This window comes from Dendropsophus ebraccatus, chromosome 3 (assembly GCF_027789765.1).
Source record: "Dendropsophus ebraccatus isolate aDenEbr1 chromosome 3, aDenEbr1.pat, whole genome shotgun sequence".
Lineage (NCBI taxonomy): Eukaryota > Metazoa > Chordata > Amphibia > Anura > Hylidae > Dendropsophus > Dendropsophus ebraccatus.
In genome coordinates this window covers 23,174,409-23,288,049 of record NC_091456.1, presented here as the reverse complement: position 1 = coordinate 23,288,049, position 113,641 = coordinate 23,174,409, and the positions used below count along the sequence as shown (strand labels likewise).

The 113,641-nt window shown below is 44.0% G+C and overlaps 4 protein-coding genes across 7 annotated transcripts; 1 reads left to right on the top strand and 3 right to left on the bottom strand.

Moving 5' to 3' along the window:
- Positions 1–10,187: 10,187 nt before the first annotated feature.
- LOC138785309 (carbonic anhydrase 15-like) lies at positions 10,188–18,794 on the bottom strand. Of its 2 annotated transcripts, none has more exons than XM_069961126.1 (7): positions 18,598–18,794; positions 14,577–14,747; positions 14,327–14,472; positions 13,614–13,706; positions 13,465–13,531; positions 11,871–12,034; positions 10,188–10,603 (listed from the first exon to the last, which is right to left on the bottom strand). In XM_069961126.1, exons 2-7 carry the CDS (start codon positions 14,593–14,595, stop codon positions 10,397–10,399), a joined length of 696 nt encoding a protein of 231 aa, XP_069817227.1. In that variant the 5' UTR covers positions 14,596–14,747; positions 18,598–18,794; the 3' UTR covers positions 10,188–10,396. The 2 variants fall into 2 exon arrangements, with proteins under 2 accessions (XP_069817227.1, XP_069817226.1); XM_069961125.1 differs by having other exon boundaries at positions 18,665–18,794.
- A 12,278-nt stretch (positions 18,795–31,072) lies between these two features.
- Positions 31,073–67,360, bottom strand: DGCR2 (DiGeorge syndrome critical region gene 2). Of its 2 annotated transcripts, XM_069961123.1 has the most exons (11): positions 67,059–67,360; positions 52,300–52,332; positions 47,735–47,857; positions 44,105–44,230; positions 42,359–42,578; positions 40,846–40,922; positions 40,450–40,620; positions 39,040–39,243; positions 34,731–34,883; positions 33,577–33,813; positions 31,073–32,658 (listed from the first exon to the last, which is right to left on the bottom strand). In XM_069961123.1, exons 1-11 carry the CDS (start codon positions 67,135–67,137, stop codon positions 32,399–32,401), a joined length of 1,683 nt encoding a protein of 560 aa, XP_069817224.1. In that variant the 5' UTR covers positions 67,138–67,360; the 3' UTR covers positions 31,073–32,398. The 2 variants fall into 2 exon arrangements, with proteins under 2 accessions (XP_069817224.1, XP_069817225.1); XM_069961124.1 differs by lacking the exon at positions 52,300–52,332.
- A 2,488-nt stretch (positions 67,361–69,848) lies between these two features.
- Positions 69,849–83,019, top strand: TSSK2 (testis specific serine kinase 2). 2 transcript variants are annotated; one of them, XM_069961133.1, is made up of 3 exons: positions 69,849–70,938; positions 71,061–71,094; positions 82,896–83,019. In XM_069961133.1, exon 1 carries the CDS (start codon positions 69,966–69,968, stop codon positions 70,923–70,925), a length of 960 nt encoding a protein of 319 aa, XP_069817234.1. In that variant the 5' UTR covers positions 69,849–69,965; the 3' UTR covers positions 70,926–70,938; positions 71,061–71,094; positions 82,896–83,019. The 2 variants fall into 2 exon arrangements, with proteins under 2 accessions (XP_069817234.1, XP_069817235.1); XM_069961134.1 differs by lacking the exon at positions 71,061–71,094.
- Positions 73,839–85,399, bottom strand: ESS2 (ess-2 splicing factor homolog). The gene is made up of 10 exons (XM_069961131.1): positions 85,179–85,399; positions 82,823–82,988; positions 81,202–81,285; positions 79,859–80,031; positions 78,744–78,861; positions 76,821–76,954; positions 76,626–76,728; positions 76,396–76,505; positions 75,416–75,531; positions 73,839–75,302 (listed from the first exon to the last, which is right to left on the bottom strand). Exons 1-10 carry the CDS (start codon positions 85,329–85,331, stop codon positions 75,014–75,016), a joined length of 1,446 nt encoding a protein of 481 aa, XP_069817232.1. The 5' UTR covers positions 85,332–85,399; the 3' UTR covers positions 73,839–75,013.
- Between the last annotated feature and the right edge of the window lie 28,242 nt (positions 85,400–113,641).

Genomic DNA, 113,641 nt, shown 5'->3' with positions numbered 1-113,641 from the left:
CGGCACAATCTACCGCACAGTGCACAGCTTTGCCTGCACTACATCCTCTAAGGTCTGTAAGACATAACAAGTAATCCCAGGTTCCTTAGGGATCTACTTTGTACTTGTATTGTGTGGTATGGTTTTTGGTTGCCACAGTAGCCATGACATAGATTCTCCTAGGATTTGCAAGGGTTTGCATGTGAAATCTTTTTGCTTAGACACACTCAGCTCTGCGTCTGAACCAAGATGATAAACCCCAGCACTATTGGTTTCCTTTACACCATATCAGAAGGCTCACAGAGCGAGAGAGAGAGTCCATCCGTCTCTCCCCAAAGCACAGGAAGTAATAGGACTGTAAATGACATGGACTCGGAGATAAAGACACCGCAATCCGGCACTCAAGGAAAGCAGGATGAAGGCAGCAAAGTCGTGAAAAATGGGACTTTCAATAAAGGAAAAAGCCATCCAAGGCTGGCTCAACTTAGAGGACAAATCCGGGCACAGATCAGGGAGCAAAGCCCTAGGAACCAAATGCTGGAGCTTGTAGATAAAGTATCCAACGGACATCTCACCACCAAGAACCATTTAGATGGAAGCAAACGTAACGGGCCTCTCGAAAGCACCAAATTTTGCCACTGCTCCAACCCAAGTTGCTTGGCTTCAGAGCTTGAGGGTAGACTGCACACGGAACTAACTGCCCTCCGAGTGGAGATGAGAAACTCTCTGGAGGCTATGAGAACAGAATTAGGCCAGGAGCTTCAAGCACTACACAAAGAGGTCACGGCCTGTTGCCACCACTGCCCTCCCAAGGAAGCCGAGGTGCCGAAAGAAGCGGAGAAACGGCCCGAATGGAAAAACGTCTTCAAAAAAGTCAATCGGAAAGAAATGCAAGAGACAAAAATTCCGGTTAAACTGGACGGACAAATAAAAGCGCGGTCTGTGCCATCGCTTGTACATAGTTCAGGTCCCAGCAGGAACCAGGTACTCTTTAAGGCAATGACCACCATTGCTGCTAAAAACGCACTTATGTCTAGTCTTGGGACAAGATCCGATTCTGACCCTATCCCCCATACTATTGGAAAACAGATCCACAAGCCTGTCGTGAAGGTAGAGGAAGCACCTACTCATTTACAAGCTAATGGCAATTGGGGGAAAAAGATAAACAGGACTGTGGCCCCTCTGCCCCAAAATGGCATTACCGTTGGGAAAGCTCCATAAGGACTTTGTGCAAACTGCATAGTGATACCATTGCTTTGACAATGCAGTACAGGTAAATTAACAGGTGCTCGGACTGTATTGTAAATCTACAGTAACAATGCTTTTATCTCCTTAAAGGGGGTCTGTCCAGAGAGTGTCTAGGTGGTTCAGTGGTGGACATGTCTGTTTAACCTATGTACCTGCACAGCTTCTTACTGTCTATGACGCTGCAAGTAAGAGACTGAGACGATGAATTTCATAGCTCACAGCTACAAATGGACGGACTGGGAGAAATAAAGGGAGATGTACAAAGATAATAAAGGTAGCCCATATACCGCTCTTGTATAGTGGGCCCTTACTGTCTGTATCTGACCCTGGATTCATTGTTGTGATTTAATGTAAACTTTTTCTTTAAAATTCAAAGCTACTCTTCCACCACACTGTAATTTGTTATCTAGCAAAGCAAACCATGAAATACATATATACCACTGCGAAGCAGACCAAACATAAGGGGAAATTTATCGAGGACTTTGCGCCTATTTTTAGGTGAACAATTGGATTTTTTGCTCATTTTTTGTTCTATTTATGAACCAGTATTTGACGGGTGAATATTTTTTTTTAGATGCAATTTTTTTTTTTTAATCTGCCTGTTTTGAGCATTCACCCAAAAATTTACATAATACAGGATTTGTGCCCAATTTATCATTTCTGCCTGGTGCAAACTGGTGCAGGCCTTCATCTGGTCAGTACTAGGTGAATTTTTTTTTTGCACAATTTTTTGTAAATATTTTCAGAATATTCTATTAACTCGCACACACCGTCTTGCGGTACTTAATAGTAAATGTCCCCCACTGTTTTTTTTGGACCACGCTTACTCTGTTCCGCCTTATGGTTATGCTGCCATATACAATAAAATACCTTTCTGCCAATATTCATACACCCCCATCATTGACATATCTGTAAGAGAAGAAACCTAGAAGAATGTCAGCAGAAAATGACCCCTGGTTTATCTGGTCTGCCCTTATATTATTTCCTTTATTATATATATATGATAGATATATGTGTATCCCAGGCCGGTTTACATTCACTCACTGTGGATTTACTTACGACATTTGTTGGAATTTTGCTCCCAGCTTTTACTACTCCTTGGCTTGCAATTCCTGCAATGTGTTTTTGGGGCTAAAAAACTGACCAGTTTTTCTCATTTTAGTGTAAATTAGTATAGCCGTTTATTTCTGTCATTTAATGCCTTTTTTTCAGTATAAGTCATGTGATTCTTTACCATGTGAATTCAGGATTTTTGTTAAAGTCTGTGGGGGAGAAATGCCAATGTTTCTGTGGAAAACTCAAACGCATGCCCTGACGCAATTACACAAAATTACAACTTCCCTGAAAAACATCAAATTGTCCTTAAAAACATCATAACAAAAAGTGACCAGTGGGTATTGTGTTTCATTTTTCCCCATTGACTCTCAGCTACCATCTGACCGCAGCGTTTTAGATGCCAAGAATCACCAAGCTGCAATTTTGGCATTTTTTGTGGTGTTTTTTCCCCCTAAAATGCCTAGTCTGAGCACAGCCTTTCAGTAATGTATTTTTCTCAAGTTGATTCTGATCTTCCACCAATAAACCTCAGACCCCTTTTTAAGATGTGAAGGTTATACAGTAGTTGCATATAGTTCATTGAACTGTACACATATAAAAGGACAGGGTTTTCACTACACCATGCTATGCACAATAAATGATAATTGTAACTATTTTTTAAAGAATGCTTAAAAGGGGTACTCCAGCGAAAAATGTTTATTTATTTATTTTTTTCCCTCCAAATAAACAGGTATCAGAAAGTTACATAGATTTGTAAATCACTTCTATTTAAAAAATCTCAACCCTTGCAGTACTTATCAGTTACTGTATGTCCTGCAGGTGATGTTTTCTCTCCAGTGTGACACAGTGCTCTCTGCTGCCACCTCTGTCCATGACAGGAACTGTCCAGAGCAGTAGCAAATCCCCATAGAAAATTTCTCCTGCTCTGGACAGTTCCTGTCTCGGACAGAGGTGGCAGTAGAGAGCACTGTGTCATACTGGAAAGAATACACTTCTTCCTGCAGGACATACAGCAGCTGATAAGTACTGCAAGACTGGAGATTTTGAAATGGAAATAATTTACAAATCTTTATAACTTTCTGGGTTCCCTTTTAAAATGTACAGTGTATTTTTCCAGTTTGTAAGCTCATAAAAAATGTCCCAGATGATCTTTGTGCTCTCCTGTTAATAAACATCAATGTTTTAACAAATTATATATATATATATATATATATAATTTTTTTAGCAGCACTAGGGCACCCGTCATGAGCACTACCTGCTTCCATAGTGGGCAATGCTCCCAATGGGTGCCCCAGTGCTCCTAACGGTCTCACGAACAGTGGAGCACAGGACTAACTGCACCGGAACAGTGCCGAGGATGAAGGTGAGAGACATACCTTCCTCCACGGCAGCCCCTGCAGAGGGGGCTCTGCTTCTAGCACAGTGATTGCAATCACCGCTCACTGTGCAGAGGCTGCCAAACATAGCGATCGTGTTGGGCAGCGCAGGGTCCAGTTCCCTGTGTGTACTGTATATCTTATATACAGAACCTGGAGTGAGGCTGCCCAACACGATCTCTGTGTGTGGCAACCTCTGTACAGTGAACAGTGAGAGATGGTTTTTGTGAGAGACTGGGACAGAAACTACTTTGCAGCGCTAAACCCAAAAGTGGGGTAACTCTCATCTTGGTTCAACCTGGCCTATGGGATCCTTATACTAGTCAGGACTATCCACCAAGAAGAGATTGATCTGTGGTGGAGCAAACAGCATAGGCTGAAGTACTCCATTGAACCTTGCTCTGCCTACTGAGTTAATCTTGAGAGGTTAGCTTTACCCAGTTGTTCAAGCCTGGGCCCGTACCACCAAATCTGAGGCCCGCTGGACTCGTTTGGCATAAGGCGCTCTTCTTCTTCTATCTTCTGATTTTAACAGTGAGTATGAGAGTCTTCTTCTACAAAAACTCACCACAAACCATCCCAGCAGAGTACTGCACTACAGAGGAAAGATCCCCAAGACAGCCCCCTAACCAACTTAACTCAGCTATACGTACTCTCTATACTACAAGCACCCAAGCTACAACTTCTGTGTCATCCATAGAATAAAGGGCACTATTACACCCTATTTTTTGGTGATTGTCTGTTGCGCTCAATTTTCTAACACTATATTGCACTGAGGCCCAGTGCTTGTATACCGGGGGTGGGCATCACCCACTCAAAACGCCAACTAGCCCACTGCTAACAACACCTAGTAACCCCAGGTTACAGCATAGGCTATGGGGTTCACTTGTTACATAACACATTGCTGTTTGGCATGGAGTGAGTTAAACTAGCTATACAATAGATTACAATAGAAGAGCTTCTTGTATAGCTAGGCCTATTGTCTTGGGAGTGTCTTGTGCTCAAATTTCCCTTTCTATTGGCCTTTTCGTCTACGTAGGAAAATATGTAAGATCGTCAAAGAACTGACAAGCTGTTAGGTAACCAAAGAATAGGAAGTCTGCTAATATATCACACCTGTTATAGACAGGAATAGGCTGTATAGTGAGCTTGCTATATCAGTTATGTAAAGCGGGTGGGGGTGACATCATCCAGGACTATACAGGAACAGCGTTAAGTCCTATTGATTCTGGAGTAAGCTGGACTATTTTACCTTGTCTCATATATATATATATATATATATATATATATATATATATATATATATATGTGTGTGTGTGTGTGTGTGTGTTGTATAAGCATATAAACTTAAAAATTGTACATCATATGTACCGCAAGGAGCAAATAAACTGCAATATAACCATTCTGATTTTTGCATTGACAGTAGATACACCTGAGCACCTCTCTTACTGCTGCTGTTCTAACTATTGTGTAACTCTATGGAATAGTCTATGGCCTATTCCTCCCATTAGGGTATAGTGTAAGCTGGTTAATTATTTCCATTCTATTAAAGCAGCATTGCTACTGATGCGTATTCACTACAAGTCACTTAAGGTGAAAACAGGTAAGTTGTTTTGTTTTTGTTTTTTTGTCACTACAGCAAATAGATGCTTTTTTTTCCAGTCTATGCTGTATAAAGATACAAAGGAATCCAGGCATTGCCCCTGATGTTACTATTAGTATTTGTATCCCTATTGGTATTTGAATCCCTGGCTGAAGAAGATGGATGCAGGCTGCGTAAACCTGAACTCACTGTAAGTAAGCTCATCTCTATCTGTTCTAAATACTGTAGCTTATCCAGTAGGCTGACCTGATACAGTAGTGTAAAATTTCTATCACTGGATCAATTTAACCATGTTAAACAAATTTGCATTTTAACCCCATCCCGGCTGCACCGTAAATTAATGTTGCTGCAGCCTATGCCTGAGGCTGCAGCAACGTTAATTTACAAACCCCCATGACACAGGCACAGAAGCTGCGCCTGTGTCATCCGCAGTGGGTCCTGGCTGTCAGTGATAGCCGGGGACCTGCAGCAACTCCCAGCACCGGAGCCGCACGACCCCCAGCATCTACAGGGCTTCAGCTAGAGAATTCTCTGTCCGGTAACTATGGGGGCTCTGCGATGTGATCGCAGAGGTCCGATGGTAGCTATGGGAACCAGAATCCTCAGGCTTCCGATTTCTAGCTCCAGAGGCTGGCAGGGAAGGGAGGTTGGTAAGGCCAAGGAACAGCCGTGAGCACTACCCCCTCCCCTCTCTCCCCTGCTGCTGTTACAAGATTCTAAAAGCTGCAGGGGGCAGAGCTATGGACATCAGCTCATTATGATCCCACATGCTGATGTCCAAAAACTACCTGGTCATTGAGATATCGATGGTCGTGAAAGGGTTAAGGTATGTCCCCTCCATCCTCTTGCAGTGTGAGTGTGTTACTGAATTCAATAACATTCATTCTTAAACATTCTAAATACTAAACATGTCAATAAGTTTTAACCTCTTAACCACAGAGCCAATTTTCGTTTTTTCCTCCTTGTGCTTAAAAGGCCATAGCACTTGCATTTTTCTACCTACAAACCCACATGAGCCCTTATTTTTTGCGTCACTAATTGTACTTTGCAATGACAGGCTGAATTTTTGCATAAAGTACACTGCGAATCCAGAAAAAAAAATGAAATTGAACAAAAAAACGCATTTCTTTTATTTGGGGGGTATTTGTTTTTACGCCATTCGCCCTGGGGTGAAACTGACTTGTTATGCACGTTCCTCAAGTCGTTACGATTACAACGATATGTAACATGTATAACTTATATTGTATCTGATGGCCTGTAAAAAATTCAAACCATTGTTAAAAAATATATGTTGCTTAAAATCGCTTCATTCACATACTTATAGCGCTTTTATCCTTTGGCCTATGGGTCTGTGTCAGATGTCATTTTTTGCGCCATGATGTGATCTTTCTATTGGTACCTTGAATGCGCATATACGACTTTTTGATCACTTTTTATTACATTTTTTCTGGATTTGATGCGACCAAAAATGCACAATTTTGCACTTTGGGATTTTTTTGCGCTGACGCCACTTACCGTGCGAGGTCAGGAATGTGATTAATATTTCGGGTGATTAGGCACGAGGCGATACCAAACATGTTTATTTATTTGTTTATTTACTGGGAAAAAGGGGGGTGATTCAGACTTTTATTAGGGGAGGGGGCTTTTTACTAATAACACTTTTTTTTTTTTTACACTTATACTAGAAGCCCCCCTGGGGTTAGGGTTATTCCCCTGGGGTTAGGGTTATTCCCCCTGGGGGACTTCTAGTATAAGTATACTGATCTCTCATTGAGATCTTTGCTGTATTGTTATACAGCAAAGATCAAGGAGATCGGCACGAGTGCCGAGCTGGGATCAGCGCCATCTTGGCGGAGACCCCGGCCAGCTGAAGATACGGAGATCGCTCCTTCGGGACAACGTCCCGGGGGGGTGATCTCCGCCACTAGACACAAGGGAAGTGCTGCAGAAGGTAATCGGATGCAGCTGTCAACTTTGACAGCTGCATCTGATTACCTGATTAGTGGGCACGGTGATTGGACAATGACCCGCTAATAGCCGTGGTCCCGGGCTACACGCGGCACCCGGGATCGCGGCAGTTCAGAGCGGAGTCGCCGCGCAGCCCCGTTTTGAACACCTCTTGCGGACGCATGATGTACCGGTACTTCATGCGTCCTTAAGAGGTTAAGTTAAAATTTTTCTTTCAAAGGGGAAATCCGGTATTGCCCCCCAAAAGTTATACAAATCACCAATATACACGTATTACAGGAAATGCTTATAAAGTGTTTTTTTCCCTGCACTTACTACTGCATCAAGGCTTCACTTCCTGGATAACATGGTGATGTCACTTCCTGGATAACATGGTGATGTCACTTCCTGGATAATATGGTGATGTCACTTCCTGGATAATATGGTGATGTTACGACCCGACTCCCAGAGCTGTGTGGGTTGTGGCTGCTGGGTAGGATGATGGCAGGGGGACAATGTGGGACACAGGGCTGAAAAGAACATCCTGGCCGGTACTGCAGTACCAGCCGTTCTCTTTAGCCATGCAGAACCCCTAGCAACCAATCAGATTCCACCTTTCATTCCTCACAGACTCTTTGGAAAATGAAAGATGGAATCTGATTGGTTGCTAGGGGCAACTGAGCCAGTTTCTCTTTACACCATGTTTGATAAATCTCCCCCTTTGAGTCTCTTTTCAGCATAGCTTTGCTTTAAAGCATAAGATGATAAAAAAAAATCAATGTAAAAATTGCAAACTTGATTTATATCACATCCCCCTGCTGCTTTAGATTCTGAAAGTTATAACAACAGGGACACTTTAAATCCACCTTGATGTGTATTTTATTGTTCCCAATTTACATATATTCTGCTGACAGTTGATAGACAAAGACAAAAAATGTCAATGACACGAATGCGTCTGTATTAAAGAAGATTTCTGGGCAAAATCAACTTGATAGGGGAAAAGAAAGATTGCGGGGGTCCAACCTCTGTCCCTGCTGCTGATTTCCGTATAGCCCCCCCCTGGCTTCTGTGTTACGAATAGAGCCGCGGGTACATTCCTAAGCATTCCAAGGTTCATTCCTATGGAGGTCTCAGAAAGAGCCTAATAAGCCGAAAGAGCGTTGTACTCGGCTCTCTCCAGTGGTTCCATAGGAATGAATAAAGCCACCGGAAAGGGCTGAGTAAGCCAGAAAAGTGCTTACTCAAATCTCTCCAGCACCTCCATAGGAATAAATAGCCGTGGCTCTATTAATAACACAGAAGCTGGGGGCAGATATGGAGATTGCCAGGGGGTTCGGAGGTGGGCCCCCTGCAATCTCTTACTTGTCCCCTTATCCTGTGGATAGTTACTTTTCTTGGGATACCCCTTTAACTGAATTAAGGGAATTACCTAAAATTATTACCTAATTATTTTGCACATGACAACACATTTTAAGCCACAGCCCTCTCCGGGTACATTCACTTTAAATGTGGGCCAATGTTCTCATTTGTAAAAACATTGGCTCAGATAACAATAAAATATGTGGAATTCCTCTTAAGGGTAGCTTCTCACGTACCGTATCGCAGTGGATTTGACTAAATGAATGAACACAGCATCAAATCCGCACTGTAAAATCTGCTGCGGATCTGCAGCAGATTTGATGCTGTGTTTATTCATTTAGTCAAATCTGCAGATCTGCAGCACAAAATCCAATGCGATACGGTACGTGTGTCTTCACACACACTGGATCTGCAGCAGATCCGCAGCAGATTTGATGCTGTGTATAGTTATTTAGATCAAATCAGCTGCACATCTGCAGTGCATCTGCAGCAGAAAATCCGCTGCGATACGGTGTGTGTCTGTGTGAAGCTACCCTTAAGGAGTTGTCCAGGCTTAGAAAAACATGGATGCTTTCTTCCAGAAACAGCGACACTCTGTCCTCGCTTAAAGTGTAACTGTCATATTTTTTTATTATTGCAGAAATCAGTAGTATAAGCGATTTTAAGAAACTCTGTAATAGGTTTCATCAGCTAAAAAAGCCTCTGTACTCAAGAAGCAATCTCCCAGCCTCCCCCCTGACTTCTTATCTGTGCATTATCAGGCAAACACGTCTTCATTACAGAGAAGCCAGTGAAGACGGGCTCTGCTCTCTCCATTGTAAGCCTATGAAGGGGGGAGGGGCTGAGGGAGATGAGGGAGCAGGAAGAGGTGACATGAAGGTCAGCGGTTTGAAGACTGTCTGGGCACCTAAACGGCAGGATTCTGGGGTCAGAAAGGTCAGTGCTTATCTATGAACTTACTGAGAGAAGATTGCAGGGTATTGTGCTTTGCAGGACTGCTCCGTGCTCAGTCACTCCTAACAGCTGCTCCCCTCTCCATAGCCACATAATGGAGACAGAAATCCTGCTTCTTCTGAAGTGAGGGGGGAGGCTGGGAGATTGCTTTTTTAGTCCAGAAGGAAACTCTTTTAGTACATAAAACCTATTACAGAGTTTCTTAAAATCACTTGTACTGTTGATATTTAATGTTTTCAAAAAAATCACCCTGAAATGACAGTTACGCTTTAAGGTGTTGTTTTGCAGCTCATTTTCATTAAAGTGAATGGAGCGGAATTGTAATACCACATACAACCTGGGAACAGGGGTGGTGCTGTTTTTGCTAGAAAGTAGCTGTGTTTTTTCTAATACTGGATAATGCATAATCAAACTCTGTGCCGGAATGAACAATATTGCCCAATTTATGTTTCATTTGTCTCTTGAGCCCAGAATTAGGAGTCAAATTATGTTGCTAAACCAGAAATGGCTGCAGTCGGAGAAAGGGGTGTGCAGAATATAATCACTTTTGTGAAAAATGCGCCCCCCCCCCCCCCCCCCCCCCCCCCCAAAATAACCTCTCTGTTCAAGATTCACCGATTTACATTATAAGCAAAGGTAAGTGCACAAGATAACAAATACCCTTACACCTAGCAGTGTATCAATTCATGAGTATTTCCTAATCCCAGCCAGTCTCTTTGGTGGATGGTTTTCCGGATGGAGTACAATTCTGGAGTTTATTCAGTATATTCCGCACTTGTCCCATTATAAACATGTGATCCTCTTTTCCATTCTTCTATACATTCAGTCCAATTGTCAAATTTTGGCAAATAATAGCAGCGAAGATAAAACACTGTTAGTCAAGCAATATGTTGGCTATCAGGTATAATAGGATCAGGGTTAATACTGAGGTCTGGATACCAGCTGAGGAGCTGACGGTGGCGTCTCTAGAAGCCAAAACTTTGCGACCCTTAAGCGGCTGAGGCGGTCGGAAATTGTCTTTTATTTTTACCAGAGACTCTCCTACAGCAGAGAAATAGGCCGTGTCCGTCAGGATTTGATGCTGTAAACATAAAAAAGAAACATTATGAGGCATAGACTCCCACAATATGGAGGACTCTAACCTTTACAGCCTGAGATGTATAAACTTAAAGGAGTATTCCGTTCAGGTGAAATAACAATTAGTTCCATACTGCGTTCCGAGCTGCTCATTTCTGCTGAAGACACAGAAATCTGTATGTGAGCTGTTTTCTGTGCCCCCCCCCCCTTCGAGACGGCTCATGTAAACAACTCCCTGTCTATCTGTGTCTGCACTGTTTAATACTCTACCCTATTCCACCGGACGATTATTGTTTGCATAATCGTTAACGATAAACGATCCAAACGACTGATATTACGAAAGACCTGAAATCGTTCACCCATTTACATGGAAAGATAATAGTTACTTATGATCGTTCTTGCGGTTGTCTTGTCATTGCTATTGCGTTCGTCACTACTGCGAACGACTTCTTATTCAATGCGAACGATTTGCGAATGAGTAGCGATAAAAATAGGTCCAGGTCTTATTAAACGATCCACGATTTCTCGTTCGGTCGTTAGTCGTTAACTGCTATTCAGACCAACGATTATCGTTTAGATTTGAACAATTTAACGATAATCTGAACGATAATCGTCCGGTGGAATAGGGCCCTTAATTTGTGTGTGAACTGTTCACTCCATCTCCACTCTGATCTTCCTCCTCCCCCCACCCCCCCTTCCGATTTGACTCATTTAAATAGTGTCCCTGTCTGTCTCTGAACTCTCATGCTGAAAGGGTTAATCTGCTGGTCAAGTTGCTGATGCCCTCACTGTGATTTACCCCTTCCAGCATTAAAGAGCCGGCCAGGAAGCTGTTTACTTGTAAACAGTGTCCCTGGCTGGATGTTTCTGCACTCTGTAATGCCGGGAGGATTAATCACAGTGAGGTCATCAGCAACTTGATCTCAGATTAACCCTTTCAGCATTAGAGTGCAGAGACAGCCAGGGACACTGATTATATGAGTCAAATCGGAAGGGAGGGGGGAGGAGGAAAATGAGATTAGAGATGGAGTGAACAGTTCACACACAGTTTTCTGTGTCTTCAGAAAGAAGCAGCTCAGAACTGGGGGAAGGAGACTGAAAACATAACAACAAGTATGGAACAAATTGTTTGTCTCCAGGAGAAAGGATGATTCAACCTGTATTTCACCAGACTGGAACTCCACTTTTTAGTATTACACTGTTAAATAATAATCCAGTGCATACAAATGATGCTGGAATAATACAAAATGTAGCTTTTTCTATTCCTTCACCTGTGCGTAACTAATGGAAACGTGATGCTCTAAGACTGTCCAAATCACAGCCTCGGAGCAGTCGGGAGTCGTGAGGGAGCCTTGGTATCGATAGTACTGGGACAACTTATTCTGGGGTGGAAGGAGGCTGTCCAGGGGAAAAGCTGGAATCTCAGTAAAGTCTCCTGGAAATACATTTTCAGAAGAAACGTCAATCATTTCATGCAATAGATTTGACATTACAAATTCAGAAGTAAAAGTAAGAATTGGGCTTTTTCTGATGTATTCATATGCTGCTTTATTGGGTACATAAACATGTAAAATTAAAACAAAATTAAATTAAAGCATACTTACCTGCTCCAATGGCTCCTGATCCCGGCTGCTTGCAGTTGCTTCCTGTGGCATTTAGTTGCTGCAGGAAATGTCTGCTCAGGCAGTGGGGACTGAGAGCCACCAGAACAGCAGCTGCGCAGGATCAAGGAAGGTGGGTGTAGTCTCTTTTTTTTATTTTTGAAAGTTCCCCAACTCCACTCTACGAAATTCTTTATATGCATGGGGACCCCTTCAAGGACAACAGGAATCTTATTGTTTTGTGTCATTTTATTCAGATAGCCATAACTTTTAAAATTATCATACGGGGGGAAATATTTTAAAAAAACAACGTATTTTCCGGCGTATTAGACAACTTTTTAACCCTGAAAAATCTTCTTAGAAGTCAGGGGTCATCTTATACGCCAGGTATGGTTGCCCCATGCAGTGTGTGTTTGTGTGTGTGTGTGGAAGGGGGGGGGGGGGTGAGCTCAAAAAATGGCCACATCCTCACCGTATGGAGCGGCCATTATAAAAAAAAAAAACAGTTAACTTACCTGGGGCCTGCTCCCAGCCTCAGTGTGTCTCGTGGCCCGTTCCTGGCACAGGCAGTGTGACGTACACGGACGTACTGGGGATTCCCCAAAGCTCTTCCAAACAGCTGGGCGTCTCATCGCAGACACTCTGCTGCCGGGAGAGCTTCAGGAAAATAACGGAGGCTCCGGAAGTACCCAAAGCCATTGTCATTTTCCCGAAGTTCTTCTGGCAGCCGAGCGTCTCCAATGAGAACGGGCCAGGAGACGCGCGGACTCTAGGAACGGGCCCCCGGTGAGTTAACTGTTTGTTTGTTTTTTTTAATTTAGCATCATTTAACCCCTGCCTGACCTCATTTTCCAGTGTATAAGGCGAACCCCTGATAATCCTCTTAAAAGTCAGGGGTCGTCTTATACGCCCAGTCACCTTTTACGGGATCAACTACCCATTTGGCAGTAAAAAGTGAAGTCCAGGCCTCAAGAATTTAGGCCAACATAAAAGTAAGGGAAAGTAGTAAAGTAGTACCTAAGACTTTTTTTGTTTTTCTTATGAGTGACTTCATATTTTTTTATTTCTGCTTGACATGATAAAATATTATCGATAAATTAAAATAATTTCATTTCATTTGGAAAGAGATGAGGGATGGTGCAAATTGTCTCCTCCTCTGATTTGTGTATTTGCTATGAAGTGCGGTGATAACATAATTTTGGCCAGGGGCTGTATTACGGAAATTCATATCCACATGGCTTAAGTATACATTTTCCGTACTCACCTTCCATGGACACGTTCTTCATAGCTGCCACCAATCTACTAAAATTGGAGTTCTCAGCATCTCCCACCTAAACACAAAGACTCTATTACAACAGGCCAGAGAAATAAGAAGAAGAATCATCATATACTGACATTCTGCCTAGCTCTTACCGAGATTAGGATGCCTAAAACGGCCAGGCCCTGGGGATCTTTCTTGGCGTCAGCGATACTGCTGAATTTGGTATTCATATGAACAATATGCAACTGGGGAGAGAAAACACCAAGAAAACACTATCCCTGTTATTTCAAGATCTACATGTTAGTAGGCGATTATGTAAAACATCCTTCACATAGGACATTCCTATGATGTAATTGCAACCACATTTAAAGGGGTACTCCAACTTCTTTCCGATCAACTGGGTTCAGAAAGTTATACAGATTTGTAATTTACTTCTATTTAAAAATCTCAAGTCTTCCAGTACTTATCAGCTGCTGTATCCTGCAGGAAGTGGTATTTTTTTTCTAGTCTGACACACTGCTCTCTGCTGCCACCTGTTTATGACAGGAACTGTCCAGAGCAGCAGCAAATCTCCATAGAAAACCTCTCCTGCTCTGGACAGTTCCTGACACGGACAGAGGTGGCAGCAGAGAGCACTGTGTCAGACTGGAAAGAATACACCACTTCCTGCAGGACATACAGCAGCTGATATGTACTGGAAAACTTGAGATTTTTAAATAGAAGTAAATAACCGATTTATATAACTTTCTGACACCAGCTGATTTGAAATATTTTTTTTCCCATCGGAAAACCCCTTTAAGGATGAACAAATCACACATGAACTAATGATTTAAGATCTTGTGATTAGCAGTAATAATAAGCCTACCTCAAGAGGGAACTGCTTCCCATCCATTGTATGCTCTGAGCCATCGCTGGTAGGACTTCCCCAGTGGAAATGGAATTGTAATGCTTTGTATTTATTGGGTAGTCCGGCTCCACTGATATAAATGTCTCCGGAGAGACTTAGCAAAACTGAAAGGAATTTAAAAAAAATGTAAATTTACGTTACATATAATATAACTAAGGATTATTAGACCACAGGGATAATGGAAGATGTAATTTAGAAATGTAACAACCGGAATGTCCATCGTTCATTAGCTTCCATTGTCCAGGCGGAGCATAATTGTATCCTTGAAAAGTAATGTTATCTAGGTTGTTGTCTCGCTTTACTTTTGCCTTTTCAATGTTGATAGGAGATTGATGGTCACCTCCACAGGTATGACTGATGTCCTTCCAGTGATCAGGACCTGGTCAGAAACATAGGACATATTGACATTTAATGACATACAGAATTAGAGATTAGTCAATACTCAATAAACACTGGTTATTTAAAAAAAAAAAAAAAAAAAACATACTTGCTCTTATCGAAAAACAGCTCCACTCTTGTCCACAGGTTGCCTGGTCTGTGGTATTACAACTGAGCTCCATTCATTTCAATGGAACTGAGCTTCAAGTGAATGTACCAGCAGGTACATTGCTTTAAGATTTTTATCATCAATAGACTGGTGCCGGCACGGGGATGCTGGTGACTCTGTCTTTTTTTGAACCGTGATTACTGTGCATGGCGCTGGTCTATTCCCGGTCACCGGCCCGGCCTGAAGCACTGGAGGCGGCTCTATTGATGTTAAAATCTTAAAGTGATGTACCTGCTAGTACCTTCACTTTCAATACTATACACAAACAGTCTTAAAGGGGTTGTCTGGGAAACAGAAAACAGATCATGTCTGCTGCTCCCCTGATCTTCATCTGAGATTGTATCCATCTGACACGTGGGAAGAGTGAAATTAAGTGCCTGGAAGCAGAAGATTGCTTGGGATCTGGGTGTTCAGATCCCCATGATCGATAGAACAACTCAGCTGACCAATTCCCTCCGTGTCTCGCTGCTCTTCTCATCTTGTTGCAAGTGATTGATTGCTTACCAAGGGCACATTTATGCGTTTTTTTAACCTACTCCCGCCGCTGCACTGTTAATTAACGTCGCTGCAGCCTAAAGCCCAAGCCCAAGCCCAAAGCAGCGGCGATGTTAATTAACGATCCAGGATGACACAGATGCAGGAGCTGCGCCTGTGTCATCCGCGGTGGGTCCTGGCTATCAGTGATAGCCAGGGACCAGACGCAACTCTCAGCACAGGAGTCGCGCTCCGGTGCTGAGAGATAACCCTAAAGATACTGCGGTCAGCACGACCGCAGCATCTATAGGGCTCTAGACAGAGAATTCTCCCTCTACAGAGGGAGAATTCTCTGTCTGGTGTCCATCAGGGCTCTGTGAAGTGATCGGAGAGCCCTGATGGTAGCCATGGAAACTGGAAGCCTCAGGCTTCCGGTTTCCTGACTATGGAAGCTGGCAGGGGTCAGGAGTGAAGGCTGGGAGCGCACCCATAAGCTCTGCCCACTCCTCTCTCTCCCCTGCCGCTGTTACAAGATAGTAACAGTGGCAGGGGACAGAGGCGAGGGGGCAGACACAGGGACATCAGCTTATTGAATCATTATGATCCCATAAGCTGTTGTCCTAAAACGACCTGGGCATTGAGGAATCAATGATCCCAGGTCGTGAAAGGCTTAAATATGGCCCGTACACGGAGGATGTGCGACGGACCAGATTCACGAACCTTCTGGCATTATGTATCATTATTATGCCTGGAGGTTCGTGAATCCAGTCCCTGGCACATCTTCCATGCATGGACCATATTTACAGAACGTGTGAATGCGCCCTAAAGGTCAAACTACACGGAGTGGTTTTCATTTTAAAATCCCCTATGTGTCTCTTTGGATGCAGCTCTGACATAACAAAAGTATTGAAATTACTTTTTATGTACTTTTTTATGTTTGCGTAACAAAATGTATAAATTATAGAGACAATAGTAACACTGATCTGCCTGTTTTCTTCCACCTCGTGTGCTGCCATGTGTTTCTTGCTAGCGCCCAGTTACATAATAATAATAAAGACACATACCACAGAGCATTTACCATACCTTTAGAAAAGGTCTTCAAATACCTTTATTGACTACTACACAGGTAACATGAGCGGCTTTTCTTTATATGTGTGTGTGAAAAGGGGTTTAAGCTTAGTAGAAGAGGAGATTCTAAACAATATGTATGAAACTGAGAGGCCTCCTGGACCCTTTGTTTGAACACGAGATTTCAGGGTGCAACCTTAAAGTGAATCTCTCAGCTGCAATTCATGTTCCGGAAATGCTTATCAAGACAGACGTCTCAACACACTGGTCTTAAAGGGGAACTCTGGTTAAGAAAGATTTAACCCTGTTCAATCCAAACCCATAATCTAAGCTTTTTTGAATTAGGTTTCTAGTAGATGAATTAGTTCATTTGTCTGTAGCACATCCTGACTCACACTCTGAAGCTGCTAAAAATCCTTACTTCCTGGTCAACTCTGTCTCCACTCCTCTGTCCTCCCCCTCCCTTCTGAGACAAGAGGTCACATGATCTCAGTCTTTTCTGTTGCTAGGCAAGCTGTACCACCTCATCTGTATTCCCACCACTGACATTACACAATGATACCTGGCCAAGGGCCGGGAAACAACAGCCTCTCCTGAGTAGTATAGGGGAAAGGTGACCCTGTTGTTTCATCTCTCTCTTTCTCTAATCTAGATAGATATATAAATACTGTTTATTGTGCAAAGCAGATGCAGATTGAGCTAGTAGTGGGCAGATACTACATGACAGGGGCGGGTACCTAATAGTTGGCTCTGAGGTGCAATGCATGCTGGGAGATGTCATTTTCCGGCCGGGTGCCATGATATAAAACTGGAATCATTTGGGGCCACTAGACAGGGATGATTGACGAAAGGATCTCCCTGAAATGTTGGAGTTTTATTTGGATAGAGCTGCGACATCCTCCATCTGCACTACATACAAAGAATATCACTACAAACTTCTGATGCAGCGGTATCACCCACCACCAGAGCTTCTTAATAAGTGAAATAGCAATGTCTATCCGATGTGCTGGAGATGCTCTGGAGCTGTGGATTCACTCTTTCACATATCTGGGACTGCTCCCTTATCAAGAAGTTCTGGTTAGACGTTTGCAGCTTATCCACCTCAATTCTTCAGAAACCCATACAAGTTGACCCAGCTGTTTGTTTAACAATACTTAATATATGTCCCCCAAAACTTTAGGCAAAAAGACAACCAAATTATTCCTGGTGATCCTGACTGCTGCCAAATGCCTGATCGCTAGGAATTGGAATCAACCCCCCCACCCCCTTAGGAAAGTCTGATAGCTAGAATAAAGGAGCTGAGATCTCTCAAACATTTCCCGACCTCTCTAAACAATAAAGTTGAGTTATTTGAAAGTATTTGGTCCCTGGGGACACGTATTGTGTATCTGGTATTATATAACAGGAATAGCTCTAGGGTCATCCCTGACCCATTTTCCCTCCCAGTCCTCACAGGTTTCCTTTGTCTACCCTGTCTGTTACATATTTGTCTATTAGAGATGAGCGAACCTGGTTCGGCTTCAAGTCGATCGGCATTTGATCAGCTGGGGCTGCTGAACTTAGATAAAGCTCTAAGGTTGTCTGGAAAACATGGATACAGCCAATGACTATATCCATGTTTTCCACATAGCCTTAGGGCTTTATCCAACTTCAGCAGCCACCGCTAATCAAATGCCGAAAGTTCGGGTTCGGATCGACTCGAGCATGCTCCAGGTTCGCTCATCTCTATTGTCTATCTTAAGTGCACATATTAGTACACAAATCAGTTTGCTTTATGTCTGAGTTCTGTGCATAAGGCTGGGTTCACACTACATTTTTGCAATCCGTTTTATTGAAAAACGGATGCATGTGTGTGCATCTGTTTTGATCTGTTTTTACATTATACAATTTTACATTATAAAAAAGCATCCTTTTTTAACATGCACAAAAACGTACTTAATCTTATTTTTGTGTATGTTAAAAAAAATGCATCTTGATCGTTTTTCCTTTTTATAATGGAAGTCAATGAAAGAACAGATTAAAACGGATGCTCGCAAGTGCATCCATTTTTCCCAAAAACGGGTTGCAAAACGCAGTGTCAAACACAGCCTTACACTTTTTTTTTTTTTTTTTTTGAAGGGGGGGGAGGGGTAACACTTGCCTTTGGGGAATTACCAAGCCTGGATTTGCTCCATGTTTTCTTGTCCTTAGTGTCTCTCTTACTGTACCTGTCATTCTTGGTTGTGTTGTTATTATGTGTTAGATCAGAAAATTCCAATAAAAATTACAGTTATTAAAAAAAGAAGATGATGTGTTGCTTGGAGTGGCCAAGTCGGAGCCCTCAACTACCTGCACTGTGGATGTTTACTACATAAGTGAAACTGGCTCAGTTGCCCCTAGCAACCAATCAGATTCCACCTTTCATTCCTCACAGACTCTTTGGAAAATGAAAGGTGGAATCTGATTGGTTGCTAGGGGCAACTGAGCTCTGGTGCACAAGGATGTATGCCGAGGCCTGTGTCTTAATAAAGGCCACCCCCCACTTACTCTAAAGGGGCGGGGATTTCCACCATAATGACAGGAGTCCCCACTCTAAACAGGTGTTTCCCGCAGTGGAGGCAGAGACAGAGGCCTCTCTCTCAGCCTCCATTGTGGGGAACACCCATTTATGATGGGAATCCCCGCCCCTGTAACCTTGGTGTTCTCGAACAATAGTTTAGCTAACAGTTATCTCCCCTGATTTTGTTCGGATAAGTATTTGAATACCAAGGTGTTCGGGAACCGCGGTCTTACTGTATTTAGTAATCACTGCAGGAACCTGGTAATTCCAAAGGGCTTATTAAAGTTTCCATACAACTATATATATCTTCTTTTAGTTCACAATGAATTCTTTCACGTAGGAATATCTAAAAAAAAAGGGGCTAATATAAGGGATGTATATTAGTCTAACCAGTGTCTCCAGAGCAACTTACCCTACAATAAACCCCAAGATAAAAATAATAGAGAATCTGGGCTTAGTCTATAGGCACCTGTTCACACTACAATGCTTTCCAATACAATAGCTACCTAGGAGCTCAGATGCACAACTTCAAAAGTCTTGGCCTCCTCCTTTCATATGCCCTTGATAATATTGGTGACTTCTTATCTACCCAAGGGACCTTCGGGCCTGCAAAGACACCAGGGGCTCAGGTATAACTGCTATCTCTCCACATCCTAGAACTATGTCCCCCCCCCCCCCCCCCCCCCAAAGCGGTCACATCTCCAATGACCAATGAAGGGTGAAGATACCATTACCTACCTTCTCAGTACAGTACTCACCACACAAGGGATCTTGAGAGTTGTAACACCATTGGCCTATATAAAAAAGAAGGAAAAAAATACATATTGTTTGTTAAAATGTTCCAAATATTTTGTTTTGAAATATCATTAACCCTATGTATACTGAGCTTTGCTTATAGAGGGAGAATTATGAAAGGGTGTAAATATACACCTAGTGTAAACTGCCCATAGCAGCCAATCACAGCTCCTCTTATAATTTACCAGAGCCGAAAGCTGAGCTGTGATTGGTTGCTGTGGGCAGTTTACACCAGGTGTATATTTACACGCTTTCATAAATCTCCACCATAGTGTTCATGAAAGAAGAAATTTAACACACGGTAACAATCTGAGTGATGTTTGTAATGCTGCGTTTACACGGAGTGATTATCGTGCGAATTTGCACAATAACGATCAAATTCGAACGATAATCGTACGTGTAAACGCTGCGAACGATCAAACGACGAACGAGAAATCGTTTATTTTGATCTTACAACATGTTCTAAAATCGGCGTTCGCCGATTTAACCAATGTGTGAGATAGGCTTAAGCGAATGCAAAACGAATTTCCGTACGATATATCGTACAGTCTAAACGCTGACCGTTATGAAAAAAAATCGTTACTCTGACAGTGTTAATCGTACGATCGGGCCAATTATCGTTTCGTGTAAACGCAGCATAACTTAGGGCAATGTAGCTGGGATTGCAAGTACAGTCAGCTTTCTGACCAACACTTTCACATTCACTATTCTTCTACTCAAAACCCACATTTCAAGCAATATAAAAAAATTTACCATTATGAGCTCAGATTTATTTACACATTTACATTTAGGACGGCCCAGCCCTGCGGTTTCTGCCAAAGTCAGGAACAGACTGTAAACAGAGAACAACTGAGATTTCTCCTCTTTTCAAATCCATTCCTGGCTTTGGCTTCAAAAATCTGTCAGATAAATCTCTCTGTGTAAAGGCACCCATAGTGCTAGCCTATCATAGCCTCTTAGAATGAATGGAGATGCAGAGAGGTTCCTTCCTTTATGAGTCATTACACAGCTGATCTGCTCCAATGGTTCCTATTCTGGCCGTCTGCTATTACATGGACATTTACATTTATGTAATAAATCATTGGCTTGTAAATATACTTTTTACATATTAAAACCTCTAATGATATTTAAAAAATGCACAATTTTTATATACATAAACAACTAACCATTCCTTACATTCTATTAGCCAGCAACTGACACTGACAGCCTTTACTAACACCTGAGTGTGATATGGGTTTACCTGTTCTACACTGCTGTATTATACAGTACTATATACAACAGTAAGAGGAGTCATTTATAGCTTCATATTGAGTCATCCCTCCTGTAAATATTAGTTTTAGGTTCGGTTTTCCACCAAGATGACATTTAAGAAAATTGTGTTGTTTTCTGTTCATTTAGAATTCCACAAATTATTTCCCAATAAACTATTCAGGCACAAATAAATATAGGATGTAAAAAAAAAAAATAATAATAAAAAATTCACACAATATCCAACTAGGTTAAAAAGTTAAGAAATAAATTAAGTACACAAATGAATGACCAAGCGTTGGAAAGTATACAGCGTCCATGCTTATAGTCACATAAAAGAATAATGATATTAATGGCGTCTCACCTCCTCCAGACACCTGTATAATAAAGTGAAAACTTATTAAAGTCACGCAGAGCCGAAAGATCTTCATGTTGAGTTTGTGTTCTGGAAAGTTACCCCCCAGGGCACAAGAATTGTGCAGAAGCTGATGCTCAGTTCTCCTACAACCAGGTAGACTGACCAGTCCCATTCAGCTCAGGCTTCAGTATATATATATCTATACAGAGCAGAGCTGAGTTTTAAGTTAACTCTTTCCAGAACATTGAGCTTGGCTCCTCCTGGGATTCGGAGGTAACCCTACCTGTTTCAGTGGACCCGTCCTTTGTTGAACAATAAGTAAAATGCAGCTCGTTCCAGTCTGACCAGCTCCAGCGAACAGTCTGTAGGCATCAGTCCGTATCACCATTAGGACCTATTATAAAGAAGTAGAGGGTTTAGGCTATTTATCCATAAAAAGATTTCTTCTTCTGTAATAAAAAAAAATTGTAATACTTTTTTATTATGGATTTTTATTTGTTTTATGTAACAGATATCATGATATGTCAGAGTAGAGATTGCGTAGAAACTAAGCTGAATTTTTAATAAAAACTTTGGAGAATTAATTTTTTTGCATCATAAATACAGACTAAAAAAAAAATCCATAGCCTAGATTAAATCGAATGTACCGCTATAACTACTCAATCGCCTGATCGGCACCACTGCATACACTGTGACAATGCCGTGTGTTTCTCCCATCACGGCCCAGTTCCTCTGGTTTGTACTTGTATGGTCTGGAGCACTGGAGGCGGGCCTAGCAATCCCGACGCACTGATACCGCCTCCCCTCAGTGATGCTCCGCCTTCAGAATCAAGTCTGTCCCTGGCATCACTGAGGAGGAGGAGATATCCATGCACTGGGCCCCCCTCCAGTGCACCAAACTGGAGGAGATCTCAGGAACCGGGCACCAATGGGGTGAACGGACAGCAATGCTAAAGGGCGCTGATCAGATGATATGGAAATTCTAACTGAGTAGTTATAGTGTTACATTCGCTTTCCCAAAAGCCCAATTCAGACAGCGATCCTAACTATGCTTCCACAGAGAGTCAAGCGGGGGCAAGCGGCGGAATCCGTCGGATATTCCCTGGTCGGATTCCGTAGTCTAAACTCACCCTTATTCTGTGTATACATTTGTGAATATCAACACATCATATAAATATGCTAAAATGTAATATTGTTTGGGATATAATCTTCACAATACTAATTCCATATAGAAGCGGCTGTGATTTAGCCTTATGCTCAATTAGTTACTGTATGTATAGTGATCTACTAACTTTATTGCCACACAGTAGGGCAGTAGACCTAGGATGTCCTCTAGTTCTAGTTTTAATTATAACTCATATTTTTTTCGTCTTTTATCATGTAATTTTTAACATTTTTATAAAAAGATAAATTATTCATTTAATGTGACTCTTTAGATATCGGTGTAAACCCATGCCTGATGAAGAGACCTAAGTAGTAACTAGTAACCACAACAAAGAAATATCGGCGGCACTACAGGAGTGTACTTATTCGTACGTGCAACCACTAGCGGAGGCTGGCCGTAATAGCCGAGACAGGGGGGTGCTAACTTGGAAAACAGTCCATCGTAAATCCAAAATATATAGAATAAAGAAAGTTGCACTCACCCACGAAGTCTTCTTAAAATCGTTACTTTATTTAGAGCAAATGGACATAGTGCGGACACGGCAGTGAGCAGACGCCCTGTGAATGGAGTGGTGACAAGCCTGTTTCACGCTCTACGGCGCTTCTACGGACCTCCTCCTGACACGTCATCACGCCATTTAAATAGCATCAATAAGTGGTGACGTATACAAACGTGATTAAAATAAAAACATATACTAGTGAATAAAAACAATACAACCAAAGCGCACATAAATTTAAATAAGGAATCCCCGATCTTCACGCTCATTAAGACCTCCGGGACCTTCAGCATTTGTTTTTACAATCCATTTCAGTTCCACTTTCAGGAGTGATCTATGCCTATCCTGCCCTCTACTGCTGTGCACCCTTTTGATTCCGGCCACTTTTAATACCGTGGGATCTCCACCATGTGTATTTCTAATGTGTTCTATGACGTCTTGGGGGACTGCGCGCATGAAGAAGAGGTATTGCTAGCTTCTATTGATGTTGAGTCATTGTATACTCGTATTCCACAGCGATTAGCCATTGAGAGTATTGGTAGACTCGTTTTACAGATAAAAACGAGGAATATATTGCATTTATTAGTGAAGCACTAGACCTCATTCTGTTGAACAACACTTTTCAGTTCGATGGAGAATGGTTCCTGCAGGTCTCCGGTGTTGCCATGGGCACGCCGGTGGCCTGCAGTGTAGCCAATTTGTTTTTGGCATCCTTTGAGATGGAATATGTGTTTTCTGTTAACAATCATTTTTTACAGTTCATTAGACAATACGCCCGTTTTGTGGATGATATTTTCATAATTTGGTTGGGGACCTCTAAGGATTTTGATGATTTTGTGCTATGGTTGAACACTTGCAATTCTATGAATATGCTATTCACCCATAAAACTAGTGAAGAGAGTTTGGAATTTCTCGACGTGATGATACACAAAAAGGGTAACACCCTAGAAACAACAGGGTATAGAAAGCCCACTGCCTCAGATACCCTCCTAAGATATGACAGTTACCATACTACAGCAACAAAAAGAGCTGTCCCGTACGGACAGTTCTTAAGATTACGTCGTATGAACAATACCCTGGAGTCCTTTCACCAGCAGGCGGACGATCTCCTTCAACGCCTGCTGCAGAGAGGTTACCCTAGGTCACCCTAGGAAAAAGCGGCTAAAAAAAATAGGGCCACATTAGTAAAGTCATCTAGAACTAAGAAGTGGGGTTGTAATGAAAAAGAAAAAAAGAATCGGTTTGCATTTACTTTTAAATTGTCTGCCATGGCTACTCATATTCGTTCAGCCATCTTTAAGCATTGGCACTTGATTGCTGAAGATGAGGCCATGGGAGAATGGGTAAAAGAAAAACCCTTTATAGCATTTAGGCGAAGTTCTAGCCTTAAAGATATGCTAGTCCATAGCAAGCTTTCCTCCCTAGATAGAAAGAAAAAAACTTGGCTTAATAATGACCTCAAGGGCAATTATCAATGTGGCTCATGTAATTGGTGTAAATATATTTATAAAGGTACGATGGTGAAACTGAATGGTGTAGAAATACCGGTAAGAGAATTTATCTGCTGTAAGACATGTTGAGTAGTTTACGCAATTTTCTGTTCTTGCGGACGGTTCTATATAGGACAAACGAAAAAGTCATTAAATACACGCTTTAGGGAACATGTTTATTCGCTGAAATCTGGAAAAGGTGCCCCCCGGTTCATAGAACACATTAGAAAAACACATGGTGGAGATCCCACGGTATTAAAAGTGACCGGAATCAAAAGGGTGCACAGCAGTAGAGGGCAGGATAAGCATAGATCACTCCTGAGAGCGGAACTGAAATGGATTATAAAAACAAATGCTGAAGGTCCCGGAGGTCTTAATGAGCGTGTAGATCGGGGATTCCTTATTTAAATTTATGTGCGCTTTGGTTGTATTGTTTTTATTCACTAGTATATGTTTTTATTTTAATCACGTTTGTATACGTCACCACTTATTGATGCTATTTGAATGGCGTGATGACGTGTCAGGAGGAGGTCCGTAGAAGCGCCGTAGAGCGTGAAACAGGCTTGTCACCACTCCATTCACAGGGCGTCTGCTCACTGCCGTGTCCGCACTATGTCCATTTGCTCTAAATAAAGTAACGATTTTAAGAAGACTTCGTGGGTGAGTGCAACTTTCTTTATTCTATATATTTTGGATCTAAGTAGTAACTAGTAACTGCTGAGCACTCTTAAGGTTTCTATATAAAAGGTTAAAGGGGTACTCCAGATAAAATCTTTTTTCTTTCAAATCAACCGGTTTTAGAAAGGTATATAGATCTGTATTTTACTTCTATTTAAAATTTCAAGTCTTCCCATACTTATCAGCTACTGTATGTCCTGCACAAAGTCGTATTCTTTCCAGTCTGACACTGTGCTCTCTGCTGCCACCTCTGTCCATGTCAGGAACTGTCCAGAGCAGGAGAGGTTTTCCATGGGGATTTGCTACTTCTCTGGACAGTTCCTGACGTGGACAGAGATGGCAGCAGAGAGCACTGTGTCAGACTGGAAAGAAAACATTTCCTGCAGGACATCCAGAAGCTGATAAGTATGGGAAGACAAGATTTTTTAATTAGAAGTAAATTACAAATCTATTTAATTTTCTGAAACCAGTTATTTTGAAAGAAAAAGATTTTCGCTGGACAACCCCTACTAAGATTTCAATAAAAGGCCTTAAGACCCAAACTTTGTTGCACAATTCTCTAATGTAGGGGGGGGATAACTAAAGATGGGAGAATGTGGAAGCAACCAGACACTAACCCCACAAGAGGACAGCAAAGAGTGGATTTGTCACAGACTCCTTGTACAGCTATATTCCTTATTTTGTTTTGCCAATTTTCCCTGTCGGAATTGAAACAGGATTTTTAGCGTTGATTTGCTCTCTCTCCACATGGTCTGGAGACATAATTGGGTAAAACCTCCTAGAATTTCATACAATGCCATGGTCATCGAGATCTTGACACAGATCTGGAACTGGATTTTCAGCTTTGAGGCTTGGTTATCTTGCTTGTAGGTAATGTTAACTGAGAACTGGAACTAACTAGGCCTAAACCTTTCACAGGGTCTAGTAGACAGGAGACGGATGAACACTAGAATGTTGTCGAGAGAAAGAGACTTTGCTCACCAGAGATATGACTTCTCAGAAGGAAAAAAAACCAGAACCTGTAAGAAGTATATACACATTAGGAAATTGTCTATATTCCAGTTTCTGACATAGTTGAATATACTATATATATTTTTATGTAAATATTCTCAGCTGAGCTCACAAGCCAAGTACATATGCACTAAAAAGGTATATGACAGTGTTTGGAAGCTTCAACATCTAAATGTTTCTACATGAAAAATTACCTGTTCTGTTGCATTGAGAAAACTGAACATGGGTTATAGTACATAGAGCAAGACTGCCATCTGGTGGTAAAAAACAAGAACCCCATTAAGATTACATTCACACTGGTGATTTGCTGCAGACATTTCTGTGACCAAATTCAAACCAGCACTCGCTTACCGAGCCTATCACACAGCTCGATGATGGTGCAGTAAGGGCTGCGCGGACAGAGGTAGTGATTTCCATGCAGTCCTTGCTGATAACGTAGGTTAAGCCTAAATTATAAACGTTATATTAACCTCTCCAGTTTTCCCCCAATGTCCCTCCTGCCTGGCCAGAACGCTCAGAAGTGACAAGCTGCTGAGCCAATCACTGGCCAAGACGGAACAGTGTTGCGGCCAGTGCCTGGTTGAGTGGCTTGTCACTTCACAGTTGGCTTGAGAAACATCAGCAGCAGTAGCTGCAGTTAGCAGGAAAGAAGAAAGGATAAGAGGGAGGGTAGACAGGTAAGTATAATCTTTAATATTTTACTTTACCGTTAAATCTACCCAAATTGACATGGGCTACAAGTGTTTTATTCCATGTGTCACTCCTGACCAAGAAACAACGCCAGAAGCATCTTATCTGGGCCAAGGAAAAGAAGAACCGGACTGGTGATCCAAGGTTCTGATTTCAGATGAAAGTAAATTTTGCATTTCATTTGGAAATCAAGGTCCCAGAGTCTGGAGGAAGAGTGGAGAGGCTGTACACAATCCGAACTGCTCGAGGTCTACTGTGAAGTTTCCACAATCAGTGATGGTTTGGGGAGCCATGTTGTCTGCTGCTGTAGGTTCACTGGGTTTCATCAACACCAAAATCAACGCTGCCGTCTACCAGGAAATTTTAGAGCACTTAATGCTTCCCTGTGCTGAAAAGATTTTTGGAGATGGAATTTTCATCTTCCAGCAGGATTTGGCACCTGTCCACACTGCCAAAAGTACCAATACCTGGTTTACTAACCACGGCAACACTGTGCTTGATTGGCCAGCAAACTCGCCAGACCTTAACCCCATAGAGAATTTATAGGGTATTGTCAAGAGGAAGATGAAAGACACCAGAGCCAACAATGCAGACGAGCGGAAGGCCGCTATCAAAGCAACCTGGGCTTCAATAACACCTCTGCAGTACCATCAGCTGATCGCCTCAATACCGTCATTCAAACCTTTTTTTTTTTTCAGTTGGTTTTATATAATATTCTAATTTTCTGAAATACTGAATTTGGGGTTTTTCTTGGCTGTAATCCATAATCATTAACTTTAACAGAAATAAACACTTGAAAAAGTTCACTCTGTATGTGATGACTATAGAATATATGAGATCACCTTTTGAATTGAATTACTGGTAAAAAAAAAATGGTTGATATTCTAATTTATTGCTAACCACTGTATATAATCATCCATGTGGCAAAGTGTGGCACTGTTCACGATGACTCGGACAATAAGGAAATTTCATAATACAGTTTTATTTTGGCATCTGAATGAAATGTTTCTCACAGTAACATGAAGGAAAGAAAAATCAGTAGGTTTAGTGTTAAATGAAGCTTAACAATCCGAAAAATAAAATAATGAACCTAAAAAGTCACAGGGGCTGAAAGATACAGCATCAGGTGTTATATCTACATGGTATATCAAAATTATTTACAAATTGCCACAGGTAAAATCAGTCACAAAATTTAGAAACAGCTATTGTATGGACGCACATCTCTGGACCTCCTGCCCTGCGATAGTGGCTTGTAAACAGATCCCTTCACCAATTGGGTAAGGACAGCCATCTCAAGGAGAATCTATAAAGGCACCCAGAACAATGGAGAAAGTGATGCTTAGGTTAACACATCCACAGGGGCTTCGTCACAAGTTATTTTGCAGGATATGAGCGCGAAGTAAAAAAAAAAAAAAAAAAACACTCCGCAGAACTCTGCAGGATCTGAGTGGACAAAATAAATTACTGTAAAGCAAAGTTCTAAAACAGCCAGTACCACTAGACTCATACATACATAGTCCATAGGGATTCAGCTTACCTGGTGGAGCACGAGCATGACGCAAAGGTAGCTGCTTCAAATAACCATAAAGAAAACTCAACAGCACTCACCAAATCTGGTGAGATATATTTATTGCAGGTTAACAGAAGGTGCAGAGGCCAATGTATGTTTCACGATTTACAGCTTTCTCAAGGTTATATCGATATGGCCTTAAGAAAGCTGTGAATTATGAAATGGACGTTGGCCTCTGCTAACCTGTAAAAAATATATCTCACAGATTCAGTGAGTGCTGCGGAGTCTTCTTTATGGTTATTGAAGCGGCTACTTTTCCATCATGATCGTGCACCACCAGGTAAGCTGAATTCCATCCACAAGGATTATGTATGTATGAATTTAGTGGTACTGGCTGTTTTTGAACTTTTGTTTTAGATCCTGCAAAAAAGACAGACACTAGATGGAAACCCCTGACGTCTATGGGATCTCTTGGGTATCTGGCTGTACCCATTAGTGTCCATTCTTGAACAGACCATCTGGCTCTGTTTTGTGACGCCGACTAAACTTTCTAACAGAGGCTCTGACTGAACAGCGCCCTCGCAGAAGTTTGAACCTAGCCTTACAGAATTATACTAAAGCAAAATAAAAGTACAGCATATATGACTCAGGAGTTAGTGCTGGTCCGTCAATACTGTCCAGCATTAGGGAGTGATTCCTTCTGTTAGAGCCTAAATAAAACCTAAAAAGTTTCCCACAATGGAGCCCAAGAATCACAGGGCTCTAATGAAAAAAATGTCAATTACGTTATAGCGTATCTAGTCACACCTCCATGATACCCCATATACACTGATCCCTCCACTTACAATGGCCTCAAGATACATTTTCAAAAGACAATGTTCCTTTCTGGACCATCGTAACTTGACACCAGACTCAACATACAATGCTACAGACAGTCAGGATCCACGGCATATGTGAATAACTAGATGATCGACCAATAAAAATGGTCATTTTACTCATAAATCCCCAGTACTTGTGTAGTACATGCAGTGAGTGGCTATCTAGTATCTCCTCTCTACAGTACAGTGTGATACTACATCTCCTCTCTACAGTATAGTGTGATACTACATGTCCTGTGTTGCTCTTTACCTGCACCAGGATGAGTTGCTCCTTTGGGCATCAGGTGAGGGCGGCTTAATTTTATTTTTCAGGGACCCTATGTTATCTGTATAGGACTCTGAAAATGCTCCAGTCCTATACATAGAAAGTGATTTACAGTTTTCAGTCGCTCTGACTTTTATATAAGGACTTGCTTTATCCATATTAGTTATCTGCTTATTTTCCTTTAAGTCTTAATTTTTTTTCTCATTGTGTGATGATTCTTGGAGACTTCAGCACCAATTACCAGTTTTCCCATAGAGTTTTGGTTTCACCATACAATGGTCGTCCTGGAACCAATTACTATCGTATGTTGAGGGATCACTGTACATATATGTGGTAAAATTACTCTCTGTACTGCTATATAGCAATGCCCACAAGTACCCAAGATGCCAGATCTATATGAAGGTTTGTAAGACCCTTACAATGACTTGCCAATTTACATAGAAGGAAAACGATGCGCACTATTACCTAGACTCTCTTTCAAACCAAATCTAAGCTCTGTACGGTCAAGGCATCACAACAGACTTTTTTTGCCATTTGGTAAAGTTTTCCCCATAAGTAACTTCAGCAAACAGCCTTCAAACATCTTATTCTCATTAGATCCCAGCATTCTAAACTGTGGTGGATATGATGTAATGCTGGATATAAAGGCTAAATGCTATTAAAAATTTTTTTTAATTAAAATTGGAGTGTATTTATCCTTAACATAAGTGTATCTACATTAGGCCTAGTGTAGGCTTGCAGGATGTCAATGAGACAAAGATAGAATAGTCTTGCTGTCCTGTTGACTGAAATAGTAGTTCAGGTTAGTGTAAACTGGGCTTCAAGATCACACAGGGTTCACTGTAGGAGGCTTTCTTAACATTCCTTTGCAGTTCCTTAGGATTTTGAAAAATATTCTACAATTTATTCAAGGTTGAAGCAGCAACAACTAAAGAAAAAAAAAAATCGAAGTAAACGTATAACATTGTGTAGAAAAAAAAAAATCAAGTCTGTCATTGGAAGTTATAAACCAGTTTGCAGTGTTCATAAGCAATATCTTCCTCACTCTACCAGCGTTTGTCTACAGTTTCTAGTTACGTCCTCCTGCAGTCCAAGCGTACACAGCATTTCAATCAGTGTATTGCAGAGCAGAGAACGGCACAGTAACTGGCTTACATAAGCTGCAGTCTCCCCCTCTACTGACTGGCTGTTTTCTCCCTATACACAGAAAAAGCCATAGGCGGCAACCTACACATAGCACACAACAGTGATGTGGGAAGGCTATGCTGTCCCTACAGTGCCTGGTGCCCGTTTCCATAACCTCTTGATGATGGTGGGTGAGGAGAAAGCATTGTGTCAAATGAAAAAATATATTTTGCAGGCTAAATCTATGTTACCCTATTATACCTATAAAAGGCAGGGGAAGGATTTAGTAGCACATTTTGTCTAAGGGTATGCCAAGAGCTAAGCAATATCTGGGTGCTTAATAGAAGTCTTATTGAATATAATCTTAAAAAAAAAAAAAAAAAAAAAAAAAAAAAAAAAAATCACCAGATTTAAAAAGCGCAAACCACAAAGACCATGCATCTCAGTTCTTTACAGCTTTATGCTCTGATATCTCTTAACAGCAATGGAACTGTAACACAATTAATTGTCCTGAAAATCATACAGAGCGTTCGGTGCCAGTATGAGAAACAAATCATTTTAAACATTGCTGACATCGCATAAAACAGGCAAATGCACATTTAAAAAAAGGCAAAACCACATTGCCATTCTATGCAAAAGTAATTTCATTTGTTCAAACCCAGTGTTTCAAGATCAAGGCCTTTACATTCCTCTTCTAGTCTAGATGAGCAGGGAGGTCTCAAACTAAAAAGGAGGAAAACTAACAAGACAGTCATCAAACTAGGAAACCTCCTTGAGAAAAAAATAATATTTTTTTTTGCAGATATAAAACCCAAATCCCTTCCCTCCATTCCAATGAAATAACCCCAGCATATCATATGTCATCATGCTATGATATGGTAATAAAGTATTTTTTTTTTTTATGGAGACCACTGTATATCACCTGAACTAAAGCAAAATATGGACACTGATGTGAATGTGTAAGTAAAAAGTCATTGTTCGCAAGTAGGGAAAAGTAGTATCTTAAAAGCTTCTGGTCCCGAGAGTAGAGATTGTCCACACCGTGCAAGTCTCACAATGTTCAGGATGTGGGAATAGCGCGAAATATTTTACATCCAAATCTGCCCAATAGACCTGAATGGCAGTCAAAACTTTGCAGAGAAAGTTGGATAGATTCTTCCGTCTTTGCCTGTGCTTATTCTTTTTTTTCCATCGTGTTACATTGTGCTGGAGCTGAAATTACAGAATCTGGAGGGTCCCGTCAATGCAGTTTCTTGCTCAATTATTGCAAGTTGTTGAATTCAAAGGAAAAAAAAAAAAAAAGTAGAATAGAATTCAAAAATATGTATAAAAACTCTACAGAAGACAAAGTCTTCCTCACACTCTCACACATACACGCAAGGGGGAATGGAGAAAGTGCAGCACTTGAAATGTAATATTTACATGATAACTCAATTTAACATAGTGGTGTAACTTGCCTATGTAACACTTGACTTGCCTCAGTAGCTCTGTGTGCAATGGCAGAAACACCTTAGGTAGCAAAAAGGGGTAGAATGGGATTTTTTTATTTATTTTTTTTAAAAATAAAGATGTGTGATCTGGGAGCCTTCTTGCAGAATATTTCAGGTAATGTTTTGAACAGTTCGATCAGATTTGCAATTTCATGGGCACTGTTAGTACGCCGTTCTCAGGTTACTTTTCCTCCTTTTCCATCTCAAACAACAGTGTTTAGAGAACAGTTACTCGGAGAGGGTCCAGACTGACCAGCATTGGGGAAGGCTTCATTTTGAAGAATATTAGGGGCTACAAGTAGTGAAGTGCTTCTGTCTTCACAGTCTTCTGTATCACTTTGTGGTTGAGGCAGTGGTGGCACTGCAGGAGGCAATGGCTCCTCTGTAGTTTGTGGTGAGGAGGCATTGCTACTGCTTGCAGTGGAGAGTTGCCCCAAACCAGCTGACTGTCGACTCCCTTGATCTGAGTTCGCAACAGAAAGAGACAAATAAGGAGTCATATCACCAACTGCTTTCACATCTTTAAACTGCTATTGCGCTTGTTTAACCTCCTACTGCCACTGCACTGTAAATTAATTTACAATCGAGGATAACACAGACGCAGGAGCTGCGCCTGTGTCATCCATGGCGGGTTCTGGCTATCAGTGATAGCCACGCTCTGGTGCTGAGAATTAACCCTATAGATACTGCTGTCAGCATGACTGCAGCATCTATAGGGCTTCTGACAGAGAATTCTCCCTCTACAGAGGCAGAATTCTCTGTCCACTGCCTCAGGCTTCCGGTTTCCTGGCTACGGAGGCCAGTGGGGGAGGGAGGGAAGGCTGGGCACACCTGTGAGCTCTGCCCCCTCCCCCCTCCCGCTGTCACAATCCTGGGGGACAGAGGAGAGGGGGCAGACATAGGGACATCAGCTTATGGGATTATTATGATCCCATAAGCTGAAGTCCTAAAACGACCTGGGCATTGATGCATCAATGACCCATGGTCGTGAAAGGGTTCACATACATTATCGAAAACCAGTGAATCCTGGTATTAAACAGATTTTAGGCACCTAGTATCTATATTTTAGTGCACCACTATATCTGAATGTCCAGACCCCAACCAATGAAAACTTTGACATGAGACATGTTTTTTTATAAAGTGACAGTAAAATAAAAATAAAAGGGGGGGGGGGGAGACTATCCCTTTAATTACACTCATCATATATTACTCTAAGGGTAGCTTCACACACATCGTATCGCAGCGGATTTTCCGCTACAGATCCACAGCACATTTGATGTAAATAACTGAACACAGCATCAAAACTGCTGCATATCCTGTACGAGTGAATGCACCCTAATAGTGTTGCTATTGGAGAAAAAAAACCCACAAAATTCCTCACCAGTTGTAGAGCAAAGAATGATATCGGGACATATTGAAGCCTCATAAGGTGGGGGTGGACCATCTGGGGGATGGATGTCAGAGTACTTATATGCAGTGTATGGAGGAGGTGGCTCATGAAAGTGGAAGGCTCCACCCTCGCCATCATCAGAAAGGTGGAGTGGTGTCAGGCCAGTGCCAAAACCATCAGGTCCATAATCAAAACCTGGCATTCTGCGACCCAAGTTAAAATGATGCACTATGAGAGAAAAACAGACACAAGTTACATAAATTATATAGGCTGTAGGCAGTTTACACCAGTCTATAATGTTTGTTTTCAAAGGGACTCTGTTGCCTTGAATCCACCCCCCTCAAAACCCTAAACTGAAGTCATCTGTAGGATGCTGCCTACAAATCTGTAATTTGCAGCTTTCTACTTCTTTGTATTTCCCCGCTGTAAGCTTACACACTGGGCATGCTGATGCATAGAGAGGACTACTCAGCTCCAGAATGTAATAGCAAAGGAATGCAAGTACATAGAAATATACAAATAGCAGATATAGAATCAGCATTGTATACTGATGTATAATCTACTGATAACTTAAAGTGACACTGTCACCCCCTTATTGCATTATGACTTCTCTACACAGGTGTAAAGGGTACATTTTGCTTTTTTACACCTTATTTTATATCATACATCATGGTGCTTGTTCCAGTGAAAAAGTGATCTTTTATTATCTGCAGATTGTGCTACCTGGGCGGGGCTTCACAGCTGCAGTGACACTTAGCCCCGCCTACATCACTGCCGTAGGCCTCACCCCTCCACATCGCCATTGGTGCATAGGCCCCGCCCCCACAGCGGCCATTGGTATGGGCTGGCCTAGAGGGATGGGGCCTAGACTGTAATGACATCATAGGGGTGGGGTCTACAGCAGCGTTGTGGGTGGGGCTTCGAACTAGAAGCCCCGCCCAGGTAGCACAATCCACAGATGATAAAAGATCACATTTTACTGAAACAAGCACCAAGACGTATGATATAAAATAAGGTATAAAAACTGCAAAATTTATCCTTTACATCTGTGTAGAGAAGTCATAATGCAAAAAGGGTGTTAATTTAGTGGGTGTTTTGGAGGAGACTTTAATAATACAGACCACATAAACAAGAACAGTACTTACAATTGGCTCCAATTAAGGATTCTATGCGCTCCCTCCGTCTCTGACGTAGCCGATGTACCATGAAGAGCAGGAGAGACAGTATAAGGAAAGAGGAAATGCAACTCACAATCAGGCGCATACCACTGGCCATTGAATCAAAAAGACTGCTTCCATCTACAAAATAAGAGATAAAATATTGGTTACAGCTTTTTGTGTCTATCATATAAGGGGGTCGACACAGAAACAAGTTATTACATGTTTTAATAAGTTTTGTGCCAAAAAGTTACCGGAACACCCCCAAAAACACTGCATGGCTGCAAGGAAAATTTCAGAGACCTTAGGGTCATGTCTACAGAGGTTACTGACGCATGCTGGTTTGTGTGTCAAAGACCCCTAGATATCACTGTAAAAACAGTCTCCAATTGAAACTATGATTACACACGGAGTTTCAAGTGGATTTTTTAAACACTGTGTTTGGTTTTCCCTTTGCTCCGTAGTAGGGTACACTATAGCAGAAAGGATTTTCAGATCATCCCCTTAGCCATTTAAAGGGTAAGTCTAGAAAAACAAAAAAATTACTGACAGGCAGGGGGGTGCGGGAACATAATAAAGAATATATACTTACCGCCACTCTCCGACAGCTGCCGAATGTCATTCTCTCCTGGCCTACTAGTAAATCACAGGTCGCCCTGATGGATTGCCTGCTCAGCCAGTCAGCGACTTCAGCTGTGCCCCACCCCAGTAACTGATTGGCTGAGCGGGCAATCCATTAAAAGTGGACATGACATTGCAGCAGCAGGAGGCCGGCAGCTGCCAGTGATCGGTAAGGCAGCGATGCAGGTGTATAAGGAAGGGTAAGTATACATACCTTTTTATTTTTTTACTTTTGTGGGACTTCTCCTTTAAAGTGACACTGTCACCCCCTTTGTGCATTCTGACATCTCTACACAGGTGTAAAGGTTAAATTTAGCGGTTTTCATACCTTATTTTAGATCATACGTCATGGTGCTTGTTCAAGTAAAAAGTCCTCTTTTATCAACCACAGATTATGTTAAGTGGGTGGGGCCTCATGACATTAGCGCCACTTAGCCCCACCCGCAACACCACCATTGGCCCCACCCCCTCACCAGCCATTGGAACAGGCTGGCCTAAAGGTCTAGGCCCCACCCCCTTTAGGTCTGCCCACCAATGGCCGCCAAGGGGGCAGGGCCAATGGCGGTGTTGTGGGCGGGGCTAAGTGGCACTAATGCCGCCCACTTAACACAATCTGCAGTTCATAAAAGATCACTTTTTACTTAAACAAGCACCATGACATATGATATAAAATAAGGTGTGAAAACTGCTAAATTTACCCTTTACACCTGTGTAGAGATGTCAGAATGCACAAAAGGGGGTGACAGTGTCACTTTAAGCTTCTAAAGTTAAAAAGATAATTATCCGGCCAAACTAGAAACAAATCAAGTGACTGTTCAGACTCATTTCTTCAGCAGTAATGAAAAGGTGAACGCTAAGGCAATGGCTTAATTTAAAAACACATTAAAAACCAGATAGACAAGCCCACCAGGTTTCCACACTGAGCAGGATCGCTAATATAGCGTTTTCAAATAGCTCTTAAACCCCCTGGGGGGGGCAGTAATTCATTTTCTGCATGAAGAAGCGACTAAAGACTTTACTGCCATAACAAACTACATGGTATACTGTACACAAAAGATTAGTCACAAAGTATTAAAAAGGCTAGGTTTGGGGTTTTTTTACAACATTTTGAGTAAGCTTTGCCTAATCAATAATAGATAAGAGATCACACGTCAGCTTGTGTTATGTTCAGACCAAGGACTCATGTCAATGAGTGTGCTGCAATAATACAGCATCATATATAGTGTGTAGATTAGATTCTATTCTCCACAATATCTCTAAGACAATGCTGAAGAGAGCTCCATTCAGCTGTATGTCTGTCACTGACATAACAAAATGAACTATACTGTCACCAGTCAATGTAGGCAGCTTTAGAAACACCCTTATTTAATCTACTGATTAGAGCCAGATACTAAAACATATTCTCTTATTATAATCGGTTTCTATTTTCTGACTTTAATTTTTAATTTTACTTTTTATGCAGTTATGGGGGCTGCTATATAGCCCATTCCATTGCCAGTATATTAAACGCTCTGACCCCGCTGTGTGAGTGCTTTAAGGTTCTGAGACCATGACACTGCAGGCACCCTCAGCCAGTCAGGGCATGAGGCGGGACACCCAAAAAGTCCCCTGGCGTATTCCGCACAGTATATCCATATGTTTAACAGATGTGGATTCCCCTAGGACCCCCAACTAAACAGATGACTAGGGTCCCGGAAACTCCCTTCAATTTAATTGTTTGCCAGCAGCCCCACTCAAGCAGCAAAGGAGTAGAGAACTGGAAACAATCGCTGGGCTTCAACATATCATTGTCTACCCCTGTAGGTAGCTAATATACTTTGCTTTAAGTGACATCACGGGCTGAACCAATAAGGTCCCGATGACAGCACCCAAACTAGAGGCTAATAGCTGCTGTCAGCTGTGAATAACCCCATTGTGCTGGAACTCAACGATTGCCATGTTCCAACTGCACAGAAATGTCCAGGTGTAACAGTAACAAAAAATTCCAAAAGGTCAAAGTCTCTGAGCACCAAGACTCCAAGCATCCTAAATCAGGAAAGGGTAAACATTCTATTATCTTATATGTGGAAGCTGGAGAGGACAGGATGAGGTCTGTGGTTAAAGCACCTTGCCAGCCCTATTGACTGGGTGTCCATTTTAATGTATCTATGTGTAAACCTTAAGATTAATGTTTAGAAATGGCAACCCAAGCAAGCATGGAGTATTCTGAACAGAACAGCTTTCACAGATCATTAGACTTTATGAATAAGTAATAACTGCAATTATTTAAAGACTACACAGCTGAAGACAAGATCTCATTGAATAAAGCTTCTTCACTTTGTCCCCATTGTGAGCCAGATCAGACATCGGACCGCGCCCCCCCCCCCCCCAGATTTCCAGAATGGGGCTATCTGCACTGCCACTTCATTCAGCCTCTCCAGATTGGGTCTTCAACCTGAAGAGCACAGGATTTCAGTGTTCAGGCTCCCTGCGATCAGTTCGTTACCTCCCATCCATTTAAATTTGATCATGAAATATTAAATATACTCATTGAGGGTATGTGCAAACTGAGGAAAAGGCGAGGAATTCAGCTTGAAATTCAGCTTGAAATTCCTCCCGTAAAAAATGTACAGAGCAAAGTCCCATTGTGTTCAATGGGTTTTCTGCTGTTGTTCACACTGCAGAATTTCCGAGCAGAATTTTCTGCTGTAGATCTGCTAGAGGAATCCTATAGAAGTCAATGGGGGGCTTAAAGTCTGCTTGAATTCTGCCTCGAAACTTTCAGCTACAATTCCTCGAGAATTGCTCAGTGTGCACATACCCTTATACATGTAACAATACAGTATAATAAAAATATGATGAAATTATATTATATATAGCTAGTGTGCCCCATTCTGAGCTGAAGCCTTAAAGTGACACTGTCGCCCCCTTTTTGCATTCTGACATCTCTACACAGGTGTAAAGGGTAAATTTAGCGTTTTTCATACCATATTTTAGATCATACGTCAATGTGCTTGTTCAAGTAAAATGTGATCAACTGCAGGTTCTGTTAAGTGGGCGGGGTCTCGCAGCACTAGCGCCACTTAGCCCCGCCCACAACACCACCATTGGTCCCGCCCCCTTGGCGCCCATTGGTACGCTGGCCTAGAAGGGTTGGGGCCTAGACCTTTAGGGCAGCCTGTTCCAATGGCCGATGAGGGGTCGGGGCCAACAGTGGCATTGTGGGTGGGGCTAAGAGGCGCTAATGCTGCGAGGCCCCACCCACTTAACACAATCTGCAGTTGATAAAAGATCACTTTTTACTTGAACAAGCACCATGATGTATGATATAAAATAAGGTATGAAAACCGCTAAATTTACCCTAAACACCTGTGTATAGATGTGAGAATGCAAAAAGGAGGTGACAGTGTCACTTTAAAGATACCAATTTGGTGTAAATAGTGCAAAATTCTCCGTTTGTGGAAAACAACATAAAAATTATCAAAAATTATCAAAAGTGGGCGACTGTCTGATGAACTTCACACAGGAGGAAATATAAAGCAGGAAAAAAAAAATCGCCGTTAATATTAAATAGATATGGGTCATCGTGTGTAAGCCGTTTCACTAGCAGTAGTTCACAGAAGCATTTCCGGAGTGATCTGTTTTTGACTATATACATATTTATACCCTCAAAGTGCTTGGTCTTGGCCATTCTTACCAGGGTCTAAGCAGGTGAATTTACAGCATTCTTTTGGATCCTTGAGATATTGCTGGCAGCCCTGTGGCTTCTCACATAGAGCTGCCACACACATTTCAGGTTCACCGTTATGGCAGGTACAGCTGAGACATGGATCATCACCTTTCGGGGTAAAATAGTAGCCCTCATCCACAATGTTGTCTTTGATATCCACGCATGTCTGACCTGTAGGGAAAAGAAAAAAAACTTAAGTGTAAGTGTTTTATAACATATGAAAGTAGACTACTAATTCATGAACAGACTGGTATGGCCTTCCTCTACAAGTAGTTCCTTCCCTTAATAAACTCGCCCTACCGATCGCTAAAACAGGCTTAAGGTTACAAACACACTTGGCGGGTCTGCAGCGAGTCTCCATGCTGCGTTTTTGCAGCGAGACTCGCTGCAGATCCCGGCCCTATGCTTTTAAAGGCAGACAAACACGCAGCAGGGATGTACATCTCTGCTGCGAGTTTGTTTGCAGCCCACCCCATTAGCCCCCCGGCCGGGGGGGCGTGCGATCGGTGCTGCGGGGGGGCGTGCGATCGGGCGGCCGGCTGGAGCATATACTTCACCTGGTCCCCGCTCCGGCTTGCTGAAGACATCGGGAACCGCCGGGAGCCGGGATCAGGTGAAGTATCAGCTCCGGCGGCCGGGGGGTTAATGGGGTGGGCTGCAGACAAACTCGCAGCAGGGATGTACATCCCTGCTGCGTGTTTGTCTGCCATTAAAAGTATAGGGCCGGGATCTGCAGCGAGTCTCGCTGCAAAAACGCAGCATGGAGACTCGCTGCAGACCCGCCAACTGTGTTTGTAACCTAAGTGCTCAGCTAAGTGATGTCTCATTTGTTTCCGCTTGCCACTGTTTGGTTCTCCTCAGAAAGTGGCAATAGCAATGTATGGGTTATAGTATGTCTATATGTCTATCATCTCAGAAGTTTATAAAATAGATACTCTAAGTCTTCTATTTGGGCTGGTTGCACTCCAATGTAACAAACACATTTTGCCTCCATTATACATTCTTGTTTGGCAACCATGGCACTGGAGAGGGAGTCTAGCACAGGATCTTGGAACGAGTAAACAAGGGGATGGAGCCAACCACCTCTTTGGTGCTAAAGTCTTTGGCACAATGGGCTAATGGTTGAATGCAGAACTGTGACAGGCAAAGAGTAGGGCATCCTGCCTTTCATACATTACTGTGTCTGTACTATATGACCCATAGGATTTGTATAGTAGAAATCCCTTTCCCTCTTTTCATGCTTCTAATCAGTGACAAACTGTTTAGTCCTGTAGTCAGAAGAATATAATAAGCAAATGGGTACTTCTATAAAAAAGAAAGAGCACTAAATTTGGATTTGCCAATATACCAAACCTGAAGTCAGGAAAGACTACTTACTGCGTTTGCAGAGGAAGGATGACTTTTCATAGCAGTTCTCAGCATACCAACTATGAAGTCCATGGTGTCGGAGAGATGGCAGATAGAAGTATTGCAGCTGGGCACAAAGGATGTTCTCATTTTCATACATTCCAAAAATGGGCACAGGAGGTAAGAAGACTTCAGAGGAGCCTAAAAGTAAAAAAAAAAACAAAAAAACCAAACAAATAATAATAAATATATATATATATATATATATATATATATATATATATATATATATATATATATATATATATATATAATGTCAAACACCATTTTTTTATTTTTTTATCATTGTGATAAAAAATATAAGCTGCCTAGAAAATACACAAACTATTATTACAAAAACAGGTTGCTTCTAAGATCTCCACCTACCTTTGTAAGCCACTTCCCAGTGCCCCTCCACGGAATGGTTCCTGTTTGTTATTACAAACTGGTAACCCACCCAAAGTCTATAAAAAAATAAATACAAAACAAATTAGTGTAAGTGTGTGTGTGTATGGGAGTGCATATTTTTTATAAAGCAAGTAAAGCCAGGGAGCTTGGTAGTGGTGGGGAGGGTGCTCTTTCTACCTATTCAGTATCCCACTCTGTAGTGACATCTGTCCTCATATGGACAACTGTTCCAACGTTGATGGTGAGACAGGGAGTATGATTAGATGTATGATCACATGTTGAATCGTTACTGGAATTATCTACGATACCAGCAGTGTGTATTGACGTGCATAGTATACCTATAGTAATAACATAAAATGAGTACTGTGACACTAAAATGGTTTGTTGCCAGTTTTGTCAAGGGGCTAATAAAAACATATTAAAAAAAAAAGAAAAAAAAAAAAGAGCTTAACGTTGATCAATATTGACTTGTGTAATTGTGGCTTTTGGAGTGGATATCAGGGGGGAGGGGAGGAAGAAGTTTTTCACCCTAGTCCAATGGGGTGGATTTAATGTGCTTAGCAAAACGTTAAAGGCACAGTATCAAAAACAGCACCAGTTGACTTCAGGTGAAGGTGAGCTGCAATACATGGTTTAGTGTGGCATTGCTTATAAAAGAAAGCAGCCATGTTATTCTATCCCTGTGCAAACCTTCTAAACTAGGAAGCAAAATAAAGTTTATATGTTGCTAGGCACGGTCGCAGTCAGCGACTGGCTGAGCAGGCCATTACTAAAAAGACAAGTCCACCTTAAAAGGAGGAAGAAGAGTGAAGAGCAAGGAATAGAGAAGACACTGTGGGGAACCCAGGCAGATGAATACGTATTGTTCTTTTGTTGCCCTTTAACACGAACAAAAAAAAAAAAAAAAAAAAAAAAACACAAAATCAGGAAATGACACCATTTGGAAATAGTAGGTAAGGAGCTTCATTATTTTTATGGAGATTTCCTTCAGTTTGGGGGGGGGGGGCTACTTTTAATGATTTTCATATCTGTCCTGCCATTAGTCGTGAGCCGTTAAATTTTGTGTCTCTGCAATTTCAGCCGTAGCCACATGCTCCTGCGTAGTGTGAATGGTGTGGTAGGAGAGTGGCAGGGGTTAGGGGGTTAGTAGGGGAGGGGGTTGAGTGGCTGCCTCTTGGTCGTGCACTCCACCCATCCTACCCAGGTGGTTATTTTTGCCAGTATTAGTTGGATCCTGTAAGTCCAGAGCATAAGCTTATTATTAGCCCAGGAGAGGCCGTAGTTAGTGTAGGGTCCACATGAGGCCACCTTACCGTGGTGGGATGGTACACACTATTTGCAAGTGGTATGCCAAGAGCCTCATTATGTTTATGGAGATGTTCTTTATCAGTTTTGGGGAGGGGGGTCCTTCTAGTAATTTTTTTTTGCACTGTGTTTTTTTTTTCTTTCAATCAGGAAAGTGTAGAGGGTATTACATGTACAAAAGTCTCACCTTCTCTGGTCCTTTCTTAAAAACGGCCTCTCTTCCATTTCCCATTCTTGAGCCAAGATAAATTTAAGCTCAGAGTCTGTAGTAAACGTTGCAAGAGAGCCATTCACCTTCTGACAAGTCTGAACAGCATCCCAGTAGTTCTCACCCGAGGAGTACACCTTATAGCAGCTTGCTGTCCCCTCATAGTGGTGCCACCCTGATGGGCATTTCCCTAGGAAACATAAAATGAGGAGGGGGTACACACCCCCACAATGTGAATACCTTTACCACATTTTACATAAACATTTTTTTTTCCTAAAAAGTAGTAAAGCAGGGGTCCCAAACTCGCGGCCGGCGGGCCAACTGCGGCCCTGCGGACACTAGTTTACGGCCCCCATCCCAATGGTAATTTTACTGTATTTTACTGCGGCCCAGCCCCGGATTAAATGCCTGCCGCCCCAAATCTTTTTTCCCCCGGCATCTTGTGAGCCAGATGCGGCTCTTTTGATGGCCGCATCTGGCTCGCAGGTCGCCGCGGCTGCCCCTCCGCCTCACACACCGCCCACCCGACGTAGCGCCCGGACGTCCTTGTCCAATCAAATCAGTGCAGGGAGAGAGCAAGGACCCGCTGCGGCCAGCCGTGCTGCACACATCCAATCAACGTGTACGCAACGGCCGGCAGCAGCGGCTCCACGCTCTCTCCCTGCGCTGATTTAATTTGACAAGGGCGTCCGGGCGATACGTCGGGTGGGCGGTGTGTGAGGCTGCCGCTGCTACCCGACGTGAGGAGGCCGCAACGCCCGGGATGTGGAGGCCGGTGGGGAGAGGTAGGATGCCGAAGGGGGGATGCCGGTGGGGAGACATGGGGGAGGCCACAGGGGGGAGGGGAATAGACATCGGTCCTGCTGGTTCCTTGGAGGGGTACTCCGGGATGGGTGTGGTGTGGGTCAGGCAGTGTGTGTGTGTGTGGGGGGGGGGGGGGGGGGGTCAGGCAGTGTGTGTGTGTGTGTGTGTGGGGGGGGGGGGGGTCAGGCAGTGTGTGTGTGTGGGGGGGGGGGGGGGGTCAGGCTGTTTGTGTGTGTGTGGGGGGTGTGGGTCAGGCAGTGTATGTGTGTGTGTGGGGTGTGGGTCAGGCAGTGTATGTGTGTGTGGGGTGTGGGTCAGGCAGTGTGTGTGTGTGTTCCATTCATGTTCAGAAAGTTAAATGTTAAGGAACTGTCAATACAGACATTTGAATCTGAATAATAATAGTTACATTTCTCTAGTCAGCAACTATATGTGGCTTTAACAGATGAAAAGATAAAAACATTTGATGACATTGGAATGTTTTTGTAAGAGCTTTTCTTGTGGAAAACCTGATGCGGCCCAGCCTCACCCAGACTCTACCTCTAGCGGCCCCAGGGTAAATTGAGTTTGAGACCCCTGTAGTAAAGGTTTGTTCCATTCAATATTTATAGGCTCGCTGAGAAGGATGCATTGTACATGCATAACAATAGAAACTAATAAAAACTTTTGAGAAGAAAAAAACACTGGTATAGCCTAAAGTATACCACACAGTAAATAAAACTTGGGAAACAAGTCACTGACTGGCTGAGCAGGTAATCACTGAGCCGGGCCTTGACATTGCAGCTAGAAGAGCTGCAAGACCCCGGCTGCTGTGAACTGGACCCCAGAGCAGTGCTAAGAGGCAGTAATAATTGTAAAGCCCTGCATTTAGTGGGTTACATTAAGAGAATTCCAAGCTCCTTGAAATATTAGTAAACTTACTACTAAAGCGCACTGGCTGGGCCAAGTTAACTGTTTGGAATCGAGGGCCCTCTCCATTTCTGACACGACCATGTCGTGTCTCCACGCTCTCCTTTCCATGAAATCCTCTTTGGTCTCCACCCAGTCCTTGAAGAAAAATAGGATAAATTAGAAGGAGTTGGCAAAAAAAAAGCATAATAAAAATAAATAGGTCTTTCGCTGTGTTTAGAGATGGGTAATTTGTCATGGATTCCACGCCAAACCCTATACACATCAGCGACTGAATTATAGTTATGGTTCATGTAACACATAATGAATTTTTTTTATTGACCACTTTGTCAAAGTTTTGAGGATCTCTGTTTACCATCATTAAATGGGAAAAGAAAGAAGGGGGGAGCAAGTTTTACCAGAAGAATTGTGCATCTATTAACTCAGGGCACCTGGGCATCGGCTTGTTTTTGGCCACATGCTCCCCACCACTAAACTGGACTGTACCACGTGTATGGGAGTCTCTACATGCTTTTATAGCCCTAACATGTTCATTAAGTGAAAGAGTTACACAACAACAAACACAAAAACTACTTATATTTGCAGAGGAGAAAAAAAAAAGAACACTGAGTCATTGATGATGATTGTATACTGGAAAATTGATAAAACAAGGTCTTTATTGCCAATATCAACCAGTTACAATGCAGCATTCAGTTTTCATAAGTAGAATAGGAAACTAAAGCTGCACTGAGGTTGGACGCTATGGGCAACAAGGTAATTTATTTATTTTCCAGTTCCAAAAAAGAAAAAAAAATATTATAACAAGTTATATTTCTACTTAAAGTAAACATACAACTGCCAGAGGAAACAAAATACAAAACATGGCGTCTAAATTCATACCATTACATGGCGTCTAAATTCATACCATTACAGACACCTTACATTTCCCTCAATAAAGTTGTGCGAAACAAGGTTACTGACCTCTTCTGACATACAAGTCCATATGGCTGGCGGACACAGCTGCAAGCTGCAGCAGAGGGGCAGGTGTGGGTCTGAATTTAGCCCACAGGAATGTGTTGTGCTGAGTGATTTTCATGCCACTTGTGCCGGGCGCAGTATCAGTAACGGGTGAGCCATATGCCCCTATTTCAGGAGCAGCGAAATATTGCTACCCTTGTAACACCATTCTGGAATTTGTTTCCTGTTTTACAAATACCGCTCTATACCAACTTGTCAACAAGAAAAAGAACAGAAACAGTAGCCAGGTTAAAACCATTCTGCCACCTGCAATACAAGGACTAGAAAATATGGCGGCTGCACCACACCTTCCCCAGTATGTGTATTATAATGCGGCTCAGCCACATTCATTTCCAAGCAGACACCCCACAGACCTGTTTATGGAATCAGACGTGTTCAGACAACTCCTTGAACAGATCTATTGTACAGGAGCAGCATTCATAAAGGAAAAAGATCACATTTTATAAGCACTTCCCAAATAAAATTGGAATGAAACTAATTTTTCCATTAGGTTAAAGGGACATATGCCACTGTAGTACCAGGTCATTAGAAACAAGTCAGGTCAGATAAACTCTATGCTGTATTATGCAAAGCACACGCTTTTTCTTCTCTAGGCTCATAGCTTTTCCTTCACTTAAAGGCGCTTGTTTTATGCTGATGAAGTATAACGCATCTCTTGGCAAAACCAAAGTATATGAAAGGGTCATATTTCAATAATAACTGACAAGTGAACGCGGCCTTCTGTAACATTGCCGGATCGATAGTCATGACTAGTAAGATTTCATTTTAATGGTGCTGTTTACTTCTGGAAGGCTCCATCATTGATGGGTAATTGCACAGGGAAACCAAATGGTCAGAAGAAAAATACTAATTTCCTTTCCCTCCAGAGGCAAAACGGCATCAGAATCCAAATTAGAAGCAGATTGCTGCTCCGAGGACACAAGATATCAATGACCTTTGTATCTATATATAGTTCCCTGAAAAGGAACCAAGGTCAGCGAGACACCTTTAAAGAAAGTAGAGTCTGCTGTTCTCTACATAAAGGGAATGTGTAAGCAGAAAATTACTTATTGTTTACACAAAGTTTTTATGTTTAACACATTTTGTAAGAATTCTGAGTGACATTTTCTCTATTTTTCAATTGTATTACATATTTTACAAATAATCCCGAAATTCTGCCATTTTCTTTCTCTTGAGCGAGCCTAAAACTAAACTGGGAGTTCCTGTTTTGTCTGGAATATGGAGAGGCTGCTGAAGAAAGATCTATACAGCATTAGGTCATGTTTATACGCTGTATGAGACCGTCCGACCTTAGAAAACATGATCTTTAGCGCCACAGAGTCCGTGCGCCCCTGCATCAGAACTCCCACCGGCACACTATGGAGCGTGCGGCCGGAGCCGATCGCTCCACAGTGTGCACTGACAGGGTTTTCTGTGGCCGCAGAAAACTGACTTGTCAGTTGTTTGCGGCGCCGCTAGGGATCCCAGCCGGAGTGTATACGCTCCGCCCAGGATCCCATAGACGGCAAAGTAACGTATATTTTCGTAATAATCCCAGCCGTTGTTGCACTGTGCAAGAACGGCTGTAGTTTTACGAAAATATACATAGCCTTAGGCTATGTTCCCACAATGTAAAAACATGAGCAAATAACGGCCGTAAAAACGTACAAAGAACAGAAAAAAATAAAATTCTGTATTCTAATTTTTTTTTTTTTTATCTGGACGGTACATTAATTATTAGTGTTAGAAACTAAATTCACTATTCACTCTCTATCCCATCTCAGATATCACTGAAAATACTGGAACCTTGATAACTCTATGTTGAGGACAGCCTATATATATATTATTGATTTATCTGGTTTACAACTATAAACTTGCCAATTTTGGCTGCATTCACACGTCCCATAAAATTGTTGCAGATCTGCGACCACGGACAATTTTAAGAACCATTCAAGCGAATGCAGCCATTCACACGATCCGTGTTGCGACCCGCACCGCGAAATAGTACATGTCATAGTGTGGACTGCGGCACAGATCCCCCCGCCGCCCGGCAGCAGATGACAGGAGCGCAGAAGACAACTGCTCGTCTACTCCCCCTGTGCCAGTGAACATGTGAGCTGGCCGAAACTGGGGGAGTAGGCGAGTAGTTGTAGAGGATGCATGCCAAGATCCTCCTCCAGTTCCTGTGAATGAGGCCTAAGTCATTATAACCTGACAATATATTAAACATGTATTCACGTCTAAATTAGATTTTTCTCTACCCACAGGATAAAGGATAATAAGCTGATCATTGGAGGGCCCAGTAGTCTAAGGCTAGGTTCACACTGCGTTTTCAGCATCCGTTTAACGGATCCGTTTTTTTTAACGTCCAAAAAAATAGGGTCAGCAACGTGTTTTGGTCCGCCAAAAAAAACGGATCCGTTTTTTTTATAATGGAAGTCAATGGAAAAACGGATGCACACAAATGAATCCGTTTTTTGCAATCCGTTTTTCATGCGTCTTTTGCAAAAAACTGATGCGTTAAACAGATGCTGAAAAAGCAGTGTGAACCTAGCCTAACCCAAAAACAGGAACATAATTGTCCCCAGAATTAATGATATGCCACCAAACATTTCCGTCAGCGAGTAGGGCGGTCCATGTACTTACCCGGACAGTTAACCTCATCACTCTCATCCTCACAGGTTGGCCAACCATCACATTGCCACTGCAAGGGAATGCACTGGATCGCTCCACTGTGGCATGCGAACTGCACATGTGTACAGCGTAGCTCTGGAAAATAAGAATAAAAAAATAAAAAAACATAAAAAGTGGCATTTTGTATTGATTACGTGCTTTAAATAAATAAAATATATATATATATATATATATATATATATATATATATATATATATATATATATATATATATATATATATATATATGTTGTAGTTAATTCAGCAGCACTCCACAAAACGAATAGTCTTGGTGCCAGCGGATCGGTCCCGACCAAGGATAGGGTAAGGTAGGGTGCTTGAAGATGGCGAAATCTGTTCGCTGAAACGTCGTACTTGGTATACTGTGTGCTGCACCTTGTTGTGTTTGATATGATGGAATAAATTTACACACTTTTTTCATTGAGAACGAGTGCTGTGGACTAGATTTTGGATATATATATATATATATATATATATATATATATATATATATATATATATATATATATATACACACACATACATACATACATACATACATACATGAGGCCAACTCTATTGGCTATATATCAGGTTTTATAAAAGAACACTTTAGGTGATGCAAATTAATTTATATTAGTACAGCACTCGAAAACCAACACTAAATAATGATGCCTGTTTTTAATACACACACATTTATAAAATCATACATTTATTCTTAATTAGTATGGTTGTAAAAACCATGCGCTGTAAGCTCTTACAGTCCCTTTATTTGCAGCTACAAGCATCCACTCCATTCCAATCCACTCAGCCCGGGGTAAAGGGCCCCACCAGTCAGCCTGCAGCCCGGGGGGGACTCAGTGACTCATCTGGAGAACGATTTGGGAGACACCAGTGCTCAGCGCATTCTGTGTCACGTGACTGAGATAGCCGCATAACGCACGTCTATATGAGCAAGAAGGACCCATAGACACAGAATAAGAGGCGTCTCTTCCCACTCGCTCTCCTGATCTGATAAATTAAACATTTTTTCGTTATGCTTGTTTAAGTTGGGGGGGGGGTACTATATCAAATGGAAGAAGGGGCTTAGGCTGTGTTCACATCTGAATTCAGCAGCTCTGTGGGATAAACTCAATAGGGTCTGTCGGTCACCATTTGGACAGCCATGATGCCAGTGGTGTGAACACAAATCTAGTCTGCCTATCTGTAAAGCAGTTAAAGTGGACCAGTCACCAGAATCTGTTTTAGCAAATACATGCAATTCTGTACCATAAAAAAAGATGTTCCTGAATTATTTCATGGGTAATAAAAGTATTTACTAAAACAGACAGGCCAAGAGTGGCACCAGGTTCCCTTCAAGGACAATCCCCATCTTTCTGCCCCTGCTGGACGATAAGGAAGTGTAGCATCCTGTGCCAGCAATAAAAGCAGATTAGTGAGAGGAAGCACATATGACACCATGAACACTGCTATAAGCAGACTACTAGGTGTGGAGGCTAGAAAGGTTTATTAAAAGGTCTATTGAGGATGCAGAAGCAGGATATTAAAATTCCAACAACTGGTGCTAGAAAGTTTACTTTAGTTTAAAAATGGAGATGTTCTCTACTTATCAGCTGCTGTATGTCCTGCAGGAAGTGACATATTCTTTCCAGTCTGACACCGTTCTCTCTGCTGCCACCTCTGCTGTTCCTAACTGTCCAGAGCAGGAGAGGTTTTCCTTGGCGTTTTGCCACTGCTCTGGACGGTTCCTGTCACGGACAAGGGGTGGCAGCAGAGAGCACTGTGTCAGACTGGAATGCATACACCACTTCCTGCAGGGTAAACAGCAGCTGATAAGTACTGGAAGACTGGATTTTTTTTTTTTAAAGTAGTAGTTTACAAACCTGTATAAACCTGTGGAAAAAGCACCCTATGTGAACCTGGCCTAAAAGTTGCTGCCATAGAGCACTACATGAGCCAGAGCAAAGACATTCACTGAAAGACATGTAAAGTTTTCATTTCCTTGCAGCTGATCTATGGCGCTACCATTGAAAAAGCGTTGTCTTCACAAGACAATCTGAATATGTAAATCACAACCTATTAATGGTAATTGTGGTAAATATAATTTTCTTTAACACATTAATACCACTTGGTGCAGTACTAATGATGAGCTCTGACTGGCGACACTGCAATGCTAAACTGGTGCTTATTTATTTTCTTTTTACTTTGGAGATCTCATGTTCAAATCCCTCCTCGTCCCCATAGGGAGCCATGACGCCAGCAACCAATCATTTTAATGTTTACGTGAAAGACATGTTCAGTGTACCATGCTTATTGGTAGGCTGACTATTGGGTAACATTTGGGAACAAAGGTTCGTAGGAACAATAATCCCCCCAATCACTAGAAAAGGGCCCTTAGGATCCTATTACACGGGATTAGAGATGAACGAACCTGGAGCATGCTCGAGTCCATCCGAACCTGAACTTTCGGCATTTGATTAGCGGTGGCTGCTGAACTTGGATAAAGCCCTAAGGCTATGTGGAAAACATGGATATAGTCATTGGCTGTATCCATGTGTTCCAGACAACCTTAGAGCTTTATCCAAGTTCAGCAGCAACAGCTAATCAAATACCGAACGTTCGGGTTCGGATGGACTCGAACCCGAAACTGGTTCGCTCATCTCTTCACGGGACGATTATCTGTCCAGCCAGTCTGATTTGGGCAGATATCGCCCTGTGTAATAAAGACAACGATAAGCCGAGGAGCTGACCATCGGCGATCGTTGTCTTTTCAGCATGTTATAAAACCTAATTATTATTTTTTATTATTTTCTATAAAAAGCAGGGGCTGCACTGACATCGCTAACAATGTCCGTGCACCCCTTACCACATCATAATAGAGTCGTATAATAGGCTCTGTAAGCAAGCGCCAATCTAGCAGATTGGCACATCAGGACGTCTGTTACAACCACTAGGGTCTGTTCAAACTAAGTAAAATGGGCGTAATTCCGCACAGAGCCGCAGCTGCAGACTTCGCTCGGACACCCGCTTTCCTCACGCGCCTCCACTCAAAGAATTGACATGTTACTGTGTCCTTTTGCCTGTTCCCCACTCACCACAGCTGCCACACTCGTCTCCTAATAAACAGGCCACTCAGCCAATCATTGCCTAACAAAAGGCCTTTCGTGCTTATGCTAGTAACTCAAAACCAACCAGTTTATCAGTTACATCATGTTTAGTGAATCGGTGGTTTTTAAGTATATGGTAAAAAGGTTAAAATGATTTGTTAATTACTTCCATTTAAAAATTTGTATAACTTCTTCAAATCAACTAGTGTCAGAAAAAAAAAAAAATTCTCTGAAGTATCCCTTTAACTAAGCTTTCGGTGTCTATGAGAACAACAAGAGCTTGGACTTTCCTGTTGAGGGTAAGTGTGCAAAAAAAATTTATTAACTTTTAAAAAGTTGCATTATTTAAACAATCCTTACTGGCCAAAGAATAATTGTAGTCATTAACGCACTTCTAATTTCTAAAGAAACAAAAAGTTGCAAATATTTGAGCAATGATGAAATTTGGGACAACTTGACAGACAAATTTGTATACGCTTAGTAAATTCACCCACTGATATTATACACACATATATTTATTTATTCTTACAATAAAGAGGACCCGTCACCCTCTGTGCGGCGGCAGAGCCCGGCCGACCCCCCGCTAGATACCCTTATACTTACCCCATGCATGAAGTCCCGCTCCTGGACCTGCCCCCGTTGCCAAGATATCACTGTCGGAAGCCCAACGCAGGCGCGCATCAGAGATGATTCTGACGCTCAGAGAATGAATGGAGCCGTCATTCTCTATAAGCGTCGCACTCATCTCTGATGCACACGTGCTGGGTTCCCGACTGTGTTATCTCAGCGGCGGAAGCGGGTCCAGGAGCGGGACTTCGTGCACGGAGTAAGTATGAGGGTCTCCATCGGGGGGTCGGCTGGGCTCTGCCCCGGAACGGGGGATGACAGGTTCCCTTTAAGGCTATGTTCACACTGTAAAATAAAGGACAGGAAATGACCACGCAACATAGACACAATAACAGAATAGATCTCTATGCTGAGCGGTCATTCCCTATTCGCAGACACCGGGTGGCCTGGGAACCAGCAGCTGTGGTAGAGCAGGACAGGTAAGTATGCACCTCTGTTATGTTCCCCATAGCGCTGGCAGAATGATAAATTAGCAATTCACACTGGACATCCCCTTAAACATGCATTTTCTGCATTGAAAACCTGCAACTCAATATCCAAACGAATTCGCTGTGTGGAGCCATGGTCTTAAGACGGCTGACATTACATTTCTGCTGTCAGTGTTGCAAAAATAGTGCAGTTACCGCAACTGCACAAATCACAATTCAAACAGCACTATTACCAAAATCACAATGTGTGAACACGACCTTATCGGGAAACCAGTGATTGTTAAATTATGGTATTTGATTAGTGATAGTTAGGCTACTGACCAAAACAGAACACACTCTCAGACTACTCACTACCAACACTAGAAAGCATGCTCACCTGATTGCAGTCTTGCGAGAACTACTTGAGGACCTGAAATTTAAAATTTAAAAAACACTTACCAAAAAAAAATTATGACCTTGAGAAGTAGAGAACATTGTATAATACAGAAGTGTTATTTAGATTGCATGTTATCATCTGATAAAGGGGGAAAATAGATTTTATTTAAAGGAGGAAAACGAAAGCTACAGCTAAACCAATATGACATCCGCTAACCAAAAATTTCTATTCTGCTTCTTCAGGAAAAAAAAAAAAAAAAAAAAAGTTGCATGAAATTTGAAGGAGGTCATCAAGATTAGCAATCTCATTTTCTTATGGAGTTTATAGAACAGAACTCTCTACTTAGGATCCACAGGGCCAGTCCAGCGTGGAGATGACTAAGTGTAAAGCTAATATTTGTGGCTCTTCTGAGCTGTGTACAGAACATGCCATGGAAATTAAACTAGTCAGCAATTTTGACTGCGTAGGTTTTTCTAAGCGATTAACATTACTGATGAAGCTTGTTAAAGCTAATCTGACCCCTGGGGCACCTGCAAACTTGAGAATGGGGACTTCAGTCTCTCCTTAGCATTGAGAAACGAGTCCCACTACTACTATGGAGCCCGCATAGAGAACGAATGGAGCCCATGCTCCGCTCAAACAAAAAACTGAGATAGCAGGGCCCCCTGAAATAGCAGCAGCCCCCCCATGGTCAAAACCCCCAGCAATCGGCTAGCTATCCTGTGGGTCAGACTGTTTTTTTCAGTCCCACAAATACGTAAATGGATTGAAAACTGGAAAATCTGGAGGCTAAGCCAATAGCCATCACTTTGTTATGTTTCGCAAACCATTTCTGAACAATTTTTGCAGGACAATGGGAAGCGTTAAGCTACATTCACACACAACCGTAGTGCAGCCCGTGACCGCGGATTCGCACTACGAATGTGCATCTGTAGTGCTCCGTGCTTCATGGAGCACTACATTCACACTTCATTAACCTAGCGATCCATGCCGCAAAATGCGGTCTGCATTACAGCTTGTCCTTTTTTTTTGCGGCACGGATCGCGGCCCCGTACGGACATGTGAACAGGGCCATTGAATACCAGAGGTTCTATGTTCTGTCCGCAATTGCGTGCAGAACAACGGACGCGTGAATATAGCCTTACCCTGCTGAAAGAGGCCACTACCAGCAGAGAATACCATTGCTGGGAAGGTGTGTACTTAGTCTGCAACAAAATGTAGGTGATGCACCTAAACCTCCAAAGAAACTGATTTATCAGACCAGGCAGATTTTATTCTTGTACTACAGTAGCTCTTCTGTATAAACTGCCCAGATGGGCTTGCCTTTACTCCCCAAGTGAATCAATGGGTCTAAGGGCGCAGAGAGAGAAGGCACGTGAGCCTCCCATAGACTGTCATTATGAGCACCACTTTTGCTCCGTGTGAACGTAGCCTAAGAACAAACTGTTCACTAGCTGCATAGTATATCCCATCTCTTAACAGGTGCCATTGCAACCAGATATTAAATGGTTTTCATATCATCTTCAGGAGGTTTTAGGTTCACTTAGTTTTTATTTTTATTTTTTTTCTATTCTATTTTGATATTGAAGAAAAAATTCATGTGTTTTACCACCATGTAGATTTGCAATGCCTGACCCCCTACCCAGTCTCCATTGCTTGGCACTTCCAGGTTCCCTTCTCAACAGGCGCCCCAGCATGGGCAAAATAGGACCAGAAAGTGCTGATCAGCGGGGAGATCTGGGACAGGAGCACCAGCACCATCTCAGCCCCTGGCCTTATTTTCAGATCAAAATAATTTTGAATAGTCCAACATCAAACATTTAGGAGAATGTGCAGAATCTGGTGTTCCCACCACAGTCTCCTGACCTCAATACATGCATATGATGCTATACAACCAAAGAACTTACAGGATCTGGAGGCTTTGCCAAGAGGAATGGTCAGGGACTAATTCACATCACAAACAACTGTAAGGGTACATTGACACACACTGATTTCAGCTGCACATTTTTTGATGGTGTCTTGTAACAAGTTTCAAACATAAATAAGGAGTAAAGCCAAAAGCATGCAGAATCAAACATGCTGTGGACACTGTACATGTGAATGTAATCTTAGCCATCATTGTTGCAAAAAGAGACAATGAAAGAAATTGGGGAGGTGTAAAAGTGTTTTTATGGGACATGTACAACAAGGCGATAGATATCCAGATAATAACAAAAATTTGGGATGAGCACTGCGATCTGCTGCCCGTCAGTCCATTGCTGCTCTCAGCCACTGCCAGGAGCACTGACGGTCCTCCAGATTGGCTGGCTAAGAGAAGTTGACAGACAGAGCTGCCAGGCGCAATACACAGTTCCCAAAATCTGTTTCTAAGAGCCAGATTTGAAGCTTAACCCATTGAATGGGCATTGATGAGAGGTCCACAAATATCACCCTTACAGACACGTATGGCATATCTACAAGTAATGTCCTAGAGGAGGGACGTGCATCATTCTCTGAAATGTCCTGGTGAAGCAGATGCTTTATACATTAAAGCTAATCTGCACCCTTTGACCCCCACCACTAGTACTGCCCGCTAGATTAAAGGAGAAGTCCAGTGAAAATTTTTATTAAAGTATTGTATTATACAAATCACCAATATACACTTATTACTGGAAATGCTTATAAAGTGCTTTTTTCCCTGCACTTACTATGGTGATGTCACTTCCTGGATAACATGGTGATGTCACTTCCTGGATACCATGGTGATGGATAACATGGTGATGTCCCGCCCCGACTCCCAGAGCTGTGCGGGCTGTGGCTGCTGGAGAGGATGATGGCAGGGGGACACTGAGGGACACAGGGCACTGGAGGGACACTGAGCATCCCTCTGCCATCATCCTCTCCAGCAGCCACAGCCCGCACAGCTCTGGGAGTCGGGTCGTGACATCATGTCACGACCCGATACAATAATTTAAAAGTTTTCACTGGACTTCTCCTTTAACTAAATTGCTTCCTGGATCTGTTGCAGCAGTGTCAATGAGACAGGGCTTGGGCATTTGCATCCTAACTCTGCATCACCTCTTGATTCTGCTTCTCTGTCCACCTGGTTTCTAGTACCATCCTGTGCCTTCTAGAATCACTATGGTGCATGCCCAAGTAACCAGCGTTATACAGCAGAGATCTGGACCAGGGGCCGAACTGGAAACTGGGGGGGGGGGGGGGGGGGCGGAGAAGAACAACCAAGATGAGTGGCAGGCCTAGGGCACAAATCCTGTGTGCCCCGCCACACTGACATCACTGCTGCACCATAAAAAATGTTATTCCAACCCAAAGACAGCACCAAAAGAATTCTAACGAATTATAACTATCTAATGAACAGAACCTGTGATTTAAAGGGAAAGGGGCTTTAACAAGCTTTCTTGTTTGCAGGGATCCAATGATGCTAAATACAATCTAGATCTCAAAATAATACTAATTATCTTGCAGTTTTCATTCTAACCACTAATCCTAACACTATGTTGAGACTTCCTGTTCTATATGTGAGGAGGAGGAGGCTGCTGGAAAGAGTTATGGGGACAAGTAAGAGATCGTGGGAGGTTCCGACAAGTTATTCTATCTTGGAATACCAGTAGAAAGAGAAGACAATAGAAGACTCCTTCTCCATGGAATAACCACTGCAAAGGTCACAAAGCATACCTAAAACCCTTTCCCATTCCCATCTGTGGGGCAGCTCCTGTTTATTTCTGCCCATGTGCATCGAGCTAGCTGTAAAACATATCACTAAATGCTGTTAAAAACAGCTCAGACAAGATGGCAGCCCTATAATAAATGTACAAACATGTAATTAGATATTTCATTACCGCTGGTTCCCTGGTCTCCGCCAGCAATTATGTGAAAGTCCGTATCTGGTTACATAAAATAGACATGTGGTTTGTCTATAAAAGGATGCTTGTGCATAAATGAATTATTGCTGTCAACAGTGATGTAACATCCATGGTCATATGTCATCAATATTATGGACGCATCACTGTGTCTAAATTTAAGAGACAAAACAACTAGTAGTTCAATATGGGAGGCCTTCCTAAAGTAATATGAACCCCATGAAAACACCAATGAAGGCAAGGGTTATGGTGCATTTACACGGAATGATTATCGTTCGAATTTTCTCGATAACGATCGCATTTGAGCAATAATCGCCTAGTGTAAAGACAACGAACAATCAAGCGACAAGCGAGAAATTATTCATTTTGGTCTTTTAACATGTTCTCAAATGGTCGTTCGGTAAAAATTCGCAAATCGTCTTGTGTAAACAGTCTTTCACCGATTTACAAAAGATTTATCTCTTCGTCTAAACGCTGATAAATATAAAATCATTGCCTCAAAATCGTTAAACGATCGATTGGGCGAATTATCGCTCCGTGTAAAAGGACCATTAGTTGTGTGCATAAAATATACAGTGTGACAGGGGCGATAAGCCTAAAACAACCACACTCTGCAGACGGGACTAAAGGATGTAATTCCCCGCATTTAGCACATTATGTGCTGCACACCACTATCAATCTCTGGAAACAGCACAAACGAGGAAGACCGGGACAGTCTATACAGCTGAAAGGTACCGTATATATGAACAGCTCTGCATTCTGTCATCTTTCAGTTCAGAAACAAGCTGAAGTAGAAGGTCAACCAGCAACGGGATCCCATCTGACTGGCTGCGCATTATCGCTGACAGTTCACAGACGCTGTCAGCATTATACTCGTCCACTCCAATTTGTTCAAACTTTCTGCTACACACAATGCAATGTGAGCAAAGTGTTCTGTAAAATCTTGGATGCATGTACAATTTTCCAACTCACTGCCCAGGGTTTATATTCCTACTGATGGTGCAGATACCTCAAGAGCAACAAAACGCTTCTGCTTTCTGCTGATGGAATCTGCTCCTGTGTTGGGGTGGAATAATAAGGGTATATTTACATCTGACACTCCAGTCTGTGCCAAACCACCGCAATAATAAAAATTGTGAGAAATAGTCATGAACATACACAACAACGATGGACTATGCAACTAGGAGTAATAACTTGCAATGGCACAGTTCCCAAGGTAAGAAGGGATTCCCACATTAGCTTTCTTTTTTATCCAAAATCAATTATTCTTTTTTTTTTTTCCTGCATAAACCACAGGCAATGTCAAAGCAGCAATTTGAAGGGAACCTGTCACCAAGATAATGTTATCTAATGATGCGTTTACACAGACAGATTTATCTGACAGATCTTTGAAGCCAAAACCAGGAACAGACTATAAACAGGGATCATGTCATAAAGGAAAGACTCAGATCTATCATCTGTCAGATAAATCTTTCTGTGTAAACGCACCCTAACTGGCCTCATGTTATAGAGGCAGAGGAACTGAGCAGATTGATATATAACTTTGTGGGAAAAGATTCAGTATAACTTGTCACATGTGGATTGAAATCCCTGACCATTCTGTGTTAAGGAGTCCAGTGGGCGGTGTCACTCAATGAACTGGACTCTTTACCATGGAAACATCAGAGATTTCAATCAATACATTACAAGTTATACTAAATTTTTTCCCATAAAGATATATATCAATCCGCACAGCTCCTTCTGATCTATAACACGATGCTGATAACTAGGGTAGCATTTTTTATTGTTACCGGTTCCCTTTAATTTTGTGGAATCCTTGCAAATGTGCTGCTAAAATTTTCTGCAGTAAATTTGGCCCATTTGAACCATCCCTTATACTTCTCTCTTTTCACTTGTGAACTTGGCTCACAAAAGTGTTGAAAACTACAGCAAGCTCTGTCCAAGGGTGTGTGCACACAGCCAAAAACCTCACCTGGGTACAGCGCTGTACTGCATAAACTCTAGCAACCATGGCGGAATGCATCACCAAGCTCTCACTGATTTCAATGGGTGCTTCAATATGGAACACAAGGCTTATAATTCTGCGCTGTACCCTGTCTCCCACATGTACAGACTCTACGTTCTCTTTTACACGGCCTGGTAGGAGTCAGCAAACAAGTGTCGATCAGCGAGAGCAATGCCTTTAGAATGCCCCATTAATCAAGGAGTTGCATTTAAATGCATTGTTATAGGTCACTCATCTCCTTTTTAGACAGGGAGATGTGTGGCCAAAACTGATAATTTACACGGCCGCACAAAAAAGTTCAATCAGCCTGAGCCAACAAACAAGCTCATTACTGATTTTTGGCCCATATAAAAGGGCCCTACGGCCAAATGCAGACTGAAAAATGTGGCTGTAAGTACTGCTGTTAAATCATGCCTATCATTCTGAGATTGCAGCAGGATATACTGAAAAAATCCTGCAGGTATGTTGTCTCTTCCGATATGGGCGGTAGACTGAATTCCCAGGAACGTCGTTGACGGTCTTGTAAGTGTATTACAGCACGGTCTATAGACGGTCTAAGAGACAGCGTACCTGCAGGAGTTCTCCAGTGTATCCTGCCACCATCGGTAGAACGAACCAGGAGAAGAACATGCTCAGTGCGGTCCTCTCTTGCCTCTGTGTCACGTGATAAGTCGGGCTCATAATAAAAGTCTATGAGACAGTCTTTTCTTACTGGGACTGAGCAGGGAGTGGATCGTGCGACAGTCTTTTCTTACTGGGACTGAGCAGGGAGTGGATCATGCTGTAGCACGGACTTCTCCTGGCTCTTTCTAACGATCAGGATGGGATTGAATGCTCAAACCAGGACCAATTAAAACTTTAGACATATAAAAAGTTTTTTTTATAAATGACAGGGACACTTTAAGCTAACCCACACTAAGGTTACCACAGAACCCTTTGGTGACTTAAAGAGGACCTGTCACCCCCGTGCCGGGGTGACAGGCTCCCGACCACCCGTTACAGCCCCGTATACTCAACTGATCCCGCCGGGTCCAGCTTCCTGATCAGGTCGGGTCACAGAGATATGAGCGCCCGAAGCCCGGCGTGCGCGCTCACAGGAGAGTCCGATGCCCATAGAGAATGAATGGGGAGTCCAACGCTCCGTCATTCTCTATGGGCATCGGACTCTCCTGTGAGCGCGCGCACCAGGCTTCGGGCGCTCATATCTCCGTGACCCGACCGGATCAGGAAGCAGGACCCGGCGGGATCAGGTGAGTATAGGGGGCTGTAACGGGGGGTCGGGAGCCTGTCACCCCGGCACGGGGGGTGACAGGTCCTCTTTAAGTTCAGGGCACTTAAACTGCAAAATACTAAAAAACAGAAACTAAAACAAAGAATAAAAAAAAACTCATGCCAGGAACCATACTAGAGAAAAAGAAAGAAAAAATAAAACACCTAGTGAATATCAGCTGCTGTGAAAATAGAGAGATTACAAAAGATAGGTTATCCAGCATTAGAAAAACATGGCACCACTCTTGCCTCCAGTTTAGGTATAGGTTTTGCTGCTCAGTTCCATTTAAGTGAATAGAGCTTAATATCAAACCGCACCTTAAAGGGTTTATCCAGTGTTACAAAATGGAAACTTTCTTTCAGAGAAAACACGCCTCTTGTCTCCAGTTCAGGTGCGGTTTGCAATTAAGCTCCATTTACTTCAATGGAACTGAGCAGCAAAACCCCGGCCAGACTGGAGACAACAGTGGGGCTGTCCCTGGAAGAAAGTGGCCATGTTTTTGTAGTGCTGGATAACCTCTTTAACAAGAGTCAAGAGTGGTGCTGTCTCTACAAAAAAGAGGCCATTTTTTCCAACACTGGATAACCCCATTAGGGTATATTCACACGATCGGGCTCGCAGCGAGATTCTCGCTGCGAGCCCGGCAGGTCCTGGCAGTTCCCATACACTACATACTTGCTGCGGTCTAAACGACCGCAGCGAGTATGTAATTCTGCCGCCCTTAACCCCTTCTGCTCCCGGCCGGCTCCCCCGCTGTAAGCATACATTACCTCTCCTCGCTGCACGGGTCCGGCGTCCTGCTCTCCCGTCCGGCCAATCAGTGGTTGCAGCTGGGCAACACACTAATTGGCCGGACGGGAGAGCAGGACGCCGGACCCGTGCAGCGAGGACAGGTAAAGTATGCTTACAGCGGGGGAGCCGGCCGGGAGCAGAAGGGGTTAAGGGCGGCAGAATTACATACTCGCTGCGGTCGTTTAGACCGCAGCAAGTATGTAGTGCATGGGAACTGCCGGGAACTGCCAGGACCTGCCGGGCTCGCAGCGAGAATCTCGCTGCGAGCCTGTTCGTGTGAATATACCCTTAAAATTCTTTTGCACAAACTGCAGTATCATGCTGGACTTAGCACTATCATTAGGGTAACTTATACTGACCTGCTTCCATCATTTGGTAACCTGATTCAAAAGCACCTCTTGGATGTAAAACTCAGAGCCTTTCTGGAATTATAGTTAAAAATGCTATGCTAATTATGCTAATGAGCTTCTATGGTACACTGAGGAAGGTCCCAGGCCCCCATGTGCACTGTTCAGCCCACCCAGCGAATCAAACACCATCCCTCTTTGAATACTCATGTCTTTCCTGCTTAACCCCTTCATGTCAGTATTATGTAGATATGCGTTCCTACTGCACATACCCCGTGCAGTAGGAGCGTATATCTACGTTCCTGACTTCAGGGGCTGACTGATGCGTGGGGGACCACTGCAGTGAAAGCTGTCCCGCACACATCAGTGTGTCCGGGGCTGAGGATCCCGCAGCTGCCTCTCATTAACCCCTTAAACGCTGAGTGATCAGGACCCCTGCAGCCATGCTGCAGGGGGTCCCAATCACTTGTACCAACAAGTTTAGGTAAATCACTTACCTCTGTCCTGTCGGATCGGCCATCCATGCATAGAGTCTGCTCTCAGGCAGGCTCTATGCATAGATCGCCGTTAACACTGATATACAATATGATAAACAAACACATTGTATATCGCAGCGTGTGGAATTGTCCAATCTATTAAAATGTAACTATTGTTTCTGCACGGTAAAGATTGTTGATTTATATATCAGAAAAAAAATAAAAAATTCTGTTACACCAATATGATATTAATAAAAATAATAAAATATGGTGGAGCTCTCTATACTGTAATGTACCTGAGGTCAATGGACAAAGTTGTACCAAGGGTATATACAAAATTGAGAATAAAATAAGAAAATATGACCATATTCTCTTATGATATTAATAAAAACTAGAGATCATGGCGCAAAAAATGACACTTCAACCTGCACTGTAGGTGGAAAAATAAAAGCGCTATGACTCTTAGAAGATGGGGAGGAACATTGCATCAATTTGACCCGGACATCCGTGCATCAATGGGCTCGGTCCTAAAGGGGTTATAACAGCTGTGTCCATTACAATGCACTTGGGACAGCCCCACCCCCACAATACGCAGTAGCTCATTTACATAATTATAATTTTTCGTTATGAATCCAGAAAGGCTCCACCAATTTTACATCTGAAAAGTGCACTTAACGGGTTGTCATGGGCTACTAGTATATAAGCAGATTAGTATGCATGAGCCTAATGATAGATTCCCTTTAATATATAACAGAAACTCTAATGAATGGGTTTAGCCAAACTACATAACCACTCTAGGCTTTTAGATCCCTGCTGTATGTTAGAAGATGATATTCTGACTTCTGAAAGGAATACATAACCAGCTAATGTCTTGAGGAAAATAAATGGGGCTTTAGCCTGGGTCCTGACCTAATTGGCTTTTCCTGTCTATCTTGGAAAGTGGGTCAATTTGTACATTTAATCCTTGATATTTAAAAGACGATCCCTAGGCTGCTCAGAAGCAGAATATATGCCACATCCATAAATGTGTAACTGCATGGGAATAAAATCTATTTCGCACAGTAGTAATGTGATACCTATACTTGCCATGAACAATCTTCCCCAACCCATATATCTGGGCCTTAAAGAAAAATGACAGGCAGGCAAGGGGGTGCAGGAACAAAAAGTATAATTGCCCCTATTGCGCTGCTCTCAGGTTCCTCAGACAGCCACCCAATGCTGTTTTCGGCAGGCATCCGGGAAAGTCACTTACCGAGCTCCTCCAGCTGCTATGTCACGGTGTGGCTGAGGGATTGCCCGCTCACCCAGTCAGTGACTGCAGTGCTGTGCTGCCCTAGTCAGTGACTGGCTGTTTGGGCAATCCATCAGCCGGGTGCGTGACATTGCAGCAGCAGAGCAGGAGCTGCAGGAGGCCAGCGACTGGTATATAAATTTAGGAAGGCATCGCTGTGAGTATATAAGTATTCTTCCTTTATTATGTTCCCGCACTCTCCTGTCTGGCTGAGATTTTTGTTTTTTTCATGGGACTGTTCTTTTCCACAATTGCATTTGGTAACTCCACAGAAAATTCATGCTTGATAGACAGCAGATGACAAATCACGACAGCAAGTTATTCTATAGAATAAACAATCTGACAGACCTGGTAATACTGATTACATTATAGAGACCAGAAAGATTCTGATTATGGAAACAAAAAAAAAAACGCAACAACAAAAAAGCAAATGTGGGAAAAACAGCCTAAGGGTATGTGCACACTACGGAATCCAAGAAGATCACCCGCCGTGGATTCTGCAGCTCGCCCCTGCTTGAGGACGCACGCATTTCCGCTGGTCCCATAGGCTTTATTCTATGGTTTGCCAGATTCCCCTGTCCACCCGAAGAATGAGCGGGCTCATTCTTTGGGCGGACAGCGGAATCTGGCAAACCATAGAATGAAGCCTACTGGACTAGCGGAGATGTGTGCATCCGCAAGCGGGGGGGAATCCGCGGTGGGTGATCCGCCGGAATTTAGTAGTGTGCACATACCCAAAAGGTTGATGCAACATCTGATTGGTAGAGGGAGCCTGCAATGTCACACCAACAACACAAAGGTGGTGGCATGGGAGCCATGGAGGTTATTATTTTGAAGCAATCCAACCCCAGACCCTGCCTGAACAAACCCTGTCATGATGAAGTTCATGCACAAGCCCTAATGTAACTAAAAGTGCTTGTGCAAGGAGCCAGGCTGGCATAGAAAGTCTGAAAGGACTGGTCTTCATCTTTAGGCCATGGTCACACTGCGTAAGACACTGGCCGGGTCACGGAACGGCCGGTGTCAGAGAAGATCATCCCGGCCGGTACTGCAGTACCTGTTGGATGATCTTCACTACTGCTGAATTCGGATGCAGGCGCATCCGGAGCTGCACGCTCCATTGCGTGCACTGACATGTCCGTTTTTTGCGGCACCGCTGGGGATCCTGGCCGGAGTGTATAGTATGTACTCCGGCCGGGATTCCCTCGGGTGCAGCACAATGTAAGTTCTATAGTAATCACGGCCGTTGTTGCCAATTTTCAACAACGGCCGTGATTACTACGGAACTTACGTTGTGTGAACATAGCCTTAAATTGGAAAGCATAAAGACTGCATCCTCACACCTAAACTGGTGTCTTCTCAGTAAGAGGGAGGCCATGTTTTTCTAAGCCTTGATAACCCCTTTAAGAGGTGATTCTGCTTCATATACAAAAGATGCCAGCTGTATATAAAGGTACGTTCACACAACGGATTACACGCGGAGACTTCAAGCGGATCCAGCCACGCGACCTCCGCTTGAAGTTCCGCCCGTCCCATTGACTCAATGATATTCACTGGCGAATACCGCTGTCCGCAATCCGCTTAAAGTCTCTGCACGTGTTCCATAGTGTGAACACACCCTATCAGTGGACATTGTGCCGCAGCAGCCAGAATCAGTAATAACACTGATCCCTACCGTTTTATTATTTACATGTTGCAGTCGGTAAAAGCCACGGCCTCTGAATCGTTGGTATGAGGATGTGCTAATTCAGTGGTGACGGCAGCCAAAGGCTTAAAGGAGAAGTCCAGCATAATTCATAAAACCAGGGCCAACAGGGGTAAGGGGGACATAAGAAACAACCTTACAATTATAAGAAAATACTTACTGGTCCCCACATGACGGAGCCCCCGGACCCCGCCAGATGTCATTTCTCCATTTCATACTACGTCACAACGCAGCAGGAAAGGGTGGGAGACAGTTACCACTTAGCTGGTCAGTGACTGAAGCGGTGTCCCACCCGAGTCACTGACTGGCTGAGCAGGACATTCATCAGATGGGGGGGTAAGGTAAGCTGGAGGGGAGAGATGAAGAATCCCTGTGGGGGGGGGGGCTTGGGCAGAAGTGGCGCTGCACAGGCATGAGAAAGATAAGTACAGGTTGTTTATTATGGTCTCCCCACCCCCTGCCCGTTCTGTTTTTTTTGCCTGGACTTCTCCTTTAAGGCTACGTTCACACAGAGCAAAAGGAGCGGATTACGCAAGGAAATATTTCCGCCTGAAATCAACTGACACTGAATTCCGAGCAGAATATAAGCAGAATGCAAGCAGAATCCCTGCGTATTCCGCTAGGAAAGTGTTCAGCTCGTAATCAGCTCTTGACAAATTCAGCGCGGAATACTCGAGGAATCCGCGCTGAATCCGCATGCATTCAGCGCTGAAATTCAGCGAGTATTTGGTGAGTAAACTAGACTATACCAGAACATATACTAGAATCCTCCTCCCCCCCCTTTTCCCCATTTCCGCGCTGATTCAGCGAGTAATTTCCGCTTGTATTCCGCTTGTATTCCGCGCTGAATCCGCGCTGAATCCGCGCTGAAACAGAAAATCAGAGCCCCATTGATTTGTATAGGCTTCCGCTAGCGGAAGAATGAACATGTTCATTCTTCTGGCGGAAAGCGGATTAGTTCAGTGCGGAAATTCCACTGTGTGAACTGCAGAGCAGAATTTCCATTCAACACAATGGAAATTAGCTCTGCACCTATTTTAACGGCTGAAATTTCAGCGCTGATTCAGCGCAGAAATTCAGCTGCTTTTGCTCAGTGGGAACGAGCCCTAATGCTGGTTTCATACATGGCAGTTTTTCTGGAAAATTGTCATTGCAGCTTTTGAGCCAAAGGCAGGAAATTGGCTCCTGGCTTTGGCTCAAAACGTCAGCAGTTCTTTCTATATGCCACACTTTATTGTGGTTTCCCTATTAGGAAATATCTGTATTACAGAAGTGGCTTCCCCAACAAAGAACACCTTTCACTTCTCTATTACTTCATCCATAAAGGGGTTTGTTCACCAAAATATTCTTTTTTTCAAATTAACTGGTGCTAGAAAGTGCCAGAGATTTGTTATTTACTTCTATAAAAAAAAAAAACTCCAGTCTTCCAGTACTTATCAGCTGCTGTATGTCCTGCAGAAAGTGGTCTATTCTTCCCAGTCTGACACGGTGCTCTCTGCTGCCACCTCTGTCCATGTCAGGAACTGTCCAGAGCAGGAGAGGTTTTCTATGGGGATTTGCTACTAGTCTGGACAGTTTCTGACATGGACAGAGGTAGCAGCAGAGAGCACTGTGTCAGACTAGAGAGAATACACCACTTCCTGCAGGGCATATAGCAGCTGATAAGTACTGGAAGACTAGGGATTTTTTTATTTTATTTTTTTAATAGAAGTAAATTACAAATCTCTGGTACCAGTTGATTTGAAGGAAATTTTTTTGTGAACTTCCCACTTTAATTATAGGGGAAACCATAAAAGCAGTGTCTGGTCCATGACCTGCCTGATAGACCCTACTGACCGCACTACTGGATAGATGTAAGTAAAAGCGGTCAGAAAGTATCTTTATTGTCTGTGTTTTTATTTAAAAACCAAAACTTTATTTGTACCATGAATGGTGTCAAAGAGGCGGGGCCTATTTCCTGGACACTAGCGCCGATCTGCCTTACTGTGCTATATACAGTGTGTATGTGGCTGCGGGGGCATACAGCACAGTAAGGGGTAGCGGTAGTAGGGATCAGCGAATAATAGGCTCCGCCTCTGACACAATTCACAGCCCAAAAAGTTTTCTTTTTATAAAAAAATAAAAAATGTAGACTCAGAAAACAAAGTTATGTCCTGAATGCTTTCCCCGATATCGGTACTGTCAGCTAAGTAGGCAGTCAGGGGGTCCCAGATTCACTTTAAGGTAGGGGATTGGGATCCTTCAGCCCTCCAGCTGTTGCAAAACTACAATTCCCATCATGCCTGGACAGCCAAAGCGAAGCTTTGGCTGTCCAGGCATGATGGGAATTGTAGTTTTACAACAGCTGGAGAGCCGAAGGATCCCCATTCCTGCTTTAAAGGGGTTATCCAGCGCTACAAAAACATGGCCACTTTTCCCCCTCTCTTGTCTCCAGATTGGGCGGGGTTTGAAACTCAGTTCCATTGAAGTAAATGGAGCTTAATTGCAAACCACACCTGAACTGGAGACAACAGTAGGAGGAAAAGTGGCCATGTTTTTGTAGCGCTGGATAACCCCTTTAAGGAGGAGTCCAGATGCCTAGGAACCCCCTCCATAATACAGCCTGACTAGTGCTTCCTTCATCAGACACAAGGGGTCCCCTCTAATATTATATGCAGGTGTTCTATGTATGACCACTGCCATAGCACAAGCCTTAGGGCAGGTTCACATTATAAACGATAATTATATTGCAATGCGGTTTTACATGACGTGCAGGAAGGACAATCTCCCCCATAGACGTATATAGTAATACACAGGCGCCGACCCCGACTACCCGGCTGTGGGTGGCAGTGCAGGGGGAGGGGGTGCTCACTGCTTCCTGTCGGTGACCTTCGCCTTGAGGCAATGTTACCGGGAGCCGAGCATCCGCCCTCGGTGTGAGCCCCGTACACCTCAGTCACACGGCGCGGCCTGCCCAGGTGATTACCGCACCTCACACGCCATCGTAATAGGCCGCGCCCCCCGGAGGACTCACCTGGCCGCAGCGGCTCGGTCAGGGTCAGCACGAGCAGGAAGAGGACGAGGAAGGTGCCGCTGTCCGGTTTGGGCACCATTTATCCTCCGTTCATCCTCCCGCCAGAGCCACGAAAACCGGACGCTCGCCGCAGGAGGGGAGCGTAGCGGGCGCCGGTCCCGGTGCTGTGTCGCCGCAGCGGTAATGGAGGACACACGTCACCGAGTCGTCTCCGGTAACGGGTAATGCACCGCTGCTCCTAGCTCCGGGAACAAGATGGCGGCCTCCGTCCCCTCACAACAAACAGAAGGCAACGCGTCCAATCACAGCGCAGCGGGGGCGGGGCTCACGGCGGGTCACGTGAAGCCGGAGCACACCGGAGAGAGTGGGCGGGGCGAGGGATGGGGGAGCGGTGCGACCTTGTATCGGTACAAATGAAAAATGTCGCGCAAGCGGTTTGCCGTTATAGACTCAGCCAGCGGTATTAAACCGATCTGTGCGACTATTTCACATCCTATAGTCGGTGATTTATTCTTCACGCTGTGTTGAGGCATGAGGGCACCTGGCGGGGGAGCCCGGAGGTCAGCCGTCACCTCACGCATAGGGCCCTATTCCACGGGACGATTATCGTTCAGATTATCGTTAAATCGTTCGAAGCTAAACGATAATCGTTTGTTTGAATAGCAGTTAACGATTAACGACCCACCGAGAAATCATTGATCGTTTAGTAAGACCTCGCCCTTTTTTTTATCGTTGCAAATCGTTCGCATTGAATAAGACGTCGTTCTCAGTAGTGACGAAGACGACCGCAAGAACGATCATAAGTAACGATTACCGTTCCGTGTAAATGGGTGAACGATCTCGGGTCTTTTGCAATAGCGGTCGTTTATTGTTAATGATAATGCGAAATATAATCGGCCTGTGGATTAGGGGCCATAGCGTCAAAGGCGCCATTTACATCAATAAGGCGCATTTTGTATATGTGTATATATATATATATATATATATATATATATATATATATATATGTATGTATGTGATGGGTGTCATCCATAGGGCCCCATGCTAGAAAGATCTATCTGATCCAGCAAATCCTGATATCCCTGTCCTACACACAGGAAGCCTTATGGTGCTTTTAGACGGAACGATTATCGTTCGAATTTGCACGATAACGATCGAATTTGACCGATAATCGTACGTGTAAACGCTGTGAACGGTCAAGCGACGAGCGAGAAATCGTCGTTGATCGTTCGCAAAAAATTCGCAGATCGTTCCATCTAAACAGTCTTTTACCGATTCAACCTATGTTCGAGATCGCAAAACCATTTTTCCGTACGATGTATCGTTCCGTCTAAACGCTGATCGTTATAAAAAAAAAAAAACAATCGTTCATTCAAAATCGTTAATCGGGCGAATTATCGCTCCGTCTAAAAGCACCATTGTATATGGCCCAGACCTATCAATCTGCAGCCAATCACAGCTCAGCTTTCATTTCTTAGACTGGGCCATGATGGGTTACTATGGTTACAGTTTTTCTCCAGGACACATTGATAACCCTGGGCCTATGTGTGTGCGGACATGTTGCCTTTACCCGTATTCCTCAATGTCCCATCATGACAGAATCACCTTATGTCTAATCAATAAAGGGAATAAAAAGGATGAATAAAATAAAAGCATATACAGTGGTGCCTGACGTTACCTCATTTTTACTACTATTAAAGCGAATGGACCATTTCACTATGTGTATATATATATATATATATATATATATAATTTTAAAAAAAAATATATATATATATGTATATGCTATATATGTATATATATATATATATATATATACCGGTATATATATATATATATAATAAAAATAAAAATTTTTTTGTTACATGACCTGGTCAGTGCTGGCATGTAGATCCTGGTTCCTTCCATCTGCATCGATTTCTTTGCCCCAGTACACCGATATCTCCTTCCCTAAGCCTGCAATTACACAGAACCATTATCGTTTAAATTTGATCGATATAACGTTTTTGCGCACGATAATCGTCCCGTGTAATAGGGCCCTAGATCAACGACATACAAGCGATTTTTCAATCGTTGCCTGCTATTACACAGAACAATTATCGTTTCAATTTGAACGATATAACGATTTTTCCCACGATAATCGTCCCGTGTAATAGAGCCCTAAGTGACACAGCCAGACTTGATTCTGAAAAAAAGGTGCGTCACCCAGGGAAAGGGATATAGGTGGACTCGGGGTGCCAGGCCGTCTCCACTGCATAGAGCGGCCCTATTTGCATATGAAGAAACCAGCACAGACCAGGTCATGTAAAAAAAAAAGTTGATATTCACTTGTCATTAGTGTTGAGCAGAGCGGCAAGTTCTCCGAACCTTCACCATTTGATTCCCTTTGCCCTAAGAATTCCAGGAAAACATGGATAGATGTATCCATCTTCTCCAAAACTCTCTAGGGCTGTATCCAACTTCTGCAGCCACCAAGAAGCAAATGCAGAGCGTTCGGGTTTGAAAAAGTTGCCAAACCTGATGAGTCCGGCCTCTCTGCTCAACACTACTAGTCATTGCTGGTGTTGTCAAGTTCCCGGGTGATTTAAATGCACCATCCTTTTCCCCAGTGACATGTAAGTGCAGACAGAGATTTATCACTCTCTGGTTTAGAAAGGTGTCTGCTCTTTTTCTCAGACAGATAGCAACCAATCACAGCGCAGCTTATTATTTCTTTCCTCAAAATGAGCTGTGATTGGTTGCTTTCTGTCTGACACCTGTAAACAGTTGCTATCTGTGTAACCCTACACTCAGCACGGTGACATCACATCAGCAGTGTGACATCACTACCCTCTAGAACACATACAGTAGGTAGGACCAACAACAACAACATGGAAGGGTAACATCTCCTCTGACTCTGAACCAGACATGGATGACGCTGCTGTACTTAAAGCGAGAGGATACAGAGTTGGCAACCTCTTGGGCGAAGGTTCATATGCAAAAGTTAAGTCGGCCTTCTCAGAACATCTAAAATGTCACGTCGCCGTGAAAATCATCGATCGTAAAAAAGCGTCACCGGAATTCCTAAAGAAGTTCCTTCCTCGCGAAATGGACATCCTGTCCGTCATGAACCACCCTTCCATTATCAAAACATACGAAATATTCGAGACTCCTGCGGGTAAGATCTATATAGTCATGGAGCTGGGAGCCCACGGAGATTTGTTGGAATACATGAAAAGCAAAGGGCCGATGCAAGAAGACGTAGCGCAGAAAATGTTCTATCAGCTAGCCACGGCTGTCAAGTATTGTCACGATTTGGCTATCGTCCACCGAGATCTAAAGTGTGAGAATATTTTACTGGACAAAGACCTTAACCTCAAACTTTCTGACTTTGGTTTTGCGAAACGTTTAAGCTACGACGGCCGTGAGAAGAACCTGAGCAAAACCTTTTGTGGCTCAGTAGCTTATTCTGCTCCGGAAGTCTTGGAAGGAATACCGTATGACGCCAAGGTCTATGATATCTGGAGCCTTGGAGTAATACTTTTCATAATGGTTTCAGGTTCAATGCCATACGACGATTCCAACGTAAAGAAGATGCTACGTCTACAGAAGCAACACTACGTGGACTTCCCACACTTTAAACATCTGTCGAGCGAGTGTAAAGACATCATCTACCGCATGCTCCAGCCCGATGTCAACCAACGACTGACCATAGATGACATCTTGGACCACAGCTGGCTTAACGTAGTCTCACGCTCTAAAGCATCAGAATGTGCCCCCCAAAACAAGAAGCAGGATGCATATTCAAAAGCGCATAAGGAGATACACGAAAGATTAGTACAGGAACAGGAAGAAGAAGGAGCAGCAACCAACAAACACTCCAAATGAAGAAGGAACTGAGGTTACGTAATAATCACGATTTCCCTACTGCTGAGTTGTTGTTGAGTGGTGTTATTTGACAATGGGGAACAAACCAAAAACATAAAATGCTAAACTTAATTTGCAAATGTCATTGCTTACTAGGACCCCTGTGTGTGCACTCTAATGGCTTAAAAAGGTAAGTCCCACAAAGATCCTACTGCTCGTACTACAGTGTTTCTCCAAAAATAAGATAGGGTCTTATGGTATTTTGTTTTCTGAAGAAAGTGGCTAGGGCTTGTTTTTGGGGTAGGCCTAATTTTTGGAGAAACACTATGTCCCCCATACTGTAGCCCTACTCTATACAGAAATTAGCTGCCATACTGTATGCTCCACTGTTGTTAGGCTTCCCTGTAGTCTCCGTAATGTATACCGCCTTCCTGTAGTGCCCCCCCCATACTGTATACCTCCCATGTCAAGCTGATAATCAGTATTCCTTTTTTTATCATTTAGGGTGCCTTCACACCTACAGACTCGCAGTTTAAATCTCGCTGCAAGTCTGGCAGGTCCTGGCAGTTCCCTGTCACTACATACTCGCAGCGGTCTGAATTCTGCCGTCCCTTAACCCCTTCTGCTCCCGCTCTGCTGCATATATTTATTACCTCTCCTCGCTGTACGGGGTCCTGCTCTCCCAGCCAACCAATCAATGTGTTGCCCAGCTGCAGCCACTGATTGGCTGAGCAGGAGAGCAGGATGCCGGGACCCCGGCCAGGAGACAGACATGGCAGAGCGGGAGCAGAGGGGGTTAAGGGGGCAGCACAATTACATACTCGCAGCGGTCTTTCAGACCACTGCGAGCATGTAGTGACAGAGAACTGCCAGACTTGCAGCGAGATTTACACTGCGAGTCGGAAGGTGTGAAGGCACTCTTAATAAAAACAGTGTGGTAGTCTAAACTATTAAAGGGGAGCTCCTCTACCTGCAGAACATACAGCAGCTGATAAGTACTGGAAGACTGGAGATTTTTAAATAGTATTTACAAATCTATATAAAGACAACTTTTTTATTTTCCAGAATATCACTTCAATTCACTGCAGTAAGGTCTAGCTTTAAAACGTAACCTTTAATATCGTTAAATTCTTGGTCAGACCTAGTACTAGATAACAGATTAAGGCAATGTTCACATGGCGTAAGAGACCGGCCGTTCTGTGACCCGGCCGGGTCACGGAGTGGCTGGCCTCTGAAAAAATCATCCCTGGCCGGTACTGTAGTACCGGTCGGATGATCTTTCACGCTGCAGTGTTCTGATGCGGGCGCATCCGTGCGCGCCCGCATCAGAACTCCCCACAGCACACTATGAAGCTTGTGGCCGAAGCCGCACGCTTTATAGTGTGCACTGACATGGATTCCTGCAGATGCTATTCAGTGAATAGCGGCCGCAGAAAACTGACATGTCAGCTCTTTGCGGCGGCGCGAGGGATCCCGCCGGGATCCCATAGACAGCAAGCAAACATTTTTTTTTTATATTATTGCAATCGCCAACAACGGCCGTAGAAATACGAAAAAATACGTTGTGTGAACATAGCCTAAACAAGTATGTAACAAAGGTAAGGAAGTCCAGTCTATTCACTTAGTGGAACGCATCCCTAAAAACTCAAACATGGCCCTCATATCAGAAATGGGTTGTGTGTTCCAACTATTGTACAATAGAATGAATCGGTCCTAGTGACTTCAGTCCGCTAAATAAAGCGGTGCCAGTAACATCAGAAAGAAACGCTAGTCCTGTATTATAGGATAATTACAGTAAGGGGCTAATGTTGCCAGACCGGATGTTTGACGAAACGAACATCTTACCTGGAGAAAATATTCTACTGTGACTGTTCAGCATTGCCATCAAATAAAGGGGTTGGCCACTTTATAGTAAAATAGTTCAGTATACCGTATTAGTATGTGTACTCACCGTATATACTGAGAACAACTCCCTGTATACCTCATAGAGCTAATATCAGGCTTCCCTCCTCCAGGCTGTGCTGTCCTGCTCTGTGGTGTTCCTGTCCATAAGATGGCCGACATGGAGGAGCAGGTGACCGAGCCCCACCCCCCCAGTGTCCACCGCTGAGCCTGTATATGGCTATGGAGCATGATCAAATGCTCCTCCATGTCGGCCATCTTATAGTCAGAAAAAAAACAGAGCAGGGCAGCACAGCCTGGAGGAGGGGAGTCTGATTAAAGCTCTATGAGGTACACAGGGAGCTGTGGTCAGTATATACATTGAATACAGTTACTAATACTGTATACTGACCTATTTTACTATAAAGTGGCCAACCCCTTTAAGGAAATGTATTGTCCACACTAACAAGTAAGTATTTGTCCTTCTTGTGCTTAAAAGACAACTCCAAAATCTAAAAATCCTGGGGGAGTGAGGGGGGGGGGCATAATAAGAAACTATGCTTACCCATCCCGGTGCTCCTGCACCTGCTCTCTGTCTGCGTCTGGTCTTTATTTTCTTCTGGCTTCCTGCATCATCATAGCCTAGTGGGAAATGCCTCCTCAGCTGGTCTCCCGTCAATGACCGGCTGAGCGTATATTTCTGAGCCGAGACATGTCATCACTGGACCGTGACGCTGTGCTGCGGGGAGCACAGGGAATGGTAAGTATAACTTTGTTCTTATCTTCCCCCACCCTTTGCCTGTGATATTTAGATTTGGCTGGAGTTCTCCTTTAATGTACACTAGACTGCCCTTTTAGTAAATCATCACATTTATTGTGCATTTATATAGTGGATTTGTCTGATATCGGTAGAAATAATAGAGCAGTACTCTTAGTATGACTTGTCTTCAATTATAATAAATAGGAGTATTATATAGTTTGCAGTCACAACAGAGTATGGTGAAAAACTGAAGCTAATAATACTCCAAAGAGTGGCCAAAAAAAACAAGACACTGGAGAAAACATTTTATAGTGTTGACAAAATATAAAATTCGCACAATGCAAAAATGTATGCCGGAAACATTAAAGGGGTAGTTCACCAAAAAAATGTTCTTTCAAATCAACTGGTGCCAGAAAGTGCCAGGGATTTGTAATTTACTTCTATTAAAAAAAAAATTATTGGGATTTGCTACTTCTCTGGACAGTTCCTGACATGGACAGAGGTGGCAGCAGGGAGCACTGTGTCAGACTGAGGAGAATACACCACTTCCTGCAGGACATACAGCAGCTGTTAAGTACTGGAAGACTTGAGATTTTTTTTTAATAGAAGTAACTTACAAATCTCTGGCACCAGTTAATTTAAAATAAATTTGTTTTTGCTGAACAACCCCTTTAAAAGAGATACTCTGTACATTTTTTATTTGCAAATACATTCCGTTAATCAAGTTCTATAACTAAAATTAAAAGTATATTTTTTTATTTACATACTCACTTCCGTTGACTGGCAGCAGTAAGGGTATGTGCACACTACGGAATACGTGCAGAGACTTCAAGTGCATTTCGCCACACGGCCTTCACTTAAAGTTTCGCACGTCCCATAGACTCAATGATATTTGCCGGCGAATTCCACCGTTCGCCCAAAGAAATGACAAGTAAATACTCTGGGCGGACGGTGGAATTCACCGAAGAATATCATTGAGTCTATGGGACGTGCGGAACTTCAAGCGGAAGCTGTGTGGGGGAATCCACTTGAAATCTCTGTGTGTATTCCATAGTGTGCACATACCCTAAGGGGCAACACAGGCCCCTCTGCTGCCACCAACGTCTGTGTCAGGAACTGCATGGCAGCAGGCCATGTCGTCTTACAGCTGCCAGTCAACAGCAGTGAATATGTACATAAAAAAAAGTATACATTAAAGCAATGTATTAGCAAAAAAAAAAAAAAAAATTCCTCTGGAATATCCCTTAAATCATTCAAGCAACATTTCATTTAAATTATTAAAATGAAGTATATTAACACATCCAGTTGCTATTAAATTAGCATTTCCATCTTCGTTCTCTATAAAGAGAGTAATATTTACAGTCTGGTCCCCAAATCTTCACAAGGTTCCACCTTACAACATTCAGTGTTTGGCCCAGACAGACAAGACAACATACAAAGTCACGGATGACGATTTCTCTCCCACCACTCAGAAGAAGTCGGATGCCTTCCTTCGTTTGGGTAAATGTAGTAAATTATCAGTAATGGAGGTGGGATCGGGTACAGTAGGAGTCTGTGAAGCAGCTCCCGGAGTCGGGGTAACCGTAGGTGTTAGACGTGAGCCCCCTGGGGTTTTATAGACATGGGAGTGGGTGTGAGCAGGAGATGGGGTGTAGCTGGCCCGAAGAGCTTTATCTGTGTATTTACTGGACGTTCGATTCACCAAACGCTGCAGAGCAGGAGACATAGACGGACTGAGTCCTCCTTTAGGCGTCAAACTGCGGAAAAATAAAACATTAGCAATTAATGAGGAAACAATCAAAATCCAAAACTTAGAATGTACAAATGAGAACGTCACATAAAAACCACTCTAATAATAGGCTGCACTTACCTCGCCAGGTTCTCCGTCACTCTCCTCAATGCTTCCTGCTTCTTTGCTCTGTTCTTTGCAGCAGCTTCATTTGCCATTTTCAGACCCAATCGCTCCCTACGACCTGGCTCCAGAATCTGGAACACAATGTCAACTCCATCAACAGGATGAAATAAGATGCATACACAAAGTAGGAAGAAGGTGGCACTCCGAAAATAAGTGAATAAAAGTGGTTTGGTTTATTCACCCAACATGCAACATTTTAATATTCGCAATGAGATCTTTGTCAAGCTTGACAAAGATCTCATTGAGAAGATTAAAACATTGCATGTGACTGCAGAGGAGTCACTTCCGAGACAGACTCTTCTCCGCACAGCCAACCATGGGCCGCGGTGCTGTCCCATCTCAGTAAGTGATTGGCTAAGTGGGATGTCTCTAACTGCGCCAGCAGGACACCAGGGGAGTGCGGACAGGTAAGCATAGGATGTTTATTATTTTCTGCATGATTGCAGCTATATAGGAAAAATTTGTTAAAGCCCTTTAAGCCTCCCAGAGACCTTTATATGCTGCACCACTATTTATTTACTCCATTTCAGGGGTGTGGATAAGAGATTGGTTGCTCGCCAGCAGCACCCACACAGTTTTTTACCCTTCTTGTCTGGTCAATTACAGGAATCACCTACTCATCTCTACTAGGCTATAATATAGGGCAGGAGTACTCCGTGTACACTAGGGTTGCGTTTCCGTAAAACACGGAACCTCTGAACAGGGAATCCCTGTAGTGGACTCTATCCCCTCAGGATGAGGTATCAATATGATGCTGGGAGCAAGGAAAGTGTTTAAATCTTTACAGCACTGGGAATAAGACAAAAGGGTTAACGTTCATTTCTTAGTGCCTGTTTTTTTTTTTGTTGTTTTTTTTTATCCGTTGTGCACATAAAAAGAAGTGGCAGATCTGTTATACTATGAGATACTGAGTATCTGAATGACAAAATAATTACCTTAAATGATGGTCCCGGTGTCTTCTCCAGATATGGTGTCTCTGATCCATCCAGACGAAAGGGGGTACTCTCAACTTCACCCCATGTCATAAGCGGGGAGTCATCAACACCTGTAATGATGTGAAAAATATTTATAATAAGTTTTAAAAGAGAACAATTACTTTTAATCTTAAAATAAATAAATATTTATATATTATATATATATATATATATAAAATCAGTAAACAAACCTGGTGCAGGTGACGGGGTAGCCACAAATCCAAAGCCATTGACTTTTGGAGACTCTTGTGGTATTAGTTCCTTTCCATCAGGACCAACTTTTCCTTGTTTATACTGCGCACAAACACAAAACCGCTGTTATACGAGATTATTCACAAGTACAGCAGCAAGTGGACATAGTACGGGACCAGACAGGGAAACCTTACCTGTGCATTTAAGGCCGCTGCCTGCTGGAGCTGCGTCTTACTCAGGGCCTGACTAAAGGGGTCTTTCTGGAAACGTGTGTTTTTATGAACTACTTCTCTTGGTTTCTTGAATATAGCATCATTGTCAGGTACACCTGAAGAGGACATAGACTTGTTAAAGAAAAACCTAAATTTCATATAAAAAAAGGCTACGAGTTTCTTTTTCCTAAAAGTAAATAAAAAGCAGCAGACAAACTAAATTCATCATCATAAGATTCACTACTTGTCATTTCATCTCACAAAGAATGGCCAAGAGCTGTGAGAATCTGTAAATTAGGATGACCATGCATATGATAGCTGTCAGCCATCTGACTACACCATGGGTCACCAAACTGCGTCCCTCCAGCTGTTGCTAAACCACAACTCCCATCATGACTGGACAGCTAAAGCTTTGGATTTGGCTGTCCAGGCATGATGGGAAATGTAGTTTTGCAACAGCTGGAGGGCCGCAGTTTGGAGACCCATGGACTACACCAACACGTGGAATTTCTGATAGTTTTACAAATATATCTAACGGAACAATCGATAGTGTACAGAACTAAAACTATACACCGTGGAATGAGAAAAAAAGGCTAAAATGCACAAATAACGTAAAAAAAGATCTATACCTAGGATAATACCAAACTAGATTATCTGGTATTCTGGCCCTATAAAGCTGACCATACATATTAGACTAATACTGGCCACCTGATGTGTAAGGGGGTCTCAAAGTTAATTTGTGAGCTGCAACTCATGTTCCAAACTGCTGACACTGTTAGATAGCTATTAGGACAAGCAGACACATGTTACCCTTTATATATCCAGCTGTACTTTCAGAACTTACAAACAAGCTTTTATTCTTCTGTGCAAAGGGCCAAAGAGGCTTATCCAATTTCCTGATGTGCAGCAAGCTGTAATATCTCCTAACTCCCCCCTCCTATACCTGACCCCACTAGGGATGTTACTAGGTGTCAATCAAGGAGGAAGGGGAAAGAGGAGACATTCCAGAGATCGGAAAAGCCTTTGACTATTTTTTCTACATCCTGGAAGCACAGACGAATTTATGAAAGGTACTGTTTGTCTCCTTGACCGAACAGCGTCAGTGTCGAACAGTGTCAGATGTTTGTGGAAGGAGGATCAGGCAACTGGATTTCAAGTGCCTGGTCCTCTTGTGCTTAAGGGTGCGTTCACACCTACAGGATCTGCAGCAGATCCGCAGCAGATTTGATGCTGTGTTCAGTTATGTAAATGAAATCTGCTACGTATCTGCTGCAGATCTGCTGCGGATCCGCAGCAGAAAATCAGCTGCGGTTCCTGTAGGTGTGAACGCACCCTAGGGAGATTTGCCACTGCAGTCTGGCAGAAGCTTAAAGGGGTTTTCTGGGCAAAATGTACCGATGAGCCATGCACAGGTTAGGTCATAAGTAACTGATCAGCAAGTTGCAGACACCCAGCACCTGCGCCACTGTGATGTTCTGCAAGGCACAGTTAACATCATTGTGTGGCGGTGGTGATGTGTAACTGCAGCTTAGCTCCTAATCACTTGGATGGGACCAGAGCTGCAGTTATACATGGCAACCACTACACAATGAACTGATAAATCTTTTCCCCTATGCACAAAATTGGAGAGGTGTGTCAATAAAGTCTCGCATGACGAGGAGTAGCAGCCAGGATCTGCACTTTCACCACCATTCCTGGCAGGCTTTTTAGTGTTTCAGAGTCAATCATAGCCACCTATATTAATGGAGCCTTTCAGTTTCCATTTATATTAATACACAATGAGTGATGATGGGTTGCCTTTAATCTTAGCACCGCCATAGCCTCCCAAGTAATGTGCCATTTGGTCAGGGCTTGCCTGTCTTATAAATGTAATGGTTTTATTTGAAAAAAAAAAAAAATACATACCTTCAGGATAGTACATGAGGGAGTTGTGAGTTTTATACTCCCAGGTGTCTAGACCTGCTTTCACACCCTGAATAGCTTGCATTTCAACAGAGGGGAGGGCAAGATTCTGTTGAAGCCTCTGAAAAACAACAAAAAGAACAAAGATAATATAAGCAACATATGGCAGATAACCAATGATGTCAGCTATTTTCTATGGCAAAATACAATTAGTAAGGAAACAGCTCGTAGATGAGCGAACCTCGAACTCGGGTTCGTCCGAAACTAAGTGCACAACATTGGATTACCGGTGGCTGAAGTTGGATGCAGCACTTAAGGGCTTTTTACATGGGCCGATTTATGAGCCAGGAGCATTGGAAGAAACACTCCTGCAGCCGATAATCGGCCTGTGTAAAAGTGACAGCGATCAGCTGGGGACGGGGAAAGCTCCCGATCCTCGGCCAATTGCATCTTTTGGACTGGGTTCAAAATAATCATTATCGTCTGCACTTGTGTAAACAGGGGATGGGAGACCGATAACGATAAAGGCAAATTGACAGCGCGGATATGTATATATAACCGTGCTCTCAGTTTCCAAATCGTAAAGCAGTTGCAGACTTACCTAGTACATTGCTACTGTGATCTGGTATCCTGTTCTCTGTCTCTCCCATCCAGCTGCTGCATCTACAGGCCGCTGCCTCCTCCACAATGATTGATAGTCAGAGGAGACGGGGCATGGGGACACAGCGGATGGGCAGGAAAGTCGGAGAACAGGATGCAAGCAGCAGCGCACTAGGCAAGTATGTACTGCTGTGTAATCTGGAAACTGACAGCATAAATATATGCATATTCGTGCTGTCAGTTTCCGTGGCTGCATAAACGATACAGTGATTGTTCGTGCCGTCTTGCTGACCAGTGCTCCTTTTTGGCCGCCCCGGCATGATGGGAATTGTAGTTTTGTAACAGCCGGAGGGGCCCAAGTTTAACACCTAAGATATAGAAAGATGACCCTTCTGCTACACCCATATGCCTACCAATCCAGGCAATACAAAAAGCTCATGCATAAAGGTGAAATTAATCACAATGAAAGAGAGAAAATCTCCTATTCAGTAAACATGTAACTGGATTTTACCATTTACCTCTTTATACTCTTCCTCGGCTTCATAAAGCCAGGCGTTCTTAGCACGTTCCTTCTCCTTTGCCACCTCCATTATCTGTTCAAAAGAGGCATTGTCCTCACTTGTGTGTCTGGATAAAAAGTTATCAAGGCTCGGCAGCTCCTCACCATCCTCCTCTGTTTTCTCATTGACCCCTGCAAAATTTTATTATTGTGTTAGACATTTCAGGATTTTTGTCACCCTTTAATGTACAAGTGTCACAAAGCACAAATATCTGAGATCAGCATAAGGCTATGTTCACACAACGTAAAAGTATGGCCATCATTGCAATCGGCAACAACGGCCATACTTTTACGAAAAGCTTTGGTACTTAGTTTTGTATGGGATCCCAGCCGGAGCGTATACACATAGTATATGCTCCGGCCGGGATCCTCGCAGTGCCGCAAAGAACTGACATGTCAGTTTTCTGCGGTCGCTATTCAGTGAATGCTTGCTTCATAGTGTGCAGTGAGGAGTTCTGATGCGGGCGCACGCTGATGCACCCGCATCAGAACACTGCGGCCGAAAAGATCATCTGGCCAGTACTGCAGTACCGGCCGGGATGATCTTTTCAGAGACCGACCGTTCCGGTCGGTCTTGGCCAATCACTGGCTGCAGTATAACAGCGCACACTGCGAACTCGGTATGTACGGATTCCACCCTTAACGAATGTGCACACTACGGAATTCTCATGGATAACATCCCGTGGATTCCGTTGACCACGCCCCCATACCGCCCCCGCTCCCATAGACTCCTTTATACGCTCAGACGGAATCCCCCTGAGAATAGAATGGGAGTCCATGGGACAGTCGGAGAGTCAAGCGGGGGTGAGCATCGGAATCCGTGGGATGTTATCTGCGAGAATTCTGTAGTGTGAACATCCCCTTAAAGGGAACAAGCCATCAGAAAATGACCCATTGTGTAATTCAAGTTTTTACATTTAACATTTTCAAAGAAATTTTAGTTTTTTCTAATTTTCTAAAGAGGAATGGCCTCTTCAAAGGTCACAGTGTACACTCAGTTAATTTTTTTTACATTCATCTCAAAGGGGCAGAGTCCGTCTATTGTGGCCTATTATGTCCACGAGGCTTGCCTGTAAAGCGTATTACTAAATACTGTTAAAAACAGCTCAGGCAAGATGTCAGCTCCCATAACAATGTATAAAAAGGAAAATAAAGAAAAATTACAGTCAGAAAATAGAAACATGAGAAAAAAAAAAAGAACATGTTAAAGTATCTGGCTCTTATCTGTAAAAGAAAATGTATGTGACACATGATCTCTGCCTAACTAGACAAAAATACGGTGGTTACAGTAAAAGGCCTTACCTTCCTCCCCGTCTTTATTCTTACTAGCAAATGAGGGTGTTCCAGGTACCCCAGCAGGAGTCTCAAATGTGGCAGGGGTCACGTCTGAAGAAAGAAAGAAAGAAATTATCAGGACAAAATGGGTAAGGCTGGGTTCACACTATGTTTTGGCAATCCATTTTTTGCAAAAAACGGATAGAAAAAAAACGGATGCATTATAAAAAAAATAAACAGATCAAAACAGATCTGATTTTTTTAGCGGACACAAAAATTAGGTCGATCGTGTTTTTGTGTCCGCTAAAAAAATGGATCTGTTTTGATCTGTTTTTTATAATAGAAGTCAATGGAAAAACGGATGCACACACATGCATCCGTTTTTTCTATCCGTTTTTTGCAAAAAAACTGATTAAAAAAACGGTTTGCAAAAACGTAGTGTGAACCAAGCCTTACCTATGTTTTCACATAAATGAGCATTTCACATTTATCATATTGCAAAAGGAAGTGGTGTCAAGGCTGCCCTGGATCCTGGAGGACACAAGCGACAAGTGTTCATCAGCCCTCCCTCAGGACGATAAGACAATAGTGAGCACCAAAGCACCTTCTGAGGAGTCTCAGTTTTAGGTTAGGTTCCCACACAGTATTTTTGCTCAGTATTTTTCAACCAAAACCAGGAGTGGATTGAAAACACAGAAAGGCTATGCTCACACACCGTTGAAGTTGAATGGATGGCCGTCATTTAACGGCAAATAATTGCTGTTATTTTAAAACAAAGGCCGTTATTTGAGTTAAATGGCGGCCAACCTCTCAATTTCAACAGTGTGTGAACATAGCCCTTCTGTGTTTTCAATCCACTCCTGGTTTTGGTTGCAAAATACTGTGTGGGAACATAGCCATAATCAGATTCTTCATCTAAGCCACACGTGTCAAACTCAGGCCCTCCTGCTGTTTCAAAACTACAATTCCCATCATGCCTGTCCAGGCATGATGGAAATTGTAGTTTTGCAACAGCTGGAGGGCCTGAGTTTGACATCCCTGATCTAAGCCGAGATTTAGGGCCCCATTACAGAGAGCCATAATCTTACAAATCAGGCCGATTCAGCAGATTATGGCTTTGTGTAATAAAGACAATGATCGGCTGGTTGCATTGTTTGACCCTACCTAAAAATCATCGGCCGCCAGGCGCACATGCATGACCAAAGGCTAATGAATGTGTAAATAAAAAAAAATAAAAAATTTCATACATACCTGTCCACACCCCCCCCCCCAGTGGTCTTCTCGTTTCTGACCCCTCCTCGCAGCCGCCCCTAGAACGTCCAAGTTGGTGTCTGAAGTGACAGGCCACTGAGCCAATCCCTGGACGAGAAGGAACAGTGCCAGGGAGCGGCAGAATCAAAAAGAACACCGGGGAGTGAGGATAGGTATGAATAAAGTTTATTATTTTAGGCAGGGGCTGCACGGACATCGCTATATATGGCTCTTCTGCACGATTATCGAGCCATGTGGTAAATGAGCGCCAATCTAGCAAACCGGTGCTTGCCTATACTGCTCATCAGACCATGTCATACGGCCCTTAGACAACCAACAGGTAAATGCTCCACCTATCAACGAATCCACTGTGACAGGCTCAGCCATTTTTACTTACATGGTAAAGGGGATTCTCGGGAGCATCTCCCAGAGGTGCCAATCTTGATGGCAATTTGTCTCATTTTTTCCAGGTCCCCGGACTCTTCTGCCTCCAAATACTCTTTCTGAGCTCGCAGCTTCTCCACATCTGGGAAGAAATCTCTCTGGATGATTTTTTGCAAGTTCTATGGAAGAAATACAGAGCTGTCAAACAGAGAGGTGAAACTGCGTGGTGTAATTCACAATGATGTACAGCATGAAGGGGGGTTATGTTGCCGTGACTTTATCCTCTGATACCATCTCATAGCCCTGTGGGCATGTTTACGAGGGTGTCCAGACAGACCGTTTTTGGCTTTAGGCTGGGTTCACATGTGTCGCTGCAAACTAGCTATTGGCCAGCAGTAAACGGTCAAGCACAGATAAAGCCCATGAAAACCATGGGGGAGATTTATCAAACATGGTGTAAAGTAAAACTGGCTCAGTTGCCCCTAGCAACCAATCAGATTCCACCTTTCATTTCTCACAGACTCTTTGGAAAATGAAAGGTGGAATCTGATTGGTTGCTAGGGGCAACTGAGCCAGTTTTACTTTACACCATGTTTGATAAATCTCCCTCTATGAGTTTCACCTGTGCTTAGACCCAGACAGAAAAAAACAACAAAGGGATCTAATGTTCCCAATAAACAAATCTACACCAAATATGTAGTGTTTAGCGGATCTGTCAAAATGTTCGGGTTTCACAACGTTATCCGATCCCTCGCTGTTTGATTCCCAGCGGCTGCAGGAGTTGGATGCCGTCCTAAGGAGTCCTGGAATACATGGATACATCCATAGGCTGTAATCACGTTATCATGGCAGCCCTAAGGCGGCATCCAACTTCTGCAGCCGCAGGGAATCAAATGGTGAGTGCATACTTACCAGCCATGCTGCTTTTGATCCGGCATCCAAATCTTCCATCTTCCAGCTGTATATCCAGGTCGTCGCCACCTCCTCAAGAATGATTGACAGCCAAAGGAGGCAGGGCCTGAAGATACAGCCTGAGGAGTGGAAAGAAGATGCCGGATTACAAGCAGCGCAGATGGTAAGTATACACTGCTGCTTCAGATCTAGAAACTGACAGCACAGATATATACATTTCTGTGCAGTCAGTTTCTGAGCCATGCAAACGAGCGTCGATCTCGCTGATTGTCGCTCATTTACAGCCCCCACGGCCGAGAAATCTGTTCATCTAGAAGGCCCCTTAGGGTCCTATTACATGAAACGATTATCGGCCGTACTTGGCCGATTACCAGCTGTTCCGGCTCATAAATGCTTTGAGAAATGACTCATGTTATTATAACAATGATCAGCCAATATGCACGATGTTGGCTGATCACCGCTTTACATCAGGAACTAAAATCTCAATGCTGATAGCAACGGTCTGCTGGCCATTGCCGTGTGCGACAGCAGCAGAACGCCGCTATATGGGCTCCCCAACCCCACCCACTTGCTGTCGGCGCAACAGCGAGCAGAGAACGAGGAGCAAGTGAGCGCTGACACGACAGGTTGGTGCTTGCTTTTGCCCTCAATATCGTCCCGTGTAATAGGGCCCTTAGTCTATAGAGCCAGGCTCTTAAAAGGAGATGGAAATCACAGCGCGCCAGAAAGCGAAGCGCTAAGCTGGCACTATCTGACTATAGGTTGGGGTCTGTACACGCTGATCAAAAACTCTAATGCTGCGTTTACACGGAGCGATAATTCGCCCAATTGAACGATTAACGATTTCGAAGTAGCAATGTGTTTTTAAAAAAAAAAATCGTTATTGTGATCGTTTTAAGATCTCTTAACCCCATCTCACACATAGGGTCAATAGGTGAAAGACTGTTTACACGAAGCGATCTGCGAATTTTTAGCGAACGACCAATGACGATTTGAGAACATGTTGAAAGGACAAAATGAACGATTACTCGCTTGATCATTCGCTGTATGAGCCGATTATCGCTCAAATGCCATAGTTATCGTGAAAATTCGAAGATAATCGTTCCGTGTAAACGCAGCATAACATCTCTAGGTGTCAAAATTTTTAAAGTGACAGCGACATGGCAGGTCAATTATTCTTTCCACAGCATGTGCTCGGTAGCTGAGACTGTAAGATGTATCCAGTGTGTGTGAACACGACCCTAATCGCTTATTCAGCCACCAACCTCTTCCTGTGGCGCTCCCCAGCTGATGCCTCCTATCTTATAGCTGTGCAGTCTAGCTGGAGGAGCACATGCCAGTGCCAGTATATCAGCCATGCCAGTATATAGGTGCAGTAAGAGGATGTAACACTGGGGGCTATATCCCAGCAATAACCACACAGAGCGAAGAGCGGCCCGGAGGCTTCCTCCTCTCACCTGGATGTACGTCTCCTCACTCAGCACCTTCTTCTTCGGCTTCTTAATGACATCACTCCCCGGGCTCTGGCCGGGCACAGCAACAGCACTGGATTCCGGTTGTCGCGGTACAAGCGGCCCGGAGAGAAAGCTCTCCGGTGCCGGAGCAGCCATCGTGGATTACGGCAGTACAACGACTCAAATAGCAAGGAAACACAGTATGTTGTTGTGAAAAACGGAAGTTAGAGAGAAATGAGCCTGCTGCGACGCCGTCCGCTGCGCAAGGGATGCCGGGAGATGTAGTTTAGTATTGAGCCTGCTGAGACGCCGTCCGCTGCGCAAGGGATGCCGGGAGATGTAGTTTAGTATTGAGCCTGCTGAGACGCCGTCGGCTGGCAAAGAATGCCGGGAGATGTAGTTTAGTATTGTATAGTTTCATGGAAAGCTATTTGGAGTCTTTCTTGTAGCTCTTTGTTACTGCCTGTTTTTTTTTTTCGTTCAAATGTAGACACAAGGGCACAGTGACCAGGATCCTGCACACTGCCAGTGAGGCCTGCTTCACCTACTTGAAAGTTTTGTTATTGTATTTTCCTTTTTTTCTGCCTCACTTTCCAAGGGCCCTATTTCGCGGGACGATTATTGTGCGAAAAATCGTTAAATCGTTCAAATTTAAACGATAATCGTTCTGTGTAATTGCAGGCAACGATCGAAACATCGTTTGTATGTCGTTGATCGTTGATTTAGATCTGAACCTAAAATTATCGTTAATCATTCGCTGTAATTCCACGTTTGTTCGCTCAAGTTCTGCGTTTTTTCACTAATCGTTCAGTGTAATAGCACATTGTCCTTTGTGTTTCTGGGATCAGAAGGAGTAAACGATCATAGTAACGATCGTAATAATGCTGCGTTTACACGGAACGATTCTCGTGCGTATTTGCATTACAACGATCAAATTCGAACGATAATCGTAAGCGAACGATCAAGCGACGAGCGAAAAATTGTTCATTTTGATCTTACATCATGTTCTTAAATCGTTGTTCGCAAAAAAAGTTTGCAGATGGTTCTGTGTAAACAGTCGTTCATTGATTTAACCTATGTGCGAGATTAAACGATCGCAAAATGATCGCAAAACGATTTTTCCGAACGATATATCGTTCCGTCTAAACGCTGATCGTTCTAAAAAAAAATTGCCCGCCTTTTACATAGGGTGAATCTTCGAAAGACTGTTTTCACAATGCCATCTGCAAATTTTTAGCGAACAATGAACGACGATTTGTGAACATCAAAATGAACGATTTTTCTCTCGCCGCTTGATTGTTTGCTGTGTTTACACGGAACGATTATCGCTCAAATGACATCATTATAGCGAAAATTCGAACGATAATCGTTCTGTGTAAACGCAGCATTATATGGTGACCGATTTCAGGTTAACAATAAACAATCTGGTTTGCGATCGTTAGTCGTTAATCGCTAAAAATCGCTCAATGTAATGGGGCCCTAAGACCTTCCATAGCTTCATTCAGATAAGGTTAGAGAGGAGCATTCTCCAGTCCAACAGTTCGGCAGTTGATTGACGATGACTGAAGAAGTTTGATGCAACCCCAATGCTGCCTGGAAAACATGGATACAGCCATAGTCCATAGGGCGTATCCATGTTTTCCCGGACTCCCTAAGGCTGCATCCAACTTCTTCAACCAGCGGTATTGAAAATGCAGAACGATCGGACATCATGCATGTAAGGTTAGATGATCCTACCCTGCTGATGGGTTTTAATAGGGCAGGGGAAAAGGAGGCAGCATGTTCCCTTAGGCTATGTTCATACGTTGTAAGGCTGGGTTCACACTATGTATATTTGAGGCTGTATTTGGTCCTCATGTCAGGTCCTCATAGCAACCAAAACCAGGAGTGGATTGAAAACCCAGAAAGGATCTGTCCACACAATGGTGAAATTGAGTGGATGGCCGCCATATAATGGTAAATAACTTCCATTATTTCAATACGACAGCCGTTGTTTTAAAATAACAGCACATATTTGCCATTAAATGGCGGCCATCCACTCAATTACAACATTGTGTGAACAGAGCCTTTCTGTGTTTTCAATCCACTCCTTGTTTTGGTTGCTATACAGCCTCAAATATACGTAGTGTGAACATAGCCAAGACACCAGGCGTTCTGTGACATGGCCGGGTCACAGAACGGACGGTGTCAAAAAAGATCATAAGGATGATCTTTGCTGCCGCTGAATTCGGATGCAGGCGCATCCGTGTGCGCCCGCATCTGAATTCCCCGCTACTCACAATGGAGTGTGCGGCCAGAGCCGCATGCTCCATTGTGTGAATTGACAGGGTTTTCTGCTGCCGCTATTCAGTGAATAGCAGCCGCAGAAAACTGACATTTCACTTTCTCGCAGCGCCGCTAGGGATCCCGGCCGCAGTGTGTACCATAGGAGAGATTTATCAAAGTGATGTACAGTAGAATTGGCTTAGTTGCCCCTAGCAACCAATCAGATTCCACTTTTCATTCCTCACAGACTCTGTGGAATCTGATTGGTTGCAGAGAGCCGACTGAATGTTCTTAAAAGTAAGGTGACATCAGACAATGATTTATTGTTTAAATAATGAAGAAATTTTGGTGAATTTTTTTCTAGGCTACTATTTTTCTATCTATATTATAAAATAAAAACTAAAACTAAGCTGAGACTTCCTGTTGTGTCTGTAGAGGTAAGAAGGGGCTGCAGTAAAGTGATCTGTACAGCATTGCGGCAACGTGTAATACTAGTAGATAAAGGAGACAACAGCAGCTCTGTTCAAAGGTCACAGAGTATACGCAATCATGTTTTACATTCATCTCAAGGGGGCAGACTCTATTGTCGTCGATGTCCATGAGGCTTGCTGTAAAGCATGTCACTAAATGCTGTTAATAACAGCTCAGGCAATATGGCAGCCCCCATAACAATATACAAAAAGCACAGTAAAAAAAATTACAGTCAGAAAATAGAAACAGATTAGAAATAAGTTTTAGTATCTGACTCTAATCGGTAAAATAACATTGAAGTTACACATTCCCTTTAAAGGCTTACAAAATCATGGCTGCTTTCTTCCAGAAACAGCACCTCTCCTCAGCTTGGGTGTGGAGTTTTGCAGCTAAGTTCCATTGAAGTGAACGGAGCTGACTTGTAATACCCCACACAACCTGAGGACAGGGGGTGGCGCTGTTTTTGTAAGAAAGTATCTGTGTTTTTTTCTAATTCTGAATAACCCGCTCTTAAAGACATTTTGCAGAAGCTGGCGGGTGGGCAGATCGCTGCACTGAGATCATACTCTTGGTCAGACCAGGAATTACATGCGGTTCAGGGAAGAAACAGAGTGCTGCACCTCACACCTATGGCTGATACTAGTGCCGCTTGGCTAAATAAAAAACACATCAGAATTTTGTGTATGAATTGATCAAGCCATACTGCCCCATGTACCTCGTGCCGGTATCTGATACACATGGGTCCCTACACTAAGTCCAAACCGTGCCAGTCAGTGGCCACCAACCCCGCAGGCGTGCACAGCCAGGGAACGGGGGCCATGGGACGGCCCTGCGACCCCCATGCCACAGGACCAGACCCAAAAACACCACACCAGAACCCGGCCAGCACCGCCGGCGGAGAAGGTCGCCCCCAAGCAGCACAAGTCTGGATAAGGTATTGCGCTCACCATAGCTGCAGCAAACAGAATGGGAAAAAAACAGGAGGGATTAAAACCATGTGCACTCAGGTGTCTCCTGCTAATTGCGGTCATGTGGGTCTCACCAGGAGGAGTGCAATACACGGAGAAAAGAGAAAAACAAAATGCGGTTCAGGGAAGAAACAGAGTGCTGCACATCACACCTATGGCTGATACTGGTGCCCCTAGGCTAAATAAAAAACACATCAGAATTTTGTGTATGAATTGATCAAGCCATACTGCCCCATGTACCTCGTGCCGGTATCTGATACACCTAGCGGCATTAGTATCAGCCATAGATGTGATGTGCAGCGGTTCCATTCTCTCCAGTCCAGGAATTACATGCATGTGACAGAAGCCTAAAGCTCATATGATCTGCTCTGTTGATTTCCTCAGAAATGAACACATATCAAACACATAAATCTTTATTTCATGCTGACACAATGAACAGCTTTAGAAATCTAAGCACACAGAAAGCAAAATATTTGGTACAAGTTTAAAGCAGCCTTGCCCCAGGCCTGGGCCTTGTCATTCTAATAGAGAAGAGAATTGGGGTATGTTCTCTTGCTCACAGTTTTGTTGGATATCTTTGTTTACGTAACTTCGTCAGACAGTCAATGTAGCCAATGCTGCAGAGGCGACAAAGTCAATTAGGTACGAAATCGGTAAGGAAAATTGGGAATGTGGGAACACAGGGTAAGCCCTGGTTTCAACATTATATTCACTGCATGTGGCCGAAACTACGCCCCCCATGTTGCCAGGAATAACTGCAATGTGGCAACGTGACCTAAAATATTTTTTTATTGATTCCATTTTGCTGGTCATTTTAAAGGGGTATTCCCATCTAGGGTAGTTATGCTCTATCCAAAGTATGCTCTATCCCCCCCCCCCGCCAAATCTCTTAGAGTCATATTAGACGTCCTGAATCCACACTGTAAGTTCTGCTAGATCGGCCCTTGCTTATACACGGCTCAATAATCACTTGAGAGGGCTGTGTCTATATATATATATATATATATATATATATATATATTAGGTGTACTTACCTGTCCAGGCTGCCCCGATGTCCTCCAGCCTTGTTCCTGTGTTCCCCACTTACTGCAACCGCCTCGATCACTTCTGATCCCAACTCAAAAGTAACAGGATGAACAGCCACTCACTGGCTGAGACAGGACAGTGCCATAGCCTGTCACTACAGAGATGGGTTCGGAAATGCCAACGGCTGTGGTGAGCGTGGAACACAGGAACTAAGCAGCAGAACCCCCGGGGAGCCTCGACAGGTAAGTATAATCTTTATTTTTTTTTCTTTACCCTTACATCAGCTGTCAGCTGCGCATAACTATTACATACAGTGAGGTGCGGCCGGCAGCCAGTGATTTTCACACATGTTAAATGACAACCCCAAAGGGCGGCTGGTGAGCGCTCGTGCAAGGGACCGGGCACAGTGCTCAGATGAGGGGCGGTAAGTTGGGGGTAGGTGCAGGAGCTCTCACCCCACCGGAACAGGGCGGTGGGTGAGTGCTCCTGCAGGGGACCGGCAGGGAAGAGATGGGCTCAGAGGGGGCAGCTAGTTGGACTGGGCAGGGGGGGTGGGACAGAGGGAGGGAGACATTACCAGCCCAGGGAGGGAGGGAGGGAGGGAGGGATGGAGAATAGCCATCTATTCCCTTGCTATACTTTTATATGCGCCCCCTGCTGCTGCATACACCCAGGAGGTGTTCAGAGCGGGGCCGCCTGAACTGCTGCGATCCTGGGTTCCACGTGTAGCGCGGGACCGCGGCTATTAGCGGGCACGGTCCGATCGCTGTGCCCGCTAATAAGGTAATCGGAGGCAGCTGTCAAAGTTGACAGCTGCCTCTGATTACCGGATGCAGCCGTTCCCTGGTGTCTAGTGGGGGAGATCGCGATCTCTGTACCTGATGCCGGCTGGTGACCTCTCCAAGATGCCGAAAGCAGCAGCCAGAAGCAAACGAGTGTCGATCTCATTGATCTTTGCTGTTTAACTATACAGCAAAGATCTCAATGAGAGATCAAAGTGTATATACTAAAAGTCCCCCAGGGGGAATAACCCTAACCCCAGGGGGAATAACCCTAACCCCAGGGGGGTAATAACCCTAACCCCAGGGGGAATAACCCTAACCCCAGGGGGAATAACCCTAACCCCAGGAGAAATAACCCTAACCCCAGGGGGGAAATAAGCCTAACCCCAGGGGGAATAACCCTAACCCCAGGGGGAATAACCCTAACCCCAGGGGGAATAACCCTAACCCCAGGAGGAATAACCCTAACCCCAGGGGGGGGAATAACCCTAACCCCAGGGGGGCTTCTAGTATATGTGTAAAAAAAAAAAAAAGTATTGTTATTAGTAAAAAGCCCCCTCCCCTAATAAAAGTTTGAATCACCTCCCTTTTTGCATTTAATAAATAATAATAAATAAACAAACATGTTTGCTATCGCCGCATGCGCAATCGCCCGAACTATTAATTAATCACATTCCTGATCTCGCACGGTAAAAGGCGTAAGCGCAAAAAAATCCCAAAGTGCAAAATTGCTCATTTTTGGTTGCATCAAATCCAGAAAAAGTTTAATAAAAAGCGATCAAAAAGTCGTATATGCGCAATCAAGGTACCGATAGAAAGATCACATTATGGCGCAAAAAATGACACCTGACACAGACCCATAGACCAAAGGATAATAGCGTTATAAGCCTGGGAATGGAGCGATTTTAAAGGGGTTGTCCGGCGATAAAAAATTATTCACAGAATAACACACATTACAAAGTTATACAACTTTGGGCTGGGTTCACACTACGTATATTTCAGTCAGTATATTTCAGTCAGTATTGCAACCAAAACCAGGAGTGGATTAAAAACACAAAAAGGCTCTGTCCACACAATGGTGAAATTGAGTGGATGGCCGCCATATAACATTAAATAACTGCCATTATTTCAATATAACAGCCGTTGTGTTAAAATACCAGCAAATATTTGCCATTAAATGGCGGCCATACATTCAATTTCAACATTGTGTGAACAGAGCCTTTCTGTGTTTTTAATCCACTCCTGGTTTTGGTTGCAATACTGACTGAAATATACTGACTGAAATATACATATACTGACTGAAATATACGTAGTGTGAACACAGCCTTGTAATGTATGTTATGTCTGTGAATGGCCCCCTTCCCCGTGTCCCACCACCCCCACCCGTGTACCCTGAAGTGTGGTGCGCTATACATTACCTGTCACGTGCCGACCACGGTCTCCGATCCTCAGCAGTGACGTCTTCTTCGGGAGGCCGGCGTGTCTTCCCGAGTGCTGGCCGCCCTCTGCAGCGTCATCCGAAGCTCAGCCGCGATTGGCTGAGCATAACTGTGCTCAGCCAATCGCGGCTGAGCAGCTGATGACGTGGCCGCGTCATCAGCCGCTCAGCCGCGATTGGCTGAGCACAGTTATGCTCAGCCAATCGCGGCTGAGCTTCGGATGACGCTGCAGAGGGTGGCCGGCACTCGGGAAGATCCGCCGGCCTCCCGAAGAAGACGTCACTGCTGACGATCGGAGACCGTGGACGACACGAGATGCGGTGAGTACAATGCACCACACTTCCGGGTCTAGCGTGGGTGGGGGGAAACACGGGGAAGGGGGCCATTCACAGACATAACATACATTACAAAGTTGTATAACTTTGTAATGTGTGTTATTCTGTGAATAATTTTTTATCGCCGGACAACCCCTTTAAGGAACGTATATTTGTTAACAATGGTTTGAATTTTTTACAAGCCATCAGATAAAAGAAAAGTTATGCATGTTATATATCGTTTTAATCGTAACGACATGAGGAACATGCACAACAAGTCAGTTTCACCCCAGGGCGAAAGGCGTAAATACACCATCCCCCCAAATAAAAGAAATGTTTTTTTTTTTTTCAATTTCACCACACTTTGAATTTTTTTCTGGTTTCGCAGTGTACTTTATGCAAAGATTCAGCCTGTCATTGCAAAGAACAATTAGTGACGCAAAAAATAAGGGCTCATGTGGGTTTCTAGGTGGAAAAATGCAAGTGCTATGGCCTTTTAAACACAAGGAGGAAAAAACGAAAACGCAAAAACGAAAATTGGCCCCGTCCTTAAAGGGTTAATGCCTGGTTAATCAGCTGCTATCAAGAATCGTCTCTGTTTTTGTTTCCTTGGAGGATGATGATGGATGCCGTGACCCTCTTTTGCCTTCTCCACTTTGCTCTTCGGTTTTTGAACCATACCTGTGCCATAAAGGGAAACATTCAATTCACTGGACATCTACCACATAAACATGATACATTATAGATCTTATAGATCTACTGTTACCAATCCCCAACCCATTAAATATGGACACATGAAAATAATAATAATTCTACATCCTATCCTAATGTCCTCCTCTTCAGTCATTTAGGACATGTTTTTACATCCCACTGAACCCCGTACTGAATATAATAAGCAGCTAGCATCTTATCATGATGGTTTTTGGCCGGACAGGGTGTCTGTTTAAAATTAGAAACATAGGAGATAGTATCTAATTTTAGTCTGCCCTTGTATTATTTCTTATTATCTTAGGATAGATATTTGTATATACCAGGCAGGTATACATTCAGTTATTGTAGATTTACCAACCATCTGCTGGAAGTTAGTTCCAAGCATCTACTACTCTTTCTGTAAAGTAATATTTTTCTCATCCCCAAGGAGGACAAGTTGGGGAATAACCCAGCCCACGCTAAGAACCTCTCTGAAAAGTGCAGGGCAGTATCCTAGAACATAGGAACTGACCCAGATAGAGCAAAGTTACCGTAACAAAGGTCTACATACTCTATCTCGCTGCACGGGTGACACCAGATAATTTCAGACACTTTGCTACAGCCAGGTAAACACGACTGGGGCTTGTGTCACCCTAGGAGGACAAGTATCCCGACACTGTAGGGCAAAAGGTGGTCAGCAACAATATAGTCGAAACACGGGCATATTCAAGTATCTCAAAAGTATTCTCTCTAAAGTTCCGGCAGAGCACATAACGACCTTGGGTTGGGACTCCTCAGACAAACTCCTCTATTTCTTCTACTGGGACTCAGCACCTATACACCTTCGCTACACACCTTGGGTCATTTCCCCTTTTTGTGGGTTGCAGTACCTATAGTCCGGGTGGGTCAATATCCACTCAGGACTACCGTGACAGGAGCCCAAGGGACCTATCACAGCCCGGCAGGTTATGACCATTGGGGAATAATACATCCAGCCCTTACAACAAAGCAGTTATACCACCACACCTGTATGCTGAACGAGCACTGGCATCACAACATTTCCATTACTGGCTAGGCTGTACTACACCACCAATCAACCACCACAGAAGTGGCGCCACCAGGAACAACTTGGCACCACACCAGTCATGACATAGAAAAAAAACCTGCAAACATATAGCTAATGCTTGCATTATGTACGCTGTCAATTTTGATTGCAATTGTGTCCCATAGTGCTGCTCATGCTTCTATATTTCACTCTGAGCCAGTGGACAGGGCTTTTTTTACTCATCTGCAGCAATGCACGGCGACTGGCCAATCAGCATTCATCCTCACTGGGACAACTGACATCACTTCCTGCATTTTTTGGTGTTACTAAGGACCAAATGTCCTTAGTAACAGCATGGAGGCTCGACTGCAGTTTCCCAGTAAGTGAGACACCTAGTGGCCGATTATATAGCATTCTATTTTTTTTTTTTACAAAATGAACTGGCAAAAAAAAAAAAAATGCAATAAATAGCAAAGATGTAGTGTATCACCTCCCCTACTGATTAAAAATAATTTATTTATAATTTAAATGTCCATTTATACCAGTCATGGGGAACCTTCGGCTCTCCAGTTGCTGCAAAACTACAATTCCCATCATGTCTGTACAGCCAAAGCTAAAGCTTTGGCTGTCCAGGCATGATGGGAATTGTAGTTTTGCTACAGCTGGAGAGCCAAGGTTCCCCATCCCTGATTGTTAAAAAAGCCATGAACTGGTGTGATCCTGACTTTGCAGTTATATCGACGATGGCTTATATACTTACATGATTTATTATCATCATACACATTCTGCCTGTTTAGTAGAAGTTTATTCTTATCCTTTACAGTTTATCTTACCTCCACTCTCTCCTCTCTCAGATGGATCCGGCCGGCTAGCTGTTCTCGAGCAATCACATCTGGATACTGATTTTGGTGGAAAGTTTCCTCTAGTGCCTGTAGCTGCTCTTCTGTGAATATTGTACGGTGGCGGCGAGTCCTACGCTGAATGACGGGCATACTGTTGATTGCTTGGACCCCATTATGGATTTGTTTTCCTCCATCTTCAGAGACTGTATGGACTATCTGTATAGGCCAGTGTAACTGAGAGTCTGTTATAGTACAAGGAAAAGAAAATGTCATGAGGTAGAAGTTATAATTTACAAGAAAATAATACTTAAAGGGGTAGTTTCAAATCAACTGCCAGAGATTTGTAATTTACTTTTTTTTTTAAAGTTTTTAAGATTTAACAGTAAAAGACATAAACAAATGGCAACATTATAGTGAGCAAAAGGGTACAGCAGAAGTACATTTCAACCTTCTAATCAATGGAAAATATGCAGGTCAACGTCACTATTAGGCTATGTTCACACGGCGTAAAAAAACCGGCCGTTCCGTGACCCGGCCAGGTCACGGAGCGGCCAGTCTCTACAAAGATCATCCCGACCGGTACTTAAATACCGGCCGGATGATCTTTCCGGCCACAGTGTTCAGCAAGAGTTCCCAGGATGTGGCAATAATTTACTTCTATTAAAAAATCCAGAGTCTTCTAGTATTTATCAGCTGCTGTATGTCCTGCAGGAAGGGATGTATTCTTTCCAGTCTGGAGAGCAGGAAAGGTTTTCTTTGGGGATTTGCTACTGCTCTGGGCAGTTCCTGACAAGGACAGAGATGGCAGCAGAGAGCCCTGTGTCAGACTGGAAAGAGAACACCACTTCCTGCAGGACCTACAACAGCTGATAAGTACTGCAAGACGTTTTTTTTTAAATAGAAGTAAATTACAAGTATACATAACTTTTTGAAACTAGCTGATAAGAATTTTTTTCTTAATTGATATTTTTTTAAATATATATTTTTTTATATTTATTTATATTGGAGTTCCCGTTTAAAAGCAAAAAACATAATTGTATAAAAACATATACAAACATGACTATATTATTTGTTCTGCCTAGAAAAAAAAAAATAAATATATATATATATATATATATATATATATATATATATTTTTTTTATTATTATTTTTTTTTGCGCCTTGAAGCTCACAAATTATAAAAGGCACACTGTATGGGCAAAGTACTGATCTACAGTAACTAGCTAGGAAATTTTATTGACAATACAATGCTTTCCGATACAACCCTGCACAGGGGTGAAGATACGGTTATATTATACAATTATGAGGTATAAAGGATACTCACTGAGCCATGATGGATCCTGTCCAGAGTGTTGGTTGCAATGGGCACAGCAGCAACAGCTGCAGCCAGGCACAGAGTCACTATGGCACGTAGTCACTTGGCACTGCAAATTTGGAGACCATGTTGATCCCTGCTGGGCAATGCTAGGCTTTTGTTTTATTTTAGGTGACGGGAGCGATAGGATGCTTTCAATAGAGAAGGGACGATGGGTCTTCTTTTTAACACTTTCCTTGCTGGATGACATGCCGAGAGTATCCCTCTTCTCCAGTGCTGCCTCTTCTCCGTCTCTCTCAGATATGATTGCCCGCCTTATAAAACGTCTCATCTCCTACAAGAGACCCCCTTTACCTTTAATACTTTTAGCTTAAAGTATTTTCCTTTCATTCCCTTGACTGGTCTGTATTTTAAATACCTTTTATTTCTTTCTTCTAAATCTGCCACCTTATAACTCAAACTATTTTATGGCAAAGAAGAAAAAAAAAAAAAGCCTCGGTAATCCTCCGGACAGAGATGCTAAACCTCGGTGAATACGATAACTGGCCCTCTAATCTCAGGGGGTTTTGTTCACTCGGAGTTGTGCATCTGAGATCTTGTTAATCCAAGCAGAGCCTGGAAAAAAAAATCAGCTTTTTACATCTGGGGCACTAGGCAGATTGTGTGATGGGCATTGTGTAGGGGAAAAAGGGCTGATATCAAAACTGCTTCCACACAACAGAGAGGGATTACCAAGAACAATGATCCCGTCTTAGCTCCGCACCAAAATACCTGCAAAATCTGACAGACCTGTCATGCTGAGTTCAATAACATATCACTGGACAAGGTTTGGCCCCCATGGAATCATAGCCGGACTTTAATATTATTTTCCTTTTCTGTTCTATACATTTTTGAGGTATATTTTTATTGTCCTTATTGTCCTTACATATATACTTTATGTTTTTATATACGGTATATGCCTGTTCCCACACAGTATTTCGTCTGTATTTTTTTTAACCAAAACCAGGAGTGGATTGAAAACACAGAAAGGCTATGTTCACACTCTGCAAAAAGAGAAGGAAAATAGTAGACGGCACTGCTCCTGTTTCAAACGTGTAGATGACACCATACGGACCATGAGTACTCAAGCCTACATGGTGCTTAGTCCAGAACAACAGTATGCAGTGGTGGATTATAATAGGTCAGTTTTGGGCGGTAGCCTGGGGGTCCTGAGCTCCTGGGGGGCCCATGGCCAAACCAAAAAGACTTATACTCTCAGTGGCGTATTGTTTCCTGGCTACAGATTTACAAAAAAAAATAAAAATGCTGCTTTTTTTTACCACAGTTTTGCACAAACTATGCTAGTGTTACCACGCTAGTGTTACCATAGTTATAGTGGAGTGGGGGGACCCAGGCTTGGTGAACAGCCTGGGGCCTTTGGTCAACTTAATCCGCCCCTGACAGTATGCATAACACAGTATCATCAGAAAAAGAAGCGGCACTCACCAGCTTGCATTTTCAAAATGATCCAGCTTTATTGGAACATCAGAGTAGTGGGGGGGGGGAAATCGGGTGAACTATCACCTGATTCCATTCTCCGTCGCTACTCTGATGTCTCAATAAAGCTGTATTGTTTTGAAAATGCAAGCTGGTGAGTGCCGCTTCTTTTTCTGATGATATTGTATGTTCGATGTTCGTCGTTCGCAAAAAATTCGCAGATCGTTCCGTGTAAAGTAAACAGTCGTTGACCGATTTTACCTATGTGCGAGATAGGCTTAAGCAATTGCAAAACAATCGCAAACAATCGCAAAACAAATTTTCCGTACGATATATTGTTCCGTCTAAACGCTGATCGTTATTAAAAAAAAACACGTTACTTCGAAATCGTTAATCGAACGATCGGGAAAATTATCGTTCCGTGTAAACGCAGCATTAGACGGCCCGATAGTCGTTAGTGATGTCCATGCAGTCCTTGCCCAAACACTTGATCCTTTACTTCTCCCAGTCTTCTATGCTGTGCACCGCATCTTCCCGGTCCTGACGTCAGCAGCCTCTGAGCAAAACCGCAGCGTCCTGTGATTGGCTGAGCGGAGCACAGGAGAAAAAAACGGGAGCGGGGAAAGGTAAGGGATCAGGTGTTTGGGCAATTGTCAGCCGTCGGACACACATCACTAGTACGCGAAACGATGCGTAGTCAGTGCCCACTGATTTTAGGTCCAAACCCAAACCAACGATCAGCCGATGATCGTTGTCATCTTAATGTTCTATTAATCTTCTATATGTTTGATACCACACCTCTGCCTATTTCTGCAGGATTGCTTTGTATATATGACTAGAGATGAGCGAACCTGGAGCATGCTCGAGTCGATCCGAACCCGAACTTTCGGCATTTGATTAGCGGTGGCTGCAGAACTTGGATAAAGCCCTAAGGCTATGTGGAAAACATGGATATAGTCATTGGCTGTATCCATGTTTTCCAGACAACCTTAGAGCTTTATCCAAGTTCAGCAGCCCCAGCTAATCAAATACCGAAAGTTCGGGTTCGGATCGACTCGAACCCGGTTCGCTCATCTCTATATATGACTTATTTAATAAATATAGTTCTTGACCATACTATATTGTGTCCACCCCATATGTCAATCCTCTTTGTTTTAATTCTTTTATTATTTAAAGGAGAATTCCCACTAAATTTATAAAAAAAGTTAGGAAGCCAGGGGGCTGGAGAATAATAAAGTATACTCACTAGAGATGAGCGAAACGGGTTCGGGTTCGAGTTGTTCCGGACCCGAACGTTTGGTATTTGATTAGCTGGGGCTGCTGAACTTGGATCAAATTTTCCAAATAAATGCACTGCTCACATAAACATAATAAAGAAATAACTCCGAACAGAGAAGAAAGAATTAAAAAGAAGAGCAAAAAGAAGAAATTAAAGTGTCCCTGTCGTTATAACTTTCAAAATCGCAATGAACAGTAGATGTGATAAAAAACAAGTTTGCAATATACATTCATTATTTTTTTTTGTTATCATGCTGTAAAACAAAGCTGTACTTACCAGAAATCCAGGTCCAGTCTCCTGAAGGCAGATTTTCTGACTTGTGCTGGTTGAAAAAAAACAGACTAAACACAGGAATTCCGGCCAGTGCAGAGAGTGGCGGCTCAATGTGTCCATCAATCACATGACTGCCTTCTCTCTGTGAGCGCTCAGATGGCCTGGGATACACAGGACTTTCTGTTTTCTGACTGTTTCAGGAAGTGTCGTGTTTTCCATGATAACTAAAAAAAAATTACGAATGCGAATTGCAAACTTCCTTTATATCACATCTACTGTTGATTTAGAAAGTTATAATGACAGTGACACTTTAAACAAAAAAAAGGGGGGGTGAGATTGAGAAAAGGGGGTTCACTGAGATAGGCGAGCTATTTGTCAGTTTTGGGAAATTGATCTCAGTAGTACCAGGTTCAGAAAAAGCGAGTGTTCCGGTCATATAACTGGGCCGTGAGGTCTTCCATATTACGGGTGTCCTCTACCTTGCACAATCTCATGGACATAAGCGGAAAGTCTGGACATCATCACAAAGCCAGGATGAAGGATTACTGATGACTTAAAGGAGAAGTCCGGCTAAAATTTTTATTAAAGTATTGTATTGTCCCCAAAAGTTATACAAATTACCAATATACACTTATTACGGGAAATGCTTATAAAGTGCTTTTTTCCCTGCACTTACTACTGCATCAAGGCTTCACTTCCTGGATAACATGGTGATGTCACTTCCTGGATAACATGGTGATGTCACGACCCGACTCCCAGAGCTGTGCAGGCTGTGGCTGCTGGAGAGGATGATGGCAGGGGGACACTCAGGGACACAGGGCACTGGAGGGACACTAAGCATCCCTCTGCCATCATCGTCTCCAGCAGCCACAGCCCGCACAGCTCTAGGAGTTGGGTCGTGACATCACCATTTTATCCAGGAAGTGACATCACCATCACCTTTTTTATAACTTTTAGGGGAGCGATACAATACTTTAATAACAAATTTTAGCCGGACTTGTGAAGGAGGAAGAAGGCCAGAGAGAAGGGAACCTGATGGTCCATTAAGCACGATGTCTCCTTCAACTGCGTTATTGTTAAATGGGTTATCTAGCGAAAATCTTTCAAATCAACTGGTTTCAGAAAGTTATATAGATTTGTAATTTACTTCTATTTAAAAATCTCAAGTCTTTCCATACTAATCAGCTGCTGTATGTCCTGCAAGAAGTGGTATATGCTTTCCAGTCTAAGACATTGCTCTCTGCTGCCACCTCTGTCCATGTCAGGAACTGTCCAGAGCAGTAGCAAATCCCCATAGAAAACCTCTTCTGCTCTGGACAGTTCCTGACATGGACAGAGGTGGCAGCAGAGAGCACTGTGTCAGACTAGCAAGAAAACACCACTTCCTGCAGGACATACAACAGCTGATAAGTATGGGAAGACTGGAGATTTTTAAATAGAAGTAAATTACAAATCTATATAACTTTCTGAAACCAGTTGATTTGAAAGAAAAGGATTTTCGCTGGATAACCCCTTTAAAAGAGAATCAAATATCATAGCCCAAACAATGCACTTTAAAAGCTGCCCCCCCAGCGGTCCACATAACAGCACGCAGAAGCAGCATTTACTCCATTCATGCAAGTTATTTTATCCTATGTTTAATGGAACAACATTTATTATTTTGCAATGGACATAAATATATATGTATAGTTTGAACATCAGCATACATGTGCCCTTCACCACTTCTGGGTCCATGGGTCCAAGCCGCTGGATTCCAGTCCAGTACAATGAATGCCGCAATCCTTGTATGCCATAGATGTTGTGATAGGTGAAGCAAGATGATTGTGCTCGATAGGTGGTGGTCATGTTCCTAAAATCCAATACCAGCTTTCACAATAACAGGCAGAAAGAGTTTATACATCCTAATAATAAGGCCATGTGTACTTTGGACTATACCCTGTTCCTTCTTCAGTGGAAGTAAAGGCCCTATTACACAGAGCGATAATCTGCTAAATCAGGCCAATTCTGCAAATTACCATTCTGTAATCTGATCATGTCTTTTGGTCCGGCTTAAAAATTATTGGCCACCGACTGCACACCGCTACATGTTATGGCAATGCATGGCCAACAGCTGATGAATGTGTAAAGAAAATAATAAAGTTTATGCATACCTGTCCATGGTTCTGCACGCTTGTCACGGCCGCGGCGGCGTCCCGCGTTCCGGGCCGCCGCGACCGCCTCCTGCCCCATGGAGCAGCCGGTGTCCTTAGTCAGGGACCCGGCGCTGCTGTTACTTCGGCCCCGGGGGGCGCCTCACCTCTCCACGTTCCTGTCTGTCGCTGTGCCGGCCGGCGCGCGCGTCCCCGCCTCCTAGGGCGCGCGCGCGCCGGCTGTCTCAGATTTAAAGGGCCAGTCCGCCCTTAATTGGTTAGTTGCACCAATCACTCCCCTATAAATCCCAGCATGCCCTGTCCCTTGGGTTGGAGCCTCTACATGCTTCCCATAGCGTTTGGCCCAGCTCCCTGTTGTTCCTGATTCCTGTCCGCTACCTGGTCCCTAGTCCTTGTTCCTGATCCCTGTCCGCTACCTGGTCCCCACTCCTTGTTCCTGGTTCCTGCTTCCCCGTTATACTTCAGTTCCTGTGTTCTGCCTGTCACGTGCGGTCTCACCTACAGACCATTGCCAGTATCATCTCCTGCCTACAGCTCCTGCTACGCCTCGCCTGCCGTCACCAGCACCGAGCCAGGGTTAGCGACCTGGGGGTCGCCTGCCGCAGCAAGTCCATCCCGCCTTGTGGCGGGCTCTGGTGAAAACCAGCGGCCCCTTAGACTCCGCCCCCTGGTGAGGTTAGTGCCATCGCTGGTGACGGTCCAGTGGATCCACTACTCCAGGCGTTACAGTAGGCTCCAACCATGGATCCCGGCGAGGTGCCTGATCTCCGTGACGTCGCCAGAGTGGTCGCTCAACAGGCGCAACAAATCCAGAAACAGTCGCAGCAGATCCAGCAACTCACTGCCGCCTTACAGCGCACACCACCTCCTGACGCTGTTTCTACACTCCGACTTGCTCTCCCAAGCAAATACTCTGGTGACTCCAAGTTGTGCAGAGGATTCCTGACTCAGTGCACCATGCATATTGAACTTTTAAGTAGTCAGTTTTCCACCGAGCGCTCTAAAGTGGCTTTCATCATCAGCCTATTGGAGGGTAGAGCCCTGGCCTGGGCCACGCCACTGTGGGACCGTGATGATCCGGTTGCTGCCAATCTCGGGCCTTCCTATTCGAGTTTCGCTCCGTCTTTGAGGAACCTGCCCGTGCTTCTTCAGCCGAGACTGCTCTCCTCAACCTCTCTCAAGGGAGCTCCTCTGTTGGCGATTACGCCATCCAGTTCCGTACCCTGGCGGCTGAATTGGACTGGAATGAAGCCGCTCTAATAGCCACCTTCAAGAAGGGCCTATCCAGTCAAGTGAAAGACGTGCTTTCCGCCCGAGACCTACCTACCTCCCTGAACGAACTCATCCTACTGGCCGCCAGAGTTGATACTCGTTTTTCGGAGAGGGAGGAGGAGGTTCGGTATGAACATCTACTAAGCCGTTCCCGTCGCCATCCCCAGCTGGCGCCGGTTTTCCAGAATCCTGACTTTCCGATGTCCCAGCCCTCTCCTGAGATTCCCATGCAGGTGGAACGGGCTCACCTGACGCCTGATGAAAGAATCCGTCGTCTGGAGTTAAATCTCTGTCTCTATTGCGGTGGTTCAGATCACTTTCGGCTGAGATGTCCCCTACGTCCTCAAACGTCCGGAAAATGCTCGCACCTAGGTCCGGTGGGACAGGTGTCCCTAGGTGTGAATGCCACCCTTCCAAGTCTGTCTTTGCCAGTTTCCATCCGGACTCCCTCAGGACAAAATCACCAGACTACTGCCTTTCTCGATTCTGGGTCAGCAGGCAGTTTCATTGCGGCAACATTGGTCCAAAGATGGCAGCTACCCGTGACCCGACTAGCCAGGCCCCTGACTATCTCCTCGGTCACGGGCGAAATTCTTACCGACCGTGTGTACTACCAGACCGCACCTTTAGTCCTCCAGCTGGGTCCTTTACATCAGGAAAAGATATCCTTCTACGTCCTGCCCCATTCTTCCCCCGCCGTCCTCCTGGGACTCCCTTGGCTGCAATTACATGCCCCTAAGCTGGACTGGAGAACCGGGGAGATTCTCAGTTGGGGTCAGGACTGTTCCAGCCAGTGTTTCAAGTCACCTCAGACCAAGTACTCTATGGCGTCATCCGACCCCGCCAAGCCTCTATCCGGCCTACCGGCTGAAGACCAAGACTTGGCGGAAGCCTTCTCTGCCGAGGTGTACCCTCTCTCCGTAACCGAGACTGAGGTCATGTCCTCTTACCACCGGGAGAACTTACTGAAGGATCTCATCCACAATCCCACATCCCCTTGCCACGTTATACCTCCGGATCGCCTAGTACCAATCGTCACTTCTACTCTTCGGAAAGTACCCCCCGGAAAGACCCATGTTCACCCTGCGCTTCGAAGAGGTATTTTGAAGTGGGGACATTCCTCATTGGAGGCCGGGCACTCTGGAGTCTGTAAGACCGGCCAACGGATCTCCCGTCACTACTGGTGGTCCAGTCTGTTCCAAGATGTCAAAGACTTTGTGGCTTCCTGTGCCATCTGCAGGCAAGAAAGAGGGGGAGGCCAAAGGGGGGGGTACTGTCACAGCCGCGGCGGCGTCCCGCGTTCCGGGCCGCCTCCGCGACCGCCTCCTGCCCCATGCAGCAGCCGGTGTCCATAGTCAGGGACCCGGCGCTGCTGTTACTTCGGCCCCGGGGGGCGCCTCACCTCTCCATGTTCCTGTCTGTCGCTGTGCCGGCCGGCGCGCGCGTCCCCGCCTCCTAGGGCCGGCTGTCTCAGATTTAAAGGGCCAGTCCGCCCTTAATTGGTTAGTTGCACCAATCACTCCCCTATAAATCCCAGCATGCCCTGTCCCTTGGGTTGGAGCCTCTACATGCTTCCCATAGCGTTTGGCCCAGCTCCCTGTTGTTCCTGATTCCTGTCCGCTACCTGGTCCCTAGTCCTTGTTCCTGATCCCTGTCCGCTACCTGGTCCCCACTCCTTGTTCCTGGTTCCTGCTTCCCCGTTATACTTCAGTTCCTGTGTTCTGCCTGTCACGTGCGGTCTCACCTACAGACCATTGCCAGTATCATCTCCTGCCTACGGCTCCTGCTACGCCTCGCCTGCCGTCACCAGCACCGAGCCAGGGGTAGCGACCTGGGGGTCGCCTGCCGCAGCAAGTCCATCCCGCCTTGCGGCGGTCTCTGGTGAAAACCAGCGGCCCCTTAGACTCCGCCCCCTGGTGAGGTTAGTGCCATCGCTGGTGACGGTCCAGTGGATCCACTACTCCAGGCGTTACAACGCTCCCTGTATCTGTATCTTCCTGGCTTCTGCCCGTTGCCTGCTGGAACTTCAGAGTTGGTCTCTTAAGTGACAGGCCATTCAGCCAATCACTGGCTGTGATGGGACAATGCTACAGCACATGATTGGCTGAGAGGCCTGTCACTTCAGAGACCGACTCTGCAGTTGTTGCAGCGACTGCAGCCAGAAGCCAGGAAGATACTGGGGAGCATGGAGAGGTACGTATAAACTTTATTATTTTTCGCTAAAGGCAAGGGCTGCACAGGCTGCGCTAATGAGATAGATAGATAGATAGATAGGAGATAGATAGATAGATAGATAGATAGATAGATAGATAGGAGATAGATAGATAGATAGATAGGAGATAGATAGATAGATAGATAGATAGATAGATAGATAGAGATGATAAGGCTAGGTGATATGATTTTACCTGCTTACACCTTACCTGTGGGACTACATCTATATATAAAGGTCTCTGAATCAGAACATGATCAGAGCGAGACAGAAAGATGGTCTAGAACAGGGGTCCTTAACTGGCGGACCGTTGTCCGGACCCCTGGTCAGACCTCCAAACCGCCCCGGATCCGTTCCGTTCCGGGACAGTTAGGAGGTCCCGCTCCCCACCACACTGCCTCCCGCCCCATAGGCGTACTGTCCTTTGGTTGCAGTACGCCTATGGGGCTGGGGGCAGTGTCGGTCCGGCCCCCGGCTGATACGCGCTCTGTAGGGATATCCCGGGGATTCCCCAGCAGAGCACGCACCACTGACCTCTGTTTACGTTGTCGGCCTGCTCTACCGGAAGTACAGGCCAGCGGCGCACACTGAGGTCACTGGTGCGCACTCTGCTGGGGAATCCCCGGGACATCCCTACAGAGCGCGTATCAGCCAGGGGCCGGACCGACAGGAGAAGAGAAGACAGGCGCAGCGGGGGAGCGAGGTGCTAGGTGAGTTGGGATTTGTTTGGGTTTTTTTTGTCTGGGGGCCATCTATAAGGGTAGAGCGCACAGGGGGGCTGTATACTACTGGGGGGAGATCACAGGGGCTATATACTACTGTGGGAGAGCAAAGGGGGGCTATATACTACTGGGGGGAGATCACAGGGGGCTGTATACTACTGGGGGGAGATCACAGGGGGCTATATACTACTGTGGGAGAGCACAGGGGGGCTATATACTACTGGGGGGAGAGCACAGGCAGCCTATATACTACTGGGGGGAGCTCACAGGGGGCTATATACTACTGGGGGGACCTCACAGGGGGCTATATACTACAGGGGGAGAGCACAGGGGGGCTATATACTACTGGGGGGAGATCACAGGGGGCCTATATATACTACTGGGGGGACCTCACAGGGGGCTATATACTACAGGGGGAGAGCACAGGGGTGCTATATACTACTGGGGGGAGCTCACAGGGGGGCTATATACTACAGGGGGAGAGCAAAGGGGGGCTATATACTACTGGGGGGAGATCACAGGGGGCTGTATACTACTGGGGGGAGCTCACAGGGGGGCTATATACTACAGGGGGAGAGCACAGGGGGGCTATATACTACTGGGGGGAGCTCACAGGGGGTCTATATACTACTGGGGGGAGCTCACAGGGGGCAATATACTACAGGGGGAGAGCACGGGGGCTATATACTACTGGGGGGAGCTCACAGGAGGGCTATATACTACTGGGGGAGCAACAGGGAGCTATACACTACTGGGGGAGAGCGCACAGGGGGGCTATACACTACTGGGGGAGCAACAGGGGGGGCTATATACTACCAGGGCTGTCACCCCCTTTGTACCTTATATCAAAGGGCTGGTGAGAGAGAAAAAATGCCAGTTTTCCCGCTAATAAGCAGCAATTCTGTATGTAAATAGTTGAACGTTTGTGAAACGATGTTCAGCTCGGACCTTCACCTGACTATAGACCCCGGTAAGTGGACCTTCACTAAAAGTTGTTGAGTACCCCTGGTCTAGAAGAAGGAAAGGAATGCTGGCAGCACGCCAATGAACACAGTACCTTAAAACCTACATCGCAGCCACAATACAGACGCAACAAAGAGACACTATTATATAAACAATAAGTGATAAACAACACGTTGTGCCAGCCTGACTGCGCATTACAGGAAACTTCTGACCATCTATGGATTGACCTATCAGAGTGTGATATGTATGTGTCTTGTGATTTGGAACTCCGTCTGTATTGCAAGTTTATGTATTTCATGTGAATACACTGCACATAAGTAGTACCGCCCCATATTCTGTCTATAAAAGTTAACACAAATCAATAAAGGGGGCGCTTCCCAAACTTATTTTACTGATACATACATCAGCTGTCTGTGTCTGTGATTTTAAGTTGTAAGCAGAACTGCAGCTGCTAACTCTAATCTCAAACCATCCTATACCTGGGGAGTGTCTGGCTTCATAAAGTCAGGCAAAACTAAATTTAACCTTATCAAAGCGATAGATAGAAATATATACAGCCCTTGCTGCATGATAGTCAGATGTAATAGGCTCAGTAAATGAGCGCCAATCTAGCAGATCAGTGCTTGTTTACATTGGTGATCGGTCTTAAGTAGAGATGAGCGAACCGGGTTCGGGTTCGAGTCGATCCGAACCCGAACGATCGGTATTTGATTAGTGGGGGCTGCTGAACTTGGATAAAGCCCTAAGGTTGTCTGGAAAACATGGATACAGCCAATGACTATATCCTTGTTTTCCACATAGTCTTAGGGCTTTATCCAAGTTCAGCAGCCACCGCTTATCAAATGCCAAAAGTTCAGGTTCGGATTGACTCGAGGATGCTCGAGGTTCGCTCATCTCTAGTCTTAAATCAACTATGGGCCATCAATGGTTTTTTTTCCAAAAAATCCCTTTAGAATGCACTAGAGTAAGATACCTGTGAGGTAAAAATTTATAAATTTGCCCCTTTTTTACTTTCCATGTACCATGTTTCTGGAGTAACGTACAGCAGTTTTTAGTGTAAGGGTGGTATTACACGGGCCGAGCAGGGCCCGATAATACCTGTAAACGAGAGCCTAGATCGTTGCTCGTTTACTGGCTTTATTACACGGTCCGATAATCGCTTGACAAGAGCTGCAAGGACATCGTTACCGATGTCCTTGCAGCCCTTGCTAAACTGGTATGCATTACCCTTCCACGTTCCAGGGCTGCTCCTGCCGTCCGCTTCTCCCGGGTCCCGTGCGTGCTCTAGCTTCACAGCGTCCTGTCAGTTGGTAGGCCGCTCAGCCAATCACAGGCCGGGACCGGCTGCTGTGAAGCTAGAGCACGCACGGGACCCCGGGAGAAGAGGACAGCAGGAGAAGCCCTGGAACGTGGATGGGTAATGTATATCGTTAGTCGCCGGCCACGCACTGCTATTACACGTAGCGGTGCGCGGTCGGCGCCCGACAAAAATAGGGTCTAACGTATATCAGTTTATATTCCTTCCAGATTTCTCACTTGTTCTGCACATGCTTAGTGATGATGAGTGATAACTTGCAAACGGACGTAAACGGCAACACCTTCCATTTAGATCTGTCATTATTGACTAAAATGTAAAAAAAAAAAAACGTGCACTTTCCGTCAGTGCTCCGTTTTGTTTTTTTTTTGGATGGGCAAAAATATGCGCATGAACAAATTATATGAAATTAAAATGAATGGGGAGTATGACGGATCCACTAGGTTCCATTTCTCTCTTATCAAAACGGAAAAGAGAAACGTAATTGTGGCAGAGGGTAAAACACTGGTGTGAATATAGCCTAAAAGATGTTATATCTGCTGTAGGGACATAGGAGGAGATTTATCAACCATGGTGTAAAGTGAAACTGGCTCAGTTGCCCCTAGCAACCAATCAGATTCCACCTTTCATTCCTCACAGACTCTTTGTAAAATGAAAAATGGAATCTGATTGGTTGCTAGGGGCAACTGAGCCAGTCTCACTTTACACCATGGTTGATAAATCTCCCCCTTAGTCTCTGAGCACATTGAAGCAATATGTCCTTAGGTTCCACATAACAGTTCATTTTTTGTGTGGTTATCGCCATTTCCTATACTTGTACACATCAAACACACCAAATGGTAGGTGAGAAGGGATCACACCCACTTTACAGATTTCAGTGCTGGAAAATAGAACAAATGTCTCTCCCTTTTGTGTAAGGAATTAAGGGATTTAGAAGCAGATCTATCAAAGGGATTTGACTTATCTCAGGGTAATAAAAGTGAAAAGGAGGGGGCAGGATTACGTGAGGAGCTGTTTACTTTGATAAGATCATTGTAATATTCCGGCAAAACAAGAAAGATGTGAAACCATGTAATGTGTCAAACAAGTAGAAGCATATTATATTGTACATAGGTGCAAAGTCTACATACAGGCTATCCTCCCAGTCAGTAATACTGCTAGAGGCTAGGTTCACACAACCTTTTTTAAGAACGGACGCTGATTGTAATGGCCTCAGTGTCCGTTCTTTACTGCAGGGGCGGCATTGTATTGAAGTCAATGCAATGCCGCCTGCTGGTTATTCTAACGCCTGTTCTTTATTTACTGAGCAAATTATCGCTCCGTATAATAAAGGCGTAAACCGCTGTGTGTATTAGCGATGCGCAGACGATGACTGATGACCGCATAAAAACAATAATAGACCAATCACTGGCCGTGGCGCTGTCCCATGTCAGTCAGCGATTGGCTGAGTGGCCTGTCATCTCAGAGACCAGTTGTGAAGTTCCAGTGGCGGCTGCGGGCAGAGGGCAGATGTAAGAAGAACACCGGGGAGTGCAGAGAGGTTTATTAGGTGTATAGGTTTATTATTTTACACTAGGGAACAGGTTGCTAACAATGTCCAGGCAGTCCTTGCTGCACGATTATCGAGCTGTGTAATAGCAGATAGGGGCTAGCTTACATTTGTGATCAGGCCGTGTAATACGGCCCTATGTAAAGGAAAGTTGCTCATAGACCAAATACAAGTCACCGCTTCCATAGTTTGAACGGGATTTACCATAGCATGTTCACCAGGGGAGACATTTATTAAAGGGGTTATCCAGTACTACAAAAACATGGCCACTTTTCCCCCATCTTTTGTCTCCAGATTGGGTGTGGTTTGGGACTCAGTTCCATTGAAGTAAATAGAGCTTAATTGCAAACCGCACCTGAACTGGAGACAAGAGGGGGGGAAAAGTGGCCATGTTTTTGTAGCACTGAATAATGCCTTTAAGTCCAGCGTTTTTAGCGTTTTAGGTGGATTCTGTTTGCCATGGGATTAATGTGAAAAAAATCTGGCTCATACAGTGGGGAAAAGAAGCATCTGATACACGGGCGATTTTGCAGGTTTTCCCATCTACAGAGACTGGAGAGGTGTGTACCGTATTTTCCGGCGTATAAGATGACTTTTTAACCCTGAAAAATCTTGTCAGAATTCGGGGGTCGTCTTATACGCCGGGTATGGTTGCCCCATACGGTGGGGGAGGCTCAAAAATGGCCGCATCCCCACCGTAGGGGACGACCATTTTAAAAAAACAAACAGTTAAGTCACACGGGACCGTTCCCGGCCTCCGCGCGTCTTCTTCTGCGCTCCCCTTCCCCAGCGCAGGCATGGCCGCGTCATCAGCCGCTCAGCCGCGATTGGCTGAGCACAGTTATGCTCAGCCAATCGCGGCTGAGCTTCGGATGACGCTGCAGAGGGTGTCCGGCACTCGGGAAGATCCGCCGGCCTCCCGAAGAAGACGTCACTGCTGACGATCGGAGACCGTGGACGACACGAGATGCGGTGAGTATAATGCACCACACTTCCGGGTCTAGCGTGGGTGGGGGGAAACACGGGGAAGGGGGCCATTCACAGACATAACATACATTACAAAGTTGTATAACTTTGTAATGTGTGTTATTCTGTGAATAATTTTTTATCGCCGGACAACCCCTTTAACTGTTTGTTAGTTTATTCATTTAGCTGCAGTTAACCATTGCCTGACCGTAGCAGCGCTGCGCTCAGGCAGGGGTTAACATTTTCCGGTGTATAAGGTGAATTCCTGACAATCTGATTGAAAGTCAGGGGTCGTCTTATACTCCCAGTCGCCTTATACGCCGGAAAATACGATAATTCTTATTGTAGGTACACTTTAAGGCTATGTTCACACTACGTATCTTTCCGGCCGTAGTGCGAACCGCGAATATACACACGTAGTTTTGAGGTTGATGCGTTCGCTTGAAAGTATACGATATACGCCCGCACAGTGCACACTACGTATGAGCTTACGGCCGGATCGTATACGGCGCTGTGAAAATTGAACAAGACCATTGTTTGAGGACGGAAATGTTCCTACTCACGGCCGTGGATTTCCATACGGTCCCGTACGGAGTACTTATTTCAGCCAAATTGGACGTGATTTTTAGATCCAAAAGGTTCTGTGAGTTTTATTGGGCTGGGCGAAGATTTCCAAGTAAATGACCTGTTTCAGATCGCTTCGAAACAAGCTAGGGAAGCATAACTGTACTACGGGCGTATGTTCGCAGTTCGCCCGCATGTTTGCAATCCGGCCGCATGTGTACGGCTGCGTACGAACTACGGCCGGACTCATACGTAGTGTGAACATAGCCTCACTGTGAGAAACAGTATCTGGAAAAAATTCCAGATATTTGCATTATATGATTTTTAGGTAATTGGTTAGTATTTTATTTTTTTTATGAAATAAATATCATCTACCACCCGGCACATCTGGCTCTGACACCTTCCTACTCTGCACTGTATTCATTGCTCCTGTGAGAACTTGTTAGCTGTATAAAAAGTACCTGTTCACACAATCAATTAGTCACACTCCAACCTCTCCACCATGGCCAAGACCAAAGAGCAGTCTAAGGACACCTGGGACAAAATTGTAGACCTGCACGCAGCTGGAATGGGCTATAGGACAATAGGCAGGTAACTTTGTGAGAAGGCAATAATGTGGTGTCCCACTGTGGGTGTTGCTACTATTCACAAGCTTAGTAAAAGTCTGTACTTGTTTGTGGTTCTATTGCAGCTACAGTATTACCAGAGATGACCACTAGATGTCGCTGTATCGTATAACTAAGGTCTAGAGCAGGGGTACTCAACAACTTTTAGTGTAGGTCCACTTACCGGGCTCTATTGTCAGGTGAAGGTCCGAGCTGAACATCAGTAGGAAACATGTTTTGTTACTTTTCACAAACATTCAACTATTTACATACAGAATTGATGCTTATTAGCGGGGAAACTGGCGTTTTTTCTCTCTCACCAGCACTTTGATATTAGGTACAAAGGGGGTGACTGCCCTAGTAGTATATAGCCCCCCCCTGTTGCTCCCCCAGTAGTATATAGTCTCCCTGTGCGCTCTCCCCCTGTAGTATATAGCCCTCTGTGAGCTCCCCCCAGTAGTATATAGCCCCCCGTGCGCTCCCCCCAGTAGTATATAGCCTCCCAGTAGTATATAACCCCCCTGTGCGCCCCCCCAGTAGTATATAGCCCCTTCCAGTAGTATATAGGCCCCCTGTGCTCTCTCCCCCTGTAGTATATAGCCCCCTGTGAGCTCCCCCAGTAGTATATAGCCCCCCTGTGTGCTCTCCCCTTATAGATGGCCCCCAGACAAAAAAACAAACAAACCACAAGTCATCTAGCACCTCGCTCCCCCGCTGTGCCGGTTTTCTTCTTTTCTCCTGTCGGCTCAGCTCTCGGCTGATACGCGCTCTCTGGGGATGTCCCGGGGATTCCCCTAGCAGAGCGCACACCAGAGACCTCAGTGGACACCGCTATACTTCCCGGAAGTGCAGGCCGGCGGCGTACACTGAGGTCACTGATGTGCGCTCTGCTGGGGAATCCCCGGGACATCCCCAGAGAACGCGTATCAGCCGGGGGCCGGGCCGACACTGCCCCCAGCCCCACAGGCGTACTGAAATCTAAGGACAGTACGCCTATGGGGCGGGAGGCATTGCGGTGGGAAGTGGGACACATGGGGGCCGTCCCGGGACGGGGCGGTTGGGAGGTCTGACCAGGGGTTCGTTGAGCTGGCCTCTGCGGTCCGGGTTCGGACCACGGTCCGCCAGTTTAGGACCCCTGGTCTAGAAGCTGCACAGCTGAAGTATCTTAAAGGGTTATTGTTTGTGTAACTCCCAGATTCTGTTAGCCAGTAGGATTACTCCTTTCTTCTATCCTATTCTCTCTTTCCTTTCCCTTTCTCTATTGCACTCCTTCCACCCAACCACAGCGCATCTTACACGCTGGTTAGGAAGTTAGTCCCTTGGGTGAAGGAGGAGACTTAGCTGAGCTTTGGTGGAGAAAGGACGCAGCTCAGACAGCTGTCCACAGTGGTTCTACCTGGGCCCTGGCCCTCTGCCAGGTCCCCTCTACAAGTTAGTTCTTAGTACCCCGCATGGGTGGGACACAGAACAGAGCTCTCTTACAAACTTCTTTCTCGAGGCATCAAACAAGCTGTGTGATGTACTGTTAAGCCCTTCAGGAGAGGACTAGCCTACAGATCACCTCAACCCACACTGAGGACTAGGAGTCAATACAGTGCAGGACAGTATCCATTATAAAAGCCAAAGAGCTAGGAACTGATCCAGGTGGAGCAAAGTTACTAAAAGTCAATGAACACCATCTCGCAGCGCGATGTACTCGGAAAAGTTTGACCATTCCGCTCATCTCAGGTAACAGGGTCTGGGGCCTGTGTCACCCATCAGTACGGTTCTGCCAAAGCTAGTGGGCATAAGGTGGTGTGAAGACTATAGGAAAGGTCAAAACACATGCACAGGTAGTTTCTTCTTCTTCTACAAGTATTCTTCTATGCACTCCAACCTCCCGGCAGAGCACATTATTAATTGGGTTGAGACTCTCATGGCACCCTCCTCTCTACTACACTACCTAACTACAACCTTATCAACTCT

Bases quoted from the DNA above. Each gene is read 5' to 3' on its own strand.
- LOC138785309 (XM_069961125.1), bottom strand. The intron at 13,707-14,326 runs GTAGGCTTATTA...TTCTCTCCCCAG, and splicing joins GGAAGCAGTTCCCTCTTGAG to TTGCATATTGTTCATATGAA. The intron at 12,035-13,464 runs GTGAGTACGGAA...ATGTATTTCCAG, and splicing joins GAAGAACGTGTCCATGGAAG to GAGACTTTACTGAGATTCCA.
- DGCR2 (XM_069961123.1), bottom strand. From the start codon at position 67,137: ATGGTGCCCAAACCGGACAGCGGCACCTTCCTCGTCCTCTTCCTGCTC. The intron at 40,621-40,845 runs GTAGGTGGAGAT...TTTTACTTTTAG, and splicing joins CTGGGAAGTGGCTTACAAAG to GCTCCTCTGAAGTCTTCTTA. The intron at 32,659-33,576 runs GTGAGGAATTTT...TTGCGAACTCAG, and splicing joins CATTCTTTGCTCTACAACTG to ATCAAGGGAGTCGACAGTCA.
- TSSK2 (XM_069961134.1), top strand. From the start codon at position 69,966: ATGGATGACGCTGCTGTACTTAAAGCGAGAGGATACAGAGTTGGCAAC.
- ESS2 (XM_069961131.1), bottom strand. From the start codon at position 85,331: ATGGCTGCTCCGGCACCGGAGAGCTTTCTCTCCGGGCCGCTTGTACCG. The intron at 80,032-81,201 runs GTAAGGCCTTTT...AAAATTTTGCAG, and splicing joins GAATAAAGACGGGGAGGAAG to GGGTCAATGAGAAAACAGAG. The intron at 78,862-79,858 runs GTAAATGGTAAA...GTTGTTTTTCAG, and splicing joins CCGAGGAAGAGTATAAAGAG to AGGCTTCAACAGAATCTTGC.